At 48.6% G+C, this 144,179-nt stretch overlaps 1 protein-coding gene across 3 annotated transcripts; it reads left to right on the forward strand.

Annotated features, from left to right (window-relative positions):
* The first annotated feature begins 6,347 nt into the window (after positions 1-6,347).
* On the forward strand, positions 6,348-89,662 carry LOC144807710 (uncharacterized). 3 transcript variants are annotated; one of them, XM_078673357.1, is made up of 4 exons: positions 6,348-6,494; positions 27,695-27,753; positions 27,849-27,937; positions 86,251-89,662. In XM_078673357.1, the coding sequence occupies exon 4, from the start codon at positions 87,150-87,152 to the stop codon at positions 88,257-88,259; it is 1,110 nt and encodes a 369-aa protein (XP_078529483.1). In that variant the 5' UTR covers positions 6,348-6,494; positions 27,695-27,753; positions 27,849-27,937; positions 86,251-87,149; the 3' UTR covers positions 88,260-89,662. The 3 variants fall into 3 exon arrangements, with proteins under 3 accessions (XP_078529483.1, XP_078529484.1, XP_078529485.1); XM_078673358.1 differs by lacking the exon at positions 27,849-27,937; XM_078673359.1 differs by lacking the exons at positions 27,695-27,753; positions 27,849-27,937.
* The last annotated feature ends 54,517 nt before the right edge of the window (positions 89,663-144,179 follow it).

Raw genomic sequence — 144,179 nt, forward strand, 5'->3', positions numbered from 1 at the left:
CCAGGAGAAGCGTCGCCCTGGGAAGCAGCTTGAGAGGAGGAGCAGCCCCCGTCCCAGCAGCCGATGAGTGGGGCTGGGGATCCGTTCCCTGAGAGGAGGGCGTCGGGGCACAGTGCCGGTGCCCGCCCTTCCCCTCTAACGCGTGGGGCGCTGGTGGTGGTCATAGAGGTCTCGGGAGGGCCCGGGCAGAGTCCTTGAGCGGCCCGAGAGACAGCGGGCCGCTCCCACAGTGTCTCCGCTCCCCCAGTGAGGCCGCATTCTTGTTTGGCCCACGAGGGCCCCGGGGGCACTTTTGTTGGTTTCCGAGCCCTGCGGGGCTCAGTGGCATTTCTTTAAGCCCCGAGGCTCTGAAGGGCATTGTTGATTTTGAGCCCAGAGAGGCTCAAAGGGGCATATTTGTTTTACGAGCCCTGGGAGGCTCTGGAGTGCCATTTTGTGATTGAGAGCCCCGAGAGGCACCAGGCATTCCTTAAGTTGCGAGCCCAGAGAGGCTCGTGGGGGCATTTCTTTCTTTAGAGCCATGGAGGCTAAGGGGGCACCTTTTCACTTAGAGCGGCCCCAGAAGGCAGCGGGCCGCTCCCACCCTGCCCACATTGTGTTTTTGAGCCCAGCGAGGCTCCAAGGGGCCAGTCCTTTGTTTAGAGCCCAGAGGGGCTCAGGAGACAGTCATTGTTATTCTTGAGCCCACGAGGCTCCAGCGTTGACCCAATCATTGTCGTCACAGCTGCCCAGCACTTAGTGGGCAGCTGCTCCGTTTAGGCCCCTGACTTTGGGACACAGGGCGTCCTAGCCCCAACAAGGCCAGTTGGCCTAGGGACTGCTACAGGTGGTGGCTTATGTGAGTACTGCGCAACTGTTCTTACACCGCTGAATGTTTTTAGGCATCATGTGTTTTCCTTCCCTGCACCTCTGAATGTGTTTTGATGCCTCATGTGCCTTGTCCTTACACCGCTGAATGTATGTTTATGCATCATGTGTTTAATGTTCCTATGCCTATACCCCTAAATGTATGGTGATACTTAGGTGGTTGTTTTCTCCTAGTACAGGTGTTGCTAGGGAGATCCTGGTTCCCAGCGCAATATTTTCCTAAGGTGGTTAGGGTTGCGTAGGTGGTACTTACCTGTTACCAGTGATTACTGGTGGTGTACTCTATTTTCTAATTAGTGCCACAGTGGTTTTATATTCTATGTTCTAAGTGCTAGTTCTAAAAGTGCCTATTCCTGACAGTGGTCCAGGTGGCCCTGTCTTGTACATATCCCCTGTAAATTCTGCCCGTGCCTGTTGACACATTGTAAAGTGGGTGTTTTTATCTGATGTGTTTTGGTATAATACAAAGGCTATTTTTACATATAACCTTGTGTGGAGTTTCCTTTGTGGTGGGCCCTGGGTGTTGTTGCTGGGGGTGCGCGCGCAAACACTTAACTCACATTGCCTCCGAGTTTAGCCTTACTGCTGGTGCTACGTTACCAAGGGGGTGAGCAGGGGTTATCTTGGCGTGTAACTCCCTTGCCCTGACGTGGAAGTGGTGGTCTCTGACTGACTTTGGCGCAAGCCCTGGCCAGCCAGGGATCCTATTTCTAACAACCTGTAACTACACTGTCGGAAAAACTGCTGAGCTACTTGAAGGACTGTCACTCTGCTTGGTAGCTGCCCTGGAAGTACTGCTTTTCTCATGTGCTGCCCTGCTGTCTGCTATTCTCTGACCCTGCTGAGCACCAAAGTGATCTCCAAGGGCTTGTTGGATGGCCTTCTGTTATTGAGACTCAGGGAGATCAACGTCTCTACACCAGATTCTGTCCCTCATTTACTGGAAGCGTTTACTGGCAGCGGACGCAGATAATTGCTTCAGGGAAACCGGTGCGTCCACTGACTGCATGAGCAGAATTCGAATCATTGTCCCTGTGGCAGAAGCAGACCTAGTGCTTCGCATCGGAACCGAAGCATCGCCTGCAGAACTCATCCCTCGACTGTGTGGAGAAACCGGTGCATTACTTCGGAACAAACACATCTCGGTTTTGGAACTGACGCTTCACCACCACTGCGTGAAGAAAATCGACGCACCTCGCTGTTGTCCTAGGATAAGATACTTTGTTCACCGAGGCCTGCTTAGGTCCTGTAGCCGGCCTTTGACTTTGGCTCTGTCCAGCATGACCAGATAACCGGCACTGGCACTTATTGCTTCTAAGCACTAGAACTATTTTTATTCTTTAATAATTCACAACTTGACTTCTACTAATTGGTTGTTTGTCTTTTTGATCTTAATTTATTTATTAATTTATTGTCTATTTTTCTAAATGTGGGTGGTGTGTGTGTGTCTGTGTCTGCATCTGCGTGCATGCATGTGTGTGTGTGTGTCTGTGTGTTGCACAAATACTTTATACATTGCCTCTTTAGATAAGCCTGACTGCTCTGTGCCAAGCTACCAGAGGGTGAGCACAGGTCCTCTTTTAATGTGTATCTAGGTTACCCTGACTAGAACCACGCTAGTCAGTGGACATGGTGCTTACTTTTGCCATACAGAAACCCCTTCTCTCCTCGCCCTTTCCTGCTACATTTAATTCATGAGGAAGTTAAGTGTCTTTTTTCTTGTCACTTGAATACACATATTGCAGACTTCGTTTTAATTAGTATTTTTTTCAATCTGCTCAAATTGTGCATATAGCATATTTTTTATGTTATTTTACAACACCCAGTTGATAATTATTGTAGATTGAGATAATATCTCATAGCTGGAAGTTTTTTAAATATCTGTATATGACTGAGCATACCACTATCTGAGTGGAAATATTCTTGGACACTTAATTATATAGTAAATAACTATAACTCATTTAGAAATGGCAGCAGTTAAGCAGCAGTAATAATCTAGTGTAGTAAAGGGCTAAAAACATGGGAGCGTTGTTCTTTTGGTCTTTGCTAAACAAGGGTTTATTGAGTGACGCACTGCCTGCACGTAAAGTAAAGGACAAATGTATCCAGGTTGTTGTCAAATATGCACTTTCAGCCTGTTCTGTTTTTTTTTAGCAACACATAAGCTTTCTGAAAACTTGTCAATTTACTTTTTCACTGGATCAAAACCATCAAAAGTGAGAGACACCATCTTGCCTGCCTCTTTTTTTGCTGCTCAGCAGTCACAATGAGTTCCTCCAAGTTCTTTTGTGATATTTGCCTGTTATTGTAATTTATCCTGCATAATACTAGACAAAGCACGTTGAGAGCTGGAATTGTATCATGTTTTTAATTACACTTATAGTGGACTGCTTGTTGCAAAGAAAGAGGCAGTATGATGGTGCCTTGCTATTTTGTCAACACTGGACACTTCAAAAAGAAAACTAACAAAATAGTTTCAGAATAATTGTCCTCGTTTCTGTTCTGCTGTGAGACTTAGGGTGCATTGGCTGCCCAAACTGTTAGAGGTAAAGTCCATTTATGCATTACGGTATCCGCAGTCTCAAATTTCACAAGATATTTAAGACTGTCTTCAGTGAAGGGCATATTTCATGGAATGCTATGAGGTTTGCCCTTGTACCTGCCTAAAGCTGAAAAATACATAACATCGTTCCTGGCAATTACAACATTAATACTGTTTATTTTGTGTGTGCATTTCCTTGTTTTGTAATATTTGCAACATCAATACTGTTAATTGCTGTTGCGTGGCACACTGCTATATATTCTCGAGCGACACAGAAAGAAACTAGCAGACGTGTACACACAAGCATACCCTACATTTCCTTCAATATCTTTTCCAAGAGTGTCTCTATTCGCTCCCCTTTCTCTCATATTTCACTCACACAAAAAAAAAACACAGGCAAGCAGATACACATAAGCAGACACTTACACAAAAGAGTCAGGTGGAATTCAAGCCATTTGAGCCTTGTTACCCCATGGCTTTCTTGATAGCGCTGTCACCGGGCTGCCTCGATTTCTGTGTTTGCAACACAGCATGATGGTGAACACCCGGACGGTATGCAAATGAGCCCAAGCTGAATAGTTCAGCGGGGGCTCGGCTCAGGTCTACAGAAGTGCCTTAGCTGTCAGAGAGGCCGCCAGCACCAGCGTTTCATGAGTACCAGTACTCTTCTCAGCAGAAGAGAAGTGCTGGTACTCAGAGTGATAAAACTAAGAAGTGCCGGCACTCAGAGTGATAAAACTAAGAAGTGCCGGCACTCATAGTGATAAAAACTAAGAAGTGCCGCTACTCAGAGTGATAAAAACTAAGAAGTGCTGGTACTCAGAGTGATAAAACTAAGAAGTGCCGGTACTCAGAGTGATAAAATTAAGAAGTGCCGGTACTCAGAGTGATAAAACTAAGAAGTGCCAGCACTCAGAGTGATAAAAACTAAGAAGTGTCGCTACTCAGAGTGATAAAAACTAAGAAGTGCTGGTACTCAGAGTGATAAAACTAAGAAGTGCCGGTACTCAAAGAGATAAAACTAAGAAGTGCCGGTACTCAGTACCTGTGAGTACCGGACCATTTAAAGCTCTTATTTTAGCTTGAACGAAATGGGAGCGTCCCATGTAAATTGAAAGTGTTCGATTCTCTATAGGGTGTGTTCCTGCAGAAGCCGCAATAATACATGGGATACCTACACACCATGCACATACGTTGCACTCTTAAGCAGCTTCATCTTGGGACTTGCTGAGCGATTTATTTGATCAGCAGATGCAGAAAATGATGCTCTTGTCTAGTTCAAGAATAACAACATGAGTGCGGCCCCCTGGGGGTGCTCAGCTGTAGAATTTAAAAATATCCTGTCTGCAGTGAGACAAAGACCCTTGGTCCTCAGGAAACACGTGCCAAGTGTGGGTGAATCTGTTTTGATTTCAGATTCCACTGGGACGGACCCTAGCGGGCATGAATGAATGAATAAATGAATGGACACGTGAAAAGCGCATGGGTACCAAAGGCCTCCCACCGCTAGAGAGTGCATGGGAGTCTGTCTGCCAGTGCTGGTAGCTGCTCAGCCGTGGGGCTGCAGGATTACTTTCATGAAAACATCCTGCCTGCAAAAAGAAACTCTTTGCCACACTTCAGCGTGACCCATGACCTTCTCAATGCTGGTGGTCACCAGTGCAGCGCATGGACTTTACTGTATCACTCTGACGGGGGCGGGCACGGCAAGTTACCAGAAAGCTGCCGCCTGTTAGTGGTCAGTCTGATCCCGCATGGCAACAGCTGGGTGGACGCCATCTCGTAAATCAACAACAGGGAAGGCGCGGGCTCCCTGATCCAAGGGGGTGCTGGCTGCAGGACCTGGAATTGTTTGTGACAGATGCACTCAAGCTCAGCTAGAATCATTGATTCACCTGCAGGCACCAACATGCCTTTATGAGGCCCTGCAGTGTAAACAGTCACTGCCACGCGAGGCAGCAGGCTGTTGACCCAGCGCAGGCCAGGATGAGCAGGCAATACTGTGCAGCTGAGCGAATAGAGAGTGCCTCGAGCCGGGGTCAAGAGCACTATACAGGCAGGCTGATGCATGTTAGTGCAGTCAAGCAGTCACCAGCGTGAACATGCGTGAGTCTAACGCCGGATGCGTGACCTTGGCAGGGCTGCCCCTGCGCTCAGTCCAAACACTCCAGATTACCCGAGGTCCCACGCGGCCACTTCACAATATTGTGGGCCTGGAGGCTCGAGGAAAAAAGAGACGAGCAGACTCAGATCTATCTGGACCCGCTTCCAGCCTCTGTCATTCCCACCGCTGTGCTGACCACATCACAACAGCTGCATCTTCCACGGGGCGCGAGACGCACCGCTGGGGGACGGCCGCGCCGTGTACATATACAATACATACATACAAAGATGGCATACGCGGGCACAGTACAACTGTGCAATGTTGTCTCCGGCTCCACGCATGCGCACAGGTGGTTCAAGTGTCTCTGAGGTCTGAGCATGCGCAGAACAACGGGAAGCACGAGGTCTCTAAGAACGGGCGGAACGGCAGAGAGAAGCATGCGCAGGCCTGCGAGACAAGAGCATGCGCAGAAGTGCCAGGCCTTTGAGTTGAGGGCATGCGCAGTACAACGCTTGTAGGTCTGTGAGATAACGGCATGCGCAGAAGAAAGTGCCCTGCCTCAGAGATGTGAGCATGCGCACGAACCGTGATTGTATAGTATTCCGTGTAAGGCACATGCGCAGTGCAATCATGCATGATTAGTTTAACATTGTGGAGTTTGATAGTATACCTGCGCTGGACATGCGCAATACTGACGTTGGGAACCCTTCCGTGCAGTGCGCATGCGCATTACGTCCATCAGTGATTAGTATTCCAGCTGTGATCCTGTGCCAAGAAGTCGTGAGGCATTAGTGTACAAAGCTGAGCGCATGCGCAGTATATTAGTACCTGACCCCGCTCATGCCCGTCGGGAGGTTAATGTCGCCCGGAGCCCCCGCGGTCTCCTCCGCTCTCGGGATCAACTCGGACTCGGAGCTTTCCCCGCCGGAGATCAGGAGAGGAGGGATCCACCCGCCCCCCCCTGGAGTAGAGACCGAGGAGGTGAGTCTGAGGGAGATCAGGGCCTCTCACTGACCCCGACTGACGTCACTAATGACCCCCAAGACCTGCTGACGTCACTACTGACCCCCCACCAGTCCTGCTGACGTCACTACTGACCCCCACCAGCCCTGCTGACCCCATTACTGACCCCCCACCAGCCCTGCTGCTCCATTACTGACCCCCACCAGCCCTGCTGACCCCATTACTGACCCCCACCAGCCCTGCTGATGTCACTACTGACCCCCTCCCTGCTGACGTCACTACTGACCCCCACCAGCCCTGCTGACCCCATTACTGACCCCCACCAGCCCTGCTGACGTCACTACTGACCCCCACCAGCCCTGCTGACCCCATTACTGACCCCCACCAGCCATGCTGATGTCACTACTGACCCCCACCAGCCCTGCTGACGTCACTACTGACCCCCACCAGCCCTGCTGACCCCACTACTCACCCCCACCAGCCCTGCTGACGTCACTACTGACCCCCACCAGCCCTGCTGACCCCACTACTCACCCCCACCAGCCCTGCTGACGTCACTACTCACCCCCACCAGCCCTGCTGACGTCACTACTGACCCCCACCAGCCCTACTGACGTCACTACTGACCCCCACCAGCCATGCTGACGTCACTACTGACGCCCACCCGCCCTGCTGACGTCACTACTGACCCTCACCAGCCATGCTGACGTCACTACTGACCTCCACCAGCCCTGCAGCCCTGCTGACCCCATTACTGACCCCCACCAGCCCTGCTGACCCCATTACTGACCCCCCACCAGCCCTGCTGCTCCATTACTGACCCCCACCAGCCCTGCTGACCCCATTACTGACCCCCACCAGCCCTGCTGATGTCACTACTGACCCCCTCCCTGCTGACGTCACTACTGACCCCCACCAGCCCTGCTGACCCCATTACTGACCCCCACCAGCCCTGCTGACGTCACTACTGACCCCCACCAGCCCTGCTGACCCCATTACTGACCCCCACCAGCCATGCTGATGTCACTACTGACCCCCACCAGCCCTGCTGACGTCACTACTGACCCCCACCAGCCCTGCTGACCCCACTACTCACCCCCACCAGCCCTGCTGACGTCACTACTGACCCCCACCAGCCCTGCTGACCCCACTACTCACCCCCACCAGCCCTGCTGACGTCACTACTCACCCCCACCAGCCCTGCTGACGTCACTACTGACCCCCACCAGCCCTACTGACGTCACTACTGACCCCCACCAGCCATGCTGACGTCACTACTGACGCCCACCCGCCCTGCTGACGTCACTACTGACCCTCACCAGCCATGCTGACGTCACTACTGACCTCCACCAGCCCTGCAGCCCTGCTGACCCCATTACTGACCCCCACCAGCACTGCTGACCCCATTACTGACCCCCCACCAGCCCTGCTGCTCCATTACTGACCCCCCACCAGCCCTGCTGCCCCCATTACTGACCCCCCACCAGCCCTGCTGACGTCACTACTGACCCCCACCAGCCCTGCTGATGTCACTACTGACCCCCACCAGCCCTGCTGACGTCACTACTGACCCCCGACCAGCCCTGCTGACGTCACTACTGACCCCCCACCAGTCCTGCTGACCCCATTCCTGACCCCCACCAGCCCTGCTGACGTCACTACTGACCCCCCACCAGTCCTGCTGCCCCCATTACTGACCCCCCACCCTGCTGATATCACTACTGATCCTCATCAGCCCTGCTGACCCCATTACTGACCCCCACCAGCCCTGCTGCCCCATTACTGACCCCTAACCAGCCCTGCTGCCCCCATTACTGACCCAGACCAGCCCTCCTGCTTAAATGTACAATGATTTCTGTGAAGTCTATCAAAGAGGGTACCCCGGTGCTGTTGATAACATCATCAACCCTTATCGCTATGTTGGGCCTCAATGTGATTGGTTGTTGTAGATGGAATTCCAAAACTGATGGCTTCTCTGTCATTCTATGTGCCAATCTGTTGAAGTAGTGAAAAGCATAATATGTGTATGTGTAAAGTGCACAGTGTTAGACCTGGCATCTTTTGGTGTGTTTCCCCTGTTTTTTTGCATTGACCGCCTGTTTTTTTCTCTATTTTTGCTGGTTTGGTATCTCTTTGCACTTTCTCACTGCTGTCCAGTGTTAAAGTGCAAGTGCTCCTATTGTAAATTGTGTTATGGATTGGTGTTTCCATGATTGTCATATTTGATTTACTAGTAAATCCGTAGTACAGTACACTGTGTGTGCCCAGGGCCTGTAAATCAAATGATGAGGGTGGGCCTGCAGCACTGATTGTGCCACCCACACCAGCAGCCTTTTAAAGGTGTCGCTGACGTGCCACTGCTGTGTATGCGCTCAGTTGTGACTGCCAGATCGACTTGGCTAGGGCACCCACTTGCCAAGCCCTAACCTTCCCTTTTATTGCATGTAAGGCACCCCTAATGTACCCCTCTGGGCAGGATACAGTGTATTTGAAAAGTAGTACATGTCCTGGTGTGTGTGACATGTCCTGATGGTGAACTACAGGTTCATTCGTTTTGAGGTCTCGCTGGCGTCGCAGCGCGAAGCGCTGTCGCCAGCGATACTTATTGTCGCTGTGTAAGTAGCAAAGTGGGACAGGAGAGGTGCACAAGCTTAATAAACCCATTGCAGACAATGGCTGTGACCGCGCGCTTTAGGAGACACGTGCTGTGAACGCACGCCCTTTAGGAGACACACGCTGTAAACGCGCGCGTCTCTTCTCGCGCTCTCCCAAACTTTCACTTTCACAGCTCGTGTCTCCTGCAGCACGCGGTCACATCCTTTGTCTGCATTGGCTTTAGTAAGCTCGTCAGCAATGCATCCCCGGACTCAGATAACACCCCCTAACACTGCCCAAACTACTCAGCGGCAGAACTTGTTCTATATTGTGAGTATGAGGAAGTATACAGGTGTGATACACACGCTATACCAGCTCAGTTCACGTAAGCTAAGGAAAGCTTGCAATGCTGTTGCTTGTTTTTAAAATACATTTGAAACATTGCCATGGCTAAGACAATTCACAGCATCAAGGTAAGATTGCCGAATTAAATGGGACTCAAATTATTGGCATCAGAAGGATGAGAAGTCGAGATTGCCATCTCAGACATAATCTTGTGTCTTGCAAGTCGCGACAGATGGCAATAGGGAGTGCTTAACTCGCACGGCCTTAAGCAGATGTACTTCTCACAACAAAGACCAATCAAGCGTTGCGGGGAGCAAGAACACACTGTAAAATAATTAAACAAAACGGGCCCGCTGTTTTCAATACAGAACGTGACGCAAGCACATGAAACTTGGTAGATGCTAAGTTCGCTCTTATGCTTCACCACTTGTCTCTTCGGAAGTGACGATGTTTGGAAACAGACTCACTCTTTGTAATCTCGAGGATGCTTCCTTGTTCAATCAATCGTCGATGAAATAATTACTAGCTTTATGTTGGGAGCATTCAAGAACACACAAATTCAGCCCCTACAATACTGTTCATCCCCTGAGGTTTGTGTTGGCCAGTATCACACGTAGCGCTCGTAAACAAAAGGTTACCCCTTCCCGTTGAGTCTAGTTTGCACCAGACATGGAATATTGACTCAAAAGGGAACTGCGTCACAAGGTCACACCTGCTCCTGGTAAAGTGGTATAACAAAGCTAAATCTTCTACACGTACCCCGTCTGAATGGGTCTGTTATGTTTGACACGTAGTGTGAAATCTCAGCTTGAGACTGATTTTGGAGAAGTCAGCAGTAATGTTCATTAGACAGCGTCGTTGTTTAATTTGTACATAATTTTTTTTCAAGTGCTGAGGCAAAAAGTTTTTTTCTTTTTTTAAGAGGCCGCCCTCGGTGCTGCCAAATGCCCAGTACGCCGAATACTGGGCCTGCCTAGTCCTGATTCGACGTCATGCCTCTTTCTTCCACCGCCTACACTTCCTCTATGTTTGTCTCACCTTGCATGTTCTTTTTCTTCCCTTTCTTGTCCCTTTGTCTCTCATTTGCTGCCTTTTCTATCTTTCTCTGGGAAACAGTCTAATGGTAAAATAGATAATACACGCCCCGAAACTGAGAACCGGTGCCCAACACTTGCAACCACCGGCACCATTAAGCCCTGACGCAGCATTCTTTGAGTACTGCACCATAAACAGCCACCCAGGCAAAATCCTCGCCGTTTACATAAAGCTGCGTTAGTCGGTACTGTGCATTTCAGCGTTTTTTGCAATTAGACTGGATAGGACGGGCACAATTGCACTTGAAATAAAAATGAAAGCCCATCATCTCCAAGCACCGAGGCGACCCGCAGCAGACAAATGATTGTTCCAGCGCTATAATTAAGGCCCTGTGGAGATCAAGTTTGAGGCTCAAGACTAATACCTGGATAAAGAACAGCAATAATCTTGCAATCAGGCACAGTGTTACTCATGCCCAAAACTGGACAGTGATGTCCAACTGTGAGGAGGGAACAGAACTCAGCACACCTCGCACTCTTCCTGTCTATACTCTGTAGCCAAATCATGTTACCTAAATTACCTTCTTTGCCTCTTTTTCTACCTAGCGCATATTGCATAAATATTTTTTTTCATAGTGGTGTATGTTCTTAATATAGTTATTTGGCAATTGGATAGCGTATAATTTGTCATTAGTGTGGTATTACAGCATTGTTCACTTTCTGGGCCGAGGTTCGTATCGCAGACCGGAGTATAACAGTCTGAATACGTTCCTGGAGATGTGCTGTCACTGTCAGCAGGGTAAGCCGCTCAGTCTAAGTTCCTCATAATCAGTGGCCTGGTAATGCTGACTGGGTCGGTAACAAGTGTTACCAGCCCTGTCAGAATTTCAAGGTCCACTGCGCAGTGGAGCACTCTGGAGGGAAATGAAATTTACCTGGTATTTCCAAATTTGCTGCTTATTGAACATTTCCAAGGAGACCTTCCGGGTCCACCTCGTTTATGTTAGCAGCGTGGAAGTTCCGCCCACGACACGTCTATAGGAAGTTAGGTGTTTATATATACAATTATATGTCGCCTTTCTATTGTTTTTAAGCACTGTAAATGACTTTGTTGGCTTAACTCATAATGGTATAGGAGCCGGATTTCTTTGGGATACACAAACCATTTAAAAGTATCTTTAAGACGTAGAGACTGATACGGTCTGTGTCGTACCAGAAATGAAAAAGCATTTGCAATGCAACAGGTCTCGCATTACTAAATGATTCAGTCATTGGCGTTGTGATGTATTCTTATAGGTTCTGTATCGATCCCCCTATTCCTGACCCTGTTCTGGTTAACAAGTTAACTAGCAGCCATCCCATGATGCAGAAACCGTTATCTGATTAAGCCACACTACGGCACAGGAACGTGTTATCTGATTAGGTCATAACGCTTGCCATCTAATTAGACAAGCGATATTCCTCCAGCCCCCGATAAGGCATACGGAGTTCTCAAAACAAATCAAACCTATGACAACCTGGGAAAAACCCTGCGGCCATTGTTTTGATTTCATCGAGAACTTCAGCAAAAGAATGTGCTAACGACCAAGTCGTATGACATCCTTATTGACGTATCTATGTCCATCCTTACGTCAATCTCGGCACCTTACAGGTATAAATATTACCGGTATTGCATTAAGCAAACACACGCGGTGGTGACGAGATCGGAGCAGCCAGACTTGCCGAAGCCCAGAGCAGAGCAGACCCCGCTGGCGCAGCCCCGCCTTCCTGACGCGCTGAGAACGAGACGCTGCTTTCTCCTGCCGAGAAATCCAGCTCCGGCGCTTCCGGGTAGCCCTCGCAGGCAGCCTGGAATATCGAGACCAGAGACGAGAGATACCATCCCTCATTCATCCTAGATTCAAGGTACAGAACTGAATAACCCCTTGCAGAGAATTCTTGAGTCAGTCACTTGGCAAAACAAACTTAACTTAAACTGCTACTTTCTATTCCCGCCCACGTATTAGGCTTAGGTCAGGTACACCGGGGTAGGCGTAGTTAGAAACACCAGTTGAGTACGATTAGTCAAATGTATATGTGTATGTAGCTATTTTATCCATTTTAAACCACCTTATGGCTTAGAAACCATATAAATGTTTTTACAGTATTATTTTATACTTCTGCTTTTATTGTATGCACTTTACTTAACCATAAGTATTGCGATAATATCGATCCATTTCTCTTGTATGAGAAAAGAGACTGATCAATAAATAACATCTTTTATTGAACACGCCCGTCTCTTCCTTTTCTCTACAATCTGGTGAGACTAAGAATGCACGTACTGACTGAGTAAAATAAGTTGTCTTTTGTTTTCACACGACTCTAGAGATACACTCTTGATTAGGGGAGAGCAAAGTTGTCATGTTCTATGGTTGTCAGAAACTAAATCCCTTCTTGTCTATCCAGGGAGGTTCAACTCCTCCTTGCCTATTCGAGAAAGTTTCTAGTGAACTCTGAGCTAGCTGGCAAACCCAAAACTTTAAGTCTAATATCGACAATAGAAGACCTAGTTAACGTCTGGTCTAGGCCTATACTATTGAAGGTATTATTCCAATGCGCAGAGCCTATTGGGATAATAGGAACTACACTACAGCGTTGCATTATTATCAGCAATGCTAATAGCTCAAACTTTTACTAATGCAAGACCTATTGCATTGCAAATGCTTGTTCACTTTTGAAAGGTTATCTGTCCCATAGGATAGAATGGGGAATACTCTGTAAGATTTTACGAGTATATCTTCCCATTGGGACAAAATCGAGAAAGGGAGTTTAGTATGTCTGCACTCAGATGAGTAAAGATGAGTTTTATGATCCTGTGTGCCTCTGCTGAGTTTTTGGATTGACTATCTGGCTTTGGAGTGACAGGGGCTGGGGGTGTGCATTCTCTTCAGACAGCCACTGGGGGGGTCGAGGTGTGTCCTGCCTTCAATGGATGAGTGAGGGCTGGGCTGAATAGACCTGGGCTGCATTTAGTGTAGTGGGAGGAATTTCCTGGCACCTGAATGGGCCTGGTCTGCCTTGGACAATGCTGTCTCCACCTCCTGCCAGGAAGCCGGGCCAGGGAGAACAGAACTGGTATGGGCTGGGCACAGACACTCTCCGCACAAGGGAACAAAGAGGAACTGAGTGTAAATATTGGGGCCCACACCCCAGAACTTTAGAATTCGCTGGAATCAAGGAACCTGCAAATAAGAAGAGCTGGAAGAACTGCAGGTTGAGTACTGCCCCTTTGCTGTGTTGTTGCTTTGTTGGGTTGGCCTGCAGTTGCTGATTCTGCTTTGGGCAGTAAAAGGACTGGACTGAACTTTCTTAAACTTGTGCTGAGTATCTCCAAGAGCTTCAAACCGAACTTACCTCCTGTTCACGAAGTCTCCAGGACAGCAAAGACTTCACTTACCTCTGGGTACCACCTCTGGAATCGCAGTTTCAGTTGCCACAGAGGGGGAAAGCAGCAGACTTTGTCGCCGACTACGTGTCCGGAAGGCACCGCAGAGGGCACAGCCGCATCTCGCCCTGCAACTCTGGTCTTACCGACGACCATCGTCACCAAGCTGCTACCCGTACGAATCTTGAGGGCACCGCACGCTGCACAGCTACTCTTCACATCGCAACCACAACGGTTGCAATGACCGGCACGCATCAACGTGATCGGCTGCAACTAAAAGGTACTGTTTACGAATCTGCCGACCCCATGACCGATGCAGTCTGACGGAACTGTTGGATTCTGTTCTCAGCACCGCTGTAGCACCAAACGGAGCTACAGACTTCAAGGAACTCTATTTTAAGGTTATTCTGGAAAAGTTCATATTTTGAAGAACTGTATGTTGGATTTGTATTGTTTTGTTTTTGTTTTGAATATATAAAGTATTGGATATTTTTCTAAAGTGGTGTGGTGTCCTTTTGTGGTGTTTTCACTTTGTTACTGTTGGTTATGTGCTAATGCTTTACACACAGCCTCTGATATAAGCCTGACTGCTCGTGCCAAGCTACCAAGGAAGTGAGCTGGTGTTATTTCAGTAGTGTACCCCCTAATCCTGAAGGGTTCCTTTTTGGACAAAGGTGCAAATCATTGCCAACTAGAGACCCCCATTTCTAACACACGGTCACCCAGAAGGGCCTCATTGTGCTGAATAACAGATTATATTGTTATCCAAGTCACTGGTACACATTTTATCGACTTCAGAAGGATGAAAGAGTGAGTGGACCTGCCAGGATTTGAATCTGTGACCATAAGGTTAAATACAGGCCCCTACATTGGGCGCATTCATCCAATGAACCACCAGACCCAGCTGGAAAAGCATGAATGACAAACCGTGACCAGGGACCCTAAACTGAGTGAGATCCTCAAGGCCAGCAGCATCCTACCAACGTCCAGCACTAAGTGTAATCTGCTGACAGACAGCATTAAAAAAAGCAATTCTTGAAATCTTTTTATTGTAAGATCTGCTGTGAGGCCTGCACCAGATATACACAGCCTGATCGCACACCCCAAACTTCACACCCACCTCATCCCAGAGACTTGCCTTTTAGACTCCTGTGCCGTGTGCTGCAGCATCTCATGCTTCAGACATACTCCTTGAAACACACCAACAACACCATGGGGTTGTAGTAGCAGCAATACTCGGAGAAACCCTTTCCATGACCCACTTCACGCAAAAAAAAAAAAGAAATCGGGGAGATTGTGAAGATCAGAATCACACTGTGCCCCAATGTCAGCCTCAGAATCCTCTCCTGCTACTGCAGCTGGCAACTTCATGAACCATTAGCGGTACAAAAGGGGGTGGTAATGGACGGAGCATCTGAACCAATCAAACACTCACACCCAGTCAAAAGATTTGTGTTTCATCCATCACCGTTCTTTAGCCCACTCTGCCACCCCAGTTCAGACATGGCTATATGCAAATCAGTCTGACCCTGTGCCTCATGGGAACAGTCCAGCCCGAACTGCCAAGCCATGCCTTCCAACCTCATGAACCATTCCTCCACCCCGATGACAGACGAGTACCTCCACCCACTCCTGATTACAAAAGACTTCGCGTTCTGGCTGGAGAATAGCACCACCCCCTCCTTTAAAGTATTCAGATAGCTGTGGGATCTTGCAACTGCAAATTGGGTCAACACTACCATCAGACAACAGGCAACACTGCCCAGATACTGTGCACACTCCCCTCAGACCTCAGATAGCACCACCCAGACACTGTAAATAGTACCCTCAGGCAATAGGCAACACTGCCCAGACACTGTAAACACTACCCACAGACGTCAGATAGCACCATCCAGACACTGTAAACACTATCAATCAATCAATCAATACATTTATAAAGCCCGCAACTCACCCGTGAGGGTCTCAAGGCACTGAGTGGGGGTGGAGGGGTGCCGCTACTGCTCGAAGAGCCAGGTCTTGAGGTGTTTCCTGAAGGTGAGATGGTCCTGGGTCAGTCGTAGGTGTTTGGGGAGGGAGTTCCAAGTCTTCGCTGCCAGGTAGGAGAACGATCATCTTCCTCCGGTGGTGGTTCTACGAATCCGTGGGACGGTGGCGAGGGCGAGACTGGTGGAGCGGAGCTGGCGGGTAGGGGTGTAGAACGAGAGGCGGCTGCTGAGGTATTCGGGGCCCGTGTTGTGGAGCGCCTTGTGTGCGTGGGTGAGCAGCCTGAACGTGATCCTTTTGTTGAAGGAGAGCCAGTGGAGGTCTCTCAGGTGGGCGGATATGTGGCTGTTGCGAGGGATGTTGAGAATGAGTCGTGCGGAGGCGTTCTGTATGCGCTGGAGACGATTCTGAAGTTTGGCCGTGGTTCCTGCGTAAAGGGCGTTCCCGTAGTCCAGTCGGCTGGTGACGAGGGCCTGGGTGACTGTTCTTCTGGTTTCGGTGGGGATATTGAAGAGTGTTGGGCTGAGTGAGGATCCTTGGGGTACACCGCAGATGATCTCAGTGGCCTCGGAGTGGAAGGTGGGGAGGCAGACTCTCTGGGTTCTGCCGGAGAGGAATGAGGTGATCCATTCCAGGCCCTTTCCTTGGATTCCAGTGTTGTCGAGGCGGTCTATTAGGGTGCGGTGGCAGACGGTGTCAAAGGCTGCTGAGAGGTCTAGGAGGATGAGAGCGGCTGTTTCTCCGTTGTCCATCAGGGTTCAGATGTCGTCTGTGGCTGCGATGAGGGCGGTCTTGGTGCTGTGGTTGGCTTGGAATCCGGACTGGGAAAGGTCGAGCGAGTTGTTTGCCTCGAGGAATGCGGTTAGCTGTTTGTTGACGGTCTTCTCGATGACTTTAGCCGTGAAGGGGAGAAGAGAGATGGAGCGGAAGTTTTTGAGGTCTTTGGGGTCCGCTGTGGGTTTCTTCAGAAGGGCGTTGATTTCTGCGTGTTTCCAGCTCTCAGGGAAGGTGGCTGATGCGAAGGAGCTGTTTACGACGTTCCGAAGGTGGGGTGCAATGATGGTGTCGGCTTTGTTGAAGATGTGATGGGGGCATGGGTCGGAGGGAGAGCCGGAGTGGATAGAGTTCATGACGTGGATGGTGTCTTCACTGCTGATGGGGATCCATACGCTGAGGGTGGTGGTGGGGGTCGCTGGTTTGGTGTCCAGAGGTGGAGATTGGGGTCTGAAGCTGTCGTGTTTATCTGCGATCTTGCGGTGGAAGAAGGTGGCGAGGGCGTTGCAGAGATCTTGTGACGGGGTGATGTCGTTGTTGCTGGCGTTGGGGTTGGAGAGCTCTTTGACGATGCTGAAGAGCTCCTTGCTGTTGTTGGTGTTGTTGTCCAGTCGCTCTTTGAACGATGTCCTCTTGGTGGCCTGGATCTGCAGGTGGTATTCGAGGGTGGTGTTTTTGAGGGTTGTCATGTTTTCTGTTGTCCGTTCGTGGCGCCAGGTCTTTTCGAGTGTTTGGCAAGATTTCGTTGCGGCTTTGAGGGCATCTGTGAACCATGGGGGTTTTCTGTTGCCGGTCTTGCCTTGGGGGTTCTTCAGTGGAGCAAGGTCGTTGGCGCAGTTGGTGATCCACTGAGCGAGGTTGTGGGCTGCGTTGTTGGTGTCGGGTAGATTGGTGTCGGCTAGTGGGTTCTGGCTCAGCGATGTGGTTAGCTGGTCTGTGGTGATTTTGCTCCAGCATCTGCGGAGGATCCGATGCGCGAGGTGGTGAGATGTAGTCTTCTTGAAGATGAAGTGTACGCAGCTGTGGTCGGTCCAGTGGAGTCCGGTGGAGTGGTTGAAGGCGACGTGGTTACTGGCGGAGAAGATGGCGTTGAGCGTGTGGCCGGCGAGGTGGGTGGGGGGTGTCCACCAGTTGCTTGAGTCCGAGGTTGGTGAGGTTGTAGAGCAGGGGGGAGGTGGCGTTGTCGTTGTTTTTTTTCAGGTGAAAATTCAGGTCTCTTAGGAGGATGCATTCTGGTGAGGCTAGGGCGTGCGGGATGATGTAGCCTGCGATGGTTTCGCTGAATTGTGTGCGCGGGCCTGGGGGTCTGTAGATGAGCGTTCCTCTGAGGGTGGTCTGGGGGTTGGTGTGGATTTGGAAGTGTAGGTGTTCGGCGGTGGGGACGATGTCTTCGGCGTTGGTCGTGACGTTGATGGTGTTCCTGTAGGTGATGGCGACTCCTCCTCCTGTTTTGTTGGTTCGGTCCTTCCGGGTGATTTTGTAGCCGTCTGGGATGGCTATGGCGATGTCGTGGGCTGAGGAGGCGTTCATCCAGGTTTCCGTGAGGAAACCGACGTCTGGTGCTGATGTGTCGAGGAGGTCCCAGAGTTCGATGGCGTGCTTGTGAACGGAGCGGGTGTTGAGGAGGATGCACTTAAGGGGGTTGTTGTTGGTGTTTGGTTTGGCGGGCGGGGTGCGGGGTCGAAGGCAGGTGAATTTGCAGGCTTGACAGGTGAAGGGTCCGTGGGTGCGCTTTGGGGTGGCTTGGTAGCAGGCGGTTGGTCGTCCGGTGTTGAGTGCGATGAGGGCGGCGGTGTCGTATCTTAGTCGGATGTCCTGGTGTCGGCGGAGGCCAGGGGTTCTGGCGATGGGCGCGGTCCAGGCGCGGACGGGCGCAGACGGGCTTGCCTTTGGCGCGCCTTCGGCGCGCAATTGGCGCGTCCGCTGCGCTTCCGCGCGGCGTCCTTCATAAATGGCCAAGTGGGAGGGAGGAGCAGCTGGGAGGTGGGAGCGGGGTGGCCAATGGGCGACAGAGGGAGCGTGGCACAGAAGGAAAAGGGACGGGGCCGCAGGGGAGCAGCGGTGGGAAGCGGGGAGCGGGGGGCACAGAAGCGGGAAAAACAGTCACGGAGAAACACAAAATATACTGGCAACAGGCAATAAGCAGGGCACAATGCAAGTAAAACACTGGGTGCAGTCAACAACAATACTCAGAAATACGGGTGCAGCGGCGAACTTGCGGCAGCAGCGGTGAAGGGCAGGAGTCCTGGTCACACACGGGGAGCCGTGCGGTGTGTGGAGCGACCGGCCCTGCGAGCAGGGTCAAGGGTCACCACCACTACCCTCAGACAACATGACGCACTGCCCAGACACTACATACTCCACCCTCAGAATACAGGTAACAGTGCCCGGACACTGTGAACTCTACCCTCAGACAAGAGATACCACTGCCCAGGCAACATAAACACTAGATAGCACCCCTCAGACACTGTAAACACTCCCGCCAGACAACAGATAGCACTGCCCAGACACTGTAAACACTCCTGCCAGACAACAGATAGCACTGCCCAGACACTGTAAACACTCCCGCCAGACAACAGACAGTACTGCCCAGACACTGTAAACACTCCTGCCAGACAACAGATAGCACTGCCCAGACACTGTAAACACTCCCGCCAGACAACAGATAGCACTGCTCAGACACTGTAAACACTCCCGCCAGACAACAGATAGCACTGCTCAGACACTGTAAACACTCCCACCAGACAACAGATAGCACTGCCCAGACACTGTAAACACTCCCGCCAGACAACAGATAGCACTGCCCAGACACTGTAAACACTCCCGCCAGACAACAGATAGCACTGCTCAGACACTGTGAACACTCCCGCCAGACAACAGATAGCACTGCCCAGACACTGTAAACACTACCCTGGGACAAGAGACAGCACTGCCCAGACACTATACACACTACACTCATGGGTAACACTACACAGACAATGTAAACTCTACTCTTAGACAAGTAACACTGCCCAACACTGCAAACACTGTTTTGCCTCTATAAAAGTTAATTGGGGGCGTGGCCAAGATGGTGGACGGCTAGGACGCGCTTTTAGATCACTCCGTGCCGCCGCCTAAATAAGCATATAATTCAAGCCCTTCGTTCCCCAGTAGGGGCCCCTGAGAGTAAATACAAGCTCCTGAGAGAAGGGGGTACAAGCGGATCCTTGCGGAAGCAGCATAGAACCATGGGCGCGAAAGAACGAAAGGCTAAGAGGACCAGCGGTCTCTGGACCGGGACCTGCGGCCTATAGTATACGGATGTCCACCGAACGAGTGATGATCCTCCATGGGGTAGAGGTCCGTGGACCGCGTAGACAGGGGAGCTGATTGATCCCCTCTCCCCCAGGGGCTGTGTGGACAACCTGGACTGGTGAGGCGAACAGAGCTTGCGGAATGCGCCACGGCCCTGGACCACAGTGTGGGAGAACTCTGGAGCGTGCAGGTGTCCCGGTGAACAGTAGGGATCAAAAGCGTGCCTAATCCTGTGGCGTGCTCCTGTGGCGTGTGATGAGCAGCCTGCCCAAGTTTTGGCCCATCTTTCGCTTTGCAGGGTCACATCGAATAATTGGCACAAAGATAGCTAATCCCCTCAGCCTCAAAGCCATGGCAGGGAACATGTTCGGAAAGGCAAAATACAACAAGAGAAAAGATACCTGCCAAATAGATTTAATATAGAACTCACAAGGAGGTCCTTTGATACATTTAGAACCACCCAAATCAAAACATATTAATTCAGCACATAATGAAAAATAGATACAAGTTTTATTACATAGAAAAACATTTTATTCAATACATTAATGACAAACCACATGGGGATTTTTCTAAAAAACTGATGATTTGACAAATATAGTCCCACATATCGACATCAAACAAAAAAACTCTCATACCTTCATACATACCAGCATTTCAAACACTCTCATACCACAACCAGGCATCCATTACCAAGGTACATAATAGCCATGAGCTGATCTAATAATAATAGATGGAAAATAGTCATCAGGGGGATGGACAACAGATCAGCCAATTAGACCCCAGATGACACAAAACGCCGACGCATGCTTAGGTGTAAGGCCCCCAGACGGAGCTACACCTTTTTCAGGGCAATGATGTACAGTTCACAGTGGGACAAGCAATCAATCTAAAAAGTAGACACGTCAACTCTCACGGGGGATCCAGCAATGCAGAGGTCCTCAAATAAGGAACTTCAAGAAATGCTCATAGAGGTTGAAAGTCATTCTTGTGGGCGACTCCCAAGCTGGGTTCACTCCAATAATGCCAAGTCCAGGAGATGAAGAAGAGAGAAGGATGCCAATAGTTAAGCGGGTAATCTCCGCATATGAGTAGGGTTCAGGCTGACTCCTCCATTTTCTACGGAGACGATACAGAACCAGTCATGCACAGTCTTCAAATCGACACAGGGGGGTTCAACCGCTTCTCGTAATACAAGGCGTCATGTTCGGAAAGTCAGGCAGTTCCAGGATGGAAGATAAGGCTAGAAGCCAAGGGCATGAGGCTCGGCTAGACGCAGATGACGGAGAGGGTACGGTCACTAAGGCATTCCTTGAAACACTCTTCTCCTCACTACGTGCAGACCTGCAGATGATGAAAACCGAATTAGCATCGGAAATCCGATAGGTGACATGCGAGGTGGCCGAGGTGGGCGAGAAAGTCGCCAAGCTTGAATACAGGGAGCCAGGCCGGGAGGAGCAGTTCTTGTGGCTTCAAAAAGGGGGGCTACGGCTAAAAGAGCAGCAGCTGGACCTTCAGGCTCGCAACGAGGACCTGCAGAACAGATCCAGGAGGAACAATATAAGAATGAGAGGTGTGCCATCCAAAGCAGAGGGCTCCAACCTTCGCAAGTTTGTCACAGACCTCCTACGACATGTCTCCGGACTTCCTGAAACCTCTGCACTACAGCTAGACCGGGTTCGGTTCACAGAGTGGGAGCTGAATGCCTGGGGAAAGGTCCCCCGGCTGATATACTGGTTTGCGTTCGCGATTTTCAAATCAAAGAGGACATTCTTAGAAAAGCCAGAGACTCCCACCGGTCCACTTCAAAGGCTATTCCCTAACCTTTTACCAGGATCTCTCCAGGATCAACTTGCAGAAACGTAGGACGTTCCTCTCTGTAACAGAACACCTCAAAAAGGCTAATATACCCTTTGCATGGAGCCACCCCTTCCGCATCATCTTCAAGTATGAAGGATCTCTCTATCAGATCAGATCACTCAGGGAAGCCTGTGCCCTCCTGCACATCACCACGCAGGAGGATTCTGAGGAGTAGCCCGCCTCTCCTAAGTGTATACGAACTGCATGGCAGAAGGTAACAAGCAACCACTGCGGGCCCGGCCCGACTTGGCCACCATTAGGAAAAAGAGACAGGCGGTGCTACAGGTCCTATCAGCGGAATCCACCTTTTCAACTGCATCATGAGCTGAAGACGACCCTGCTCCCGGGGTGTGGAGGGACTTGCGAGGCACTGAAGGAGGCAGTAGAGGGGCTCTTGGTAGGATGCTCCCAGTACTGTACAATCTGCGGGTCGCTCAGAGGTCCCACACTGAATCTCTTGGAGGGTGGTCCTCCAGAACAGTCCTCCCTTGGCTGTCGTCGCCTCATACTGACTCTTGGGTCTTGACAGACTTGGCTCCTGTTGATTTCTTCAGTATATCCTTTTGTTGGTTATGGGTACATTCTATCTTCTTTCACTTCTTCTCCTCCGCACCAGCCAAGTCTCCAGAAGGGCTCCAAGAGTTCTACGAACTTCATGGTATGGCGCACCATCGCTACCTCGCAGGCGTGACGAGGACAAAGTGAACAAGCTGCATAGGGGCTTCCTGAACTCGTGCAATGCATAATATACGTTTGGTGAGCCTCAATTTTCGAGGCCTCAATAGTCCAGTAAAGTGCAAAGCGATTTTATCTTACTAGAACACTCCGGCGAGACATATGCTTATTGCAAGAAACCCACTTACTTGTCAGGGATACCCACCGCATGCGCTCACCCAGGTTTCCCAGACCATACTGGACCACTGACACAACTAAAAAAAAATGGGGTTGCCATACTGCTTGCCCAGAGCTTCCAGGGAAAGGTCACAGATGTGATAGCTGAACACAAGGGTAGAGAATTATGGATTAGGCTCCAGTGGGGTCATAAACGGTTAACAGTGGCATCTATTTATGCACCGAACGAACACCAGGAACGCTTCTTGATTACCTACCTTACACAAGTCTTAGCCTCGCAAGACCGGGAGGTGGTGATAGGGTGGGGGGGCTTAACCTGGTAATGAATACAGACTTAGATCGCTCGGGGCATCTCGCTACACAAGCTGGGACCGTCACACAGACTGGACATCAATGGCGTATGAATTGCGTCCTTAATGATATATGGAGTCAGACACACCCCTCCGCCAAAGACTACACATACTTTTCTGCGGCCCATAGATCCTATGCCCCTATTGATCATTTACTCCTCGCAGATGCACTATTGGGGATGCGTAGCTGAAGCAACAATTGAATCCCGTTCCCTCTCTGATCATGCCCTGATCACGCTATCGCTGAACCTAGGTGGCTCTCAACCATGCCCGTCACGATGGCTACTTCGTGACGCCATGCTTCACTCTGACCAGATAACTAAAGCTATTAGCAAGGCAATCAAAGACTATCTCACCACCAATGACCGAGACTAGGTTTGCCCGGCGTCCTTGTGGGAAGCGTTAAAACTAGTTATACGAGGGGAATTAATAGCCACATCAGCAAGCTAAAACAAGCTACGGAAGGAACAGAGGAAGCAAATAGCGGCATCAGTAGCAGAACTGGAATTCATACACAAACTCACCGGTACCCCCCCGCTTCTGGAGGGAATTGAAGAAGAAACGCTTAATTCTCCACCGATTGGACCTAGATAGAGCGGAATATGCCTTAGTGCATCTCCGGCACAAATTCTTCCTTAACAGAAATCCTTCTGGCTGCATGCTAGTCCATAAGCTACGCCAAAGAGAGGTTACCGTAACAATACCGGCAATCAAAGACCCGTCCGGGACTCTACACATAGAGACATAGCTAGTTACCTCCATGGTGCGCAGCTGGCTGCGCTGCCTACTGATACTGCATCTTACATTGATCGCTCTATCCAAGTTGACAAGTTAGTGACAGCAATAGCCAGTCTCAAAACCTCCAAGTCCCCGAGCCTGGATGGCTTTACCCCCCCGTTCTATAACAAATTCTGTCAGACACTAGCCCCTGTTCTGACACAGCTTTTTAACTCATTTCTTGATACGGGAGCACTCCCTGATTCCCTCTCGGAGGCCTCCATTTGAGTAATCATAAAACCATCTGAAGATCCCCTTGAATGTGCCTCCTATCGTCCAGTCTCATTGCTCAACGTCGATGCCAAATATGAACATACAGCATTGAGGCTATCCAAAGCACACCTTATAAGTTTCTTTTCAGTCCTAGCTAAGTAATCGCTTATTAAGGGATCTGTATACCCTCTATTGGACAATGAGACAGAGTAAAACCAACATCAATTCCAAGAAAGAAGATCCAGGCTGTTCAGAGTCAATTGAATGTCAATCTTCTTGTGATTTCATCAATTCTTTATTAGTATTCAAAAAACCGTATAAGATCTCCCAGCACGCAGTTTGCCAACACGTTTTTCGTCTTGCACTAAGACTTTCTCAAGGCTGGAAATATCAAACAATGCTAGTATAAATATGACATACAAAATTGCATACATTGACAAAAACAAATATATAAATACCATATAATTCACTAACATATATAGAGATTGACATATTTAAAAACACATAAAAAACAACATTTGTATATACATTTGAGAAACATAGATAAACCATATGTTATGTAAAACAAAACATGCTGTATACACTCCTTGACGTGTCTATACATCCAAAATTTAACAGAGTTTGTTGTAGACCTAAATACACATCTAAACAGTGTGACTCAAGAATCCAAGAGTATAAAAAAGGTGGAATTGACTGCAGTGTAAGTAAAACAAGCACCAGCCATCACCAAGTGAAAAAAAGATAAGTTTAACAGGAATTCTTTTTATATGTACTAAGAATAGAGTGACAAGAAAGTGAGGGAAGTGAGAAAACAGGAGGAGAGATAATGAAGATAAGAAAAGAACACCAATTGAAGATCGGACCCACCATAAGTACTGGTGGAGAATATCCAAATATCAGCTTGAAGAAAAAAGAATCACAAATCTATCCAAGCGGGATACACCAAATTCAGAGGTTAGAGACAACCCGTTGATCTCCGGGGTCCACCTGGGGGCTGACATAGATACTATAAGCCTCTACGCTGACGACGTGTTCCTGTCCTTGACAAATCCCGAGACCTCGCTCGTGACCCTAGTGGACAAATTCTCGTGGTTCAGTGAAGTGGCGGGCTTCAAGGTAAACCTTCCCAAGTTACAAATACTGAATCTGTCTACTACCCCTGACACAGTAGAGGCCCTGTCCAGGCATTTCCCATTCACTTGGACCAGCAATCACATACCATACCAGGGGATTTTCTTAGTATGAATCCCTAATAAGACACTAACGGCTAACTACGGGCCACTTCTAGAACAGACTACTGAAACCCCCTCCACATGGTCATGACCGGGTCTCTCTTGGGCGGGTCATGTTGCAGCAGTTAAAATGACGATAATGCCGCGCATATTGTACATCTTTCAAACTATCCCCCTTTCCCCACCTGCGGTTACATTGCGGAACCTACAGTGGGCCATCAACCACTTCATCTGGGGTGGGAAGCAACCGCGACTCAGCTTTGCGCAGATCACAAAACCCAAGTAAGGTGGGGGGGCCCCAGTGATGTCCAGGTATTTTCAAGCATCACAACTACCCTTCATTCTTGAGTGGAACCACCCACTTTCAGAGAAACATTGATCGTTTAGTAACCAAATAATTGCAGGAGCGAAAACTTGGGGAGAGATTTGGCTCCCGCGTAGGCATAACGCATGGGGGCTTTACATCTCCCCGGTGATGACAACTACCCTAAAAGTATGGGACGTAACTGCAATCCGCCATGGCTTTACTTCATTCCCCTCCCCGCTAACTCCATTGGTGGACAACCCTGACTTCCCGCCTGGGTGCAAATCAAAAACATTCCAGCAGTGGCGTGAGAAGGGGTGTAATCAAGACAGGGCCATTCCCTTTGATCAGCTTCAGAAAGATTACGAAATCCCCGTCACTGACTAGTACGCCTATACTCAAGCGTGTCACTGGGGGTAAACAGCGTTTACAACAAATTCTTTGCCCCGCAGGGAATCACAACGCGGTCATTACAACGACCGCGTTGTGATTCCGCATGCCATTACTCCGCAAGTCGGAACAGCGCTTTGCGGGGGGGTTGGGAGGTGTTGGATTTAAAATCCAACACCTTCCCTAGTGTCCGCACAGACTTGAGTTGGAATAGTAAATTATACTATTCCAACTTCCAGCGCCCCTCCTCTGCAAGTTGTTGTTCTGACTTGTGGAGTAATGGTATGCGGAATCAAAACGCGCTTGTTGTAACGACTGCATTGTGATTCCCTGCGGGGAAAAAGAATGCGAGATTTAAAGGTATATTCATCACTGGGTAACCTACCCGGAGATGAGACCAGGCGCTTCTCGTCCATTAACCCAGTATGAAAAGTGGCTTATTATTAAAAGCGACGGTAAGCGCCTTATATCAGAACTGTATTCTTTCCTCTCAGTAGACACCACACCAACGTACTCTAAGGGACAGTTAAGGTGGGAGGAGGAAATAGGCAGATCCCTCACAGACAAGGAGTGGCAGGACTTATTTTTTAGAACACATCACACTGCACACAACATCCCAGGTACCGAAGCAGCTTATAAAGTTGCCTCATACTGGTACTTAACTGCGGCCCAACAGAACCACTGGAACAAAGACCGACCCCGGCTTACTGCTGGCATGGCTGCGGGCAGACAGGCTCATTAGTACATCTACTTTGGCATTGCCTCAAATTGGTAAGATACTGGGACCTGATACTCCAGGACATAAATGAAGCCTTCGAGACAGAGATCCCGCGCTTCCCTGCCTATACTTTGCTGGGTCTCTCTAATCCACTAACATTTTCCTTGCGCTCTTTAAGAGGGAGGCAGATAGCCTTAGCCCTTAATGCGGCAAGTTTTATCACTGTTTTGGGTAATATGAGTGGTTATGTGGATTTCCTCTTTGTATTAACTATTCACCTGGTATTCTTTTTTGCAGTCTGTTTCTGGACAACTGTCCTCCTAACACGGGTGTTCTTTTGAGGTGTCACTAGGTTTCTTCTCTTTGGTATTGAAGACGCACTACTCAATCACTTTCCTTTGGATGCATTGTCTTGTTTGTGGTTTCACGGTTCTTAACTATAATTTTAATCTCAAGAAATAGCCTTTTGGAATGCGGTGTTACACAAAAGATCGTGCACCAGGGATACGGTGGTTGATTACTACATAAGCATGAGACTATGTAGTTTATGTATGGTTTTCTGTTTATTTGTAGCCTGATGAAGTCGATGGTGAATATACCCTATTGACGAAACATATGTTGGCTGCAAAGGTTATCAATACAGCTGGATGCATGTAGAGATAGGAAATAAAGCACTGCTGAATAAACTGGACTATTGTACATGGAATAACTCTTAATTTTGTTGTTCAGGGGATCTTATATTTTAGAGTCGGAAGTGTTGGCTCCCGATTGGAGTGTATGGTGGCCACATCTCCTTGGAGCACCTCTATGAATTATTTCTTTCAGATAAATTAGGTTCACACATGTTTGCGCAATCTTATGACCTTTCCACCTGTCTTTCTTGCATTGTGTGATGTAACTTTAGTTTGTTGCTGCAGACATGATGTTGTAACTTTAGTTCGCTCATAGCTCTTTTAATGGTAGAAAACTGTATTGATTACTTCTTATTACTTCTTGATGTTTTTAGGTCCATAAGTTAATTCACTGTCATCCATGTGTGAGTGCTGGCTAACATATCTGGTATTGTTCTTCTGCAGATTGGTACGCCTGATATTGGAAGTGTCAGCTAATATATACTTTCAGGATTCCAAGCAAGGTAAGTAGCATCTAATGGGGAAGTGGAAATGGCACAAAAAGAATCACTGAAATGATTTGGGTTTTCTTTTTTCACATATGTTCTACTATGTGAAGGATCGCTGACTCCCAAGCCTTCAGATGCTAAGGATTGCTGACAAGCGCAAAAGAAGAGCCCCCCTACTATTAAAAAAAGGTTCCTTAAGGTAGGGAAAAATCAATCAATGTACAGATTTAAGGCAACCATTCAATAAACAATAATTAAATGCTAATCAATAGACAAAGGTCAGAAAGAACCAAAGAGAACAAATTATTTATCAAAAATACAAAATGAGCTTTATTAAGCGTTAACCAATTAAAAATGTTTTAATAATCATTCATTCACTTTCATGTCCATCATACAAACTCACAGACATACTGAAGACAAATTAAAAACATTGTTGGTATGATGACATATTGCTCAACACTGATAGATTGACACAATATATAAAAAACAAGATCAATCGGAGACTGAGTGGCACAAATTCAAATGACTGGCGGAATTCTACGTCTGTGTCGGCGCAACAGGGGTGCCTTCGCCAGGAAGAGGGCCACAGTACAAACAATTGATGAATCTGTGAAGTAAACATTGTCTTTATGAATGAGGAAGGTTCTTTCACGAATACAATGAGTTATAAGTATACAAGGAAGACATTTGCATTGGATGAAATAAGGGAGAAGAATGAGAGTAAAAGTGAAAATGGAAAGATATGACTCAAGATAATTACTTTATAAGTGAATAGTAAGGCTAATGGAATAAAATTAGATGTGAAAAAGGCAATATATAAAGATAGTGAAGGGAACCCTATGTGAATGATTAAAAAAGGGGGGGGGGAAGGAAGAAAGGAAAAGGCACCTAGAACATTTGTGTATGTATACGATGGTGACCCCTATTTGTATCAAAGTCACATGCTTAACTCATGGTGTCAGAAATAGTATACCTACTATTGATGGGGTTTGGAGAACCGTCGTGTTGAACGGTAAATGAAGACAGTGCGATACTTCATGTATAATCTAAACGATGAAGGTAGAAGACGCATATTGATAGTTGCTCACATTTAATAACGTTTTTGATTGACAGCGATTCTAGGTATCTAACTAATATTTACCTCAGATGCCAAGGGCAAAAAGACGCCGTCAGTACATTGTAAGCGGATGAAATATGTAAGTCCTCGTGGTGTTTCAATAATGGTGTACAAAAAAATATTAAACATATGTAAATGGACAAATGTGATAGAGAATGTGTCCATAATTACAAATCCGAAAACTATTTTCTATTTATACCTGTATGCCTGATGGGCAATAGAGAGAGGAATCAGGCGTCGTCGGAAAAACAAGATAGCTCAGTGATGTCTGATAGTTACTGGATGTCACTTCTATATTTTCAAAGCTAAAGAATAAAGATACACAAGATTGTCCTGGTTAGTTGAAACTTAAAGCATGTTTGTATTTAGCGAAAATGTAATAGCAATGAGACCTACTGAAGATCGATAATAAATAGCTAGTCAATACTAGTATTAGGGATTAATGTAGAACGGCACAGCACTTACTTTGATGTAATGCGGTGCAGATGAAAGGACTCAGTACAATTCTGTTTTGTGAAAATAGCCACATATGTTAAGTTAAATGTGCTTTATAATGTCACGAGATAACGATGCGCTAGCAAGAGCTATGCAAACTTAATTAGGGTACTTGCGAAAGCTATGCGGACTTGTTTAAAGCTAGGCCGTGTCATGGCGCATACTTACTTTTCAGCCAATTTGGAGCCTCCGGATATGGAGTTCCTTATTTCTGCGAATATGCCCGGAAACTAAACCTGAAAAACAAGAAAGGGTTTGGCCCTTATTCAGTAAGGACGGACCAATATATCAATAGCAACCAAAAAAAATGCCAATACTGATACCATTCAAACTCAAGAAATTATCCCACACGCCAGATGACCTAAACACGCTGGATGAAAAAAATAGCCATATTCTCTTTTTTACTTATTAGTCATCTTTTTGTTAATGAATCATTGTTTATAAATTTAAACAATACAAATCAAGAGAAAATCTTGGACATACACTGAAGACACACCAACACTAGACACACAAAGACACACAAATGTGATACAAATAAAATACAAAAATATATATACAATCTACAAATTATCTGTACAGCTCTTGTTCTAAATAGATTTTTTCACGTTTCAAAACAAGCAGTGCCTCTGAAACCTTTTGATTATTTACATAGCCTTTTTGCTCAATAATTCAGAGGACAATTCCAAATGGTGGACCTACTGGTGTTGTATGGCATTTTAGGACCCAAGTACAATTTTCCCGATTCATGCCCTTATATAGGTACAATTCACATTGCCCTAATATAGGCATAAGAATCATACCCATATTTAGACATAGCCCATGCAGACCAATTAAGGGCATGGCTACTTCCACCAGTTCCAAAAAGCCACAACGATTTCTTGGAAAATCAGCTTGAGCAGTCAGGGACCTCCCCTTGCTTGAATATTGATTTGTCCAAGAACTCATGGAGTTTTCAAAGAACTGTAAATTTAAAAAAAAATAGGGAGGTCTCCTTTTGAATCCAATAGGGGACAAGGAGTAATGGAATAGAAATACACAGGAGTCCCTGACTTACCAAACAATTGGGAAAAACATATCCACAAGATATTGTAGAAGGAAGAACTCACAAACCCGTTGATGCCATAAACACATGTATAATAATTCACAACAATAGAGGAAAAGAAATCAAAAAACAATTAAAATGGTATATAGAAAATTGTACAATTTATTCAAAAGATTATACATTCATAAAAAATTATTTCTGTGCCAATTAAAACAATTAAAAATGTGTCAATCCACATGGAGAACAGTTAAAAAGATTATTAACAGAGTTGTCGACGCAGCGTTTTGGTGTTATGATACGCGCAACCCCAACGTTCACAGGCCCTCTGTGATTCCCTCAGCTCATTCTTTATTGATAAGATTATCACCATCAAAAATAATATTCCTTCCCCTTCCTTATCTATTGCTTGCCCCTTACCTCCCATGAACCCTGGTTGTCTGCACGAATTCCCCCCCATTTCCCAGTCTGAATTCACTTCCCTATTACATGCGGTCAGTTCAGGCTCCCCTAATGACTGGTGTCCCCCTCAAATCTTGAAAGCCACCTTCTTGGCCTGTCCGGCCCTCCCGCTAGCACTTCTTAATAACTCACTTGCTACAGGCTCCGTCCCCGATGCTTTCAAAAAAGCAGTTGTTGTACCTATACTTAAAAAGCCTGGTGCTGATCCATCTGTCCTGAGCAATTATCGGCCGATCTCCCTCCTCCCCTATTTGGGAAAAGTTTTGGAGACCTATGTCACCCATTGCCTCGGCGCTTTCATTGAAAAATCCTCCTTTCTTGACGACAAGCAGGCCGGGTTTAGACCGGCCCACTCAACGGAAGCTGTCATCGTGGCCGTAATAGACTCGCTGAGACAAGGTGCCGATAAGAACTTGGCCCAGGCCCTTGTTCTATTAGATCTGTTGGCTGCTTTCGACACGGTCGATCACGCCATCTTGATCGACCGTGTCAGAAACGCTGGCATTCAGGGCTTGGCCTTGACATGGATCAGTTTCTTCTTGCACCAGCGTTCCCAATCGGTTCATCTATCCACCTTTTCTGCTCCCTATTCCTCACTCTCCGGATGATTTACAGTTAATCTTCCCCATCGACTCCTCCCCTTCTTCCTGTACTAATTTCCAATCCACTATGCTTGCCATCTCTGAGTGGATGCACTTCAGCAAGCTGAAGCTCAATCCCAGCAAGACGGAGTTGGTATTGACAGGAGGGTCTTCCAACCCCTGGAGCCCTAGCTTTTGGCCCCAATCTCTTGGCCCCCCACCCTGTCCTGTCAATGCCGTGAGGAGCCTTGGCATTATTATCTCTAGTGATCTATCCATGAAACCTCAAATTAACGCCGTCACTTCTGCTTGCTTCTACCATCTGCGCAGAATCTGTAAAATTCGAAGGTTCCTCACTACCGAGGCGCTCACACTTGAAATCATGGCCCTTGTCACCTCACGCATTGACTATGCCAACTCCCTATATGTGGGGCTTTCTGCCTACCACCTTCATCGGCTTCAGCTGGTACAAAATCAGGCTGCTAGACTGATCTTTCAACAGCCTAAGCACCAACATGTCTCGCCCCTGCTGAGGAGACTGCACTGGCTCCCAGTAGCCTCTCGATGCATTTTCAAACTGGGCTGTACTGTTTTTAAGTCACTCCTTGCCCTTGCCTCAGCCTTCACTTCCCTCAGCCTCAAGCGTCACATTCCCCCGAGGAATCTTCGGTCCTCTACACACAACCTTTTAACCATCCCTAGGTTCAAACGCAAAAAACATGGTGGCCCCTGCTTTTCTTTTCTTGCCCCCTCAACCTGGAACTCTCTTCCCTCATCTATACAACTCTGCCCCGATTACACTTGCTTTCGTAAATTGCTTAAAACCCAACTCTTCCAGCTTGCCTACGATTAAACCTCACTGCCTATCCTCCCTGCTTTGTCTATGAGCGCCATGAAACCGACTAGTGACCGTGCGCGGTAAAAATCCTTTTAAGGTAACATTTAACATAACATAACTTGCGTCGCTATCTCTCCCTTGCACACCATTGAGCACCAAGTATTTTATGGTTGTCATTTGATTTGTCTAAATGCAGTGCTGCTCCAACTGTATGATCATGACCCTGTTGTACTATTCCCTTTGAATACAAAATTAATAACAACAAAAGACTAATTGAATATCTGTCTCCTTTATTTCCTTACATGTAATGTTTTCAACATACATATATAATTGTCTACCTAATATTACCTGTTGGGATATTGTTTTTTGTTCAACCTTCTTACCCTGATCCCGACCAGGTCTATGGGTCTTACTCCTGTAACACTTTACTATTGCATTGTTTGCGTCAGATTCTCCTTGTGCCTGACCAGTGTTATTGCATTGTTTGTATCAGTTTCTCCTAGTGCCTGGCCTGTGTTATTGCATTGTTTGCGTCAGATTCTCCTAGTGCCTGACCAGTGTTATTGCATTGTTTGTATCAGTTTCTCCTAGTGCCTGGCCTGTCTTATTGCATTGTTTGCGTCAGATTCTCCTAGTGCCTGACCAGTGTTATTGCATTGTTTGTATCAGTTTCTCCTAGTGCCTGGCCTGTGTTATTGCATTGTTTGCGTCAGATTCTTCTGGTGCCTGGACTGTGTTATTGCATTGTTTGCATCAGATTCTCCTAGTGCCTGGCCTGTGTTATTGCATTGTTTGCGTCAGATTCTTCTGGTGCCTGGACTGTGTTATTGCATTGTTTGCATCAGATTCTCCTAGTGCCTGGCCTGTGTTATTGCATTGTTTGCGTCAGATTCTCCTAGTGCCTGACCAGTGTTATTGCATTGTTTGCATCAGATTCACCTAGTGCCTGGCCTGTGTTATTGCATTGTTTGCGTCAGATTCTTCTGGTGCCTGGACTGTGTTATTGCATTGTTTGCATCAGATTCTCCTAGTGCCTGGCCTGTGTTATTGCATTGTTTGCGTCAGATTCTCCTAGTGCCTGACCAGTATTATTGCATTGTTTGTATCAGTTTCTCCTAGTGCCTGGCCTGTGTTATTGCATTGTTTGCGTCAGATTCTTCTGGTGCCTGGACTGTGTTATTGCCTTGTTTGCATCAGATTCTCCTAGTGCCTGTCCTGTGTTATTGCATTGTTTGCGTCAGATTCTTCTGGTGCCTGGACTGTGTTATTGCATTGTTTGCATCAGATTCTCCTAGTGCCTGGCCTGTGTTATTGCATTGTTAGCGTCAGATTCTCCTAGTGCCTGACCAGTGTTATTGCATTGTTTGCATCAGATTCACCTAGTGCCTGGCCTGTGTTATTGCATTGTTTGCGTCAGATTCTTCTGGTTCCTGGACTGTGTTATTGCATTGTTTGCATCAGATTCTCCTAGTGCTTGGCCTGTGTTATTGCATTGTTTGCGTCAGATTCTTCTGGTGCCTGGATTGTGTTATTGCATTGTTTGTGTCAGATTCTCCTAGTGCCTGACCAGTGTTATTGCATTGTTTGTATCAGTTTCTCCTAGTGCCTGGCCGGTGTTATTGCATTGTTTGCGTCAGATTCTTCTGGTGCCTGGACTGTGTTATTGCATTGTTTGCATCAGATTCTCCTAGTGCCTGGCCTGTGTTATTTCATTGTTTGCGTCAGATTCTTCTGGTGCCTGGACTGTGTTATTTCATTGTTTGCATCAGATTCTCCAAGTGCCTGGCCTGTGTTATTGCATTGTTTGCGTCAGATTCTCCTAGTGCCTTGCCTGTGTTATTGCATTGTTTGCGTCAGATTCTTCTGGTGCCTAGACTGTGTTATTGCATTGTTTGCATCTGATTCTCCTAGTGCCTGGCCTGTGTTATTGCATTGTTTGCGTCAGATTCTTCTGGTGCCTGGACTGTGTTATTGCATTGTTTGCATCAGATTCTCCAAGTGCCTGGCCTGTGTTATTGCATTGTTTGCGTCAGATTCTCCTAGTACCTGGTCTCTGTTTTTGCATTGTTCGCATGAAATTCTCCTAGTGTCTTGCCTGTGTTATTGCATTGTTTGCATCAGATTCTTCTATTACACGGCCTGTGTTATTGCATTTGTTAGACCTAGTATCATTGGCGTGGTTCTCCCTTCCTCTTTTTGACGGATTGCCTCTTCTGTTTTTGATGTTTGCTGGTTTAGACGCTTTGGGCACTGCGCTACTGCCATTCAGTGCCGCAGTGCAAGTGCTCGATGGAATCTTTGTGTTTAATTTGAGATTCCATGATTGGTGTATTTTATTTACTGTCAGACCTTAGTATCGTGCACAGGGGTGCCCGGGTTTGTAAATCAAATGCTGCTGGTGGGCTTGCAGCACCAATTGTGCCACCCGCCGGAGCAACTCGTAAAGTATGGCTCAGGCCTGCCACTGTGGAGTGAATGAATGAATGAATGAATACAACTTTATTTGTGGTTACTCAAAACCATTAAATAAGACACCACGTAACAATACAACATTAATTGTCAAGCCAAGGATAAGGGAGAAAGCTTAAAAGTAAGTGAAAACATAAATATAATTAAAAACTTGGTTCGTTAGTCCATTTCTACCAGTCTCGAAGGTTTAAGAATCATTGTTCCAGGATGGTGACCTATCTATGTAGGAACATCAGTTTCTGGCGTGCCTGTTGGATGAATTTACTGAACACAGCCATGTCCTTCACTGTTCCATTGTGAATAGATGGTAGACGGCCTCCTTTATAGATCTAATTCCGTGTCTAAGTAAAATTGACTTTAAGTAAAGGTTGCGCTCAATAGACAACCCCGGGCAGCAAAATAGGATATGTGCGAAACTCTCTTGTTTATATTTGCATAGGCGGCACTCCAACTGCCTTGTCGCAGGTAACCTTGTGGGATAAAGGTCTTTAAGGGGGAGAGGGTGTAATCTAAGCGCTAACAGCCTGATTCATGTAGGCAATAGCGTTCGCAAAAGGGCCAGATTCTGAGAATCTGGCCCTTTGCGAGTGCGATTTTTGCATTTGGTATTCATGATACCAAATGCAAAAATCGCTATTTAAGAAGTCGCAAATATGCGAGGAATAGCATTTAAGGAATCTCTATTAGAGATTCCTCAAATGCTATTCATGACACATCCTGAAATTGCGATTTAGCACTTTTGGGGCCGCTATTTACCGAGAGGTCAGACCTGTCGGTAAATAGCAGAAAGTCAGAAAAATGCTTTTAAAAGCATTTTTCTAAGTTGCATGTTGCACACACACATGTCCTTTGGACATGTGTGTGCGCAACACCTGTCCAAATGTGCATTTTAGGGGTGCTACAGGGCGTCCTTTGGACACCCCTGGCACCCTTTCAATCGCTATCTTATTTGCGAGTAGCAAATTGCTACTCGCATTCATTAATGAATGGGGAGTATTTGCGAGTAGCAAATTGCTACTCGCAAATAAAGAACATGTAGGAATCGCTATTTAAGTAGCAATTCCTACATGAATGCCGTTTTGCGTGTCCTCAATAGCGAGTCGCTATGATTCGCTATTAGGGACACGCAAAACGGATTGTACATGAATCAGGCTGTAAGATCCTATTTACTGCTTGTTTGCCCACTGCTTGCGTAAGATGGGGTTTCGAAGTCTGTACTGTCTGCGGGAGTGTTAGGGACTCATAGAAGCCTTTTGCTTCCAATGCTTCCAAGTCAGTTGAGCGCGAACAAAGCTGAACCTGTCTTTTTGTCGCGCTTTTAATGGCAGCGTATTTAATTAACTCAGGGTCCCAATTATCCACTGCTAAATTCAACTCTTCTTTGGTGGCGGCGAGGCTGTTTGACCACGGATTTCCTGCTTCCAATTTTTTTTTCTTTATAATAGATTTCAGGGAGTTCTCTGGTGTCGCTGTGGTGAGGTAAAAGTATTTGCTCATTAGGGCCAGTTCTTCTAATTTTTGTTGTCTCAGCCCGAATTCAAGCCGCACTAAGGTGTTTCTGGTGCAGGAGGGTAGATGGAATCGTTTTTTATAAGCCGAGCAATGTATTTTCTCCAAGGTGCTGGATAGTTGTCCCGGGAAAGCCTGCTGTGCATAGTTCAAAGACGGTATCAGCTTCGCCCTTACTACTCTTTGGATTGCTGTTGTTGTTGGGCTATGCAAATTTGCATGCAGCTTCCCAAGGGCGTATAAGATGCGTTGCCCTTTTGCCCGTATTTTGTCCAGGTGAACTCCCGGGCCCCCTGTCTCGCTTAGCCAAACTCCCAAATAGTTATATTATTGTATACAGACTACCGTCAGCCTTCCTATCCTCCATTTTGTCCGTTTTTTGGGGGGAAAAGGCCCAAATATTATTATTTTTGATTTGGCTGCGTTCACAATCAGTTTGTTTTTTGTGTTGTAATTATCCAAAGACGATTTTAGTATGATCTAATAATACCAGGTCGTCGGCATACTGTAATAAGTGAATCTTGGTATGGGCAAGCCGAGGTGTTGCTAGTGATGCTCCTATCAAAGCTTTTCCCATGTCTGCGGTATATAGGTTGAATAACATCGGAGCTATGACGCATCCTTGCTTCAGGTCGCGATTAGTGTCGATTTTCTCTGTGGCTGCTGTATTTGAGAGTTTGATTCTAACCCACTTCCCTGAGTATAGAGATATGATGGCTTTTAATAAAACGGGGTCGATGTTCCAGCTTTCCAATTTCTGCCACTGAATGGAGCGGTCAACGCCATCAAAGGCCGCTGTGTAATCGATAAAACAGGCAAAAATGAGAAGAGATTTTCGTGCCACCGCCTTGTTTGTTAGATATGAGAGCGCTATGATATTATCCACTGTTGAGGCTCCTGGTCTGAACCCAGTTTGGTAAAAGGGCAGAAGGCCCTCCTTGTTGACCCAGATTGAGAGGTCCGCTAGTAGGGTGCTTGCATAGGCCTTTCCCTCAATATGAATGAGAGCAATCATGCGGTAATTTTGTGGGTTAGATTTCGGCCCTTTCTTGTAAATGGGGTGCAGGAGCGACCCTCGCCAAGAGTCCGGGACATTCCCCGTCATTCGGCATTCGGTATATAGTACCGTCAGGTTTTCAGTCCAGAAGTCTGTATCTTGCCTGAATAAGGAGCCTGGCAGGCCGTTGAGCCCTGGCGCCCCATTTGGTCTAATTTTGTTTCGAATTGTGTAACTAGCTTTTTATCTGAAAGGGTCACCTGGCTCATGTTTTTTGTTAAGTTGATGAAGTTAGTCAATTGTGTTGCATTCGCCAGATCTATGCTTGGTACAATTAAACTGCCTTCCTCTTTGTACAAGTATTTCACATGGGCTGTCCAAGTGTCAGAGTCAATTGAGTGCTCCCTCTGTGAAATCCCTTCAAGTTGTTAAGGTATTGCCAGAACTATTGTGATCTGCTGGGGCTCAATAATCCAAAAATCTTTATACATTTTCCTTCAATTTGCTCCCGTTTTTCGGCCCAAACTTGCTTCGAGTGTAATTTTACTTTTTCTTGAAGGAGTTTTTTGTCCTGGGTTGTCCCCGTTTTCAGGTAAACCCTTCGTTTACTTCGTACTTGCTTTGCACTTTCTCTGATAGCGGGGATATGGCCAAGGTTATACTTAGGATATAGTTTGACTTTGTTTGTTTTGATTTTATTTATTTTTCCTCCTTGTAGATGTGATACTAGATTATGAGCAAGTTGATCCCATTCTTCGATTGTGCCCTAATATGTTTCCTTTAATGTACCATCTGCCCATGCTTTTTTCCATTCGTCAAACTTGTTCGAAGGAGCCGTGCTCCATTTGATCCTTCTCACCAAGATATACTGTTCGACACCGTTTGTTAAACCAAGTTGATTTAAGGTATTGTGGTTGTCAGCTGTGGAGTTTAAAGTCATTATTAAAGCTGCATGACCGCTTTCCTTGCTCTGTACAACTTTATATCCTATCCTTAGCTTCTGTAACCGACAGCTTAATAAGATGTAATCTATTGTGGTATGATTATTATACATTGGCAGGCAGAGAATTCCTGGAGAGTTCTTTAGTAGTAAAGAATGGGATGATGACAGTTGATAGGCAAGCAGAAGGGCGTTAAATGCTACCGTTGCGGGAGAGTCATTACATTTGGCCGATTTTACCCCAATGTTATGGGTATTGAGGTCCCCGAGAATTATCAGTTCCATGTGGGCAAATTTTAGGAGGAGGTTTTCAATATCGGCTAGTAACTGGGAAAGTTTATCCTTTGCTCCCTGTCCATGTGGGTTGTAGTAAACATTAATTAGCTATATGGTCAGAGGGCCTTTGCTTGATGATAGGCCTTTCAGAATGCCGGCCTTGTACGACTTTGATGTTGTTTTTATTTCCCGAAATTGTAGCTTCCGAGTGAGCCTGGTGTATACTGAAATACTTCTTAATCAAGAAGGGGAAAGGATCACTAGTCCCGCTTAAACCAAGGTTTTGCAGGTTGGTAGTTGGTATCTCCCAAAAAATTGACCCTCATACACGTGTATGTTGGAAGTGTCTCTCAGCGGTATATACTGTGTCCCCGCTTTTATTTACACGTGCGTGCGTAATCATTGGGTCGTTTCTTGTGTGTGCACCCTCCACCAGGAGGTTTTACCTTAGTTTTAAGGCAGTAGTGATCATATAACAGTGGTGAGGTGGGAGGTGATTCTAAAACAGTCCGGACAGCCAGAAGGGAAATTTTAATAATTCTGGATTTGGACAGAAGTTAAGATTATGTGTGCAGCCTTAGAATTAATTAGGAATTCGAGCGCACTTCATATGAGAATTAAAAGAGGTCAACATGTTTCAGCCTTGGGTAGCCAGAAGGTCAGTAGGCTTTCGCCAGGACCAATGGGGGTGAAAACGTGAAAAAATGTGTGAAGAACAAAAGTATATTAACCTGATTCTTCAGGAAGTAAAGGCATCATTGTACCTATAGGATAGAAATAGACAGACATACACACAACATACAAGGAGATAGAATATGGGAAAACACATAACTATGTTCAGAGGTACTCTTACGAAATCTAATGATTTCGATAAGGAACTAAAAAATGGCAATACTTTTCAAAGAACCACACTCATTTCTGGCGTCAACTCTCCCATTGTCATGCTTCGGCGGGCGGAGGTGATTCGGGTTATACTGTAGTGGTGTGCCCATAGATCTAAAATTCGCTGTGACTTACTTAGTCTGATGCGTGGTCTATGGTGAGATGACTAAGTGGTATACGGTAAAAACACCTCGTGGATTGCGTTTATAACGCTGCATACATACAGTGCTCAGATGATCATTCACTGTTCGTGCGTGTTGCTATCATAGTTTTCACTTATACAATTGTGCTCCTTATTGTGATCTGTCGTGTTACTATGTAGGGTCTATATTTGGTTAGGTATTACGAAAACGCGTAACTTGTTTCGCATTATACTCGCTTGGAAGTTAGGCTATGTGGTATTTCAGCGTACCTTTTTTGTATCAAGAAATTGCTTCAACGGGGGCTAAGGCAGGACGAGTGAGGCCTCACTGTAGGAATTGTAAGAGGAAAAGGGTTAGGGAAGAGGATTGTTACTTGCGGTTCTGTTGTATTGAGAAGACGCTGTCTCTTCGAATACCTGGGTTCCTTCTACTCTGTCCCGGCAGCTAGTGCTGACTCTGCCTTTCGTCACCCGGAAATCAGAGAACGGTCATTTCCGGGTGGATTTGTACTACGAGTCCATGATCATGGATGAAATGCTATCGCGCAACTTGGTGCATTGAAACAGGTGTTCTTATTGGTTATTTAAATTCTATACAGAAAGTTTCTTTGCTTACGAATTATAAGGATATTGTTACAATTACAAAAGCTTGAGGGAAATCTAACTGACAGTTTTCCTGATCAACTTGTTGACTAGAGGCGGGCGGGGATGTGCGTAGGGGGGGGGCCTTATTTAGGGGGTTGTGATTGTTTGCCACATTATTAGAGTACGTACAAACTGGGGGGGGCCCTTATTTTCGATGTTTACCACATTAGTAGAAAACGGGCAACCTGAAGGTTTTAGAAAAATAACCTATTATAGACTATGATCAGGGACTTGTATTGTATAGACAATTCTTATGTCTTTTTGGGACAAATCAAAGCCTCTCCAGAGGGACTCAATCTCATGTTTTTTAGACCATCTTAGTTCACTGGTGGTTAGGGCACATGCAGTTTCTCAGCGGTATTGTGTTAAGGAAGGGGACACGCTATACTGAGGTTATCTATTTAAGGACAACCAAGGAATAGAGTCGTTGAGGCCCAGGGTATCTGTTCTGAGTCTATGGACCCAGCTTTGTTCCTTCTCGAATAGGATTTTTTCTGCATTTCTGTCCACTGTTTCAAGCGTCTCTAGAATTACCCAGTGGAGGTCATCTACTGTGTGACCTAGTTCTTTGTAGTGGGTTGACATCTTGGTTGTAGTTTTCTTGCAATTTACGTTGCATCCTGTGCTCACAAAGCCGTTGTTTGACCTTGCGGCACGTCATCCCTATGTGCCGCATGGATAGTGTCCGGTTACTGGGGGGGTTTCCCATAATCCTCCCAGTAACCGGACACTATCCTGCACCGCCTGCGCAACCACAGAACCTACTAAAGAATTGCAGCTACTTCCCAATCTTTTGTGGAAGTTAAGAAGGCACACAAACTGCAATACAAGTCACGTCATCTACATGATCACCTGTCCCTGTGATATGAGATACATTGGGATGACGTGCCGCAAGGTAAAACAACAACTTTGTGAGCACCGGAGCAACGTAAATTGCAAGAAAACTACAACCAAGATGTCAACCCACTACAAAGAACTAGGTCACACAGTAAATGACCTCCACTGGGTAATTCTAGAGACGCTTGAAACAGTGGACAGAAATGCAGAAAAAATCCTATTCGAGAAGGAACAACGTTGGGTCCATAGACTCAGAACAGATACCCTGGGCCTCAACGACTCTATTCCTTGGTTGTCCTTAAATAGATAACCTCAGTATAGCGTGTCCCCTTCCTTAACACAATACCGCTGAGAAACTGCATGTGCCCTAACCACCAGTGAACTAAGATGGTCTAAAAAACATGAGATTGAGTCCCTCTGGAGAGGCTTTGATTTGTCCCAAAAAGACATAAGAATTGTCTATACAATACAAGTCCCTGATCATAGTCTATAATAGGTTATTTTTCTAAAACCTTCAGGTTGCCCGTTTTCTACTAATGTGGTAAACATCGAAAATAAGGGCGCCCCCCCCCCAGTTTGTACGTACACGCACGAACAGTGAATGATCATCTGAGCACTGTATGTATGCAGCGTTATAAACGCAATCCACGAGGCGTTTTTACCGTATACCACTTAGTCATCTCACCATAGACCACGCATATGACTAAGTAAGTCACAGCGAATTTTAGATCTATGGGCACACCACTACAGTATAACCCGAATCACCTCCGCCCGCCGAAGCATGACAATGGGAGAGTTGACGCCAGAAATGAGTGTGGTTCTTTGAAAAGTATTGCCATTTTTTAGTTCCTTATCGAAATCATTAGATTTCGTAAGAGTGCCTCTGAACATAATTATGTGTTTTCCCATATTCTATCTCTTTGTATGTTGTGTGTATGTCTGTCTATTTCTATCCTATAGGTACAATGATGCCTTTACTTCCTGAAGAATCAGGTTAATATACTTTTGTTCTTCACACCTTTTTTCACGTTTTCACCCCCATTGGTCCTGACGAAAGCCTACTGACCTTCTGGCTACCCAAGGCTGAAACATGTTGACCTCTTTTAATTCTCATATGAAGTGCACTCGAATTCCTAATTAATTCTAAGGCTGCACGCATAATCTTAACTTCTGTCGGAATCCAGAATTATTAAAATTTCCCTTCTGGCTGTCCGGACTGTTTTAGAATCACCTCCCACCTCACCACTGTTCTATGATCACTACTGCCTTAAACCTAAGGTAAAACCTCCTGGTGGAGGGTGCACACACAAGAAACGATCCAATGATTACGCACGCACGTGTAAATAAAAGCGGGGACACAGTATATACCGCTGAGAGACACTTCCAACATACACGTGTATGAGGGTCCATTTTTTGGGAGATACCAACTACCAACCTGCAAAACCTTGGTTTAAGCGGGACTAGTGATCCTTTCCCCTTCTTGATTAAGAGATATCACAATGGAGACTGAAAGGATCCATACTGTGCCTCCCCCCGCCTTATGATTATACATACATATACTGAAATACCTCCTGACGGTCTGCCAAAAATATTGTCCTTAACAGCTGGTTTATGGTATTCCGCAAATCCCTTTATTGAAACTGGTTTGATGGCCCATGTTTCTTGTATACAGATTATGTCTATTCCTTCATGGAACGGGGGGGTCGCCGGATATTGTAATAAACTTGCGACCCCAGCTACGTTTCAGGACATAATAGTCGTGTTCTGTCTGCCAGTTATCTCCATTTTCTTTGTGCCTAGAAAGTCTGCCTGCCGGTGCAGTGTACTATTCCTAATTTCGACGGTGCCGTGGTTAGGAGTTGTGTATTAAGGCCCTGGGCACCCAGGACCAGTCTTCAATAGGGTTGTTTTGTATTGAGCAACTCCGACTGCCTTTACCCGGATTTGTGGTGACTTTAATTTGCCCATCGCTTGTTAATTTACTATTTGTTCCACTGATTTGCCCATCGCTTGTTAATTTACTATTTGTTCCACTGTGGAGTGCCCTATGCAGCCTGGGGCTGCTGTGTGACTCGGCGAGTGCAACCACTCACCACTTTGAACCTTCCCTTCACTGCATGTTGGTCATACCTAATGAAGATCTGCGGGCACGGTGCGTTGTAAGTAGAAGGCTGGAAGGCTGGTCATGCCCTGGAGTGTGTGGCATGACCTAGTAGTGAATCACCCTGAGCGCATTTTTCACTATTGTAAGGCAACCTGTTCCCCGTAGGCCAGAATGAGCAGTTTGGTTATAGCATCCTACAATTCTAACTGACTCAGGGAACCAGGTGGAGAGTTGAGTTTAGTATTCCTGAACTCAGAATGATAAGATGCATCTTTTAGTAAAGTTGGTTTTACCATTCTGTGTTTGAAAATACCACTTTTAGAAAGATGGTATTTTCTTGCCAAACTATCCAGCCTGCTTCTGCTAACGTGCGTATTGTGTGTCTGGGTTTGTGAGTGACAGGACTGGGGGACTCCAGGAGGTAGGCCGCGACAGCACTTGACTGATTGTCCTGAGAGTGGTGGGAGGAGTAGGCACCTGGGTCTGAATAGAGCTGGGCCATCTTCCACAACGTTGGCTCCACTTCCTGTGGTGTGTCTGAAGACCCTGGCAGGTAGAATGCACCTGAAACTGGGTTTGACCAGGCAAAGGACCCTCTGCCTTCAGAGAACAACGGATTTATGGGTATAAATACTGGGGCCCAGACCCCAGATCTTTGGAATCAGTCTGGAACGAACAAGACGACCCTCTGCCGAGGAAGAGCACCTGGAGACCACAGGAGTTGTACTGCCCCTCTGCCAGAGCACTGTGGTGGGTTGGCCTGTGGTGGTGTCTCTCATGCCAAGGAGCGGTAGAAAGGACCAAGGAAGAAACTTTCATCATCTTGCCAATTATTCCCTGAGGGCTAGAGTTGAGCTAGCCTCCTGTTTGAAGACGCAGGGATACCAACGACTTCACCTCCTCTGTTTGAGCAAAGATGGAACTGTTGTTTCAGCCGCTACAGAAGAACTCTGCAACTCAAGCCAGCTAACTTCGCCGCCATCTGCCACGAGACTGTGAGTACTGCTCCGACTCGCATCGTAGACCGACGCCTGTCGCTGGGCTGCAACCGGCTCTGAGATCGTTATCTGGGCAGAGCCGAACATCGACAAGAGTGACCAAGCACTCACTGACTCAACGACATCAGCAACAACATGTTGTGCCGGCGCTGCCGTAACGCCGCCTCCTCTCCGGTAAGAACCGAAGCCGCACCCTGCCTGCATCCGCAGCTATGGTCCCGCCACATCGCTTTCCCCTGGAGCAAGGAACCGACTCTACCAATGTGCCACACGACATCACAGCTCCCTGACGACAAGACGAGCCTTTGTTTGTTTTCTGAAAGGTACTGTTCCGTGAGAGTCTAGTTGTGACTCCGGGCCCAACGCTGTGCTCCTCGCAGGCAGACTGTACCCTGAGAAGTCTTTTGTGCATTGAAGCGATAACTCCTGTTGGTACTATCTGTTGCCAGAGACACTTGAAACTAAGAACCTATTTTTGAGTAAACCGTAAAGCATATTCGTAATGTGGATTTTAGCCGTTAAGGTCTTGTGTTAATTATATAAAGCATACCTATTTTTGATACATCCCGGTGTGGTGTCCGTTTGTAGTGGTTCATCTATATTACTGTATGTGTTCACAAATGCTTAACACACTGCCTCTGAGATAAGCCTGTCTGCTCGTGCCAAGCTACCAAGGGGGTGAGCAGGAGGGGTTATCTACAGCGTGTAAACTCCGTTGCCCTGCGGTAGAGAAAGGGACCCTACTTGACAAAGGTGTATACTATTGCCAATTAGAGACTCCGGGTTCTAACAGCATTGGTTGCATCAGATTATTCTAGTGCCTGGCCTGTGTTATTGCATTGTTTGCATCAGATTCTTCTAGTGCTTGGTCTGTGTTATTGCATTGTTTGCATCAGATTCACATAGTGCCTGACCTGTGTTATTGCATTGTTTAAATCAGATTCTCCTAGTGCCTGGCCTGTGTTATTGCATTGTTTGGATCAGATTCTTCTAGTGCCTGACCTCTGTTATTGCATTGTTTAAATCAGATTCTCCTAGTGCCTGGTCTGTGTTATTGCATTGTTTGCATCAGATTCTCCTAGTGCCTGACCTCTGTTATTGCATTGTTTAAATCAGATTCTCCTAGTGCCTGACCTCTGTTATTGCATTGTTTAAATCAGATTCTCCTAGTGCCTGACCTGTGTTATTGCATTGTTTAAATCAGATTCTCCTAGTGCCTGACCTGTGTTATTGCATTGTTTAAATCAGATTCTCCTAGTGCCTGACCTGTGTTATTGCATTGTTTGAATCAGATTCTTCTAGTGCTTGGCCTGCGTTATTGCATTGTTTGCATCAGATTATCCTAGTACACGGCCCGTGTTATTCCATAGTTTCCGTCAGATTCTTCCAGTGCTTGGCCTATGTTATTCCATAGTTTGTGTCACATTCCCCTAGTGCCTGGCCTGTGTTATTCCATAGTTTGTGTCAGATTCTCCTAGTGCCTGGCCTGTGTTATTGCATTGTGTGCATTACATTTTCCTTGTGCATGGCCCGTGTTATTGCATTGTTTGCTTCACATTCTGCTAGTGCCTGGCCTGTGTTATTGCATTGTTTGTGTCACATTATCTTAGTGCCTGGCCTGTGTTATTCCATAGTTTGCTTCAGATTCTCCTAGTACACAGTCTGTGTTATTGCAAAGTTTGCATAAGATTCCCCTAGTGCCTGGCCTGTGTTATTGCCTTGTTTGCATCAGGTTCTCCTAGTGCCTGGTCTGTGTTATTGCATTGTGTCCATCAGATTCTCCTAGTTCCTGGCCTGTGTTATTGCATTGTTTGCATCACATTCTCCTAGTGCCTGGCCCTTGTTATTTTATTTTTGCATCAGATTCTCCTAGTGCATGACCTGTGTTATTGCATGGTATACATCAGATTCTTCTAGTACACAGCCTGTGTTATTGCATTGTTTGTGTCACATTCTCCTAGTGCCTGGTCCTTGTTGTTGCATTGTTTGTATCAGATTCCCCTAGTGCCTGGCCTGTGTCATTGCATGGTATACATCAGTTCTTCTAGTACACAGCCTGTATTATGGCATTGTTTATGTCACATTCTCCTAGTGCCTGGCCTGTGTTATTGCATTGTTTGAGTCACATTCCCCACTCAGCCTGCTTCTGCTAGCGTGTGTATTGTGTGTCTGGGTTTTATGAGTGACAGGGCTGGGGGGACTCCAGGATGTAGGGAGCGACAGCACTAGGCTGATTGTCCTGGGAGTGGTGGGAGGAATAGGTAGCTGGGTCTGAATGGAGCTGGGTCATCTCCCACAATGTTGACTCCACTTCCTATGGTGAGTCTGAAGACCCTGGCTCACCTCGACAAAGGAAGAAGACACGCACTGGTAGAATGCACCCAAAACTGGTTTTGACCAGGCAAAGCACCCTCTACCCTCAGAGAACAACAGATTTATGGGTATAAATACCGGGGCCCATGCCCCAGATTTTTGGAATCACTCTGGAACAAACAAGACGACCCTCTGCCGAGGGAGAGCACCCGGAGACCACAGGAGTTGTACTGCCCCTCTGCCAGAGTACTGTAGTGGGTTAGCCTATGGTGGTGTCTCTCGTGCCGAGTAGAGGTAGAAAGGACCAAGGAAGAAACTTTCAATATCTTGCCGATTATTCCCCGAGGGCTAGAGTTGAGCTAGCCTCCTGTTTGAAGTCGCAGGGATACCAACGACTTCACCTCTTCTTTTTGAGCAAAGCTGGAACTGCTGTTTCAGCCTCTACAGAGTTACTCTGCAACTCAAGCCAGCTAACTTCGCCACCATCTGCCCGAGACCGTGAGTGCTGCTCCGACTCGCACCGTAGACCGATGCCTGCCGCTGGGCTGCAACCGGCTCTGAGATCGCCATCTGGGCAGAGCCGATCATCGACAAGAGTGAACAAGCACTCACTGACTCAACAACATCAGCAATGACCTGCTGTGCCAGCGCTGCCGTAACACCACCTCCTCTCCAGTACGGACCGAAGCCGCCCCCTGCCTGCATCTGCAGCTAGGGTCCCGTCACATCACTTTCCCCCGAAGCAAGGAACCGACTCTACCAACGTGCCACACGACATCACAGCTCCCTGATGCCGAGAAGAGCCTTTGTTTGTTTTGTTAAAGGTACTGTCCCGTGAGAGTCTAGTTGTGACTCCGGGCCCGACGCTGTGCTCCTCGCAGGCAGACTGTACCCAGAGAACTCTTTTGTGCGTTGAAGCGATAATTCCTGTTGGGATTATCCGTTGCCAGAGATTCTTGAAACTAAGAACCTATTTTTGAGTAAACCGTAAAGCATATTCGTACTGTGGATTTTTGCCGTTAAGGTCTTGTGTTAATTATATAAAGCATACCTATTTTTGATACATCCCGGTGTGGTGTCTGTTTGTAGTGGTTCATCTATATTACTGTATGTGTTCACAAATGCTTAACACACTGTCTCTGAGATAAGCCTGTCTGCTCGTGCCAAGCTACCAAGGGGGTGAGCAGGGGTTATCTACAGCGTGTAAACTCCCTTGCCCTGAGGTAGACAAAGGGTCCCTACTTGACAAAGGTGCATACTGTTGCCAATTAGAGACTCCTGGTTCTAACAGCATTGTTTGCATCAGAATATTCTATTACACAGCCTGTGTTATTGCATTGTTTGCATCAGATTCTCCTAGTGCCTGACCTGTGTTATTACATTGTATGCATCAGAATCTCATAGTGCCTGGCCCGTGTTATTGGATTGTTTGCATCAGATTCTTCTAGTGCCTGACCTGTGTTATTGCATTGTTTGTGTAATATTTTCGTAGTGCCTGGTCTGTGTTATTGCATTGTTTGAATCAGATTCTTCTAGTGCCTGGCCTGTGTTATTGCATTGTTTGCATCAGATTCTTCTAGTGCCTGGCCTGTGTTATTGCATTGTTTGTGTCAGATTTTCATAGTGCCTGGCCTGTGTTATTGCAATGTTTGCGTCACATTCTCCTAGTGACTGGCAGTTGTTATTGCATTGTTTGCATGAGATTCTCCTAGTACACTGCTTCTGTTATTGCATTGTTTGCATGAGATCCTCCTAGTGCCTGGTCTGTGTTATTGCATTGTTTGCATCACATTCTCCTAGTGCCTGGCAGTTGTTATTGCATTGTTTGAATCTGATTCTCTTACTGCCTGGCTTGTGTTATTGCATTGTTTGCATCGGATTCTCCTACTGCCTTGCCTGTGTTATTGCTTTGTTTGGAACCCGAGCCAGGCGCAGGGACATAGATCGGAGCGCACGCGACGGAAAGTAGAAGGAGAAGCGCCTCTGAAGATAGAGGGGGCCAAAGCCATGGAGAGCACGGTGGGCCAAAACCAAAGATTTGAACCTGACCCTGTCAGCGACAGGAAGCCAGTGAAGAGATCGGAATTGGAGAGCCACACTGTTCCTCGCCAAAATGCTCAATAGTAGTCTGGCGGCCACATTCTGGACCACCTGGAGCTTTTTAAGCAGGTAGCTAGGGGTGCCAGCATGGAGGGCATTGGCGTAATCCAAGCGAGATAAAATCAGGGCACATGTAACAGTTTCTCTTGCCGCTTGAGGGAGAAGCGGAAAGAAAGTCCAGTTTCTTGATGTGAGTTGTAAAAGAAAGACTCTCGTCAAACCACACTCCCAGATTTTTGGCGGGCTGTCCCGACGAGAGGAGAAGCGGGGAGTCAGGTGGCCACAGCTGCTCGCGGAAGTCAGTGGGAAACTTGCCATAAAGCAAGATCTCATATTTTTGTTCGTTGCACTTAAGCTGTGCATCGGCCAGCCATTTAAAGATGGAAACTAGGCACTGTTGCGCCGCTGAAACGGAGTCCGATGTTTTGTCCCAGGTAAACAGCAGCTGCGTATCATCCGCATAGGCCATCACCTTAGCCCCAAGCTCCTCTGCTAGATATATCAGTGGCGTAACATACATTTTGAAGAGGAGCGGGCTAAGGGAGGAACCCTGCGGGACTCCAGTGGTGACCAGCTGAGGGGAGGAGGAAAAAGGGGGTAGCCAAATCTGCTCGACATGCTCCCAATAAAGTGTATATTACTGCAAGGATACTGCACAGTTCCTGCAGCAGTAGTCCATTAACTATTTATGTAGAGACAGGGAGCACAACATGTCTACCAGAGATTTCTTTAGGTCAGAAATTGTATGTTAGAAACGGGGTTACCAATTCTACGGGGGTTAGCATGGAGCAGAGCGGGCAGGCCAAACTCCCTGAGGACATGTGTGAAGCATCCACGCAGTACGCACAGACGATACACCAGGCACACCACAAAAGAGACACAACACCGCTTCTGGTTGGAAAAAGAATAACTTTTGTATTAGGTCCAACCTGCAAAGGTAAAACTCAGTAATGCACAGTAATCACAATAGGGCACCAACGGGTGCCAGGGCAATGGATACCAGGGGGATTATTTACAGGGAAATTGGACAAAGCAAGAAAAGGGTGAGTCCATTAGTTTCCAGGCTGAAATAAAAAGAACGTTATCAATTGGCATGAAACATAGGGTCAGTATTGCAGGGCAAACACAGGCATTAATCCTTGGCATCACCTTAGCAGTAGGCTGTAAGCGTAAAATAAAACATTAGGAATAAACCCAGCTTGACTTGTATTAGCACCTCCTGCAAAAGGGAACAACAGGCACGCAATACTACCATCTGGCCTAGGCAGGCAGAATCACTGTTAACATGGGGCATCAACTTAACATCTGGCATCACCCTTAAGAAAAGCACTTTAGGTACATCAGTGGTAACAGGGAAACCCTAGGCATCAAAACCTTAGGCAGGATCTTCTGCAAATAAACTTCATAGCCTGACCTCCACTTTCGGCATGGGATCAGGCACACTCTTTACTGCAGGCACAACCCTATCCCGGGGCGTAAAGCATTGAGGCATTTCCAACATAGCCCCCTTCCTTACAGGTCAGGCGTCCTACATGGGGTGGTCCTTAAATTATTGATGCCCCCAATCGCTGCCACTACCCTCTGTCCAGCGGAGCAGTGGTGCAAAGGCAGTCCTGTGTGGGTGGCCCCTCTTCTGGGGCTCCCTGAATACCGATGGTCCCCGGTGGCGGGCACCGACCCTGTGCCCCCGACACCCCCCCACCACAGTCTAATGGAGCCCCCACTCACCGGGCTCCTGATGTCCTTGCGGGGTTCTGCGGGGCTCTCCTCAGAGCATGAGAGCTCTGGGGCTCTGGACTCGCGGCAGCACTCAGGGCTCTCCATCCACCGCGGGGGCCCCGACAGCCCTTCGGCTCGTTCCGGCGGTTTCCTCTTGTGGGGCACACTTCTGGCTTCACCCGGGTTCCCCCTCCCTCACGGGGACCCGGGGCTTAGGGTCAGCTTCTTTACCGGCTTCTTTCTTGCCTCTCAGCCAATCGGCGCGCGATTTCCAGGGAGCGCGCCGTCAATAGCCAATCTGTGTGCGGTGGCTGGGGGGCGCGGTCGGTGGCGTCACCGGCGCCCCCAGCCACGTGATGCCGACCGTCCCGGCTTCTGCAAGGCCCAGCGTGGCTTCTTCAATGCCGCCGCGGCCCTCTCCTGGCTCCAGGGGCAGCCGCGAGGGTCCAGTCACTAGCGGCACTCCCTTGATCGCGACCCGAGGTCACGGCGGTGATCCCAGGCACGGCCCTTCTTCAGACGGCCCAAGGGGCCGCGCTGGTGAGTTCGGCTTCGGCACCAGTAGGCACCCGCTGAATAATTAGTTATGAAGCGGGTGTAGTTGATCGCGCCACACGCGGGGGTAGGCACCGCGGTGCTTTTGAGCCCACAGTTCTTCTTGGCCCCGGGCTGCGGCGGTGAGTAGGGCCTGCAGCGCTACTTGGGCACAGCGCTATGAAGGGGGCAACAGCGCTTAGAAGGGCAGCAAGGCAGTCCCGGTCACGGTGCTCTGGGAAATAATAGCACTTCCACACACTTCCACACACACATCGCTTAGGATTGTGGCGCTTAGGGGGCCGGCAGCTACTCCAGCGCTTGGAGGCTCAATGCTTCTTGCAGTCCCAGGCAGTATAGCGCTTGACAGGTGCACCACAGGCAGCAACTCTCCCGGCCCACAACGCTTCTTCTAGGCACGGCTCTTTAGCATTGTAGCGCAAGGGGGGGCGGACAGTCCCAGCAGCAAGCCCCAGGGTAACACTCCTCACCTCCTGGGGGGGGTCCAAGATGCTCCTTCCCTTCTAGGCGCTTCTGGGCGCAGCGCTTGCGTGGCGTCGGGTCCCGGCACAACAGGGACCTAGGAGGGCCCTCCTTCTTCAGGGGGCCGGGGGACAGAGCAGTAGGCACTACTGAGCCAGGTCAACAGCCAGTGGGGGCTTAATCAACACAGGGCTGTAGGCTGACACCATCCTCCACTGCAGCGTGGCCCTCCTCCTGAACCGCAGCCTGAACTCCGGAAGTGGGGCTTCCACTAGCCCTGGGGACAGTAGAGGGGTAATAGATGGGTGCAGGGTCCAGCACACAGGCCCAAGTGTCTCCCCTGGCAGCAGGTCCCCTCACGTTCCTGTCCCAGGTCTGTCGCTGCACATGGTGGCACATCCCCCTTATTTATAACCCCCTCACCCCACCTACCAGACAGTGCCAGAACCTTCTAGAATTCTTAGGCAAATTGGTTTAAACTGGCTCGGGGGAGGAGTAGAGCACCCTGGGTGCCAGGCTTTCCCTCCAAAAGCAGGGATGGCTGGCTGCCTAATGACTAGACTGCTAACCTACTGCAGTCAGTTGGCACGACGCACAGCCATGGCATCCATCTTAAATGCGACATTTCATCAGGGTACATTTTACACAATGGGGGGAAAATACGAGCACACCATTGCATCACATTATCACATTAACATGTCGTCTCACACCACACATGGCCTATACAGTAACCTTTACCATGGGGGAGACATCCTTAAATTAGGGGGGCGAAAAGCGACACATTTTTGGGGAAAAGGGCCAAGTCCAACACAACTCCCTCCCAGCCAAAAGCCAGGGTTGACCAATCATTGCCTTGATGGGCTTCCCTGCTTGGGACGGAAAAGGTGGACGCAGGCCCGCAACTACAGGAGCACCTGCAGTTTCTTCTCCACTCTGCAACCCGATGGTTGCCTCGCTCAACCCTCCCTTCACCAACCAAACCATCTCACTGAAGCTCTCTAGCGGGATGTGGCCAGGACCGGCCAGTAGGCCATCCAGATGTCTCTAGCCTTTGCTCTCTCACAGAGTGGGAGGCTTTAGCCTCATGCCTGTAGTACCCTTTGACCACTCTCCTCCTACCAAACTGCCACTGGTCCTCCCACCTGGGATCCGATCCCTCAGGCTGACCAGCACTCAGGGGTGAGGCTCTCCTCCCCCTACCTCTCCTTCTGGGGTTCCGCCCTCTCTTCCTACGCGGTGCACCCTCAGAACACCACTATCTCCCCAACCTAGAGTCGAAACCCTCAGGTTGAACTGGTTACAGGGGCGAGTCCTCCCTCCCCCTGCATCCCCTCCCAGAGTTCCGCACCCTCCTAACTGGAGTAGTACCCCTGAGAGTCAAACCCGGGGGGAAACTGTTTACAGACGTCCCACCCGCCAGGTCAAGCAACCCCTGTCCCTGGCCTCCCAACCCAGGATCTATGCCCTGTGGCTGGACCGGTGACAGAGGAGAGACCTTCCTCCCTCTGTATCCCCTCCCAGAGTTCCGCACCCTCCTACCTGGAGAAGTACCCCTGGGAGTCAAACCGGTAGGGACCTTGATTACCAGTGCCCCACCCTCCAGGTCAGGCAACCCCTGAACCTGGAACCCCAGTCCAGGATCTAAACCCTGTGACTGGACGGACCCCCAAACCTCTGGAGCTCCGATTACAGATGCTCCGGGTTATCCTGACACGAGGGGATCCCTTCCACTGGAAGGCACATCAGGACAGCATAGGCTCCCAACCTGGGGCCCCCTTATGGAACTCTCCAGGCCCTGTGACTGCGGTTGGGGCACCTCGGGACACCTCTCCGTCTCACTCCTTTCTGTAGATAGGATGTGAGACCCTACAACCCTCTCACTATCCTGGGACCTAGCTGGGCTACTCCTCACCTCTCCCGCCTCGCTGGGTCGGAAGATCCCTGCATCACCCCTTCAGGATCACTCCCCAATGCCCTCTCAGACTCTCTGACACTTACCCAAAGGTCTGCCTCCCGTGCAAGTTCCCTGGGGTCTGAGAACCCACACTGCAACAGGTGATGACGCAGTGTTGGAAAACAATTCTTTAGCATGTGCTCCCTGATAACTGCATGGCACAGCCCTTCCCAATCCTCCACTGCTCTACTCACCACCCAATCCTCCAATGCAGTCCAACACTCCTCCGCAAACTCCTCTCAGGACTGGTGGGACAGTTTTTCCCTGCCCCGGAACACTAACCCGTCCCCTTCTTCCTGGGAATCAGGCACTGTCTCCTGGGCTCTAGGAGTGGGACTCCCTGCACTGGAACCACTCTCACTGCCACCACTGGATCCCACCATCACTGGTGAATCCAGACTCCTGAAACCACTCTCAGGGGACAACCTACCCACCTGAGCAAGTCTCTCTCTAGCGAAGGCCCTCTCCGCCTCCGCCATCCTCTCCTGTGCTAGGACCTTCTCCGTTTCTAGCCTTTTCTCTTCCACCCTCAGCGGCGCTAACTCCTTGACATTCCTGAGCTTCTCCAGCACCAGCTGATACTCCCTTTCTTCCCTCCTATCTACCCACTCTTCTGAAGACAGGGAAAGGGATGGGGCAATACCCCCGGGACTGGACCCAGTGTGGGACTCCCTATCTATGGTGTCCTCATCAGCTACCGGCGTCTCTGCCCTATCCATTTCTTCCTCCTCATCATCAGAGTAACCACCTTCCAGGGTTATGGAATGGGAGCCCTCCCTCTGGTCTCTACCAAATCAACCCTTCAAATATGCGGAGGGGTAGTCAGACAGGTCCCCACCTGGCTCTAAGGGGTCCCCCCTCTTGAGAGCTTCGTAAAGGAACAACTTCCTTCTAATGTTGCCTACTGGGGGTATCCCTGTCTCCTTGCAGAAATACAAAACTTCCTGCTCGGTGTAATCCATGAGGTCCTCCTCATTATAAACCAACCCCATCGTGACAAGGTACCCCCGGGATACACCACCCACAGGGCAACAAGGGGACACAATTCAAAACACCTTCAGGAGGAAATACAATAATTAGGAAAACAATAATCAGCAAAAATGCAATAATCCCCACAAAAAGACTGATTACTCTTAAAAGCTCTATTTGCAGTGTAACCTGTGGCCGCTCTGGTACTGCGCAAACACAAGTCCTATCCCACCGCACGCCAACAATGTTAGAAATAGGGTTACCTATTCTACGGGGGGTAGCATGGAGCAGAGCGGGCTGGCCAAACTCCTGAGGACATGTGTGAAGCATCCACGCAGTACGCACAGACGACACACCTGGCACACCACAAAAGAGACACAACACCACCTCTGGTTGGAAAAAGAATAACTTTTGTATTAGGTCCAACCTGGAAAGGTAAAACTCAGTAATGCACAGTAATCACAATAGGGCGCCAACAGGCGCCAGGGCAATGGATAGCAGGGGGATTATTTACAGGGAAAATCGGCAAAGCAAGAAAAGGGTGAGTCCATTAGTTTCCAGGCTGAAATAAAAAGAACGTTATCAATTGGCATGAAACATAGGGTCAGTATTGCAGGGCAAACACAGGCATTAATCCTTGGCATCACCTTAGCAGTAGGCTGTAAGCGTAAAATAAAACATTAGGCATAAACCCAGCTTGACTTGTATTAGCACCTCCTGCAAAAGGGAACAACAGGCACGCAATACTACCATCTGGCCTAGGCAGGCAGAATCACTGTTAACATGGGGCATCAACTTAACATCTGGCATCACCCTTAAGAAAAGCACATTAGGTACATCAGTGGTAACAGGGAAACCCTAGGCATCAAAACCTTAGGCAGGACCTGCTGCAAATAAACTTCATAGCCTGACCTCCACTTTCGGCATGGGATCAGGCACACTCTTTACTGCAGGCACAACCCTATCCCGGGGCGTAAAGCATTGAGGCATTTCCAACATAGCCCCCTTCCTAACAGGTCAGGCGTCCTACATGGGGTGGCCCTTAAATTATTGATGCCCCCAATCGCTGCCACTACCCTCTGTCCAGCGGGGCAGTGGTGCAAAGGCGGTCCTGGGTTGGTGGCGCGAGGGAGTCCCTCTTCTGGGGCTCCCTGAATACACGATGGTCCCCGGGGGCGGACACCGACCCTGTGCCCCGACACCCTCCACCACAGTCTAATGGAGCCCCCACTCACCGGGCTCCTGATGTCCTTGCAGGGTTCTGCCGGGCTCTCCTCAGAGCATAAGAGCACCGGGCAGCTCCTGGGATATATGCGGGCCACACGGGGCCCGCGAGGCCTCACTCAGGTCCCTGCAGCACAGAGCTGGACTCGCGGCAGCACTCAAGGCTCTCCATCCACCGCGGGGGCCCCGACAGCACTTCGGCTCGTTCCAGCGGTTTCCTCTTGTGGGGCACAGACCGGCGGGGTGGGCTCCCGCTCCGGTCGCTCTCCGCGGGGCTCTCTCGAGACTTCGGGAGCCCCGCAACGGTGGCGCTCACTTCCGGCTTCACCCGGGTTCCCCCTCCCTCACGGGGACCCGCCAATCTGTGTGCGGCGGCTGGGGGGCACGGCCGGTTACATCACCGGTGCCCCCAGCCACGTGATGCCACCTGTCCCGGCTTCTGTGAGGCCCAGTGCGGCTTCCTCAATGCTGCGGCGGCCCTCTCCTGGCTTCGGGGGCCGCCGCGAGGGTCCAGTCACTAGCGGCACACCCTTGATCAGCGACCCCGAGGTCGCGGCGGTGATCCCAGGCACGGCGCTTCTGCCGATGGCCCAAGGGCCCGCGGTGGTGAGTTCGGCTTTGGCGCCAGTGCGGGGTAGGCACCCGCTGATTATTTATTTATGAAGCGGGGGTAGGTGATCGCGCCACACGCGGGGTAGGCACCCGCGGTGCTTTTGAGCCCACAGTTCTTCCTGGCCCCTGGCTGTGGCGGTGAGTAGGGCCTGCAGCGCAACTTGGGCGTCATTTGAGATGTCATCAGTGATGTCATCAGTGATGTCATTTGAGATGTCATCAGTGATGTCATCAGTGATGTCACTGACCATGTCATGAATGATGTAGTATGTGACATGATCAGCAGTGGATTGCGGGTGCGCGATATATAGTTAGTGCAACTAACTATATATGGAATTTCAATGGTTTTGTGTGAGTAAAATAAGGTTTTTTAAATGCTAATTCCTAACGATATATGGTCTATAACCTATGGTTTTTTCAGTGAATTTTCAAGGTTTTGTAAATGCTAATTCCTAACTATATATGGTCTATAACCTATGGTTTTTTCAGTGAATTTTCAAGGTTTTGTAAATGCTAATTCCTAACTATATATGGTCTATAACCTATGGTTTTTTCAGTGAATTTCAATGGTTTTTTAATAGCAAATATCATAAGCTGTCGAATGTCAAGTACGTGGTAAGTAAAAACATTTTCGTGTTTATGCACACTGATCTGCTTTGAATGCTGCCCCCCCCCTCATTTCTATTAGGAGTACTCTCTCTTTGCAGATAGTGAAAGGTAGTTAACGCAGGCCTTTGCCCCCGTTGTAATACGTCGTGCCTGCTTCTCTCTCCATTTGATTGATTGTTATCCAAGCATTTACTGTTTTAGAATTGCTTCTCTTTGGTTCATTCTCTATTTACAAACAAACACAGAGTCGCAATACTCTGTTTAGTCTTTGCAGATAACGAAAAATCGTGTAAAAAAACAAAAGGAATCGAGCAAAATCAGTAGGCCACTAATGGGATCTCTTTTTGACCTCGCTAAAATAGAAACATTAGGAACAACCCCTCATGACAAATACGAAACTAGTGAGATGAACTGAACTCCACACCATGATGGCTGCAATACAGCTCGGCTCCGCCACCCACCCCGCCCAAAATAACGATAAAGAGCGGCTGCCATGATTGCTCGCGGAATGGCCACGACGGAGCTACGAAATGGTGGTGCTCTCATGCTAACCCCAGCTTCAGTCTGAAACATCCAGAAACACTGTAGACTACCAATTCGATCAGTTCCGGTAGCGCCCCAACGTAACCCGGTAGAGAAGAACTAGCCCTCCCCTCTTTGACTGATGATTCTTGTTGCCTGTCCCTTCTGTTGTCATTTAACAGAACTATTTAGCCTGCTGAAAGGGGTTGTGTTCCGACCGCTGGTTGGTGGAGACATTTTGACTATATTCTGGACCTGCGTTGTCGCGTAATGCGTCATATGACGCGCCGCGTTAGCGCATCCGGAAGTCATCCGGGGCGCGACGCGCAGCGCGTAACGTAAGCATAACAGGTCATGTGACTTGTTAATAAAACTTTTCATTGGTTCATTTTACTTTTCTTATTCTAATGATGAAAGGCTTGGTCATATGACCTAAAAATTACGCTTTTTATTACTTCCGAACATTATTTTTTCTTAAATATATGTTATAATGTTCCAGGCTAATGTACTTTCCCGGAAAATTTACAACTGTCCTGCAAGTAAAATATATTCTTTTTTCGAGAAAAAGGGCGTTTCTTCGTCCCATGACGGAGCCGTTGAGCAAAAGAGGGTCGACCTGCTGTCTTAGTCGCCGATACGCCTGAATATGAGATTCTTATCGATCACTTTATGTTGCAGGAGTAGAAAACACAACAGCCCTTGACCATTTATCTTTACTGCGTTCCTGCGTATTATACCTTTTACCCTTCATGTAATTGGTCTGCTTTATTTCACTTGCCTTTTACTGATTCTAAAACAGTGACTATTATTAAAAACTTTACCAATGTATATACTACTACCATGTTTTCTTTTAAAAACCTTTATTGTGAAAATTTCATTATACAAATACGAGCCTATAACCACGTGGGCCGGCCACGGAGCAAACTGTAATCGTATATGATGAGTAGACATTTACACTGTAGAGGAACGTAACGGGCGGGCCATTAGGTTGCAAGAACTAAGGTGTCTAACAGTTGCGGAATCGGTGGACGTACATTTTATAATTAAAATACGACAGGGCCAGTTACAATAAAATTATCTAGATATACATTTGCGGGCAAGTACCATGGGTGACGTTAATTCGAACTTTCAATAGTAAAATGTAATCAATAACACATCAGAACTTAATATCAACAGAGATGTCGAAATATTCAATCTATTCTCGTCCCCGCCCGCCATGTGCTTCAAAACTGCATACGTATCTCGTGATATCAAGGTTGTGCAACCAGTACACAACAAGGAGTTACGAGTCCCATTTATTCCGGCGCCATTTTGGGCGAGGACGGGCAGGTCCAGGATATAGTCAAAATGTCTCTACCAACCATCGACTATGATGATGTTCATATGCTGTATTTATTAGAGTAACACTCATCTGTCCACATGAAATTAATTTGCCACAATCTAAACATGTCATTTTAATCTTTCCAAAGTTCTTCTAAATATTTGGGACCGTTTCCCTTGCCTCTGATGCTGTCAGTGCCACTTCTTTGATGAATGTACTGGCAGGTCGGGGGTTCTCCTCCAAATCTCTCTTTTATGCAGCACTATAATTAATTGGTGCCACCTCTCCATATGACGATGCATGGTATAGTTACCATAACTATATTTTTTTTCGGTTCCTCTGGAGAGTACATCGTGGCAGATGAAGCGTGTAACGTACCGGGCATTTACCTTTTTTTGCATGTAGAGGAAAGGAAAAAAAATTCGAGCGTCCGAGTTCTAAGGTGTCCCAGGGCCATTTTAGTGGACCAGGCCCAAATTCAAAGAACAGGCCGCCATTTTGAGAGTGCTGTTGCAGCCGCCTGTCGCTGTAGCATCAAGAGCGGCCGAAACTCAGCTGAATGGCAACTGAAACGGTAAAGGGGCGCCCCACTACAGCAGACGAGCCTCCACCTAGGAAGGCCCGTTCACGCCGCCTCCCCCCCCCCTTCGGGCACCCCACGCCGTTATTCGGAGCAGTATTGTAGGATGGCCACACCAGTGCGGCAACTTGCTAGACATCACCTCGGTGGTAACCGAATCTCAGCGCCTTGTGGTGTCTTCTATTCAGAAAATATTGTTGCGCTGCCTTTGGCCCCATTCGCACATCGGTCCGCTACTGACGCCATCTCACACGCTAATGGGGCGCCCCACGCCGACTTTCAGCATTGTAGGATGGCCACACCAGTACAGCAACTTGCTAGACACCACCTCGGTGCCATCCGGATCTTGGCATCTCAGCGCATAGTGGTGTCTTCTATTCAGAAAATATTGTTGCGCTGCCTTTGGCCCCATTCGCACATCGGTCCGCTACTGACACCATCTCACAGCCCAACAGGGCGCCCCACGCCGACTTTTACCATTGTAGGATGGCCACACCAGTGCGGCAACTTGCTAGACACCACCTCGGTGCCATCCGGATCTTGGCATCTCAGCGCCTTGTGGTGTCTTCTATTCAGAAAATATTGTTGCGCTGCCTTTGGCCCCATTCGCACATCTGTCCGCTACTGACGCCATCTCACAGGCCAACGGGGCGCCCCACGCCGACTATCAACATTGTAGCATGGCCACACCAGTGCGACAACTTGCTAGACACCACCTCGGTGCCATCCGGATCTTGGCATCTCAGCGCCCAGTGGTGTCTTCTATTCGGAAAATATTGTTGCGCTGCCTTTGGCCCCATTCGCACATCGGTCCGCTACTGACGCCATCTCACAGGCCAACGGGGCGCCCCACGCCGACTTTCAACATTGTAGGATGGCCACACCAGTGCGGCAACTTACTAGACACCACCTCGGTGCCATCCGGATCTTGGCGCGTTATGCTGCCTTCGGCCTATTCGCACATCGGTCCGCTACTGACGCGAACTCACAGGCCAACGGGGCGCCCCACGCCGACTTTCAGCATTGTAGGATGGCCACACCAGTGCTGCAACTTGCTGGACACCACCTCGGTGCCATCCGGATCTTGGCATCTCAGCGCCTTGTGGTGTCTTCTATTCAGAAAATATTGTTGCGCTGCCTTTGGCCCCATTCGCACATCGGTCCGCTACTGACGCCATCTCACAGGCCAACGGGGCGCCCCACGCCGACTTTCAACATTGTAGGATGGCCACACCAGTGCGACAACTTGCTAGACACCACCTCGGTGCCATCCGGATCTTGGCATCTCAGCGCCCAGTGGTGTCTTCTATTCGGAAAATATTGTTGCGCTGCCTTTGGCCCCATTCGCACATCGGTCCGCTACTGATGCCATCTCACAGGCCAACGGTGCGCCCCATGCCGACTTTCAACATTGTAGGATGGCCACACCAGTGCGGCAACTTACTAGACACCACCTCGGTGCCATCCGGATCTTGGCGCGTTGTGCTGCCTTCGGCCTATTCTCACATCGGTCCGCTACTGACGCGAACTCACAGGCCAACGGGGCGCCCCACGCCAACTTTCAGCATTGTAGGATGGCCACACCAGTGCTGCAACTTACTGGACACCACCTCAGTGCCATCCGGATCTTGGCGCGTTGTGTTGCCTTCGGCCTATTCGCACATCGGTCCGCTACTGACGCCGCCTCACGTGCCAACGTATTTTCTCCGCATTTTATACCCTATGCCGCATAACAGGTCATGTGACTTGTTTATAAAACTTTTCATTGGTTCATTTTACTTTTGGTTTCCTAATGATGGAAGGCTTGATCATATGACCTAAAAATAACACTTTTCATTGGATGAAAACTTTTTTTTTTTCCCAAACGATGAAAGCCCCACCTTGTTTCTGGATGTTTCAGACTGAAGCTGGCGTCAGCATAAAAGCACCACCATCTCGTGGCTCAGTCGTGGTCATTCCGCGAGCAATCATGGCAGCCGCTCCCCACCAGAAGCCTGCAGGAGTCGGGGGGCCCCCAAAACTTTTGTTGAATCCTTAAGGCGGAGGGGACGCTTTCGAGAATGGGGTCCAAGACCTAGCAGACAAGCGTCCGATTTCCAAGGTGTCCCAGGGCCATTTCAGTGGACCAGGCCCAAAAAGGAAAGAGCCTGCCGCCATTTTGAGAGTCCTGTGACAGCCGCCTATCGCTGCACCGCAAGAGTGGGCGCAACTCAGCTGAATTGCGGCTTTTGACACAGTGGACCAAAAGCGGACGGAATGGCAACTGAAACGGTAAAGGGGCGCCCATTTACAACAGACGAGACTCCACCTGGAGAGGCCCGTTCACGCCGCCTCCCCCCCCCCCCCCCCGGGGCGCCCCACGCCGTTATTCGGAGGGCGGCAACTTACTGGACATCACCTTGGTGCCATCGTTCTGCTGCCTTGGAACTATTCGCACAACAGACCGCTACTGATGACCCACCCCCCGCGACGCCCCACGCCGGATACCGAAATCAGTGCGGCACCCAGGCAACATCACCTGGGTGCCGTCCAGAAATCTGGACGTTGTGCTGCGTTGGGACTATTCGCACAAACGACCGCTACTTCCTTCTTTTTCCTTAAAAATGGTTAAATGTTTTTACTGTTTTTGTTTTGTTGTATATATTTATAAGTTATTAAAGTTTTATAATCCTACTACTTTGTTGGAGTGCTATATATTTTTAATGTGACACATAATTGTAAAAACTTTGATGTACAAAGAGTCATCCCTGGAATCTTCCGCTTCATGCTCGGTCCCCTCCCCAATCACAATACAGGATGGTTTTCAGATAGTAGGAACGCGTGTGCTGTGACGGATCTCATCGAGTGTGGGCCTTGATCTACTATAACTCCTTTGAAGAGGGGTGATTCTTTACAGCTGGGGCCATAAACTACATCTGCAGGGCTAGCTGATAGCCTAGGACCGGCCAGGACAATCGGACACAGAGGAAAAGGAGTGTCAGAGGGTGCGGTAGTGAATAGGGCGAAAGGGAGGTGTCGGGCGGGCACAGGGTGTGATTCTCAGGGAAGAGCAGCGCAGATGGGGGGAGGTTTATTACCCATGCATAAGACAGAGAGCGGGGGTGACCAGTGCCTGGGGGAGATGCTTGCGAGGGTGGGGAGCCATGCTAAGGATCGACAGCGTGCAGAGAGTGGGTCTGGTCAAGGCATCTAAAATGACTGCCGTGCACGACAAAAGTGTGGCATTTGAAAAAAGGCAAGATGGCGCAGACAATGTTTTTCAACACTTCCTGATTTCCTTCGAATCGAACGTTAACAGACGTTGGGGCATATTACCAAAGTTAAGCGATATTTATCCCTAACGATGCTTAGCAACGAATTTTTTACCGCTAAGCATCGTCAGAAATTATCGCAGATAAACCTTGCTATTATCAAGGTTTATCGCAAATGCGATAAAAAATGCCCGCAATGCATTAATGTCGCTGAAAAGTCAGCGATATTCATGCATTACCGAGCTAATGCTCTTAGCCATGTTATCCACCTCCCATTGGATAACATGGCTAAGAACTGCTCAGGGCAGGTGGTAGCTTTTGGAGATATTCGCGCTTAGCGCGAATATCTCCAAAAGTTGGTAATAGGAGATAGCGATGTTAGCGACTGTTTCCAGTCGCTAACATCTTGGCATGCCCACTTTGCATGTCATTAGTGATAAATATCACTGACATGCAAAGTGGGGCCCAAGATGGTCGCTATCTCCTACTAGCGGTCGCTAACTGGTGTTAGCAACAGCTAGGTAATACAGAGATAATTTTATCTCCGCGAAGCGGAGCGCTGTTACAGATATATATCTTTTTTTGAACGTTAATTTCTCAAAATCCTCTGAAGCACATATATTGAGACCTAGCAAAGGCACATCGGGCTACCAGTCCCTACAATTTTGCCAAGTTTCGTGCAAATCCATTCAGCCGTTCGATTATTATTATTTTTTTTTTTTTTGCCCCGCGGGGCCCTTTTAAAACCTCCACATCAAACCTAAGAGGTCAAGGAGGATCTACTATGCCCCTTTATGGTCATTTGCCCCTTCGCTTTGGCCTCCTCTTGTCTCTCGATCCTACCGAGAGACAAGATGGCGGCCGCTACGGACTGTTTGGAATGTTTACAGACGCCGGAGAACCAATCAGCTTCGCAAAGCTCCGTAACGCGAGAAGTACGCGAAGCGGAGCGCTGTTACAGATATATATCTTTTTTTGAACGTTAATTTCTCAAAATCCACTGGAGCACATATATTGAGACCTAGCAAAGGCACATCGGGCTACCAGTCCCTAATATTTTGCCAAGTTTCGTGCAAATCCATTCAGCCGTTCGATTATTATAATTTTTTTTTTTTTGCCCCGCGGGGCCCTTTTAAAACCTCCACATCAAACCTAGGGGGTCAGGGAGGATCTACTATGCCCCCTTACGGTCATTTGCCCCTTCGCTTTGCCCTCCTCTTGTCTCTCGATCCTACCGAGAGACAAGATGGCGGCCGCTACGGACTGTTTGGAATGTTTACAGACGCCGGAGAACCAATCAGCTTCGCTTCACAAAGCTCCGTAACGCGAAAAGTACGCGAACTGGAGCGCTGCCTGGTCCGCTGTTACAGATATATATCTTTTTTTGAACGTTAATTTCTCAAAATCCACTGGAGCACATATATTGAGACCTAGCAAAGGCACATCGGGCTACCAGTCCCTACAATTTTGCCAAGTTTCGTGCAAATCCATTCAGCCGTTCGGGCTAAAAGTGAGGCCAACCGCCCTATGGAAAACTCAATGTTAAAAACACGTTTTGGGACCCCCCTTTTTTCTCGGCCCCCCCTTGACAAACCCCCCCCCAAATTTTCAGGGGCTGCTCAGAAACAAAATGTTCTATTTTCCTGAAAATTTCAGCCAATTCCGTCCACAAACGCCAAAGTTATTAGACATAGAATTTTCAAAAATCCCATAGAGAAAAAATCCTAACTATATATACCTACTGGCGACCGCCAGTAGGTAATATATATATATATATATATATATATATCGAGTGACTTTACATTGATGCTGAATGACTCTGCCGTAAATGGAATTGTATCCTGTGAAGGCACGTTATTGGCATGTTGGTTTATATAACCAAAAAAGAATGAGTAACTAATTGAAAGGCATTAAAGGATTTTGGACATTTTACACAGACAATCGCAAAGCATTATGGTTGTTGTGGTCTCTGAAAAACCAGCTTAACATGCAAAGTGAATAAAGTGAAAAAAACTGTTGAGAGTGAAGAAATATTTTGTCAATGGATTAACAACTACATAAAATATTGAAACGTTGACACTTCACGCTGAAATTCATATGTAATATTTTAACAATTGATCCACTACCTCTAACAGTGACGTGGAATGCTGGAACATCGAAGTCCTACTTCAATGTTTGGTTAAGTTATGTTTAAAAATAGCAAACAGATGTTAATACTTACTAGCTGTATGTGGTTATGACTCGCAAGAGTCAAAATGTGTTATGCCAGGAGATTTGCCTAAATAAAGGATTATCACCTATGCATGTTTGGATATGCCTGTTTGCACGGACAGAGGGGTGCATGTTTTAGTTTTGGAATATATGGGTGTTACGCGCCCTACATGACTCAACCTGAGAGGCTGGGTGTCCCTAACATTGCTGCCTTTTGGATATAAATGTATATATTTTACCAAGTGGTGATCACCAGTAAGTAGTACCTAGTTTCCATAACAAATGCATTTTTTGTTTTGCTAATAACTTTGGTTCCATTTGACTAATCTTTATGAAATGTTCAAAACAATTTTTCCACTCACATCAGCTGCTCTCTGGTAAGTTTTGGGGGGTGTCTAGCATGGGCCAAGAAACAGGGAGTTCCTACAACGCTCTTTTCCACTATGCAATTTACCATAGGGATTTTTAGACACGACTACAGCCCGAACCTCTGAACGGATTCCCGCCAAATTTAGCAAAAAACTAGACCTAAGTCCAGAAGGATCTTTTGCTAATTTGATATATCTGTTCAGTAGTTATGGAGTTATTAAAGAAAAAAGATGTATCTAAATCTAGGGAGACATGGGATCCGCAGATCGGGAAGATCTTGTGCTGCGATTTGATTGGTTGCCACCACTTCAACCAGGAAGTGGTAGCACCCATCTTGGGACTCGACCCGAGCTAAAAAAAAATCCATGTAGCAGGGTAGCAATACCCCGCCACCCTAGGCCTGGGGGTGGGGTCGCATAGGGACCCACCTAATGCCAAAAATGATTTTCTTTTTGATTTTGCTGCAAATTCACGGAGGACCCGGGATTTGTTTTTTAAAAAGCTTGGGCTCCCGTGCTTGTTTTTTTTTAATATGCTCCCAGGTGGGCCACGTCCCGGGGAGATTAATTGAGTAGTCTATATATTTTGGGGGAGAGGGTTTGTGTGGCCCCCCTTCCCCATCCCCCAGGTCCTTGCCTTTAAAATAAACTGGGAGAGGGGCACGCAGGAATTTTGGTCCCGGGGCCCTCAGGCCCCAGCCGTAGTTGAAAAGGGAGAGGTGAGCATGCAGCCCTCCTCCCACAACATTTATGGAGGAGGGGGGCATGCAGCCCCCTCCCTGGGCTGAGTTTGGCCCCGGGGACCCCATCACCTGTAGCTTGATCATATTAGTAAAGGGGAGGGGTGACGGAGGGGGGCTGCAAGCCCTTTCTTAATTTAAAAAGGTGCTGGGCCAGTGATGGGATATCGGGCCGAAAACAGACCAGAGAGGTGGGTTGTGTGCCTCTCCCCCCCTTTAGAGTACGGAGGGGGCCCAGGAGATGGGGTACCAGAGACCAAAATCAGGCAAAGGTGGGGGGCTGCGTGCACCCCTCCTCGATAAATATTGTGGTGGGCCACCAGGGATGGGGTCTCTAGGGGCAAAACCAGCCCAGGCAGGGGTCCAGGTAACCTTCTACACCGCTAAGATGGGATGGGGTCCCTAGGGCAAAAATCAGCCCAAGGAGAGGGACATGTGCTACCCCTACCTCAAAAAATGTGTCGGGGGGGGCGTGGCCAAGATGGCGACGGAGTGAGACGTCTTCCAGAGTCCCTCCGGCGCCGAACTCAGCTTAGCGTTGTATAGCACCTGGAGCTGCGAGCTATCGGCGCCCCCACTGCCTGCTGTGACCCCCAAGGCGGGGGGGGCTAGGTCCGGTGCCGCGTACTCGTCTGACGGGGGCTCACAGGAGGACTGCGACGCAACAGCGGTCTGCGGCCCTGCGATCCCCGGCCTCGAGTGGAGAGAGGGGCCGGGCTTCCTGCGCCACGGAGGAAGAGAGCGGACGCTAGCGGTGAGCCGCACACAGGAGTGACTTCGACGCCCTCGACTCGCCCCTGCCGGGGGTGTAGCATCGGGCTCCTAGGAGGGGCAGCCTCACCTAGAGACTCCAGTGCGGCCGGTAGGAGGTTGCCGAGTGCGGAGGCCGGCGGGGGTCTGCGGGAACCGATGCTGCTCTGCCTCCCCCCCCCGGTCCCTGATCTGACTTAACGGAAGGGGATGCCTTGCCGTGGGATTCCCCCCGCGATACTGTCCGCGTGGGGAGTGCGCCCGGCGGTGCTTCTACGGCATTTGGTTTGTGCCTCGCCGAGGTGCTACGTCACTGCAAAGCGCCGCCATTTGCAAATCTGGACTACGTGCGCCTGTAGCCCTGGAGGTACGGAGAGGGGCTCTGTCTGGAGTTGCTCGGCAGCGGGTACCAGACGGACCATCCGGGACCCGGCTTGAGAAAGGACCTGATGGCTACGGGACGGCGCCCACACAAGTGAAGCTACTGCCTGCAACGGCGCGTATCCTGGCAGAGATCGATTGAGGTGAGGAGTGAGCCCTAATCTCTGGAGGGTCTGGCTGGCGGGGAGCCCTGCGGAAACCGTCGCATTGGCTGTGCCAGTATTTGTGGAAGGGAACTGCACAAGCACACGGCCTGAAGAAGTGGTGACTCGTGGCCTAAGCCACGTGGAGCTCGCCGATCCTCGAGACGCTTGTGGCTGGCGGCGACGCCTGAGGCGGACTTGGGAAGGAGCAGGGCGCGCCTATTGGACACGGACCTGGGAGCCCCGCAGCCGCGGTAGTGTTCCGTCTGGTCCCTGGATCGGGCCGGCGGTTCTGGCAAGGAGCTGACACTATCTACGGGGGGCTTGCGACGTGTCCCCGCAGCGAGTCGGGGCCCTCCGCCGCCGCTGCTGGGTGAGAGATTCCCAGACGCCACGATGTCCGCGGCGCAGCGTAAAGGGAAACCTGGCAAGGAAGCACCACAGAAAGGGACCCAACTGCCAGCGTCTCCTGGTCCCAGAGCGTTTCCCGGACCGACCGACGATGAGGCTCCCGCCACCAAGGCCTTTATGAAGGAACTCTTTGCCGCCATGAAGGAAGACATCTCAGAGCTCCGCTCTCAACTAGCCTCGGACCTCCGCGAGGTGCGAAGGGATGTGGACGGCATTGGAGAACGAGTGGCTACCCTGGAGGATCACGACCTCAGTATGGCGAACGACGTGCATCAACTACAACAAGACGTAATTAGGCTCACAGAGCAGAACCTGGATCTTCAGGCGCACGCGGAGGACTTGGAGAATCGTTCCCGCCGGAACAACATCCGCATCCGAGCAGTGCCATGGGACGGAGAAGCTGGTGACCTGCGGGGGTATGTGGAGGCGCTCTTCCTACAGGTTCTTGACGATGAGGGAGTGAGTGCCATCAGGATGGACAGGGTCCACAGGGTTGGCTTACCCAGACGTGGAGGGGGGCCTCCCCCCGATATTTTGGTGTGCGTCCACGACTTTCAACTGAAGGAGCGCATTCTCCGGAAGGCTCGGGAGCTCTCTTCTTTACAATTCCGTGACCATCGACCCCAACTGTTCCAGGACTTGGCGGCTTCAACTCTCCAGAAGCGACGAGAGTTCCGTCCTATAACCTCCTATCTCAAGGAACATTCTATATCTTATTCCTGGGGCCACCTCTTTCGCCTCATCTTCAGATGGCAGAACAGACTGGTGCAGGTCCGGTCTCTTCAGGCGGCCAGGGACATCTTAGGCCTTGACGATGCTTCCCCTGCCTCTGAGGACGGGGGCTCCCCTTTGAGGCAGAGGCGCCGGTCGCCATCTTGGCAGAGAGTGGGCCGAGACAGGAACTCGAGACGGCCTGATCGCACGACCAGCTTGCAGGAACGGGGTGCGGCGGTTGCCTCCGTCGCATCTGTGACGGTGCCATCGACGCAGGGTAGCTCTGGGGCGGCTTGAGCCTCACAGTGCAGCCTTATGGCGCCGGAGGGGCCCTTCGCCTTCAGGTACTGTGGGTAACTTGTACTTTTGGGAAGACACCACAGTCCGGCCCTCGGAGGGCACACACACTGGTGCCCCTTCCCCTACCGTGGGGGGCGTCTACATTGCCCTCGCGTGGGAGCTATTGTTACTTGTTTGTATCCTTACCTAGCTATGCAGGTTTTGGGTGGGGGGATCCGGGATGGTATGTTGAGGGAGTGGGGAGGGGGGGCTGTGGGGGTGTTGTGGGGGGTGGCGTTGGGGGGTGGTGGTGACCGGAATGCGTGGTTTGGTATGACTGTTGCTTTTGGTTTGATGCTCCTTTTGGGGATTGTCGGCGCGCGACTTGGTTGTGGTGCCATCTCTGCTCCTTGTTCAGGTGCTGTAGGGCAGTTGCAGCTGTGGGTGGGACCTCTGGTACAGCCTGAGGATGGGCTCTGGATGTTGCTCAGGGAGGTGGGATGGCAGCCTAACGAGAGGAGTGGTGGGGATGGAATGCGGGGGGAGGGTCAAGCGTGGGAGAGGGGAGACGTGTTGGGTTTCGTCAACAAGGAGATAGCTGTTCGACTGGATTCACTGCTTTACGATGCCGGTTAGTATTGGAACTTGGAATGTGAAAGGTCTGAACTCCCCGCAGAAGCGCCAGAAAATTTGGAAATACTTGATTGATCATCAACTAGATGTGGTGGGCCTCCAAGAGACTCACTTGGCGCGCAGAGATGAGCTACGCCTTAAGCACAGGCATTTCCCCCTTATTTACAGATCTTCCGCCTCCTCTAAACACAGGGGGGTGCTCTTCTTTTTCGTGCATCCCTCCACTTCCAGCCCATGGGGGTGAGCTGCGATAGGGAAGGCCGCTGGCTGATGGTCAAGGGGTTACTGCATGGTAGGCTCTGCACTTTTGTGGTAGTGTATGTCCCCAATGCGGGTCAAAATAGCTTTCTCCGAGATTTGCTGTGTAGGGTGGGGGACTTTGTGGAGGGGCACTTGTTTTTGCTTGGTGACTTTAATATGGTGTGGGACAGGGGCCTGGATAGCTCTGGCGCTCAGAGATCAGACGCCGGCCTGTTTTCTGCTGAGACAAAGCGACTGGTGGATGAACTGGGCTTGATTGATGGCTGGCGCTCTCTGCATCCCCAATCTCAGGATTACACCTTCTTCTCTCATGTCCACCATTCCTATTCCCGCCTCGACCATGTCTTTTTGAGCCAGGCGCTAAGGGGAGATGTCCGCGACTCCATCATTTTTCCATTGTCTGTGTCTGATCATAGCTTGCTGGTCCTTGGGATACACTGGACGGCCAAAGGTGACAACCTTCGCAAGTGGTACTTTCCAGCTGCGCTGATTCGGGACGACACCTCCTGCAGAGAACTACGGAAGGCCATTCGAGACTTCTTGTCACTTAACCCCGTCTCGGACACGTCTATCTTCAACACTTGGGATGCTTGCAAGGCCTCGCTACGGGGCACTTGCCTGGCCCTCAATGCTCGCCTTAATAAGCTTAGGAGGGAAGAGCGGGAAGGGCTGGAGGCAGAACTCGCCACTTTGGAACGGGTGCACAAACTTCGCCCGTCTCGACTGACCCTTCGCCCCTTGACAGCGGTTAGGGGGAAACTAAGGGCTCACTACAATAATCGGATGGAATTCACCCTCCTGAGGCTCCGGCACCTCTCGTATGCTCAGGGAAACAAGGTGGGCCGACATTTGGCACGTCAACTTTGGGATAAGAGGGAGAGGGAATACATTGGAGGCATCCGGGGCCCGGCTGGTGACCTGCACCACCGAGATGAGGACAAGGCGGCCCTCTTTGGCCGCTTTTATGCCGATCTCTACGCGGGGGATGCCCTCGATTCTGAGGATCAGGCAGGTTATCTGGCAGAGCTCCCCATCCCCCAGGTCTCTGCAGAACAGAACGATTTCTTGGCCGCCCCAATCTCGAGAACGGAGGTGCTGGACGCCATCAAAGCTCTGAAACCCCAGAAAGCGCCAGGTCCCGATGGCTACACCGCCCTTTTCTACCAGACCTTCGCATCGGAGGTGTGCGACTACCTGGTCTCCCTCTTTAATGAAATGGCATCGACCGGGAGGACTTCGGGAACTATGGCGGAGGCGGATAACTTTGTTATCCCTAAGATTGGGAAAGACCCGTCCAACTGCTCGTCATATCGACCGATAGCCGACCGATAGCCCTTCTTAATATTGATGCTAAGCTATATTCCTCTATCCTTGCACGTAGGCTGCAGGACTTAATGCCGGTCCTTATCCATCCAGACCAATCCGGCTTTATCAAGGGCCGACAGATCCTTGATAATATGAGACGTGTGGTCCACCTTATAGAAAAAGCCAATAGGTTCCATATTCCAGCAGTGTTGGTCGGTCTTGACGCCGAGAAGGCCTTCGACCGCGTGGACTGGTGGTTTCTATTTCGCACCCTGACCGCCTTTGGCTTTTCAGATAAATTTATAACTATGATATGGGCAAATTACAACGACCCCCACTCTAGAGTGATGGTCAATGGACGCCTATCCACCTTCTTTTTGCACACTCGGGGTACACAACAGGGCTGTCCCCTTTCCCCCTTACTCTTCGCGCTGAGCATTGAGCCGTTGGCGCTAGCAGTGAGGGAACATGAGGGGATCCAAGGTCTCTCCTTTACCGGTGAGCAACACATAATCTCCCTGTTTGCGGATGACGTTTTGTTGTCTGTGGGGGACCCGGAGCACTCACTCCCGCATGTCCAAGCGGTCCTCTGTCGCTTCGAGGGGGTGGCCGGTTTCAAAGTCAACTTTGATAAATCGTATATCCTCAATCTCACACTCCCTGCGGCAGAGGTGGAGCGGGTACGACCGCTGACCCCTCTGTCTTGGGCGACCACCTCTCTCCTTTACTTGTGAGTTCGGCTGACGCCTTCCATAGGGAGGTTGTTCTCTGCGAATTACCCTCCACTGCTGGCTTCGGTGCTAGCAGACTTGGAAGCTGAAGTACATCTCATGGCTGGGTAGAATCCACGCTCTGAAGATGGTCCTCCTCCCCAAATTTCTGTACCTCTTCCAGGCCCTTCCCATCCCGATAGATCTGGACTACTTCCGGCGCCTTAAGACCTTGATGCTGCGCCTCACCTGGCAGGGGGGTCGGGCGAGTTTCTCCTTCGCTACTCTGCGGCGTCCGCGGAAGGACGGGGGGTGGGTTTCCCCGATATGCACCTCTATTACAATGCTGCACAATTACGAGTGTTGGTGGAATGGTCCCAACAACTCTCAGAAAAAACACTGGCTGCACATGGACAGGAGTGTCACAGGGAGGTCCATCTGGGACCTGGCTTGGAAGCCTAAGGTGGACAGACCCAGGAACGCTTACATCAGTACGCCCACGAGCACGGTACTGAAAGTATGGGACACAGTCTCTGGCGATGATCGCTGGACAACGTTTCCCTCCCCATTTACACCAATACACTTTAATCCGGCTTTCCCGCCGGCGCTGCAGGAGGGCCCCTTTCAACTGTGGAGGGAAGGGGGCTGTAGGGCCCTCACGCACCTGTTTCACGGTTCTGCCCCACTCACCTTCGCTAATTGCATGAATGAATGATGTAAGTCTTATCATGCGCATACTTAGCCCAATGGGCGTCAAGGCGCCTAAAACAAATGACACAGCTAGCAGATCAACGAACAGTCCATCATTGATAAGCTTTGGTAAAGTACCAGGTCTTCAGGGCTTTTTTAAAAAGATCAATTGAGGGAAGTACTTTAACCTCAGTTGGAAGAGAGTTCCAAAGCTTAGGGGCCACTACAGAAAAGGCTCTTGCTCCCCATGTGGCTAGCCGTATACGCGGCACTACCAGTTGGGACAGCCCGGCAGATCGTAAGGATCTAGTTGGGGTATAATGTGAAAGCAGAGACCCAAGAGAATCCTCCGGACCTGCTCTGAGCGCTCTGTATGTGAGACATAGAATCTTAAAAAAGACTCTATACTGGACAGGAAGCCAGTGAAGGTCTCTCCTGGCAGTCGTAGCAGAGGATGCTAAGGGAAGGGCCAGCACAAAACGTGCTGCCGCGTTCTGCACTATTTGCAGTTGATGAATAAGACCTTTGTTAGTCTCCGCATACAAAGAGTTGCAGTAATCAAGCCTTGATCCTACAAGAGCCACTACAATCTGCTTGCGGGCCTGAAGAGAGAGATAGTGACGGATCCTATTCAGGATCCTGATCACACCCCAACATGTGGCCACCGTCCTATTTACTTGGAGCTTCATGGAGAGTGAGGTGTCAAAAACCACACCGAGATTTCTGGCTGATTGGGAGGGAGTGGGGCAAATGCCAAGAGACAGAGGCCACCACTCATTAGACCAAGCATCTTGGTCCTTCCCAAAAACCAAAACCTCTGTCTTATCGCCATTTAGCCTTAGGGAGTTGATGACCATCCAATCTGCTACATGCTGCATGCATGACCTAAAGCTAATGGCAGACAAGCGATCAGAGGAGTGGGCCAGAGACACCATGATCTGGGTATCATCGGCGTAGGATACCACCTCCATCCCCTGCGATCTTACTAGTCTAGCAAGGGGGGCCACATAGATGTTAAACAGGGTCGGACTAAGGGCCGACCCCTGTGGCACCCCACATTGCAACGACTTAGCAGGGGAAAGAAAGTCTCCAAGCTTTACTCTCTGTTCTCTACTCGTGAGAAAGGAGTTAAGGAGATTCAGAGCCGACCCAGAGACCCCTGCCTCCCTAAGCCGAGATGTTAAAATGGCGGGAGACAGGGTGTCGAATGCGGCTGTGAGGTCTAATAGGACGAGTATGGTGGTTTGGCCTCTATCCACTTTTCGACGGATGTTATCTGCAACCACAGTGAGGGCGGACTCAGTACTATGACATTTTCTGAATCCGTGCTGGGTGCAGTCCAAGTACTCATTGGTTTCTAGAAAAGTGGAGAGATGTAGGTTAAGGTGTGACTCCAGTATTTTCGCAGGCGCCGGAAGCAGAGAAATGGGCCTAAAGTTTTTAAGAGTGCCCGGGTCCAGGGAAGGTTTCTTTAGCAGGGGCCTCACTATCGCCTTCTTCCACACAGAAGGAAAGGAACCCTGAGTGATGGCAGCATTCATAACCTCCAACAGAGATGGAAGAATGCTGTTTCTGCATTCTTTCAAAGTTTTTAGTGGCAAGGGGTCCATAGGGGAGGAAGATTTTGTCCTATCAAGTAGGAGATTTAATCCTTCCAAAGACAGAAGAGGAAATTGTTCAAGTTGTTTGGAAGGGCCTTCACCCCTGGAATCTAAATTAGAGATGGCAGGAGGAATGTCCTTGTCCAAGGAGCACCTCTGTAACTCCAGGGCAGTATGGATGTCAAGAATTTTATTGTGAAAGAAATCGCATGAGGGACTATGGCATCCCGGCCACGGAGCGATATCACCACCTCCAGCTTCTCCACTGGGCTACCTCCTTGGGGATAGGCGATGCGGCCACTAGACCCCTGTCCCCGTTTGAGGCCTTTATCCTCCGCACCAACACTATGAAAGGCGCTATCTCCTTCCTTTATAACTTGCTCCTTACCACTGCTGTGGCGCCTTGTCCCCGCTATATGGGGCACTGGGAGGAAATTCTTGGGAGAGATGTTACGGATGAGGAATGGTCGGGTCTTTGGCGCGACATTACGACGCACAACCACTCCATAGAACTCCGAGAAGCTCATCTCAAGACCCTCATGGATTGGTACTTATACCCATCCAAGTTACATCGCATATTTCCGGCCTCTTCGGACCGCTGCTGGAGGGGCTGTGGCCTCTTAGGTGACTTCCGCCACATCTGGTGGGACTGCCCGGTTATCCGCCCATATTGGGATGAGATTTTGTCCCATATCAAAGATATTCTTGGGTATCCGGTGGCAGACTCCATAGCTCATGTCCTGCTGGGGCTACGGGACCCCGCTCTCGAACGGTAGACCAGAGCCGACAAACAAATCTTGTGGCTCTGCCTTGGAGCTGCCAAACTCACCCTGGCAGCAGCCTGGAAGAAACCAGAGGCCCCAGCAATATCCTTGTGGCACGCGAGACTGTGGAGACTATTGAGTATGGAACGAGTGGCGGACATCTTCCTAGGAGCCTTCAAGAACTTTATGTTTCGTTGGGGTCCCCTGGTCCGATTTCTCTCAAAAGGTCTGCCATCTGCTGTATGTCCATCCACACTTCGCACGCTTCATCTCTTCCAGATATAACCATGGCTGTATGATTGTTAGAATGCATGTGTACACTCGTCACCACCACGGGGGGCGGAGGGTAGGGAGGGGGGCGGGGTATAGTAATTATGTTAATTGTTGCGACGCCCTCACGGCATTTGGAGGCTGCAGCCTCTTCTGCACTGTATCCATCGCCTTCCTCCCGATGCCCTTCTTGATGGAGCACCCAATCCTCCGGATTCGGAGGAGGGAATGACTTTGATGGACATTAGAGACTGATCTTTCAAGTGCACTGTGGTACCTGTTATGCCGATTATACTGTGCTGTTTGCCTCTTCTATATTCCTCATGTGGGATGAGCTACAGGGCTGTCGCTTGTATTATTTTCTCTGTTCTTCAAAACAAATACAAATAAAACTTTTACAAAAAAAAAATGTGTCGGGCTCCAGTTGATGGGCACTTTTGGCCCTGGCACGGGGGGCTGCGTGCCTCCTCCCCATTAAATATAGTGCTGGCCCCCGTGGATGGGGACCCACTTCGCTGAAATCGTCCTGGGGAAGCACACACTTTTCCCATTCTATTTTGAAAGTCTTCAACAATGTTGGTTGTACTACAAAGTAATGTGTTTTCAACCACTCTGTATTTGTCTCCCTTTCCATTGCCCTGTTAGCCCCTCTCATGTGCCTTGCTTGTCATATAATGTGTTTTAACATTATATGTCAGCGCCATTCTTGGAAAATCTGAAGCTCACCCCCTGCAATCTTACGGACCAAGCTACGATCCTGCATGCCAGTGTCTCATTATTACCTATTTACTTCAGTGTCAATGAGGTGTGTGCTGGTTTATGTATGTGAGTGTCTTTTAGCCTGTGTGTTTGCTTATGTATGCATGTTTGTGTGCGTCTATTTGAATATCTGTTTGTGGGTGTTAGTTTTTAGGTCTCGACTCAAAGCATTGCTTTAGCAATGCTTGTTTTGTCGAGATTTCTAGTAAGTGATCTTTAAAGTCAGCCAAGGGCGGATTAGTCACAGTTCATGTGAGAAAGGCGTGCACAAACCAGCCACGTCACACACCACCATTTGTCTGTGCCTCCCGTCACACTTCAAAGCTGCCGCTCCCCGCCCGCATCAGACTTCAAAGGAAAGCGTTCCGCTCCCCCGCCTCCCCCACAGCAACGCAGAGAGCTTGTTATTTATAGTCTCCATTTACCACATGTTTATTGTGGCTTTAGTATAGGGATTACCATAGTAACACGTATACCCCACCAGGACTTTCAGGCTCTGTTGGCCACTCGCTCATTATGGCTCCGTCTAAGATGGATTCCCAGTCATGGTGTGCTAGACTATGGCTTGAGGGCACCGTGAGCCTTGTGTTTAATTTTGCTTCATCTTAGATTTCCGTAGATATATGTATGCTGCGCTTTGGGTTTGCCTAGCTCTAGCTTTAGCCCTTGCGGACTCTGTAGTGTGTTCATGAGGTTCTGCAGTAGAGCATGTAGTGTGTGTCTATGTCTTACAGACTGCTTGGTAGACCAGCAGAAGGAACATTTGCTCTCCATGCAATGTGCTTATTGTCTATCTATGACAAATTGTGTGCAGATCTGATCGGGCCGATGTTCACAGCTCTGCCGCTGCAGTTCCAGCCTTGGTCGGAGTAGAGAGTATACAAATGTTTTCGAGCCACATTTACTGTGTAATTTATCAACTTACCATGTTTATTACAAAGAGGGAAGATAACGTGCAGGAAATGGTCAACACATTTTCAATATCGACTTGCTAGCTGCAATGATGTCTGCTCTGCCACCATTTACTCCGGACCCTCACCCTCACACCTCCTCACCCTCACACACCCTCACACCATCTCACCCTCACACACCCTCACACACCCTCACTCACCCTCACTCACCCTAACACACCCTCACCCACCCTCACACACCCTCACTCACCATCACTCACCCTCACCCTCACCCACTCTCACTCACCCTCACACCTTCACCCCCTCACCCTTACAACCCTCTCACCCTCACTCCCCCTCACACCCTCTCACCCTCACTCACCCTCACACCCTCACAACACTCTCACCCTCACTCACCCTCACCCCCTCACTCACCCTCACCCCCTCATACCCCCTCACTATCACACACCCCCTCATCCTCACTCACCCTCTCACCCACCCTCACCCACCCTCTCACCCACCCTCACCCACCCTCTCACCTCCACACACCCTTTCACCTTCACACACCCTCTCACCCTCATCCTCACACACACTCTCACCCGCTCCCACCCCCTCACTCTCACACCCCCTCACACCCCCTCACCCTCACACCACCTCACCCTCACACACCCTCACCCTCACACACCCTCACCCTTACTCACCCTCTCACTCTCACACCCCCTCACCCTCACACACCCTCACTTACCCTCACACACCCTCTCACCCTCACACACCCTTTCAACCTCACACACCCTCTCACCCTCACACACCCTCACACACCCTCACTCTCACACCACCTCACACAACCTCACCCTCACACCACCTCACCCTCACACACCCTCACCCTCACACACCCTCACCCTCTCACCCTCACACACCCTCACCCCCACACACCCTCACCTCACTCCCCCTCTCCCCCTCAAACACCCTCTCACCCTCACACACCCTCCCACCCTCACACACCCTCTCACCCTCACACATCCTCACACCCCCACACCCCCTTACCCTCACACACCATCACTTACCCTCACACACCCTCTCACCCTCACACCCTCTCACCTCACTCCTCACACTGCTGCATGCACATACTGCTGCACGCCTCACACTGCTGCACGCGGCACACTGCTGCATTACTCATACTACTGCACACTGCTGCATGCTACACACTGCTGCCCGCTGTACACTTCTGCTCGCCTCACACTGCTGCACGCCTCACACTGCTGCACTACTCACACTGCTGCAAGCTGCACACTGCTGCATGCCACACACTGCTGCACACCGCACACTGCTGCACACCTCACACTGCTGCACGCCTCACACTGGTGCACGCCTCACACTGGTGCACGCCTCACACTGGTGCAAGCCTCACACTGCTACACGCTGCACACTGCTTCATTACTCACACTGCTTCATGCTGCACACTGCTGCATGACACACTGCTGCACGCCACACACTGCAGCATGCCACACACTGCTGCACGCCTCACACTGCTGCATGCCTCACACTGCTGCACGCCACACACTGCTGCACGCCAAACACTGCTGCACGTCACACTGCTGCACGCTGCACACTGGTGCATTACTCACACTGCTGCATGTTGCACACTGCTGCATGACACACACTGCTGCACGCCACACACTGCTGCATGCCTCACACTGCTGCACGCCACACACTGCTGCACGCCAAACACTGCTGCACGCCGCACACTGCTGCACGCTGCACACTGCTGAATTACTCATACTACTGCATGCTGCACACTGCCGCATGCCTCACACTGCTGCCTGCCTCACACTGCTGTACGCCTCACACTGCCTCACACTGCTGCACGCCACACTGCTGCATGCTGCACACTGCTGCATGACACACTGCGGCACGCCACACACTGCTGCACGCCACTCACTGCTGCACACCACACACTGCTGCATGCCACACACTGCTGCACGCCACACACTGCTGCATGCCTCACTGCTGCACACCACACTGCTACATACCACACACTGCTGTACACCACACACTGCTGCACGCCTCACACTGCTGCACGCCTCACACTGCTGCACACCTCACACTGCTGCATGCCTCACACTGCTGCATGCTGCACACTGCTGCATGCTGCACACTGCTGCATGCTGCACACTGCTGCATGCTGCACACTACCGCATGACTCACACTGCTGCACGCCTCACACTTCTGCATGCCTCACACTGCTGCCACTGCTGCCCGCCTCACACTGCTGCCCGCCTCACACTGCTGCACGCCTCACACTGCTGCACGCTTCACACTGCTGCATGACACACTGCTGCACGCCTCATACTGCTGCACGCTGCACACTGCTGCATGCCTCACACTGCTGCACTCCACACACTGCTGCACGCCACACACTGCTGTACACTGCTGAACGCCTCACACTGCTGCACACCACACTGCAGCACACTTCACACTGCTGCACGCCTCACACTGCTGCACGTTTCACACTGCTGCACGACACACTGCTGCATGCCACACACTGCTGCACGCCACACACTGCTGCATGCCACACTGCTGCACACCACACACTGCTGCAGCCACACACTACTGCATGCCACACACTGCTGCATGCCTCACCCTGCTGCACGCCTCACCCTGCTACACACCACACACTGCTGCACGCCACACACTGCTGCATGCCACACACTGCTGCAGGCCTCACACTGCTGCACATCTAAAACTGCTGCACGCCCCACACTGATGCACGCCTCACACTGCTGCATTACTCACACTGCTGCATGCTGCACACTGCTGCACACCACACACTGCTGCACGCCACACACTGCTGCGCTCCTACACTACTGCACGCCTCACACTGCTGCACGCCTCACACTGCTGTACGCCACACACTGCTGCATGCCACACACTGCTGCACGCCACACACTACTGCACACCACACACTGCTGCACACCACACACTGGTGCACGCCACACACTGCTGCACACCACACACTGCTGCACACCACACACTGCTGCATGCCACACACTGCTGCAGGCCTCACACTGCTGCACATCTAAAACTGCTGCACGCCCCACACTGATGCACGCCTCACACTGCTGCATTACTCACACTGCTGCATGCTGCACACTGCTGCACACCACACACTGCTGCACGCCACACACTGCTGCATGCTCACACTGCTGCACGCCACACACTGCTGCATGCTCACACTGCTGCACGCCTCACACTGCTGCGCGCCTCACACTGCTGCACGCCTACACTACTGCACGCCTCACACTGCTGCACGCCTCACACTGCTGCACACCTCATAACACCACCACATCACTCAAGGACACCACCATATCACTCTAGGACACCACCATCACCACCATATCACTCTAGGACACCACCACATCACTCTAGGACACCACCACATCACTCTGGGACACCACCACATCACTCTGGGACACCACCACATCACTCTGGGACACCACCAAATCACTCAGGGACAGCACCACATCACTCTGGGACAGCACCACATCACTCAGGGGCACCACCACATCACTCAGGGGCATCACTCAGGTGCACCACCACATCACTCAGGGACACCACCACATCACTCAGGGACACCACCACATCACTCACAGACACCACCACATCACTCACAGACACCACCACATCACTCAGGAACACCACCACATCACTTGGGACACCACCACATCACTTGGGACACCACCACATCACTCTGGGACACCACATCACTATGGGACACCACCACATCACTCTGGGACACCACCACATCTCTCTGGGACACCACCACATCTCTCTGGGACACCACCACATCACTCTGTGACACCACCACATCACTCTGGGACACCACCACACCACTCTGGGACACCACCACATCACTCTAATACACCACCACATCACCCAGCCCAACCACATCATCACTCAGCACCACAACAGCATCACTCAGCACCACAACAGCACTGTCCTTGCTTGCTACCAACAAGCATTGCCATAGCCAATAGGACTAGCATTAGGAAAGTGTAAGCTATTGTCTTTGTAAATAACAATGCTATTAATTTATATATTTTCAAAGCCAACACATATTACAAAAAATTGTCGTTTACAATACCAATAGCTCATACTTGCCTAATGCGAGACCTATTGCATTGCAAATGCTTGTTTCTATTTGTAGTTATGTGTTGTTATATGCACCAATGTGGGTGGTTATTTGTCTCTGTGTAACGCTGGGCAATAAACTTCGCTCCGCTAGCGGAAGTTGCGGCGATTGGGTTACTACGCATTTTATTGAAAACACGGAATTCATGCAAGAATTCCCACTCTGCTACGCAATGGAGTTACCTACTGTACCCACAACCCTTTGGTAAATTAACTTTACCTTTACATGCTAAAAAAAGCAAATAACCAATTCACAACAGTGAACTTTGAAAAACATCAGGCAATGAGAGAGGTGATGATTTTGGGTTCACCCCTTACCTAGGGGGAGGGCAAGCAGATGCCTTAAATACAAAGAGCATGTCATGCTGAATGATTCGGTGGTGGTCCCATCCTCCTAGGACCACCCCAAGCAAAGTTATGGGCAAAAATACAATGCCAACCAAAGGCCCAGCAAAGCATTACGGGGAAAGATTCTAGAGTTTAGTGAATATTATTGTATTAGCTCTCAGCTGAGCCTGAGAGCCTGCCCCCTGGGGAGGGTTTGATATTGGATACTATAATATTCACTGCACTGTAGAATATCGTCCCATAATGCTTTGCAGGGCCTTTGGTTGGGATCGTATTTTTTCCCATACCTGTGCTTGGGGTGGTCCTAGGAGATTGGGACCACCACCAAATCATTTCAGCATGATCTGCTTGGTCCTTTCCCTGCGTTAGGGAGGACCCCAAAATCATCACTTCTCTCACTGCTTGCTGTATTTTCATTTTCACTTTTATGAGATGATTATATGCATTTTAGCATGTAATAATGTTACTTGTCGTTTTCCCAAGGGTATGTGAGGATTCTATTTTCTTAATTGTGGTGAGATGGAATGGAGTTGCGGAGCAGAATTCACTGAGTTTTTGATCAATTCCACAGAATTCGGTATAGTGGTACTCCGCCAACTACGCCGACTCTTATCTGTCTGTTCATATTTTGTGTGTGTGTTTGTGGACCTGAGCAAACCTTTGTATGTGTATCTCTTTGTGGGTACACCCTTTTCTGCCGTAGAAGATAGAAAGCATCTTTTAATGAGGTATTCCCCAAGCCTGCCTTACAATTTAAAAAACTTATTAAATGACATGAGCACAACCGCATTTTTCTATGTAATCACATTTATCCCAAACACGGATTGTTTTTCCTCCATTCCTACTTTCAACCTAGAGGCGTAGCTTCCATTTGCGCAGCAGGTGCAGTGCCACCAGGGCCCACTGAACTCCTAATTATTGCTGTATTTCACAGTTTAACCTGGGTCAAAGAGGGAATTTCTTTCTTGGACTAGAGCACCTGACACACTGGCTACTGCTGTAACCTAGCCTTGCTGGAGAACAAATGTTATTTGCGAGAGGGATGCTGTTTGAAAGAGTGACGTCTTGTTGGATATTGTTCTATTCGTGAAATACATCTGCTTTAGAGTTGAAAATGATTATCAGCCCGTCAGTGGCGGGAAGTTCCATCAGGGAGCATGGCAGTGCTTTACAGGACTGAATATGAAAACAGCTAAGTACGGGAAGCTGCCCAGCCCACTACCTTTGCTTGTGTTCTAGGCCTTGTCATAAAGTTTGGCCAACTTAATTAGATATGGTGATCTCCTGTATGTGCTGCAAGCAAGTACACCATCCCACCGAGATATTAAGGTGTTAAGAGCCCTGTTCGTTGGGGAACGTTACTTGCGAACCACAGAGAATTGAAGGTGGAGCAGCCATAAAGACAAGCCCCAGGACAGTCTGGAGGTCAGCCAGCGTGTAAGCCTCATTACGTATAATCTCTTTAGTTCAAAGGGGGCTGGTAAAAGCAGATATCTGCCCCACCATAAATATGAAATCTGGAAATATAGAGAATCTTTTTACTTTAACACTGAAAACTGCCAACATTTCTGTGTGACAATGTGGGCGAAATGAGGAATTAGAAGGGGAATTGGAGCAGTATATCCCTAAACGTGTAATAGGTGATTAGGTGGAGACCGTAAATGTGTAGTGTTCATGTGATGTTTGTTTTAATAACACTGTGGTTGTGGTATACTGGGTTGCTCGGTTGAAGGCGTGAGCCGAAACGCGTAGGCATCATGTGTTGGGTTTTGCTGCATTATAGAATGAATAAAACAGTAGTGAGCACTTGGACAATGATTTGTCGTCTTCGTGGCACACGGAGGGAGAGTACGGCTGATCGTCCTTTGGATAAAGTCATTTTGAGGTGGTTTATGGCAGGGCCATTGTTGTAAATCATTATGCGTGGTCAAGGCATATGCATGGTAAAGACTTGCGTGGTAAAGGTGTTACGTGGTTAAGGCATATGCATGGTAAAGACTTGCGTGGTAAAGGTGTTACGTGGTAAAGGCATACGTGGTAAAGGCATTTGTTGGAATGTATGACATTATAATTAGTCTAATCCTGCACTATCTCTTGACTTGAAACTAGACCCTGAGCCTTGATAAACTGGACACAGACAGCCCAAAAAAAGTGTAAAAGCACGTGTAGTGGGAAGGTCATGCCACATTGTCATCACATGCCATTTTCCCAGTGCCTTGTACCATTTCCCCAGTTTTTCTCGCATAAATGGTGCAATGTACCGTATAGCACTACTCGCCACCACTTTTAGAGGGTGATCCATTTCTCTTCCTACCCTGGATGGAGAGTTACTGCAGCATTTTGTTGAAGTGAAACTCTAAGTGTCAGAAAGAGTCAGATTGGCGTCTGTGAATTTTCACTTACTCACAAGTTAGGGTTCATTCACAAAATGACGAGGTGAAGCATGAGTGCGCTGCATTTACTAGTGTGTGATTCTACACATGCAAAACATGTACACCTGGTGGCGATCATCTGACTAGTTTTGTTTTCAAACATTGTTGAAAGAGCTGCTTAGTCCTAAAAGCTCCAACTCTTTGAGCATAAATAAGATAAGCTGCAAAACAACTCATCTGGGGACATAGACAAGCCCACTGACACCAAGAGAGAAACAGTAATGATGGTTATTCACAGGCCCTGGAAAACCCCCATGTCCTGCTCATCATACAGACCCATCTCCCTCCTAAACGCTCATGCTTAACTATTCACAGGCATTCTGGCACACATCTTAGACCATTCATAATGGCCTTATGACTGCGAGTCACAGCAGTGGTGAGATAATACTGTGCCGTTAATGCAATGGATGCTTTCCAGCACTGAAAAGACACTGGACACAATGTCCGCCAGGGGCCCGATTTATATTTAGGCGGATGGTTTATTCTGTCATAAATGTGGCAGATGTCCCGTCCACCCTATTAAAAGTACATTATATTCTGTGGCAATTGTAATAAAGCGGACGGGATCTGTCATGTTTGAAGCAATAACCTGTTAGATAAACTCTAAATCAGGCCCCATGTCTGCAGCAAGTATTGTAGAAGGAGCGAGAACCAGCATTATAGGAAGAGGGCCTAGGAGCAGATATAGTCCCAGAGGCACTGAAGCACCTACCAGTTCACTTCCTCTGTTTATACCTCATAAGCACCCACCTGTGCACCTGCTCTGTTTGTACCTCATAGGTACCTATATGTGCACCTCATCTGTTTATACCTCACAAGCACCCACCTGTGCACTATCTCTGTTTATACTTCACAAGCACCCACCTGTGCACTTCCTCTGTTTATACCTCATAAGCACCTACCTGTGCACCTGCTCTGTTTGTACCTCATAGGTACCTATATGTGCACCTCCTCCGTTTATACTTCACAAGCACCCACCTGTGCACTACCTCTGTTTATAGCTAATAGGCACCTTCCTGTGCGCCTCCTCAGTTAGTACCTCCCAGACGAGCTTCTGAAATGAAGCTTGTGAGCTCCGTACTGCCAACCACGGCCTCCTGACTATCAGGCCTTTATCTGCATCTGCTGTGTGCTTGCTTCAAGTGTGTGTCCTGCCTCACCCAACAATGAACCCTGTAGAGTGAGTACACAGACCGAGGGGAGTCAGGAGCTGAAGGACATGGAATGAGGTAAACCTGGATAAAAGAAATATGGGAATGGAGGAATGTGACTTCACCTGTGAACAATCGACATCCCCTTTCGCTCTACCAAAGCCCTGTTGAGTTTCAAAGTATCATCCTGGCCTTCAGACAGACAACAATAAGTCAAATATCTTGTAAATGTTGAAAAACAAAAACAATTATTTATATGCACACATCTGTTGGATGCTTGATATTACAGAAAACCCTGGAAGGAGCTGCTGATTGAAATACAACAGGATCTTAACTTTACCTACTTTAGGAAGAACTAAAGACTCACTTTTTAAGTTGTCTTTCAGGGCAGAATCCGTCAATAGTTCAAGGGAGATGGGTATATTTCACGCTGATAGAAAATCCACCTCAACTCAGGTTAATGCTCCAGTCTTTCAGGTTAGAAGGATCCAGAAATGCTTGAACCAGGAGGGCTGTAAAATGTGTTGAAGGTGACTTAGGACCTTACTACGAGTGTGGCGGTCTTCCAATGGGACTACCACAGCGGAGGTACCAGGCAAACTGCCAAGCCCATTTAGAGCCCGCCGCCGGATTATGACCTAAATACAGGGTGGTTGGGCGGTGCAGCTGCGGTCTCTCGGCGGCTGTATTAGGCTCATTAGAGAGCCTAAACAGCATACCACCACCTTAAGAGTGCCTGCAGCACGTTCCTGCACCATGTCATGCATGCCACACTGTGCAGGAACAAGGGTGCAATTCCATAGGGTGGCACAACATGTGCCCCCTGCATGCAACCCCAGGAGCAGAATCGGCCGGGGCCCTGTGAGGGCCTCCTTACCTGCATGTCCTTTATCCTTTTCATGGTGGGGTCCCCGCCAGGAAAAGGGCAGCGGATATGCAGACCGTAATATGCTCGGCGATGTCGGCATTGGCACTGCCAACATATTCAGGGTGTTTGCAGACTGCCTCCACAGCGGGATCCTTGATCCTGGCGGGAGGGGGCTGTCCCACCATCACAATTATAATACGCCAATCAGTCTGCCAGGATGGTGGCATTTGGACCGCAACCCTGAGTACGGCCATTATTAGGGCCGTCGCACTCATAGAAAGACTCTTAATGAGCTGCAAGGTAAAGACAGGAGTTGGCATTTGAGCTGATCCAGTGTGAACAGGAAAGAATTGTGGGAAAAGGTGTCTGGAGTTACCTCTGTCATATATACTTCCTGAAGAGCTACCTTTGTTATACACTTTCTGAAGAGCTACCTTTGTTATACACTTCCAAAAGAGTTACCTTGGTTAAATACTTCCTGAAGAGTTACCTTTGTTATACACTTTCTGAAGAGCTACCTTTGGTAGCTACTTCCTAAAGAGTTACCTTTGTCATGTATACTTCCTGAAGAGTTACCTTTGTTATAAACTTCCTGAAGAGTTACCTTTGTTATACACTTCCTGAAGAGTTACCTTTGTTATACACTTCCTGAAGAGTTACCTTTGTTATACACTTCCTAAAGAGTTACCTTTGTTATACACTTCCTGAAGAGTTACCTTTGTTATCCACCCCTAAAGAGCTACCTTTGGTAGATACTTCCTGAAACTGAATTAACGGCAGCGCTTCCTGATTCCTCTCTTTTTCCACAATCTGTTCAGGTTAATTGAAATCTTTTCCATATATATCTACCTAAAACTGTACCTGTAGCACATGAGTGCTCTGTAGCTGCCCTCGCCTTAGTAATTTACTCTGGAACATTGGTAAATCACTGCCTTTTCAGAAGTAAATAAGATGTGACATGTTCAACCACAGTTTTAATGAAATATCCATGTATGGTAAAATGTTCCTTACTAAATTTCAAATATGGTAGAGAAGAGTTGTCTTCTACAGCTGGTTAAATATTGTGTATTCACATTCTATTACATTTGCATTTAGTAATATTGCATTTCTTTACATCCAACAGAGAATAAGCCTTAAGTGCACGGATTGATTATGAATAATGAAGATAACACATCAAACCTGCAAAAAGTATCAAAAATAACGAGCTCCAAAAACATCAGTGCAATCAGAGGCAGAGGACAGATCCAGGAAGAAGCAGTCAAAGGCAATTCAGTGAGTGTCCGAGTCTGAGATCTGCACCTCGACACCCCAAGACGAAGAAATGACCTCAACAAAACCAAGACAACAACACTGACAAACCACCTGCTGCATAAACAAGCGTCCAACACCAGCTTTGATCATGAGGCCGGTATGAGAGTTGGAGGAAGGTCTCGTGTCTATTTGGGATCCATAGCTTGGAACAAACTCCCTCCTCAGCTTTGAGCTGTTAGCAACATGAAAATGTTTAAAAAAGGTTGAAAACCTTTTGTCCATGTTTGAAACAAACTGATTTACTTTCTTTTCTGACCTGTGCTTTGCCCCGGGACACTCTTTGGAGTAGCTGTACACATTACGAGTCGCTTCACCATCATGATATTGCTAGAGCAGTGCTTCGCTATCTAAACTGGCGTCAGACCAGCATTCAGTGCTCTAGGTGTATTGCAAACACTTTCTAGCCAAACCACAGGCACCAGGGAAAAGCACAATGAAGTGGAGCCAAACAACTGAAGGCTAAAGGAAAGCGGAGTTCTGCTCTCTGAAGTACAGCGTATTGTCCCAATTTGCACCTACCGGAAGGAATATTAAGCTTTACCCGCAAGCATGCAAAGCCCTTATCCAATCTAAAGATTCAATCACCCACAGGGAAGTCTTACTGATATTATGAATGTGGCAGGTATTTAGTGAGTCTTGTATTTTATTGTTAAATCGGAAATATCACACACATACAGGGAATGTGAAAATAACGCAAGTGGTTTATTAACTATGCTGACCCTTCAGGAAACACGGTCAGGAGAAAAATCGTGCAATTGCACTGAATATGTCAAGAACTTTAGCCAATTAGAAACCATAAAAGAGCATCAGCGAATACAAACATGGGAAAAACCATACCATTGCACTGAATGTGTGAAGAGCTTCAGTCAGTTAACAGACCTCCGAAGACATCTGCGAACACACACAGGGGAAAAACCATACCATTGCAATGAATGTGTAAAGAGCTTCAGTCAGTTATCACATCTCCAAAGACATCAGCGAATACACACAGGGGAAAAACCATACCATTGCAATGAATGTTTAAAGAGCTTTAGTCAGATATCAAACCTCCACACACATCAGAGAATCCACACAGGGGAAAAATCCTACCATTGCAAGGAATGTGTGCAGAGCTTCAGTCTGTTAGCACATCTCCAAACACATCAGCGAATACACACAGGGGAAAAACCATACCATTGCAGTGAATGTGTGAAGAGCTTCAATCAGATTTCACAGCTACACACACATCAGAGAATACACACAGGGGAAAAACCATACCAGTGCAGTGAATGTGTGAAGAGCTTCCGTCAGTTAGCAGACCTCCAAACACATCAGAGAACACACACAGGGGAAAAACCATACCAGTGTAGTGAATGTGTGAAGAGCTTCAGTCACATTACATATCTCCGCATACATCAGAGAATACACACAGGGGAAAAACCATACCAGTGCAGTGAATGTGTGAAGAGCTTCAGTCACATTACATATCTCCGCACACATCAGAGAATACACACAGGGGAAAAACCATACCAGTGCAGTGAATGTGTGAAGAGCTTCAGTCAAATGACACACCTCCACACACATCAGAGAATACACACAGGGGAAAAACAATACCAGTGCAGTGAATGTGTAAAGAGCTTCAGTCGGTTAACCAGCCTCCGGAGACATCAGCGAATACACACTAAGGAAAAACCTTACCATTGCAGTGAATGTGGAAGTAGTTTTACTTACTCTTCAACATTAAGAAATCATCAGCGAGCTCACAAAGGGGAAAAGAATCTTTTAAATCCTAAGCAAGCATCAGCGAACACACGCAGAAGAAAAGCCATTCAAGCGCAGTGAATGTGTGAAGAAATGTAGTCAATTATCAAGCCTATGTAGACATCAGCTTGCACACACTCTGTAAATACCGTACAACTGTAGTGAGTGTAGAAGTACCTTTAGTGCATCTTCTGCATTAAGGATTCATCAGTTAATGCACACAGAGAAAAATCCTTTCAGGTGCAGCGAATGTGTGAATATCTTCTGTTAGTTATTAAACCTACGGATACATCAACTAACACACACAGAGTAAAAAAGAGCATTGCAATAAATGTCAGAAGTGATTTTGTCAATTGCGAACACACCTGGGGTAAACCTTACAATTGCACTAAAAGTGTGACGAGCTTTTGTCAATTTCTGATCCTACATAGCCTCAGTGTACAAACACCTTCATTTAACTCACTTAGAAATAATCCTAGAGATGCAATGAATTCAGAAAGAAATTAAGAACATTAACAATAATATTGACTCATCTGAGGACATAGACAGGAGCAGAACAGTCCAGTTATTGTGAGATGAAGGAATTACAGGAACAAATATATAATTATGTGGTATATTCAGATACCAGATGAATGAAGACTCGACTAGAAGAAAAGAAGAAAACCAAAGATTTGTAGAATAATAAAAGTGTCTGTTCCCAGTGATTGTTCACTTCGGTACACATAGAAAAAAAAGTGATATAACAGGAAATCCACTGGGAGACTAGCACAATGTGGAATAAAAGAAAAGAAACACTGGTGGTTTTTATTTAGCGATGAAGAGTTACAAAGGAAAACATCCAAGTGTTCCTGTTCATGCTACCTGTAAAAGTGTAGGGATGAATACGTAGTATAAGTGAGTTAGTTGCTCAAGCGCCATTTTGCTGCTTTTGCACATGACACTACATGTCTCTGTTTTTATAAAGACAAACTGCTTGCTTTTCCTTCACATGAGAATGATCTGTTTTTCACATCTCTGGACTCACACTGCGACCTCAAGTCTGCACAAAGTGTTCAAGATTAAAATAACAATGTATGCTGTTGATGCAGGTTGATCGGCCCACGCTCTAGACACAACACAAACACAGCTGCTCATTTCTGAAACTCAGGTGCTTTTAATATTGCACTGCATGCATGAGACTAGCACTTGGGAAAAACCTTTCAATCGACAAAGAGCTGTGCTGATCTGGGATGTGATTCACTTCATCTGACTTTGGAGGTATGCGGTCCCCGTTTTAACCTTGAGATCCTCTATTATTATAATACCTAGCAAGGGGAGGGTGGTACACAAGGCGCTATAGACCTGGTTCCACTATCATTATAATATGATTTCTCCCTTTGTATTTTATGGAACTGTAACAATGCTGATTGTATTGATTTTTTGCATATTTTTACTTATGTTAGCAAATATACTGCATCTTAGAGCATGTAGTTTAAATAAACATTTTAAACTATACCTTGTCTCTGATTACTCACATTGCGGACATTTATGAGAATAAAAATGAAAGAGTGTTCTTGATTCCCACTATTCCTGAGAGGTCCCAAAGTCACTTGTTCTGGGTTGTCTAATCATTGGTAGCTTTGCTGTAGTACGGAGAACGAATGAGACACTGATGCTAGTTGGATAGGGGTTCTGGACACTGAGGTGGGTTTTTGGTACACCACAATACACTGAGGTCCTGGTTTCCTGTGCATGAGCAGAATCCCCGCATCATGGCGCCCAACGTCTTGATTAGTGCTTATATCTGTATCACAATACCCTCACCACTGTTTCCGGTTAACAGGCGTGACGGATTAACCTACCTATACAAATGTGTTATAGGTTAATTCAAGCTTGAGATTTATAAAAAGGTTCACGTTTTGAATAACTACCCTTTTTGTGCTGCAATTTATACAAATTGTTTTTCTTCTCCATATCCTTATGTGTGATATTGATATAGGCCAGCATAGTCGGGCAGCGCTCCGGCGTCATCTGACGGAGTTTGGGGTACCAGACGATGGTATGTCTGTTATCTTTGTGGTGAGTGCTGATTCAGCGTTCCCCTTTGAGCTTTTCTACTCTTGGGTTACGTTTCCTGCAATAAATGCGGATGAGGATATGTTCCAAACATACACTCACACAGCGATTCCTATGAACTATACTCCATATAGTACACAAGAGATTCCAATTTCGGCATGGCAGCATCGTGTTTGGTTTAATGGCACCCTCCCCCACACCGTAACTCCGTTTCGGTTAGGTCCCTTGTCAATTCCTGGGGCCACTTTGCCAGTCTTAGCCGGGTTCACACCATATCCACGTTATCTCAATGCCCCGATTGACGACTTGTGTCAACTTTTTTACCTCTTTTGTTGGGGTACATAGGGCTTTAGTTCATTATGTTTCTTGCAGCGCAACAAGTTGGACTGGCCGGGATGCCGATTAGTCCCGTCATGGTTAATTCGGTTAATTCGGTAATGGGAAAGCACCCCCAAACTAAGTACGAAATGCCTTATTGGCTTGCTTAGAAATTTGACCAACTGGAAGCAGTGTTTCCTAATACCACTCCTGTGGAAAAACATAGGATTCTCTCAATTAGTTTGCAGAAAGACTTATTGCCAGAGGTAACAGATTGTGAGAATTGGGGTAAAGTATTTGCAGCAGTATATGCGAAGTGTTTTGGCACGCCGTCTATGACTGCCTTGCCCTCTTTGATCAAGCGTGTTCAGGATGAGCACAGTCGGGAGGCGGCTGTCGAGTTGGGAATGAGGCTCTTTGGAGTTTTTGACGTAGTTGCTGATCTCATCTTTTTTAATGTAAAGGGAGATTCGGTTAACTTTCAGGTGTCGAATGCTTTGCGCCTTGTCCCAGACGTCGACAAACCCCGAGTGTTACCGAGAATTATTGCGGAGGCTTATAAGATCATTGGCCGCAATAGTTTGGGTGTTAAGCCTTTTGCTAAAACGGCAACTCAACCGCAGACTCAGATGGCAAAGTCTACTAAAGACGACCGTCCAAATTTTCCAAAACAGAATTTGAAGAATAAAAAACAGAGGAAGCAGCAATAGAAACAGGGACTCTCCAAACCCCCGCCACGGACCTCCTCTTAGTCCGGTGATCGCCTGTCACTGCTTTGCTCGACTTACTTGGCTTGCTCAGCTGTTTTGAATCGTTTGCCTCGGCTCCGGTCGGCTCTGTTCGTCCACACCCGGCTTAGGCCTCCTTGCCTTACGTTGCTGGGTCGGTAACTCGGTCTCGCTGGATGAAGCTGTACGATGTCAGGAGTCGGTGCCCTTTACTTGGCACCCCTCCCTCTGCGTGGCTCACCAATGTCACTAGAGTCCCTTTTGTCTTGGGGCTTTGAATTTGATCGACTCTCGGTACAATGCTGCACAATACTGTGCAATGCTGACTTCGCCGACTCCGCTGCTGCAGCTGACCCCGCTAGCACCGATGACTACTCCGACCCTCGATGACTCCAGTGACACCAGCGACTCCGGTGGGCAAACGCTAGTCACAGTGCTGCTTGGCAGGTTAACAGCTGCTCCGGCGAGTACATTCTGTTAGCTCTATATGCTCTGGTTACTGTGCTACTAGTGGATTGAGCCTTTCGTAATTCATAATGTTCCACAAACAGGGGCCAGGAGCTAGGTAGAGCACAGCCTACTCCTCACGGTCTCACGGACGCCATCTTGCCTCCGAGCAGGCGAGTAAGGGGGGCATAAAAACAACAACACAATAATACACAACAATACACCCTATATCAGCGAGAAACCAGCCATAATCTCAAAAACCTAAGCCAAGCCGAGCCATGCCATGTTGTGTATCGTGCCAAATTGATTAAATTTCCATCTGGGGGTCAGTTGTGTCAGAAGCAGCAGCTGCAGCTGTAGCGTCGGAAGTGGTAGTGGTATCTGAATAAATGTAAATGTAAATGTAAATGTAAATGTAGTATACTTGTAAAGCGCACAACTGCCCCAGCAACGGGGCGTCCCGGCGCTGTATAACTCTGGGGAACCCGTCCTGGCTTTCCCTGTGGGATGGTCCCTTGCTGGGAGTCCCCAAGGTGGAGCCAGGCATCCCCGGAATTGGTGGGGCCGTTGTGGAGATTAGGCAAGCTAATGCCCAGAGTTGCCGAGTGGAACCCCTGATTAGAGTAAGCAGCGAAGCGAGAATTATCGAGTCCGCTGACCAAGGTCCACGACCCTGCCGCGTCGGGAATTGAACCCTGGTCCCAGGCTGACTTCTGCTCTCAGGCCTGCCACCTCTAACCAGTGAGCCACACTACTCCACTGAATAAGACTGGAGCTGTTACTTGGAAAGTCTCCCTCGACGAACAAGATGCCGCGCTAAGTTTCTCTTGAAAGAATGCGATCTGAGCATTTTTCAGGGCTTTTTTATATGTAAGAATAGACAGTCTGTAGTCCTTCTTGCGGTTACGGTCGAAGTCTTTCCGCCACACTCTTTCGGCTTTCTTACAGAGTTTCTTTAGCTGGCGAGTCTCCTGGGTAAACCATGGGGCAGGGTTTTTTTTGCGAGAGCTAAAGTGCGATTATTTTGGAAGAATCCGTTAAGGGAGTTTTCAATCCAAAAGGAGAACTCCATATCTGCTGTGATAGGGTCTGTTTCATGGGTTGGTTTAAGGAGTTCCAAGGCCTGTTTCCATTTATCAGTATCTAGTTTGGCCCATGGACGCATAGGTTTGTCAGGGGGTTTGTTGGGAAGAGAGATGTTAGGTACTTCCCATCTAAAAGGGATAAGTAAGTGATCCGACCATGGCAGAGGAATCGGGGCATTAGTTTTAAGATCATCAAAGTTGCTTATGATGGGATCGAGTAAATGTCCGAGCATATGCGTGGGTTGATCGCTCTGGAGGTGGAGCTGAAGGGTCGCTAAATCCGCGAGTAGTTCTGATGCAGTATTGTCATTGCTGTTGTCAAAATGTATATTAAGGTCCCCTAGGATTATCATGTTAGACGAGGTGCTAGACAATGCGGTTGAGAATTCCATAAGGGAACTACAGAATTGGCCCAAAGGCCCTGGTGGGCGGTAAATAAGGACTCCCGAGAGGGAGTTACATGGAGATAATTGGATATTAAAATGTACATTTTTACAGTTCGATAGGGGACTGTCGTGAAATCGACATGTAAATTGGTCCTTATAAATAATCGCAATCCCTCCTCCCTTTCCCTTTGCTCGATCTAGATGTTGCAGGAGAAAGCCCTGAGGTAGCGCCTGAACAATGTCAGAGTCCGAGTCTGGGCTAAGCCACGTTTCTGTGAGACACAGGATTTCGAGTTTCTCGTCTTTTAGTAGCATATGTATTTCCTGGGCAAGTTTAGGTAGAGATCTACAGTTTAACAGGGCCATGTTAATGATTGTCAGGGGTGATTGGTTCTTCAAAGTTGGAGAAAGTTTGAATGGGCAATGTGAACAATGGGTACACTGGCTCTCGCCTTTAAGGGAATTGGTGCAGGAAGCCTGTAGGGGCTGATTCCATTGGAGCAGAAAGTCCCTGGAGTATAACAGCCTTGCTTGAGTGGGTAGGTCCAGAGTGCCTGGCCCTAGGCTCGTCCTGGCGCGGACGGGCGCAGACGGGCTTGCCTTCGGCACGCCTTCGGCGCGCAACCGGCGCTCCCGCTGCGCTTCCGCCAGTGGCACATTTTAAGTAGGAGGAGGAGGCGGGGGGCGTGGCCTTGGTGCACGCCGGCAATGGCGTCAGCCAGTGATCGTAGGTCAGCGTTTAGGAACTGCTACGCAGTTGATCAGGGTTATGTTCCTGTCCCAAGGGTTTTATTAAGGTAAGGAAGTTTAAAAACACAGTTTTCCCAAATAGTGACACTCAAATATAAAAACAAGGTACAGCTCCCGGCTTCCGCCTCAGGAGTATTGCTTCTGAAATCGTGCTCGTATTGAGCGCCTTTTCAAGCTGGGCGGGGGGGGGTGGCCTAAAAGGGGGCGTGGCCGTTGTGCACGCCGGCAATGGCGTCAGCCAGTGATCGTAGGTCAGCGTTTAGGAACCGCTGCGCAGTTGATCAGGGTTATGTTCCTGTCCCAAGGGTTTTATTAAGGTAAGGAAGTTTAAAAACACAGTTTTCCCAAATAGTGACACTCAAATATAAAAACAAGGTACAGCTCCCGGCTTCCGCCTCAGGAGTATTGCTTCTGAAATCGCGCTCGTATTCAGCGCCTTTTCAAGCTGTGCGGGGGGGGGGGGCGTGGCCTAAAAGGGGGTGTGGCCTTGGTGCACGCCGGCAATGGCGTCAGCCAGTGATCGTGCCAGTGATCGTAGGTCAGCGTTTAGGAACCGCTACGCAGTTGATCAGGGTTATGTTCCTGTCCCAAGGGTTTTATTAAGGTAAGGAAGTTTAAAAACACAGTTTTCCCAAATAGTGACACTCAAATATAAAAACAAGGTACAGCTCCCGGCTTCCGCCTCAGGAGTATTGCTTCTGAAATCGCACTCGTATTCAGCGCCTTTTCAAGCTGGGCGGGGGCGGGGCGTGGCCTAAAAGGGGTCGTGGCCTTGGTGCACGCCGGCAATGGCGTCAGCCAGTGATCGTAGGTCAGCGTTTAGGAACCGCTGCGCAGTTGATCAGGGTTATGTTCCTGTCCCAAGGGTTTTATTAAGGTAAGGAAGTTTAAAAACACAGTTTTCCCAAATAGTGACACTCAAATATAAAAACAAGGTACAGCTCCCGGCTTCCGCCTCAGGAGTATTGCTTCTGAAATTGCGCTCGTATTCAGCGCCTTTTCAAGCTGGGCGGGGGCCTAAAAGGGGGCGTGGCCTTGGTGCACGCCGGCAATGGCGTCAGCCAGTGATCGTAGGTCAGCGTTTAGGAACCGCTGCGCAGTTGATCAGGGTTATGTTCCTGTCCCAGGGGTTTTATTAAGGTAAGGAAGTTTAAAAACACAGTTTTCCCAAATAGTGACACTCAAATATAAAAACAAGGTACAGCTCCCGGCTTCCGCCTCAGGAGTATTGCTTCTGAAATCGCGCTCGTATTCAGCGCCTTTTCAAGCTGGGCGGGCGGGGCCTAAAAGGGGGCGTGGCCTTGGTGCACGCCGGCAATGGCGTCAGCCAGTGATCGTAGGTCAGCCTTTAGGAACCGCTGCGCAGTTGATCAGGGTTATGTTCCTGTCCCAAGGGTTTTATTAAGGTAAGGAAGTTTAAAAACACAGTTTTCCCAAATAGTGACACTCAAATATAAAAACAAGGTACAGCTCCCGGCTTCCACCTCAGGAGTATTGCTTCTGAAATCGTGCTCGTATTCAGCGCCTTTTCAAGCTGGTCGGGGGCCTAAAAGGGGGCTTGGCCTTGGTGCACGCCGGCAATGGCGTCAGCCAGTGATCGTAGGTCAGCGTTTAGGAACCGCTGCGCAGTTGATCAGGGTTATGTTCCTGTCCCAAGGGTTTTATTAAGGTAAGGAAGTTTAAAAACACAGTTTTCCCAAATAGTGACACTCAAATATAAAAACAAGGTACAGCTCCCGGCTTCCGCCTCAGGAGTATTGCTTCTGAAATCGCGCTCGTATTCAGCGCCTTTTCAAGCTGGGAGGGCGTGGCCTAAAAGGGGGCGTGGCCTTGGTGCACACCGGCAATGGCGTCAGCCAGTGATTGTAGGTCAGCGTTTAGGAACCGCTGCGCAGTTGATCAGGGTTATGTTCCTGTCCCAAGGGTTTTATTAAGGTAAGGAAGTTTAAAAACACAGTTTTCCCAAATAGTGACACTCAAATATAAAAACAAGGTACAGCTCCCGGCTTCCGCCTCAGGAGTATTGCTTCTGAAATCGCGCTCGTATTCAGCGCCTTTTCAAGCTGGGCGGGGGGGGGGCGTGGCCTAAAAGGGGGCGTGGCCTTGGTGCACGCCGGCAATGGCGTCAGCCAGTGATCGTAGGTCAGCGTTTAGGAACCGCTACGCACTTGATCAGGGTTATGTTCCTGTCCCAAGCGTTTTATTAAGGTAAGGAAGTTTAAAAACACATTTTTCCCAAATAGTGACACTCAAATATAAAAACAAGGTACAGCTCCCGGCTTCCGCCTCAGGAGTATTGCTTCTGAATTTGCGCTCGTATTCAGCGCCTTTTCAAGCTGGGCGGGGGGGAGGTGGCCTAAAAGGTGGCGTGGCCTTGGTGGACGCCGGCAATGGCGTCAGCCAGTGATCGTAGGTCAGCGTTTAGGAACCGCTACGCAGTTGATCAGGGTTATGTTCCTGTCCCAAGGGTTTTATTAAGGTAAGGAAGTTTAAAAACACAGTTTTCCCAAATAGTGACACTTAAATATAAAAACAAGGTACAGCTCCCGGCTTTCGCCTCAGGAGTATTGCTTCTGAAATCGCACTCGTATTCAGCGCCTTTTCAAGCTGGGCGGGGGCGGGGCGTGGCCTAAAAGGGGGCGTGGCCTTGATGCACGCCGGCAATGGCGTCAGCCAGTGATCTTAGGTCAGCGTTTAGGAACCGCTGCGCAGTTGATCAGGGTTATGTTCCTGTCCCAAGGGTTTTATTAAGGTAAGGAAGTTTAAAAACACAGTTTTCCCAAATAGTGACACTCAAATATAAAAACAAGGTACAGCTCCCGGCTTCCGCCTCAGGAGTATTGCTTCTGAAATCGCGCTCGTATTCAGCGCCTTTTCAAGCTGGGCGGGGGCCTAAAAGGGGGCATGGCCTTGGTGCACGCCGGCAATGGCGTCAGCCAGTGATCGTAGGTCAGCGTTTAGGAACCGCTGCGCAGTTGATCAGGGTTATGTTCCTGTCCCAAGGGTTTTATTAAGGTAAGGAAGTTTAAAAACACAGTTTTCCCAAATAGTGACACTCAAATATAAAAACAAGGTACAGCTCCCGGCTTCCGCCTCAGGAGTATTGCTTCTGAAATCGCGCTCGTATTCAGCGCCTTTTCAAGCTGGGCGGGCGGGGCCTAAAAGGGGGCATGGCCTTGGTGCACGCCGGCAATGGCGTCAGCCAGTGATCGTAGGTCAGCCTTTAGGAACCGCTGCGCAGTTGATCAGGGTTATGTTCCTGTCCCAAGGGTTTTATTAAGGTAAGGAAGTTTAAAAACACAGTTTTCCCAAATAGTGACACTCAAATATAAAAACAAGGTACAGCTCCCGGCTTCCACCTCAGGAGTATTGCTTCTGAAATCGCGCTCGTATTCAGCGCCTTTTCAAGCTGGTCGGGGGCCTAAAAGGGGGCGTGGCCTTGGTGCACGCCGGTAATGGCGTCAGCCAGTGATCGTAGGTCAGCGTTTAGGAACCGCTACGCAGTTGATCAGGGTTATGTTCCTGTCCTAAGGGTTTAATTAAGGTAAGGAAGTTTAAAAACACAGTTTTCCCAAATAGTGACACTCAAATATAAAAACAAGGTACAGCTCCCGGCTTCCGCCTCAGGAGTATTGCTTCTGAAATCGCGCTCGTATTCAGCGCCTTTTCAAGCTGGTCGGGGCCTAAAAGGGGGCGTGGCCTTGGTGCACGCCGGCAATGGCGTCAGCCAGTGATCGTAGGTCAGCGTTTAGGAACCGCTAAGCAGTTGATCAGGGTTATGTTCCTGTCCTAAGGGTTTTATTAAGGTAAGGAAGTTTAAAAACACACTTTTCCCAAATAGTGACACTCAAATATAAAAACAAGATACAGCTCCCGGCTTCCGCCTCAGGAGTATTGCTTCTGAAATCGCGCTCGTATTCAGTGCCTTTTCAAGCTGGGCGGGGCCTAAAAGGGGGCGTGGCCTTGGTGCACGCCGGCAATGGCGTCAGCCAGTGATCGTAGGTCAGCGTTTAGGAACCGCTGCGCAGTTGATCAGGGTTATGTTCCTGTCCCAAGGGTTTTATTAAGGTAAGGAAGTTTAAAAACACAGTTTTCCCAAATAGTGACACTCAAATATAAAAACAAGGTACAGCTCCCGGCTTCCGCCTCAGGAGTATTGCTTCTGAAATCGTGCTCGTATTGAGCGCCTTTTCAAGCTGGGCGGGGGGGGGTGGCCTAAAAGGGGGCGTGGCCGTTGTGCACGCCGGCAATGGCGTCAGCCAGTGATCGTAGGTCAGCGTTTAGGAACCGCTGCGCAGTTGATCAGGGTTATGTTCCTGTCCCAAGGGTTTTATTAAGGTAAGGAAGTTTAAAAACACAGTTTTCCCAAATAGTGACACTCAAATATAAAAACAAGGTACAGCTCCCGGCTTCCGCCTCAGGAGTATTGCTTCTGAAATCGCGCTCGTATTCAGCGCCTTTTCAAGCTGTGCGGGGGGGGGGGCGTGGCCTAAAAGGGGGTGTGGCCTTGGTGCACGCCGGCAATGGTGTCAGCCAGTGATCGTGCCAGTGATCGTAGGTCAGCGTTTAGGAACCGCTACGCAGTTGATCAGGGTTATGTTCCTGTCCCAAGGGTTTTATTAAGGTAAGGAAGTTTAAAAACACAGTTTTCCCAAATAGTGACACTCAAATATAAAAACAAGGTACAGCTCCCGGCTTCCGCCTCAGGAGTATTGCTTCTGAAATCGCACTCGTATTCAGCGCCTTTTCAGGCTGGGCGGGGGCGGGGTGTGGCCTAAAAGAGGTCGTGGCCTTGGTGCACGCCGGCAATGGCGTCAGCCAGTGATCGTAGGTCAGCGTTTAGGAACCGCTGCGCAGTTGATCAGGGTTATGTTCCTGTCCCAAGGGTTTTATTAAGGTAAGGAAGTTTAAAAACACAGTTTTCCCAAATAGTGACACTCAAATATAAAAACAAGGTACAGCTCCCGGCTTCCGCCTCAGGAGTATTGCTTCTGAAATCGCGCTCGTATTCAGCGCCTTTTCAAGCTGGGCGGGGGCCTAAAAGGGGGCGTGGCCTTGGTGCACGCCGGCAATGGCGTCAGCCAGTGATCGTAGGTCAGCGTTTAGGAACCGCTGCACAGTTGATCAGGGTTATGTTCCTGTCCCAGGGGTTTTATTAAGGTAAGGAAGTTTAAAAACACAGTTTTCCCAAATAGTGACACTCAAATATAAAAACAAGGTACAGCTCCCGGCTTCCGCCTCAGGAGTATTGCTTCTGAAATCGCGCTCGTATTCAGCGCCTTTTCAAGCTGGGCGGGCGGGGCCTAAAAGGGGGCGTGGCCTTGGTGCACGCCGGCAATGGCGTCAGCCAGTGATCGTAGGTCAGCCTTTAGGAACCGCTGCGCAGTTGATCAGGGTTATGTTCCTGTCCCAAGGGTTTTATTAAGGTAAGGAAGTTTAAAAACACAGTTTTCCCAAATAGTGACACTCAAATATAAAAACAAGGTACAGCTCCCGGCTTCCACCTCAGGAGTATTGCTTCTGAAATCGCGCTCGTATTCAGCGCCTTTTCAAGCTGGTCGGGGGCCTAAAAGGGGGCGTGGCCTTGGTGCACGCCGGCAATGGCGTCAGCCAGTGATCGTAGGTCAGCGTTTAGGAACCGCTGCGCAGTTGATCAGGGTTATGTTCCTGTCCCAAGGGTTTTATTAAGGTAAGGAAGTTTAAAAACACAGTTTTCCCAAATAGTGACACTCAAATATAAAAACAAGGTACAGCTCCCGGCTTCCGCCTCAGGAGTATTGCTTCTGAAATCGCGCTCGTATTCAGCGCCTTTTCAAGCTGGGAGGGCGTGGCCTAAAAGGGGGCGTGGCCTTGGTGCACACCGGCAATGGCGTCAGCCAGTGATTGTAGGTCAGCGTTTAGGAACCGCTGCGCAGTTGATCAGGGTTATGTTCCTGTCCCAAGGGTTTTATTAAGGTAAGGAAGTTTAAAAACACAGTTTTCCCAAATAGTGACACTCAAATATAAAAACAAGGTACAGCTCCCGGCTTCCGCCTCAGGAGTATTGCTTCTGAAATCGCGCTCGTATTCAGCGCCTTTTCAAGCTGGGCGGGGGGGGGCGTGGCCTAAAAGGGGGCGTGGCCTTGGTGCACGCCGGCAATGGCGTCAGCCAGTGATCGTAGGTCAGCGTTTAGGAACCGCTACGCACTTGATCAGGGTTATGTTCCTGTCCCAAGCGTTTTATTAAGGTAAGGAAGTTTAAAAACACATTTTTCCCAAATAGTGACACTCAAATATAAAAACAAGGTACAGCTCCCGGCTTCCGCCTCAGGAGTATGGCTTCTGAATTTGCGCTCGTATTCAGCGCCTTTTCAAGCTGGGCGGGGGGGGAGGTGGCCTAAAAGGTGGCGTGGCCTTGGTGGACGCCGGCAATGGCGTCAGCCAGTGATCGTAGGTCAGCGTTTAGGAACCGCTACGCAGTTGATCAGGGTTATGTTCCTGTCCCAAGGGTTTTATTAAGGTAAGGAAGTTTAAAAACACAGTTTTCCCAAATAGTGACACTTAAATATAAAAACAAGGTACAGCTCCCGGCTTTCGCCTCAGGAGTATTGCTTCTGAAATCGCACTCGTATTCAGCGCCTTTTCAAGCTGGGCGGGGGCGGGGCGTGGCCTAAAAGGGGGCGTGGCCTTGATGCACGCCGGCAATGGCGTCAGCCAGTGATCGTAGGTCAGCGTTTAGGAACCGCTACGCAGTTGATCAGGGTTATGTTCCTGTCCCAAGGGTTTTATTAAGGTAAGGAAGTTTAAAAACACAGTTTTCCCAAATAGTGACACTCAAATATAAAAACAAGGTACAGCTCCCGGCTTCCGCCTCAGGAGTATTGCTTCTGAAATCGCGCTCGTATTCAGCGCCTTTTCAAGCTGGGCGGGGGCCTAAAAGGGGGCATGGCCTTGGTGCACGCCGGCAATGGCGTCAGCCAGTGATCGTAGGTCAGCGTTTAGGAACCGCTGCGCAGTTGATCAGGGTTATGTTCCTGTCCCAAGGGTTTTATTAAGGTAAGGAAGTTTAAAAACACAGTTTTCCCAAATAGTGACACTCAAATATAAAAACAAGGTACAGCTCCCGGCTTCCGCCTCAGGAGTATTGCTTCTGAAATCGCGCTCGTATTCAGCGCTTTTTCAAGCTGGGCGGGCGGGGCCTAAAAGGGGGCGTGGCCTTGGTGCACGCCGGCAATGGCGTCAGCCAGTGATCGTAGGTCAGCCTTTAGGAACCGCTGCGCAGTTGATCAGGGTTATGTTCCTGTCCCAAGGGTTTTATTAAGGTAAGGAAGTTTAAAAACACAGTTTTCCCAAATAGTGACACTCAAATATAAAAACAAGGTACAGCTCCCGGCTTCCGCCTCAGGAGTATTGCTTCTGAAATCGCGCTCGTATTCAGCGCCTTTTCAAGCTGGGCGGGGGGGGGGGCGTGGCCTAAAAGGGGGCGTGGCCTTGGTGCACGCCGGCAATGGCGTCAGCCAGTGATCGTAGGTCAGCGTTTAGGAACCGCTACGCACTTGATCAGGGTTATGTTCCTGTCCCAAGCGTTTTATTAAGGTAAGGAAGTTTAAAAACACATTTTTCCCAAATAGTGACACTCAAATATAAAAACAAGGTACAGCTCCCGGCTTCCGCCTCAGGAGTATTGCTTCTGAATTTGCGCTCGTATTCAGCGCCTTTTCAAGCTGGGCGGGGGGGGAGGTGGCCTAAAAGGTGGCGTGGCCTTGGTGGACGCCGGCAATGGCGTCAGCCAGTGATCGTAGGTCAGCGTTTAGGAACCGCTACGCAGTTGATCAGGGTTATGTTCCTGTCCCAAGGGTTTTATTAAGGTAAGGAAGTTTAAAAACACAGTTTTCCCAAATAGTGACACTTAAATATAAAAACAAGGTACAGCTCCCGGCTTTCGCCTCAGGAGTATTGCTTCTGAAATCGCACTCGTATTCAGCGCCTTTTCAAGCTGGGCGGGGGCGGGGCGTGGCCTAAAAGGGGGCGTGGCCTTGATGCACGCCGGCAATGGCGTCAGCCAGTGATCTTAGGTCAGCGTTTAGGAACCGCTGCGCAGTTGATCAGGGTTATGTTCCTGTCCCAAGGGTTTTATTAAGGTAAGGAAGTTTAAAAACACAGTTTTCCCAAATAGTGACACTCAAATATAAAAACAAGGTACAGCTCCCGGCTTCCGCCTCAGGAGTATTGCTTCTGAAATCGCGCTCGTATTCAGCGCCTTTTCAAGCTGGGCGGGGGCCTAAAAGGGGGCATGGCCTTGGTGCACGCCGGCAATGGCGTCAGCCAGTGATCGTAGGTCAGCGTTTAGGAACCGCTGCGCAGTTGATCAGGGTTATGTTCCTGTCCCAAGGGTTTTATTAAGGTAAGGAAGTTTAAAAACACAGTTTTCCCAAATAGTGACACTCAAATATAAAAACAAGGTACAGCTCCCGGCTTCCGCCTCAGGAGTATTGCTTCTGAAATCGCGCTCGTATTCAGCGCCTTTTCAAGCTGGGCGGGCGGGGCCTAAAAGGGGGCATGGCCTTGGTGCACGCCGGCAATGGCGTCAGCCAGTGATCGTAGGTCAGCCTTTAGGAACCGCTGCGCAGTTGATCAGGGTTATGTTCCTGTCCCAAGGGTTTTATTAAGGTAAGGAAGTTTAAAAACACAGTTTTCCCAAATAGTGACACTCAAATATAAAAACAAGGTACAGCTCCCGGCTTCCACCTCAGGAGTATTGCTTCTGAAATCGCGCTCGTATTCAGCGCCTTTTCAAGCTGGTCGGGGGCCTAAAAGGGGGCGTGGCCTTGGTGCACGCCGGTAATGGCGTCAGCCAGTGATCGTAGGTCAGCGTTTAGGAACCGCTACGCAGTTGATCAGGGTTATGTTCCTGTCCTAAGGGTTTAATTAAGGTAAGGAAGTTTAAAAACACAGTTTTCCCAAATAGTGACACTCAAATATAAAAACAAGGTACAGCTCCCGGCTTCCGCCTCAGGAGTATTGCTTCTGAAATCGCGCTCGTATTCAGCGCCTTTTCAAGCTGGTCGGGGCCTAAAAGGGGGCGTGGCCTTGGTGCACGCCGGCAATGGCGTCAGCCAGTGATCGTAGGTCAGCGTTTAGGAACCGCTAAGCAGTTGATCAGGGTTATGTTCCTGTCCTAAGGGTTTTATTAAGGTAAGGAAGTTTAAAAACACACTTTTCCCAAATAGTGACACTCAAATATAAAAACAAGATACAGCTCCCGGCTTCCGCCTCAGGAGTATTGCTTCTGAAATCGCGCTCGTATTCAGTGCCTTTTCAAGCTGGGCGGGGCCTAAAAGGGGGCGTGGCCTTGGTGCACGCCGGCAATGGCGTCAGCCAGTGATCGTAGGTCAGCGTTTAGGAACCGCTGCGCAGTTGATCAGGGTTATGTTCCTGTCCCAAGGGTTTTATTAAGGTAAGGAAGTTTAAAAACACAGTTTTCCCAAATAGTGACACTCAAATATAAAAACAAGGTACAGCTCCCGGCTTCCGCCTCAGGAGTATTGCTTCTGAAATCGTGCTCGTATTGAGCGCCTTTTCAAGCTGGGCGGGGGGGGGGTGGCCTAAAAGGGGGCGTGGCCGTTGTGCACGCCGGCAATGGCGTCAGCCAGTGATCGTAGGTCAGCGTTTAGGAACCGCTGCGCAGTTGATCAGGGTTATGTTCCTGTCCCAAGGGTTTTATTAAGGTAAGGAAGTTTAAAAACACAGTTTTCCCAAATAGTGACACTCAAATATAAAAACAAGGTACAGCTCCCGGCTTCCGCCTCAGGAGTATTGCTTCTGAAATCGCGCTCGTATTCAGCGCCTTTTCAAGCTGTGCGGGGGGGGGGGCGTGGCCTAAAAGGGGGTGTGGCCTTGGTGCACGCCGGCAATGGTGTCAGCCAGTGATCGTGCCAGTGATCGTAGGTCAGCGTTTAGGAACCGCTACGCAGTTGATCAGGGTTATGTTCCTGTCCCAAGGGTTTTATTAAGGTAAGGAAGTTTAAAAACACAGTTTTCCCAAATAGTGACACTCAAATATAAAAACAAGGTACAGCTCCCGGCTTCCGCCTCAGGAGTATTGCTTCTGAAATCGCACTCGTATTCAGCGCCTTTTCAAGCTGGGCGGGGGCGGGGTGTGGCCTAAAAGAGGTCGTGGCCTTGGTGCACGCCGGCAATGGCGTCAGCCAGTGATCGTAGGTCAGCGTTTAGGAACCGCTGCGCAGTTGATCAGGGTTATGTTCCTGTCCCAAGGGTTTTATTAAGGTAAGGAAGTTTAAAAACACAGTTTTCCCAAATAGTGACACTCAAATATAAAAACAAGGTACAGCTCCCGGCTTCCGCCTCAGGAGTATTGCTTCTGAAATCGCGCTCGTATTCAGCGCCTTTTCAAGCTGGGCGGGGGCCTAAAAGGGGGCGTGGCCTTGGTGCACGCCGGCAATGGCGTCAGCCAGTGATCGTAGGTCAGCGTTTAGGAACCGCTGCGCAGTTGATCAGGGTTATGTTCCTGTCCCAGGGGTTTTATTAAGGTAAGGAAGTTTAAAAACACAGTTTTCCCAAATAGTGACACTCAAATATAAAAACAAGGTACAGCTCCCGGCTTCCGCCTCAGGAGTATTGCTTCTGAAATCGCGCTCGTATTCAGCGCCTTTTCAAGCTGGGCGGGCGGGGCCTAAAAGGGGGCGTGGCCTTGGTGCACGCCGGCAATGGCGTCAGCCAGTGATCGTAGTTCAGCCTTTAGGAACCGCTGCGCAGTTGATCAGGGTTATGTTCCTGTCCCAAGGGTTTTATTAAGGTAAGGAAGTTTAAAAACACAGTTTTCCCAAATAGTGACACTCAAATATAAAAACAAGGTACAGCTCCCGGCTTCCACCTCAGGAGTATTGCTTCTGAAATCGCGCTCGTATTCAGCGCCTTTTCAAGCTGGTCGGGGGCCTAAAAGGGGGCGTGGCCTTGGTGCACGCCGGCAATGGCGTCAGCCAGTGATCGTAGGTCAGCGTTTAGGAACCGCTGCGCAGTTGATCAGGGTTATGTTCCTGTCCCAAGGGTTTTATTAAGGTAAGGAAGTTTAAAAACACAGTTTTCCCAAATAGTGACACTCAAATATAAAAACAAGGTACAGCTCCCGGCTTCCGCCTCAGGAGTATTGCTTCTGAAATCGCGCTCGTATTCAGCGCCTTTTCAAGCTGGGAGGGCGTGGCCTAAAAGGGGGCGTGGCCTTGGTGCACACCGGCAATGGCGTCAGCCAGTGATTGTAGGTCAGCGTTTAGGAACCGCTGCGCAGTTGATCAGGGTTATGTTCCTGTCCCAAGGGTTTTATTAAGGTAAGGAAGTTTAAAAACACAGTTTTCCCAAATAGTGACACTCAAATATAAAAACAAGGTACAGCTCCCGGCTTCCGCCTCAGGAGTATTGCTTCTGAAATCGCGCTCGTATTCAGCGCCTTTTCAAGCTGGGCGGGGGGGGGCGTGGCCTAAAAGGGGGCGTGGCCTTGGTGCACGCCGGCAATGGCGTCAGCCAGTGATCGTAGGTCAGCGTTTAGGAACCGCTACGCACTTGATCAGGGTTATGTTCCTGTCCCAAGCGTTTTATTAAGGTAAGGAAGTTTAAAAACACATTTTTCCCAAATAGTGACACTCAAATATAAAAACAAGGTACAGCTCCCGGCTTCCGCCTCAGGAGTATGGCTTCTGAATTTGCGCTCGTATTCAGCGCCTTTTCAAGCTGGGCGGGGGGGGAGGTGGCCTAAAAGGTGGCGTGGCCTTGGTGGACGCCGGCAATGGCGTCAGCCAGTGATCGTAGGTCAGCGTTTAGGAACCGCTACGCAGTTGATCAGGGTTATGTTCCTGTCCCAAGGGTTTTATTAAGGTAAGGAAGTTTAAAAACACAGTTTTCCCAAATAGTGACACTTAAATATAAAAACAAGGTACAGCTCCCGGCTTTCGCCTCAGGAGTATTGCTTCTGAAATCGCACTCGTATTCAGCGCCTTTTCAAGCTGGGCGGGGGCGGGGCGTGGCCTAAAAGGGGGCGTGGCCTTGATGCACGCCGGCAATGGCGTCAGCCAGTGATCGTAGGTCAGCGTTTAGGAACCGCTACGCAGTTGATCAGGGTTATGTTCCTGTCCCAAGGGTTTTATTAAGGTAAGGAAGTTTAAAAACACAGTTTTCCCAAATAGTGACACTCAAATATAAAAACAAGGTACAGCTCCCGGCTTCCGCCTCAGGAGTATTGCTTCTGAAATCGCGCTCGTATTCAGCGCCTTTTCAAGCTGGGCGGGGGCCTAAAAGGGGGCATGGCCTTGGTGCACGCCGGCAATGGCGTCAGCCAGTGATCGTAGGTCAGCGTTTAGGAACCGCTGCGCAGTTGATCAGGGTTATGTTCCTGTCCCAAGGGTTTTATTAAGGTAAGGAAGTTTAAAAACACAGTTTTCCCAAATAGTGACACTCAAATATAAAAACAAGGTACAGCTCCCGGCTTCCGCCTCAGGAGTATTGCTTCTGAAATCGCGCTCGTATTCAGCGCCTTTTCAAGCTGGGCGGGCGGGGCCTAAAAGGGGGCGTGGCCTTGGTGCACGCCGGCAATGGCGTCAGCCAGTGATCGTAGGTCAGCCTTTAGGAACCGCTGCGCAGTTGATCAGGGTTATGTTCCTGTCCCAAGGGTTTTATTAAGGTAAGGAAGTTTAAAAACACAGTTTTCCCAAATAGTGACACTCAAATATAAAAACAAGGTACAGCTCCCGGCTTCCACCTCAGGAGTATTGCTTCTGAAATCGCGCTCGTATTCAGCGCCTTTTCAAGCTGGTCGGGGGCCTAAAAGGGGGCGTGGCCTTGGTGCACGCCGGTAATGGCGTCAGCCAGTGATCGTAGGTCAGCGTTTAGGAACCGCTACGCAGTTGATCAGGGTTATGTTCCTGTCCTAAGGGTTTAATTAAGGTAAGGAAGTTTAAAAACACAGTTTTCCCAAATAGTGACACTCAAATATAAAAACAAGGTACAGCTCCCGGCTTCCGCCTCAGGAGTATTGCTTCTGAAATCGCGCTCGTATTCAGCGCCTTTTCAAGCTGGTCGGGGCCTAAAAGGGGGCGTGGCCTTGGTGCACGCCGGCAATGGCGTCAGCCAGTGATCGTAGGTCAGCGTTTAGGAACCGCTAAGCAGTTGATCAGGGTTATGTTCCTGTCCTAAGGGTTTTATTAAGGTAAGGAAGTTTAAAAACACACTTTTCCCAAATAGTGACACTCAAATATAAAAACAAGATACAGCTCCCGGCTTCCGCCTCAGGAGTATTGCTTCTGAAATCGCGCTCGTATTCAGTGCCTTTTCAAGCTGGGCGGGGCCTAAAAGGGGGCGTGGCCTTGGTGCACGCCGGCAATGGCGTCAGCCAGTGATCGTAGGTCAGCGTTTAGGAACCGCTGCGCAGTTGATCAGGGTTATGTTCCTGTCCCAAGGGTTTTATTATGGTAAGGAAGTTTAAAAACACAGTTTTCCCAAATAGTGACACTCAAATATAAAAACAAGGTACAGATCCCGGCTTCCGCCTCAGGAGTATTGCTTCTGAAATCGCGCTCGTATTCAGCGCCTTTTCAAGCTCGGTGGGGGGTGGCCTAAAAGGGGGCGTGGCCTTGGTGTACGCCGGCAATGGCGTCAGCCAGTGATCGTAGGTCAGCGTTTAGGAACCGCTGCGCAGTTGATCAGGGTTATGTAATCCCGCTGAAGCTGCCCTTGCGCATCGACCGCTCCGCTTCTTGGTCTAGAGCGTTTAGCGTCAGAGGCTGGGTCCCGCCCCACCTTCACAGCTGACTTTTCCACAGCTGACGAGACCGCTCCGCTCATTGATTGTGAGCACCAAGCGTCAAAAGGCTGGTTCCCGCCCTCAGCTGACTAACGAGACCACTCCGCTCATTGATTGTGAGCGCAGAGCGTCAAGAGTCTGATTCCCGCCCTCAGCTGACTCTTGTAACTGTCACAGCAATAATTTGATCCTTTTCCTACAACAAGGAGTGTGCCATTTTCATCAGCTTGCCAGCGCTTTCTCCATCATTGACAGGCACAGTTTAATTATTCAAATTTTTGCGTGTTCACCTCAATGAAACACACGATTTTCAACACAGCCTGACAGAAGTTATTTTGTTGATATCACATCATCTTATTGCTGACAGGCACAGCTTTGAAACAGTTTTATTGTTTTGCTCATTCACTCATTTATTCTAATTTTACAAATAACCCTCATTAATCTAATTTAGGAACATTTTCACAACCTGCTTCTGGTTAAATGGCTGACAAGCACAGCTTCGAACTTTCATTTTAGTCTTATTGTTATTTGGTTCACTTTACAATTCTTATGAAACACATAATATCTGTCAGTACTATGTATTAGGGGGACGGTTTTCATTCTCCATGTGTATTGAAATGTGTATAATGCCATATGTTACTTAATTTTCTACAAGATACAGCACTACTTTACATTTATTACAAATTACATAATTTATATTGATATCGTTAGCACTATTTTTGCAGTGTTTCTCCATACTTCTCCGTTCCTACATTTTCACTTACCACTATTTCTAGTTCACTCTTTCTGTCTGTCTTTTTCCTCTTTCTTTTCTTTTACTTTTCCCCATCTCTACCCACGCTCTATTTTGGCTGCTTTTGCAATGTCTCAACCCCCTCTACCCCATTTCTTAATGAAGCAGGAAAACCGCTAATACCATGGAAGAAATGGGTTAACCAATTTGAATCATATTTGATTGCTATAGGAGTTTACAGCTTTTTCTGCAGTATGCAGGCAACATATACTCTTGCACAATTTAGGAAAACATGGCAGGGAAATATTTGATGATCTTCATGATTCTATAAGTGAAAATGTAAATCCTAACGAGGAAGGTGAAGGGGATGCACAGCATGATGTTTATCAAATCAGCCTTAAGAAACTAGAAGCGCAATTTGGAGAAAAAATCAACATTGTCTTAGAACATCACAAATTCTGTTCTAGGACAAAAGGCAAAAATGAGAGGGTGAATAATTACATTGCCGTCCTGAGGGGATTAGCCTCCACTTGTGATTTCGGCGTATTATCAGAATCTCTTATTAGGGATCTACTAGTTAGATGTACATCAGACAAAACGATTCAGGAAAGAATTTTAGCAGAAGCACTGAATTTAAAACATGCCTTTGATATAGCAAAGAGCATAGAACATACTGCCTTCTGCATGAATGAGATGAAAAATGCAATTGAGATCAAAGAAGTTGTGGACAATGAAATAAATAAAATCTCCACAAGGACTCTAAGACCTCCTCTACAAAAGACTCTAAACTCAAATCTTCATCTACGGAGTCAGAGAATCAACATTCCAATGAAAACAAAGTTAGGTGTTATAGATGTGGGAATCCTAATCACTTGGCAAACAATGTGAATTATCCAGCCAGAAGTATTACGTGCAGTAAATGCAATAAAAGAGGGGATTTCTCAAAAGTTTGCAAAGCATTTAAGAAAAAAGTTACTCATATGATGACAAGTGATCCAATTCACAATAAAGACATTGTTTTCCAAGTATCCAAACAAGCTGGGTGTACTTATAATGTTCCGTAATTGGTATTCCCCGATTCTTGTTCTCCATATACCCTCATCAATGAAGCCACGTTTAATTTCAATTCAAGAAGCAAGGAATACACTTTACTGTCTCCTAATATCATTCCAGGCGGATACAATTAGGACCCCATTCCGCTAGTTGGCATGCTGCTTATGCACATTGACTTCAAGGACACACCCACGTTAGGAAAAGTTTACATCACTAAAAATGTTTCAAATCTACAGGGATGGAAACACCATTAGGACTTAGGGATCAAGCTGGATCCTAATGCAGCTGAACCAGTTTACCTAGTAGAAATATCAAACACTGGCAAATACATTGGTGAGAGGTTTCCTGAAGTGTTCACAGATAAATTAGGACTGTTACAAGGTTTTCTACATAAAATGAAACTCAAATTCAAATACAAACCAGTAGTCCATAAAGCCAGATCTCTTCCCTTACTCATAAGAGACCCACTAAAAAAGGAACTTGATAGATTGGAAAACAACAAAGTAATAGAGCCCATTGAAAGCGCCGAATGGTTGGCCCCCATAGTAGTAGCATCGAAGGAAGGGGGGAAGAGAATCTGCTTATGTGTGGACCTCAGAGACTTGAACTCCAACATATGGGTCGACATGCACCCACTCCCAAACATCAACGAAATGCTCACAGTCATGCAAGGTGCAAAATTCTTTAGTGTACTCGACCTCTCATCAGCCTACCATCAGGTTGCCCTACACCCTGACTCCAAAGCCCTCACTTGTTTCATAACTCCTTTTGGAGCTTACCAATTCTCAAGGATGCCGTTTGGTCTAGCATCCGCTGCGGCAGTATTTCAGCGAATAATGCACCATATATTACAAGCAATCAACAAAGTAATGTGTTTCCAGGACGACATCCTGATTTACGGAGAATCTGAAGTAGAACACAATAAAGTCCTAGAAGAAGTCTTAACAAGACTTAGCAAAGCAGGATTTACTACTCAAAAAGAAAAATGCAGAATAGGTGTTGAATCAGTAACCTACCTCAGCCACACCATATCGAGTGAAGGAATTAAACCTAAGGCAAGCCTAATAGACTCAGTTAAACTGGCTCCCGCTCCTACAAATAAAGATTAACTTAAATCCTTCCTTGGGCTTGTTGAATACATGTCCAAATTTGTCAAGAACTTTGCTGAACAAATTTGTTCACTAAGAGAACTTTTCAAGACAGGATTACGGTTCAAATGGAACCATCAATGCCATACTGAGTTCACTCAAACCAAACAGGCTATAATAGAAGCACCTGTTATAAACACATTCGAACCCAATGCCAACACTACACTAACTACTGATGCCAGTATGAATGGATTAAGAGCATCTCTCACACAGCATGTGAATGGACAAGAAAAAAGAATAGATTTTGCATCCTGAACTTTGCAGGAAGCAGAACGGAACTACTCCACTATTGAAAAGGAAGCCCATGCCTGCTATTGGGCTATAAACCACTTCAAATTCTTCTTCTGGGGAATCCCATTTATCTTGAAAACAGACCGCAAACCCTTACTTCCCTTATTTTCTACCAAATGCTTGGAAAACACTACACCATGAATTTCAAAATAGATACTAGGACTACAAGGCTTCAACTACTCCATGATCTACGTACCAGTAAATGAAAATTGTGTAGCGGATTGCCTTTCTAGACTTCCAGTTACTAATGAGAATCCACAAGTCATTCCCCCTGATGAAACAATTCTTTCAATTGACATTCCTGCCATCAACAAGGAAGAATGGGAAAGAAGCGTGAAGGAAGACTCAGTTCTCTCAGTACTGAAAAACAGCATTTACAAAGGTTAGCCGAAAAGTCTTCAAGAATTACCAGAGACCCTAAAATCCTTCTGGGTGGTGAAGAATGAGCTATCTGTCATAAATGACCGCATCTACAGAGGTAATAGGATCATACCTGCAGAAAAAATGTATGAGCGCATTACCCAAATCGCACACAAAGGTCATACAGGCAGAAACTTGACAAAGAGCAAAATCAGACAAAGCTATTGGTTTCCAAAAATGGATTCCATGGTGGAGGAAAGAGTTAGAGACTGTCTTGAATGTGAAACCAGCGATAAAGCCAAAGTTATCCGCAAATCCCCACTAGTTCCTGTATCCATTCCCACCAAACCTTGGGACAAATTAGGCCTGGAAATTATTGGTCCACTGAATTTACTCAACTACTCCCAAAGATACATGTTTGTACTTATTATCATTCCCACTGGATAACTACAAAAATGGTCACTAATATCACCACATCTTCATTGATTGAATTCCTCAGAGACACCTTCTCCAAAGAGGGCATACCGAGTACACTCGTTACAGACAATGGAGTTCAATTCACTTCCGAAGAAATGAAACAGTTTATGACTTTCTTATCCATGACCCACCTCAAATCTCCGCTCTACTATCCAAAAGCCAATGGATTGGTAGAAAGAGCTAATAGGATGATGAAGGACACCATACAATTAGCCTTAGCATCCCATGAACCAGTGGAAGAAGCCATAAGAAAGATGTTCTGATCATATCACATAACACCAAATGTTGTCACTGGAATAACTCCTTTTGCCTCTTTTAAATGGCGTAATCCAGGTTCCAAACGCACACCCAACTGGCTCAATGGAGGATGTCCGGTCTGGGTAGACAGGAAATCTGTTATAGGAAAAGTAGAGATGCATCAATTAGAATACAAATCTAGATATTACCAGAAATGGGGTACAGTCAACAAGAGTTGGCAAGAAGGTCAGTGGGTAATCATTAAGCAACTTAACATTTCTCGAGCCAGAATTTCCTCATTTTCAAAACCTTTAAGAATAAAAAAAGAGTCAACGAAAATTCAGTCGAGTTGGAAGACGGGAGCACCTGGTGTAGTGTAGTTCCTATATTCCCAATAGGCTCTGCGCATTGGAATAATATATCCTATATATTAGACGTAGGACTGAGGTCGACTAGGTGTCTATCGAATATACTAAACTTAATAGTGAGTGCCAGCTAGCTCAGAGGTCACTAGAAACTTTCTCGAATTCACAAGAAGGGATTTGTTTCTGACAACCGCATAAACATGACAACTTTGTTTCCCAAGAATAAGAAATATATCTCTAGAGTCGCTGAAACAATAAATAAGTATTTCACTCAGTCAATTGTGCATGCTTCGTTTCAACAGAGTTTTTAGATAAATAGAGAGATCGGGCATTTTCAATAAAAAGGTTTATTGAACAGTCTTCTTTCTCATACAAGACAAGTGAACTGCTACAATCGTTAAGCACACTGCAAAGTATAATGGGTACAGCGAGAATAGTATTATAAAATAATACTGTAAAAGCATTGTATGGTTTCTAAGCCATATAAAAGTACTTACATAAATAACATTGACTAAAAATACTCAACTGGTGCTTCTAAATACGCCTACCCCAATGTACCTAACCTAAGTCTAGTACGAGGGAAGAAGTAAGTGTTGCATAGGTTTAGTTGTTTTTGCCAAGAATCTACCAAAGGTTTCTGGTATCTCAGTCTCGGGACTCAATGTACCAGCGCCCCGCAAGGGGAGCTTGGAAACACCGGAGCTGGATTCTCGGCGAGAGAAAGGCAGCCTCTTGATCAGTGCGTCAGCAGGAGTGTCGGCTTCCTTCTGCACTTGCTGAAGCGAGCTGCGTTGGGCAAGTAGATAGTCGAACTGCTCCGTACCACCGTAGTTTGCCATAGCACGTGAAGGTATATTTATACCTTGAAGGTGTTTAGGAATGCCATAGATTGACGTAAAGTCAGGCATAATAACGTCAGGAAAGAACCCCTAGGGAATAGTTGTTCTTTGCAAAGTTCATGAGTTCTTGGACAAATCAATATTCAAGCAAGGGGAAGTTCCCTAACTGCTTAAGCTGATTTTCCAAGAAATTATTATGACGTTTGGTACGGGTGGAAGTAGCCATGCCTGTATTTGGTCTTCAAGGGCTATGTCTAAATGAGGGATTGATTTCTATGCCTATATAAGGGCATGTATCGGGACACTTCACTCGGAGCTCTAAACGCCACACAACACAGGCGCATGGGTAATGTAGCAAGCTTCCCCAAAGTACAATCGTTAGTGTCTTCCAGTGAAGTACACCAAGGCGGATCAACATCCAATGCATCTGTCTCCATTAAACCCAGGTCTCGTGAGCCACTGTCTTGGCCAGCAGATTATAAATTGTATTTTTAGCATGGACATTTATCTTTGTGCAATTATTAACTTGTTTCCTGATGTTAGTGCAGTATATCCCTTATTCAAAGGGAGATGTGTTGTAACTTAATGTATTCTCCTTAGATTCTCCCTCCTTCTTCCCACCCCTGTTCCTTTCACCCATTGGTACATTCCACCTTAGAATGTTAGGTGAGAGCTCACCTTAGAAGGTTGATGAGAGACTAGGAGCTAGTGCTGAAGGACCTAACGGAATAAACTCCTGCTCTTACCTTCTCTTGTGGCCTCATTCTCAACAAATGGTTATTTAATGCGCAGGACAAATAGACACACAACTAGCTTTGTGAATTTGTCCTTTAAAATTCAACATTCACATATTCAGGCCTTAGATATACCGCAAAACTAGTGCATCGTTAGCAGTAATTGAATGTACAAAGATAATAACATCCTTCAATATAAAACCAATGGAAAGTGTAGCATCATAATTATGCAATATACTTAACCCTGCATTTAGCTACACAACTAGTAAGCAATCCACATCTCCCCGGAAGTGAGGATGGCATGAACAAACAAATCCGCATCACAAGTCATGTGAGTGAGTAGCATTTGCCCTATTGAGTATTAATGGATTTACCCAAGAAGTAAGCTTGTAAATGGTACAAACCAAACCATTTATCCACGGTCTGCATACTACTAGTAATTGACCTTTAAAACACCTCTCTTGTTTAGGGAATCGGTTGAACAGTCATGGACATGAAGAACAAGAGCTTGGTGACAGAATTCATACTTGTGGGTTTCACCGGAAGTCCTGAACTGCGCATTCTAATGTTCATCATTCTTCTGTTCACATACATGGTCACAGCATTGGGAAATGTTCTCATGATTACCTTAATAGGCATAGACCGACGACTACACACACCCATGTATTTCTTTCTTTGGAATCTATCCCTGCTGGAGACGGGGAACAACCTTTACAACGCATCTTTTACAACGCACTATCATTACAACGAAACATTTACAACGCAACATCCTTTACAACGCATGCATTTACAACGCAGTCATTACAACGCATGACACTACAACGCACCCCACTACAACGCATGTCATTGCAACTCAGTCATTACAACGCATACCATTACAACGCATAAAATTACCATCCAACACTTACCCTACTGTTGCACCCCCTGGAGTTAGAATAGTAATTGTTACCCCTACACTATCCAAAACCTACCCTACTGTTGCGCCCCCTGGAGTTAGAATAGTAATTTTTACCCCTACACTATCCAATACTTACCTTACATGCAATGTAATGTAATGTGTTGTAATGGTATGCGTTGTAAATGTACTATGCGTTGTAATGGAATGCGTTGTAAAGGTAGTTTCAAAGAATTCGTTGTAATGGCATGCGTTGTAATGGTGTGCGTTGTAGTGGATGTTGCGGTGTAAAAATTGCGTTGTAAAGATAGGCGTTGTAAAAGTATGCGTTGTAACATCATACAACCGCTGGAGACCACTAATATCTCAAACATTATGCCTTTAATGCTAGCGCAGATGCTCTCGCTGCATAAATCAATCGCAGTGGCCAACTACTTCATACAGTCTTTTATCTCTGCTTATCTCGGATCCATTATTCTTTTAATTCTGCCAATCATGTCCTTAGATCGCTTTGTGGCGATATGCATCCCACTGCGTTATACCACCGTCATGAGTGGCCGGCTCTGCGTTCAACTCATCATTGGAGCATGGTTGGGTTCACTCATGTGTGTCCTCTACCCAACTATTATCATAACAGGGCTTCCCTACTGTGGTCCCAACGTCATAAACCATTTCTACTGTGATGGCTTGTCTATCGTGAAGCTGGCTTGTATGGACACAAGGATCCTCCACACCATCGATATCATCTCAGCGCTCGCCTTCCTGCTGAGCTCTCTGGGGCTAACTGTCGTGTCCTACGGCTTCATCGTTTCCACGATTGTGCGAATCCCATCAACGAAAGGAAGACAGAAGGCTTTCTCCACATGCAGCTCCCACTTGACCATGGTTATACTTGTCTATGGAGGCACCATCTTTCTTCAAGTCAGCCCAGCAATGCATCCTTCAGAGGAGGCCTAAAAAACAGTGCATTTGTTCGTTAACATTATTTCCGCTTTAATGAATCCTTTTGTGTACACCTTGAGAAAAGTCAGGAATTTGTTAAAAACACGAATACAAAGAGAAAAATGCTGCAGGTAATATACACATCCATTTATAAATTAGCTTATAATACACAACACAAACCAGCTTGCTATACTGAAAGCACTGAGTTCATCAGTCAAAGTTAACATTACAGCTGGGGACAGAGGTGGTAAAGTATCCAGACTTCCCTTCCTCATTAAGGACTTCCTTGACGCTAATCTTGATAATCCATCCGACGGAGCCTTGTTAGAGTTACCTAAAACGTCTGCAACCAAATTAGTTCTATCCAACTGGAAAAGCATGCACAAAGCCTTCTTCAACTGGATTTCCTACATCAGGGGCTTAGACCATATCTCACGTCAAAACTCAGCATGGAAGACACCCTCTAAACCCATCTGGGATACGTTGGACAACTACATGGCCATCAGAAAGCCTCCTCAGAAATGCCCCATATACAGTTCTCTCTCCATACTATTGTTATGTCTCACCTCATTCTCTTTACACAATTATCACTGGATAGTGCTTGACTAATCACATCACTTATGAGTCTCTGTATGTCAGAGCTCACACCCACCTCATTCGGCGGACCAAAATCCTGAATAAAGCACATATACTCTAAAGTTAATCGCAGATCAGAGGTTGCCACACTCCTGCACCTTGCTCTACATACCAGGCTAACATACATGTATTACTGTGTTTACAACATTATGTTTTACCACTTATTTGCCAGCAACCTGGTGTCACCTATCACGAAACTCTTCAGAATGGTCAATGTCTCTACCACTGTCATTAACCGCATGCGCGCTAGCGGGTTTTCCCGCTGCACGCTGAAATTTGAAAAAACCGTGGTTTGTGACAAAGCCAGCTCGTCATGCGCGTAGCGCAGGTAACGCCCATGATGAGCTGGCTTTGTCATCCGCATCGAAGGGGTTAATGTCTCTGCTCAAAAGTGAGTTATGTAGCATTTACCAGTCCCCTCGGTAACCCCCACACCGTGACAGATTCTACCACTAATCTGACCCTGCCTCCTTATCCCCCTCTCCGTACCTTCTCTTAGCCTTTAGGTTTATTTTGTATTTACCTATGTTCTCTCTATATGATTTGTTGTATAATTTTAAGCATTTGTAGCCTTTAAAAACTCAATAAAAAGCTTTAAAAGCTAAATACATCCTGAATTTCACTGTTCCTAGAAACCCAACTTCCTCCAAAGAAATTTTGGAAATAAGGGATGAAAGGGTGCATAGAGCTCAATTGTAACATAAATTGGCTAGGAAAGCAATATGTTCTGAAGGTGCACTGGAGAGATATTCTAAGACGGGTGTTTTTACCCTAATGACTACAGTGGACCTCCACTTAATCATTAGTGGAACTCGGGAAAACACACCGAGTCATTATGGGAAACCAGGCCCACTCTAATTCATTACAGGAAGCCAGCGACAATCGCCTATGCATTAACCATGATTTGATCTGAAAATAAATACACAATAAAGACTGAAATAAGCATTCTTCAAATAACACATAAATAATTATCTATTTTCTAACCCTGGGCGTAGCGGGGCTACGCGGAAGACAAACTCCGTGAAACTCATGCGTAGCTCCGCTCCGCTACCCGCCTCCCACCCCCCTTATTAACAACTGATTACAAATGAAATTAAAAGAGTTTAAAGTAAATTAAATCCACTTACCTTGGCTGCTGCGTCCCCGGGGTGCCCTCCTCCTCTTCATCACTGTCTCTCGGAAAACTGCGCGTGGTTTTAATTTACTTTAAATTCTTTTTATTTAATTTGTAATCAATAGTTAATAGGGGGGTGGGAGCTGGCCGGTAGTGTACGGAGATTTGTCTACTCTGCGTTCTCCGTGGCACGTGGAGTACGCAAATCTCCACACACTCCGCGAGCAGATTGTATTACTATTTTCTTTGAATCCCAAATAAATATACAATGCAGTCAAAATGTTATCTTAAATTCAATTGAGTTCAGCCACTGTCCATGCTAGGTTCCGTTTGATGCACTTGCTCTGCTCTCATGAATCAATCCGAGGATTTTATCTTAATTTTTAGCATCCAATTTAAAATGTCTTTCCATTTACAGAATGTTTTAAATTTTTCCATTTTGCTTCTATATATGCACTTTATTGAATCTGTTAATATTACGTAATGTTCTATGCAGTGGCAGATGCCATGAGTGGGCTCTGTGGACCCCTTAAACGAAAAAGAATTAGATCTGGGTAAAGTGCATTGATTTTATGCATGCCACACATTCCAGTTGAAACCCAGCCATATGCAAATCAGTCTTGACCCTGTTCCCCATGGGAACAGTCCAGCCCGACCTGCCAGGCCAGGTCCTCTCGGGACCGGAAACAAGCATCCAAGGACCAGTTTCGGGGTTTCACCCCTCATCAGCCAGGCTAGCTTGAATTCAGTGGCACAGTGAGCCTGGAACCCACAAAAAATGGATATACCTGGCCTACTTAGGGCGAGAAAGCATAAGACACACAAATGATGGACGGAATGCAGAACAAATCAAAACATTTATCCCCAGTCAAGAGATCTGGGTTAAATACATTGTTCTTTTGCTCGCCATGCCGTGCTTGCTACACCACCTGATTCAAGCTAGCCTGGCTGTTGAGGGGTGTTACCCCGAAACCTGTCCAAGGATGCTTGTTTCTGGTCCAGGGAAGACCTGGCCTGGCAGTTCGGGCTGGTTTGTTCCCATGGGGAACAGGGTCAAGAGTGATTTGTGGCTGGTTCTAAACTGGAATGGCGTGGCATGCAAAAAAATTATGGATTTAACCCAGATCTGTGACTGGGGTGAATGCTTGATTAATTCAGCATTCCATCCACCATCTGCTCTTTTTGCATCTGTACCAAATGTGACAATTGCATGGCAGAGTCTGCTATGGTCTGTATTGTCAATTTTCATGCGGATTCTTGTAGGGGTCAAAGTTAGGAGGAGGCGAAAAAAATATGTTTTTTCCCATTGAACTTCCATTGCATGCTTGGCTTGCTGCTTTAGCCAAAACTGAAAAACAAAGTTACACTGAACTTGGAGTGAAAGCACAACTTTACTCTGAAAGCATGCATGTGTTGGTTTGGTGTAATTTCATTAAGCAGTTTTTGAGATATAAGTTATTTAAACAGTTGCCTAGCAGGCTTTAAAGGGTTAACTCTTTTGTGTACCTTGGACATTTAGGAACAGTGGATCGTCTGAAAAGTCAGATATAAAAAATTAAAGGAATCCCATTGGATGAGGGAGAATTTTCTCTCATTGCCTCTTCCAGACACATAGTTCAGCGATTCAACCATGGATTAGTTCTATGATTGGCTGATGCAAGAAAAAATGTTCTTCTGCTGCAGCCATTTCAGGATGCAAGGTTTGGTTCCCTTGCCCAAACATAAAACATAAAAGGCCATAAATGGAGCAACCCTAGCCCAGGCCGCAGTGAGGGGTGGGGCGCCTCAAAGGGCCTCCCGTGGGGTACATATGCTACCTACTATGGCACACTGATCTTGGTTGGCCACCACAGATGGTGCTCTCGGTTGGTGAATTCCCCAAAGAACTGTGGAGAAGATTTACACGCCCCTTGTGCCACTTTTGCATCATTTTTAACATGGGAAAAGGGAGGTAAAAGTGGCGCAAGGGGCTTGTAAATCTGCCCCTGTGAATCTAGGGCAAGACACATGCCTGTGTACTGCCAACCCAGAGCAACCTCGGCCAGTCCCTTTGACCACTTCCTGCTGCATGTAGCCATAGGGAAAACTGTTAAAATTAAAGCAAATAAATGAAGAGAGAGCTTTTGGAGACTGGTTCAACTCATGATCCTTCAGTGGTAAATTGAACATCCACTCAGCATTTGCAATAAAACACAACGAGGAGTCAAACAAGGCAAAATAAGCTGCAGTCAGTTTTGAAAAATAAATACCTGCGGTGGAACACTCGGTCCTTTCTTCCAAGGCAGATCCAGGAGGAACCACAGCATGAATTGTTGTAGTAAAAATGGCTGGGTGTATAAAGGGACAATGAGAACAACTGTAGACTGCAGGGAGGGTATTGGGGGGATCTGGGAGCCCGGGAGGGGGGGGGGTTAGGTGGCTCTTGTTGTACAGTTTGACACAGGATTTGTGAATCATCAGAAACTACGAGCTCTGTGACATATTATTATGCATGAGATCGAATATTGGCAGTTTCAAGATCGCTGGTTTATTAGCGAACCACACAGTAGAGTTTGTTCTCCAAATAAGCTACAAACATTGTGCAGCTGGGATGAATTTAGATCTCATCCGGGCGGGGGGAGGTGGTGGTGGGAGGGCAGCACGGTCGAGATTAAGTGAATTGCAGCAGGCACAAAAGCTTAACATGCACCCTCAGTGTAACACGAGCATGTAAAGGATTAGGAACACAAAACGAATGTAAAGCACAGCAGACTTGAAGTGTGCATTGTCCTGAGCATGAGGCACACAAAAAAATAAGCGAGGCAGACGTGAAGTGAGTGCCGCGATGAGCCAGGAGAACAAAAGGCAAAACAGAACACTTATAAGAAGTGCTTCTGGCAGTCAGAGTAGAGAACATGCACCCACAGTTAAACATGAGCAGGCAAGAAATAAAAAAGGAGTCCCCAAAGGAACACATAAACACCTAAAGCATAAGGATACAGTACTTGGCTGGTGCTCCATGGAAGGAAACAAAAAAGAACAAGATATACAGGATGTTCTATTATGAGAACAAGGAGACGTGATACATTTGCAGCAACAATAATAATAAATATACAACGTGAAATGATCATGTGGAAAAGCTGACCTATGCATCCAGAAACAAAGACAAAAACAGAAAATCGAAAAAACAATTAACTGTACAGCATACCCCATTATCCTTATCATTATGTGAGACAGAATGAGACTATCCTACTCCTGAGGGGGTTATGCCGGCCTGTGCTGGAGACTCACTTGTTAGCTGGCGTCGGGATATGTAATCTCTGTATGGGCCCCAAATGTCGCTGGGTCGGGAGGAAGTAGGAAGTAAAGTGCTATATTCCTCGCTATTCACGCTACAAAACGCCATACTATTTAACCAGGCGCAGAGAGTAGGGGCGTGTTTACTACCCCATAGCAGTGCAATCTCACGTTTAGCCAAACGGAAGCCCAAGGCCGCCAGTCGGCGTACCTTCTTAGTGAAATTTAGTACAAACCCCAAAAGAGCGATTTCAGGCAAAGGAGAAAGGGGTAAGGATAATATGTCTCCTAAGGTGGAATGAATATCAAGCCAATAGTCATGTATTTTAGGGAAGGTCCAGGTTAAGTGTGCAAAGTCCGCGAATGGGGCAAAACATTTGTGGCAATGGTGAGGCCTAGAATTGTCAATCCGGTACGCATGGGCGGGGGTGAAATACACCCGCCGAAGGAATTTGAAATGTAGCAGCTTGTGACGGCTGTTCAAAGAAATGTCAGATGTGGCCCTGCAGCAGAAAGCCCACTGATTGTCAGAGATGGGCCCACCCAGGTCACCCTCCCAAGCAGCGCGGAGCCTGGAGTTGAGCATCCGCTTGAGCGCGCCGCACTGTTTATACAGTTTAGAAATCAAATGTGCGTTATTCGGGCTTTGAATCAATAAGGAGAGGGGAGGGAGCTCCGAAGGGGCCAATGGGAAAGAGGAATACTCAGCCCGCAATGCTGAGCGCAACCGGGTAAGAATGAAAGTGTCCATGAAGGACCGATCATTAAATCTGGCCTCCTTCGACAAAGAGAAGACGTGTCCATCTGGGAACAAATCGCCAGTGGTGCTAATATTGAATTTCGCCAGTGTACGCATCACCAAAGTTTCGCCAGTAATAGGAAAGCACAGGCCACCTTAGTATTAATGTCGGGATACTATTGTATCGCTGTTGCTAATAGTTATAGTCATTTTAGAAATCTAGTCATATTGGTTGCTTGTTTTTAGCATTTTAATCTTAATTTTTATTATGTGAGCTCATTGCACTTTAACTGGAAATTATAAGCTGCTATCATATGTACTTATGCACTTTACCTCCAAAACTGGAAAATGGTTAATCCGATGTCGGGCACGTTATATCTTGGCATTGTATTTATATTAGTGCAATCAGACTTTGTCCTTGTTATGTATTTTTGTTTTTGTAATGATTTTAATTAATCAACAAATAAAGTACTTCATTCACAATAGGCTCTATGCATTGGAATAATATACACTATAGATTTGACATAGGACTGAGGTCAGTATGCCTCTATCGAGTATACTTAACTTAATTGTGAGTGCCCGCTAGCTCAGAGGTCACTAGAAACTTTCTCGAATACACAAGAAGGGATTAGTTTATGACAACCGCATAAATATGGCAACTTTGTTTCTCCAAGAATAAAACGTATCTCCAGAGTCATGGAAAAAATAGATAACTATTTTACTCAGTCAATCGTGCATGCTTCGTTTCTCCAGAGTTGCAGAGAAAATAGAGAGACAGGTGCTTCAATAAAAGGGGTTTATTGAATAGTCTTCTTTGTCATGATAGGGAGGTGAACTGCTACAATCGTTAGACAGAATGCAAAGTATAATGCGTACAGAGTAAACAGGAATATAAAATAATACTGTAATAGCATTGTCTGGTGCCATGACATATAAAAATACATACATAAATAACACAGGCTAAAATACTCAACGGGTGCTTCTAAAATACGCCTACCCCAATGTACCTAACCTAAGTCTAGTACGAGGGAAGAAGTAAGTCTGATCTTTAGCATATTAAGCAATCAATCAGAGTACTTGTAAAGCGCGCTACTTACCCTTGAGCATCTCAAGGCGCTGAGAGGACGGGGTGCTGCTACTGCTCGAAGAGCCAGGTCTTGAGGAGTTTTCTGAAGGCGAGTAGGTCTTGGGTCTGCCGTAGGTGGGTAGGGAGGGTGTTCCAGGTCTTGGCGGAAAGGTAGGAGAAGGATCTGCCACCAGAGGTCGTTTGTTGGATGCATGGGACAGCGGAGAGTGCTTGGCTGGCGGAGCGGAGCTGGCGAGTGGGGGTGTAGAAGCTGAGGCTGCTGTTCAGGTAGGCTGGTCCGGCATTCTGGAGTGCTTTCTGTTCGTGGGTGAGGAGCTTGAAGGTGATCCTCTTGTTGACGGGGAGCCAGTGTAGGTCTCTCAGGTAGGAGGTGATGTGGCTGTGGTGGGGGACGTTGACGATCAGTCGGGCGGAGGTGTTTTGGATGCTTTGTAGTCGTCATAGGTGTTTGACTGGTATTCCTGCATAGAGTGCGTTGCCATAGTGCAGTCTGCTGCTGACGAGGGCCTGTGTCACCGTTCCTCTTGTTTTGGTCGGGATCCACTTGTAGATCCTGCGGAGCATGCAGAGGGTGTTGTAGCAGGAGGAGGAGACGGCGTTGACCTGTTTAGACATGGAGAGGGAGGAGTCGAGGATGAATCCTAGGTTGCGTGCATGGTCGGAGTGTGTCGGTGCTGTTCCCAGTTTGGTCGGCCACCAGGAATCGTCCCAGGCCGAGGTGTTGGGTCAGAGGATGAGGACCTCTGTCTTGTCTGAGTTCAGTTTCAGATGGCTGTTCCTCATCCATTTGGCGACGGCCTTCATTCCCTCGTGGAGGTTGGTTTTGGCGGAGTGTGGGTCCTTGGTATGGGAAAGGATGAGCTGGCTGTCATCGGCATAGGAGACGATGTTGAGGTCGTGATGGCGGGCCACTTGTGTGAGGGGGGCCATGTAGACGTTGAACAGCGTCGGGCTGAGGGATGAGCCCTGGGGGACGCTGCAGATGATGTCGGTGGCTTCGGATCAGAAGGGCGGGAGGAGGACGCTATGGGTTCTGCTGGAAGGAAGGACGTGGTAAAGTCAAGAGCCTTCTCTTGGATTCCGGCTTCTGGGAGGCATGTCTTTAGAGTGCAATGGCAGACCACGTTGAAGGCGGCTGACAGGACCAGGAGGATGAGGGCTGATGTTTCGCCGTTGTCTAGTTGCACCTGATATCGTCTGTGGCGGCGATGAGGGCTGTCTCGGTGCTGTGGTTTTGTCTGAATACGGACTGGGACGGGTCCAAGACGTTGTTGTCTTCCAGGTGGCGGGCCAGTTGCATGTTGACTATTTTCTCGATGACCTTCGCCGGGAACGGGAGCAGGGAGATGGGCCGGAAGTTCTTGAGGTCCTTGGGGTCCGCCTTGGGCTTCTTGAGGAGGGCATTGATTTTGGCGTGCTTCCAGCTTTCCGGAAATGTCGCTGTTTCGAAGGAGATGTTGATGATCTTCCGTAGTTGGGGTGCGATGGCTGTGTCTGCTTTGTTGAATACATGGTGTAGGCACGGTTCTGACGGATACCCTGAGTGGATGGAGTTCATGACATAGCGTGTCTTGTCGTCGTTGACATTGGACCAGGAGGTCAGGCGGTTGGCGCTGGTGGTGTTCACAGGGGAGGCGGAGTCTGGCATAGTCAGGGCAGTCGTGGTGTTGAAGCTGTCATGGATGTCAGTGATCTTGTGGTGGAAGAAGATGGCTAGTGAGTCGCACAGTTCTTATGAGGGCGGGATGTCAATGGCGTTGGCGCTGGTGTTGGAGAGTTCCTTTACGATGCTGAAGAGCTCTTTGCTGTTGTGTGCGTTGTTATCCAGGCGGTCTTTGAAGGAGGCTCTCTTGGCTAATCTGATGAGGTGGTGATGTCTGCGGGTGGTGTCCTTGAGGGTTGCGTGGTTGTCTTGTGTGGTTTTGTGGAGCCATATCTATTCCAGTTTCCGGCATGCACGTTTGGAGATCTGGAGCTCGTCGGTGAACCAGGTGGCTCTCTTGCTGCCGTGGCTGTTGGAGGGTTTCTTGAGCAGGGCGAGGGTGTTGGCGCAGTCATCGATCCACTGTCTGAGGTTGCGGGCTGCGGCGTCTGGGTTGGTGTGGTCAGTGGGTGGGTTCTGGTTGTTGGACTTGGCCCATTTTCCTCCAAAATTGTTCACTTTTCACCCCACTATGTTAGGATGTCTCCCCCATGGTAATAAAGTTGTATAGGCCATGTGTGGTATGAGATGCTCGGTTTACTATGATGGATGGCAAGGCTATGTGGTGTGCCATATGACTGCAGTGGGTTAGCAGTCTAGTTGTTTGGTACTCAGCCACCCCAGCATTTGGAGGAAAAGCCTGGCACCCAGGGTGCTCTGCTCCCCCCCCTGAACCAGTTTGAGCCAGTTCCCCAGAGGATTCCAGAAGCTTCTGGCACTGTCTGGTAGGTGGGGTGAGGGGCATATAAATAAGGGGGCTGTGCCACCATGTGCTGAGGCAGAGTAGGGACAGGAACGTGAGGGGACCTGCTGCCAGGAGATAGCGCCACTTGGGCCTGTGTGCTGGACCCTGCACCTTCCTAGAACCCCTCTGCTGTCCCCAGGGCTAGTGGAAGCCCCACTGCAGGAGTTCAGGCTGCTGTGTAGGAGGAGGGCCACGCTACAGTGGAGGATGGTGAAAGCCTACCTCCCTGTTTTGATGAGTTTCCACTAACTGCTGACCTGGCCCAGTAGTGCCTGCTGCTCTGTTCCCTGGCCCCTGAGGAAGGAGTGCCAGCCTAGGTTCCTGAGGCTGCGGGGACCAGGCGCTACACAAGCGCTATATCTAAAAGCACCTGGAAAGGAAGGAGCACCTTGGACTGGACCCCCCCGGAGGTGAGGAGCGCTACCCTGGGGCTTGCTGTTGGGGCTGTCTAACCTCAAAGCGCTGTCATTCCCAAGCACTGCGCAGCTGGAAGAGGCTGCTTCTGTGCCCACCACGTCCCCCTGTGAAGCGCTATATATATCGGACTCACCGCCGCAGCCCAGGTCTTACCTGCGTGCCCCTTGTAGTCCTGCTGTCTAGCGCTGTGTTGCCTGGAATCACTGTGCCCACAAAGCACTGTGCTGCAGAAGTGCTGTGTGGCCCAAAAAGGAACTGACTGCCTGGAAAGTGCTGCGGGTGCCTACCCCGCGTGTTTGTGCCCTTCTGCCCCCCCCTAAATACAAGCGGGTGCCTACCCCGCGTGTGGCGCGATTAATTAACCCAGCAGGTGCCCAGCCCACATCATTGCCGTCTAAACTCACCGTAGGCCCGGGGACCTTTGGAGAAGCACCGCGAGTGAACCGCTGGGCTCCCTGGTGGAGGGGAGAGCCCCGCGTGAAAGCCACGAAGTCCCGGGCGGGAAGGTGAAGAGGAACACGCCGTCCCGTCAGAGGAGGTCGGGAGCCTACCTCGCCTCCACTAGAGCACCGTGGACAGGAATCACCGCCACAGCCCAGCGCTAACTCAAGAAGGGGGCCACTACTGCCTGCGGCCTCTGCCGCGGCCCCCGAAGCCGGGGGAGGGCCACCGCGGTAATCCACCGGCTTCACGGGCCTGGTGAAGCCGGTGAAGCCTGGTGAAGCTGGGAGACACCATCACCACGTGACGGGGTGTCGGGGTGTCGGCCGCGTCACAGACCACGCCCCCGAATAACGCGCTGCCATTGGCGGATGCGGGCGCGCCCACCAGCATCGAGCCTTAGGATTGGTTACCGGGCCCAGGAAGGAACGGTAGGCCCGGGACCACTTGCAGCACCAGAAGAGGGGGCTCCCAGGAGTGGGAGAGCCCCCTGAACACCCGAGGCAGAGGCAGCGCGATGCCTGCAGGGCTCTTAGTGGAGAGAGAGCCCCGCAGTCCCCTGAACGCCCCGAGGCAGAGCCAGCGGCTGTCTGGAGGAAACGGAGGGGGGCCTTGAGGCACATTGTCAGTGCCTGCCCCCCCCTACTGCATCGGAGCCAGAGGAAGATCTTGAGGAACCCGGTGAGTGGGGCTCAGCTGTGTGGGAGTTGGGGGGTGTGTCGGGGCATAGGTACGGTTCCCGCCCCTGGGACTAGTGTTTTCCTGCGAGGGAGGCCGCCCTGCCCCTGCTGGAAACTGTTGTTGGGAACCGTTGGCCCCCATTAAGCTGATGAGGACCTGACCCAAGGGGAGTAGTGGCTGAGGGTCCCCTGGACTGGGCCAGTGCCCGAATTTAGTGCTGGCTGGCTGTCTTTGGTGATAAGGTTATCCCCTGGCTAGGAGAGTGTCCCAACCCGCCTGCCCTTGAGCAGGAAACCTGATTTATGTGGATGTGCCACACCAGTGAGGGTCCATGAGTTTCAGTGATCCACTCCTGTGCCTTGGGTTATAATGTAAGGGACATTTCTACCGCGCAACTTCCACTCCAAGGAGTATCATGGCGCTCACACAACTCGGATGGAGGAGTTGGAAGGGAAAAAGAGTTGTCCTAATTTCTGAACACACATTACACTAGTGTCCTGCAAATGGCGTCAGGCAATGAGAAAATCCAAGTTTTTAATGCCTTCCTAAAGGGGGCTTCCTGAGAAAAAGACCGTAGAAAAAAAGGAAGTTTGTTCCAGCTTTGTGACTAGTTTAAAATGAGGGGGAGTGAGTAAATTCTGACTTGCAGATCTCAGACAGCGAGCTGGATAATATCTTTTAAACCCATTATATAAATAGGTTGGGCCTCGTCGGTGGAATGCCCTGAATCATCATCATGAATGCATGATGTGTTTTCACGCTTTACACGCCTAATGTTTTATCCTATGCTGACATGCCCAAAGGCTGATGCCCAGTGTTTCTTCCCCTCATGCTTAGATTGCTGATTGTCTATGCCATTTATTTTTATGCACACTGTGGTTCCTGCCCCAGGATTTAGGTCTATGCCTGACGTTAATGCTAGACGTCCTGTTAAGAGGTTTTATGGCAGATGTTTGCACCTGATGTTCCATGTCAATTGATAACGCTCTTTTTATTTCAGCCCTGGATCTAATGGACTCACCTTGATTTTCCCATTTTCCCTGTAAATAATCCCCCTGATATACATTGCCCTGGCGCCAGTTGGTGCCACATTGTGATTACTGTGTTTTGCTTTTGCATCTTGAGTACATTACTAAAGTTATTCTTTTTCATCCAAATTGGTGTTGTGTCTCTTTTGTGGTGTGCAAGGTGTGTCGTCTGTGCGTACTGCGTGGATGCTTCACACATGTCCTCAGGAGTTTGGCCTGCCCGCTCTGCACCATGCTACTCCCCGTAGAATTGGCTACCCCATTTTGATCAGCTGGGCTTGGGTGACTTTGCTCCAGCAGCGGTGAGGCAGCTGTTGGGTCCGGTGGTGCGTGGTTGGTTTCTTGAAGGTGAAATGGATGCAGCATGGTCGGTCCAGTGGAGTTCGGTGGTGTGGTCGAAGGCGACGTGGGTGCCTGTGGAGAAGACGGGGTCCAGCATGTGGCCGGCGGCATGGGTGGGTGTGGTGACGAGTTGTCTGAGGCCAAGGTTGTCGAGGTTGTCGATCAGGGGGGCGGAGTTGGCATTGTTGTTGTTCTCGAGGTGGAAGTTCAGGTCCCCGAGGAGGATGTAGTCCATGGAGGCGAGTGCGTTGGCGAGGTCGGCGATGGAGTCGCTGAACTGAGCACGGAGTCCGGGGGGGCTGTAGATGAGTGTTTCTCTGAGGGTGGTGTTGGGGTCGGTGTGGATCCAGAAGTGCAGGTGTTCGGTGGTGTTGAGGGTTTCATTTGCGTGGGTGGCGACCTTGTGGGTAGACTTGTGGATGATGGCTATTCCTCCTCCGAATCCGTTGGCGCTATCCCTGCGGGTGATCATGTAGCTGTCCGGGATGGGTATGGCGGTGTCGGGCGCCGAAGAATCGTTCCACCAGGTCTCGGTCAGGAAGACCACGTCTGGGGTGAAGGTGTCGAGCAGATCCCAGAGCTCGACGGCGTGTTTGCATGCGGAGCGGGTGTTGAGGAGTATGCAGCGGAGGTGGTTGGGTCCAGTCCTTGGAGGTTTGGGGGCTCTGTCGCAGGTGAAGCTGCAGGTGTGGCAGGAGAAAGGTCTGTGGGTCCATTTCGGGGCGGCCTGGAAGCAGGTGTGTTTTCGGTTGGCGTTGAGTGCGTAGAGGGTGCTGGTGTCGTAGCCGAGTCTGGTGTTGTGGCATTCGCGGGGTCCAGGGGTTCTGGCGCTGGGCGCGGTCCAGGCGCGGATGGGCGCAGATGGGCTTGCCTTAGGCGTGCCTTCGGTATGCCAGAGGTGTGCCCGCTGCGCGCGTCCACTGCGCGACCACGCAGCATCCGGCATATATGGGGAGGTGGTAGGGAGGAGCAGCTGGGAGGCCGGAGCAGCGAGTGGGCAGGGGGCGTGGCCGCAGGGGGCACAGCGCCGGGGAGACAGCGGTGCAGAAGGCGAAATGGGGTACAAAAAGGGGGGAAAACGAGTGGCACAGAGCAAAAAACGGGGCACAAGGAGGGGGAGTCAGTGGCACAGAAAGCAAAATGGGGCACAAAATAGGGGGAAAAACGAGTGGCACAGAGCATAAAACGGGGCACAAGGAGGGGGAGTCAGTGGCACAGAAAGCAGAATGGGGCACAAAAAGGGGGGAAACGAGTAGCACAGAGCAAAAAACGTGGCACAAGGAAAGGGAGACAGTGGCACAGAAAGCAAGGACAGAGGACACATACCAGCGGCAGCGGTAGTAGGGGCACACAGTCGGAGCTGTGTGGAGGGGGAGCGACCTACCAGGAGGGTCAGGGGTCGCTTAGGTTTAGTTTTGCCAAGAATTGCCAAAGGTTTCTCTAGGTTCTAATCCACTCCATACCTTTTCATGGACTCGATTTCCCAACACCCCGCAAGGGGAGTCAGAAACACTGGAGCTGGATTTCTCGGCAGAGGAGGACAGCTTCTAATCAGTGCGTTAGCTGGAGCGTTGGCTTCCTTCGGCACTTGCTGTAGCGAGCTGCGTTGTGCAAGTAGGTAGTCGAACTGCACCGAACTACACCGTGCTTTGCCATAGCAAGTGAAGGTATAGTTATACCTTGAAGGTTTTATAACTGAGTTCTTGGAGAAATCAATATTCAAGCAAGGGGAAGTCCCTAACAGCTTAAGAGTCTAGTTTTCCAAGACATCGTTGTGACGTAGATGAACGGATGGAAGTAGCCATGCCTCTATTTGGGAAGCATGGGCTATGCCTAAATAAGGACTGGATTACTATGCCTATATAAGGGCAACGCAAATTGTACCTATATAAGGGCATGAATCGAGAAATTCTATTGGAATCTAAAATTGCACACAACAAAGCAGGATAGAAAAGCAGGCAACAGTGAAGAGGGGAGAAGCAAATGGCTAACTAAAATGGCTGCAACAAACAAAATAGGTTCCGCTTATGCTAACAGTAATTTCTGCTAGTTTCCACACCTACACAGTGATTTTAAGAGGTATCCCTCAGCTCCTCCCTGGGCAACAAGAAAGCTGCTTGAGCCTTCTTAATAAGTCAGCACACCGGTGCTCGAGGAAAATTCCATCACACATAAATTGGCTTGAACACATTATTATGGCAAGGAGGGTGAGCTGCTTAGGTCCTACTTCCAAATGTCTAGAAGGTGATTGTGTTGTACTACAATTTAACGACACAAGCTGCACGCTCTTTGCCTTTAAGCCTATCAGACTCACCAAAAGATCTGATAAAGGCCCATCCTCTGGGCATTTTCTATCCCCCCCCCCCATCGGGGGATTAGTAAGAGTCAACATCTCCCAGGGCACAGCCCAAAAAGATATCCGGCCCCCCTCCATTTACCCACCCTAACTGCTTTGACACCCTTTCTGGCCTGACAGATAATGACTGACTGACTGCCTGATCAGACAGACAGCCTAGTCGACCTGAATAGATTATGCCCACAGCGACCCTCCTTAATGAAGAGCTGTAGATATAGATGAAATTGGGAATTGGCAATCAACAGTTTTATCTGGTTCCATCTTGCTAAACATCAGTAGCTCTAGTAATGACACAGTGAACACTAAAACCCCATCTGGGATTTATTTGCATTTTCAACTGCAAATTCAGGGGGGTCTGGTACAGCAACCCTGCTCGCCATGCCCGCCATGCAATCTGCAAAGGAGGGCATTGAGAGTGATGCAGCGCCTCTCCGGAAATAATTTCTAAAACCCTCATCACCTTTCCCTGGAGTCACAATCTACACATTTATTCATCAGTGGGGCCCATAACACTGAAATCACGTACGCACTTTCTCCCTACTTCATTGATGGATGAGGTTCATTAGAGAGCGGCTGGATCATAGCGGAGTGTCTAAATTTTAAACTATTTATATTAGATACACCTGCAGTTGATTTTGCTTACCATGGTTTATTCATTAAAACAATTTATTTAGACACACCACCATCCTAACGCGATAGATCTTTGCTAGTAAAAATTAGGCTAAGGATGAACAAGACCAGCTTAATTCTTCATTTATCTAATTTTAATTTAGCAGGAAAATCTTTGTCATGACTTTATTTTACTCACACTTTTAATAAAACTACATTCAAGATTTATTTCTATTTAAGATTTCAAAACATTTATTTCTTTACTTCAAAGTTCAGGAAATTATGACATTTATTAAGTTCAAAGGACAGAGATATTAGCAAAAGACATGATCGTTCCCAAACACATCCTTCTAATTCCCTCACTAATCTCCTAACCTAAAGACTTCACTCTCGATCAGGCTAAGTCCTGACCGAAAGAAAAATCAATTCAAAGTCTCTTACGTATCAGGATTCAATCAGCAGTCCGACAGCATTTCAGGATACCAAGATGAAATCGGAAAAGAGAGTTTGTTCTATAATTTCAACCTGCTCTTTTATACCCTTTTTCACTAACTAAACTTTTTAATTTTATCTCAATTTGGAGAGTATACGCGTCCTGATAGGCTCTCTCAAGAGGTGGAAGAGCAAAAATATGTAATTCGGAACTTTGCTTCCGTGACATCATTGAATTTATAATTGTTCATTGTTTCTTAAACGTTTAGCTCATCCATGTCCTTTAACTTGATATATTAACGTTCTTTCCCACATTTTCAACACGGACTCTCATTTATTTGGCAGTCATTCAGCATCTCGTGATGCTCTTGTCCTTGAACTGGGACGTACAGGCACAGGCCACTCATTTCAGCTGCTGCCTCTCGCAGGATTTTGCGCATGCGTCTTTTACTTCAGACTACGGCCATCTTTTAACAGGCCTCAGAGGCACACTCGGGAACTATCATAGAAACAAACACAAATAACTGTTAAATATTGAATTTAAGCCTGTTCTGTTTACCTCCCCCTTCATTAAAGTATTCCCATTAGTAATTACCTAGCAATTTAAGCACGTTTATGCGTTTTATACTTACTTAGATTCACAAACTTGCCACAAAGACATAGACAAAAGCACATTTAAGCTGCATTCAGTTAGATTAATAGCTGCTCATTAATTTAGAGACGTTACAATAATACAGAATTCATTAATTATGATTGCAACATAAGCATAGTTAGTTTTCCCACGTGAATTTATATAGGTGCAAATTTATTCTAGGTTGATTAATTCCACACTCCAAACAATTAGTTTACATTATCGTTATAGGGTTATGATTTCCAGAGGGGCTTACAAAACTTTGTTTCTACCCTCGCTCCATCAACTCCCTCCTTTGGTGATTTTATCACCAAACCACTCCCAAATTTTCAAAAAATTTCATAGAAACATGTTTCAAATTCATTTTGTTAGTAAATATCTATAATTTCGTTTCTGCCCTCTTTTTGCTGTCTTCATATTCTATTGATCTACATTCTTCCATTTCAATTTCAACTGCTTCTCTTTATCTTTTCTTTCTTTAATCATCTTTTCCTTTGTTCTTTTGATATCTCTCTTTTTCTTTACCATACAACATACTCTTAGTATTAGTATCTCTATTGATATTATCATTATTGGAAAAACTATTTTACCTATAATCGAACTACCTACTTCATGTATCCAATGTTTAACTGCTTTGAAACTTTTACCTCTCCGTTGGAGAACACCATCACCCTCTAGTGGTTCAATATCCTTGTGCAACTCTGTAATATTTCTAATATACTTTTCAATGTTTTGACTTTTATCTGGTATGTAGGTGCAACAGTGTTGTACATGTAAAGTTTCACAAACTCCTCCTTCTTTTGCCAAAATAATATCAAGAGCAAGACGATTCTGCATCACCATAGCTCTCATAGCAACTAATTCAGTATTTACCATTAAGAATCTACCTGCAGTGTCAGTTGACAATCAATTTACTATTGTTGACAATCTTCGAATTATGTTTGCATTAAAAGATATCCCCAGGGGGCGTGGCCAAGATGGCGACCTGATCGGACACAGGTCTGCGTGGCTCCCTGCCCTAATTCCCCCATTGCCCGCATAAACACAGCGTTTTGCCCCCACATCGCTGGATTTCAAGGGGCCCTACTGCCAGGAGTACCCCCGGCGCAGCTGTGAGTCCGGTGGTGCCGCCCACGGCCCCGGGAACCGCAAGTTGACCCTGCCTGGGAAGGCCCCGGCCGACGGACGTGGGAGGAGCGGCTGGCGCCAAAATTGAGACCCCGGTTTGGGCCTGGGCGGACCGACTGTGGAAGCACCCGACAGCGGACGGCAGGTGCGGAGGACTTCGGGCTTCCCCCCGTGGCCCCCGGACAGAGTGAGGGTCCAGGCACGGACCTGGAGCGCTGGGCTCCCGGCGACAGATTGCAGAAGGAGCCAGGGACGCGGTGATCGAAGGCCCGGTTTGGGCCTCTGAGCCGGGCAGCTGCGGAGACGTGGGAGCAGTGAGGCGGCGCTCGGCCCCAGCGACACCAGGCGGAGAGCGGAGTCTCCCGAGGGGCCCCGGACATCACTGGCGGTGAGTGAGAGCGGCTTGGGTGCTCCCGCGACGGGGCCCGGTGGGGGCCAGGCGAGCCAGTGTAGACGGGGCTGAGCTGGGGTGTGCTTGGAGCCACCGGAGACGCGGGAGGCGGCCATGAAGTGGGGGCCCTGGAGAGACGCTAGTGCCGCATTCACCCCTGACGCGGCGGGGCCGCCTGCGGCCCCCGGACACTGCCTGAGGGTGCCCTGACCAACTGCCGGGTGAGGAGCAGCCGGCGCCAAAATCGAGGCCCCGGTCTGGGCCTGGGCGGACCATCCGTGGAGGTGCCAGACACTTGCAGACAGCTTCGGAGGCCGCCGAGATCCCTCTCTCAGCTCCTGGCCAACGTAAGGAAGCAGGGCGCTGGCCTGGAGGGCTAGGCTCCAGGCGGCTAGCAGCGGAGAGCGCCGGGAGCGCGAAAATCGAGGGCCCGGTCTGGACTCCTTGCCTAACCAGGGCCTGAGGGCCGAGATCCGGGACACGGAGCTGGTCTCGCCTGCAGAGTACCCCACTGCTGGTGACTTCGGCCTGCTGTTGGTTGGTCCTGGCCCCCCCCCCCCCCGGAAGGCGAGACCGATGGGGGTTCTAGAGGTCAACAAAGACGGTGAAGCTGCAGTGAGGGGACGCCGGGATCGCCCGGAGGACGGGGGTCCGGAGTGGTGGGTTTGGACGCGGCGGAGTGGGAGGCTCTGGACCTTGGCCCGGCAGCGGATACACGGCTGGGGGCTGCATCGGGTGATCCTCTGTGCGGGCAACTGCCGTCCCGACTACGACCACGCTGTTGGCTGGACCCCGCTTGGCCCGACACACGACCAGGAGACCCGACTGAGCACTGCATCATAGACGTGCCTGCGGAGACAGGGCACTACAGGCAGCGTCACGATGGCAAACACTAACCGCAGAGGGGGCCGCTTCATCACTGACCTGCTGGTGAAGCAACCGCAGAAGGGAGACAAACCCCAAGCAACGTCGCCGGCGTCCACACCCGCCACCAACAAGAGCGGAACCCAGGAGGAAGCACCAGTCACGAGGTCCTTCCTTGAATCCCTGTTTGGCGCACTGCGGGAAGATTTCCAGACCCTCAAACAAGAGTTGGTGAGCGAACAAAGGGAGCTGCGCAGGGACTTGGATGGGCTAGGGGAAAGAGTGGCTACAATAGAAGAATCCAACCAGGTTCGGTGTGAGGAATTGGTACATCTCCAACAGGAGGTCCTACGACTCCGCGATCAGCAGTTGGACCTCCAGGCGCATAACGAAGATTTGGAAAACCGCTCCCGGCGGAACAACATCAGGGTCCGGGGAGTACCATCGAAAACGGAAGGGAACAGTGTCACCATGTACCTCCAAGACCTATTCCGGGAAATTCTGGGGGAGCCCGCGGACTTCCCCATCCGCATTGATCAGGCGCATCGAGTGGGCCTACCGCGCAGAGCCCCGGCCCCACCCCCCGACATACTGGCTTTCCTCCCGGACTTTCCACTCAAAGAAAGGATTCTTAGAGAGGCACGCCAGTCTCAGCCTCTCCGCTTCAGAGATGCATCTGTGGAACTCTTCCAGGACCTCTCTATCATAACACTCCAAAAAAGAAGGGAATTCAAGATTGTCACCACCTTCCTGAGAGACAAGGAGGTGCCCTACTCTTGGGGTCACCCGTTTCGGCTCATCTTTCGGTGGGATGGCACCCTTCACCAGATGCGTTCCCTCCAGGACACCTGCGCTTTACTGGGGATCGAGCTGCCGGAACAAGACCACAGCGACGACACTCATACGGAGTCGTTACAAGAGCATCAGTCGCAGCCCCGACGTGACAGCTGGCAGACAGTCCGCAGACGGCGACAACACAAGCCACGCGCACGTCCGGACCAGAAAACGATCGCCGAAGAACACGCCGCCGCAATCAAGGAAGTGGCGAAAGACACCTCTGGGCCTCCATAGGTCACTCACAGCGGGAGCATACACAGACAGTAGCAACACAGAGGGGGGTGGGGCGGGAGCCACAAAGGTCGCTGATACCACGTCCCCTGTCCATATTTTGACCCCAACAGGTTTGGGTCTCTCTTGACTTTGGTCACTCTACAGGTCTACTCTCCATTTGACTGACCTGGGACTATGATGTTCACTTGGGTTTCATTGGTTTGGTTGGGGGCGGGGGGGGCAGGGGGAGGGTCTTGGCAGGGGGAGGATCGGCGCAGTTTGGGGTGCCGGGGAGGGCTCATTTTTGGGGTTGGGGATTGGGACGGGGTGGGGGGTGGGACCTCCTTGTCCACTAGTGCTGAGAGGATCCGTTTTCTCCCTTTACTTTTCTTTCTTATCGCACTGTTTGGCTCCACACATAGCGCACCTGTCCTCACAACATACCCGGGATGACACGGCCCTTGACAGTTCTTTCATTGAATGTGAGGGGGCTTAATAATCCGAACAAACGCAGGGCAGTCCTCTCTTTTCTGCGGAACTCGCAAGCTGACATTTGCCTCCTACAGGAGACACATCTGCTGCCCACAGATCACCATAGGCTTAAATCCCGCTTCTTCCCAGAGCAGTTTTTCTCATCGGCATCTAAGAAGGTAGCCGGGGTGGCGATCCTGGTTGCGCACTCCTTTAGGGGCAAAGTGTTGCAAAAGGAGGCGGAGATTAAGGGTAGGCTGTTATTACACCGCTTCCTGGTAGCGGGACAGACGTTGTTGATAGGCTCAGCGTACGCGCCTAATGACGGTCAGGAGCGATACCTACATTCAGCGCTAGAAGCTGCCACTGCCAATACCCATCCACACTTACTATTGGGGGGGGACCTCAACCTGGTATTTCATAACACTGCGGACCGCTCCAATCAGCGCTTTGGTCAGGTAGGGGCGCTCTCCGCAGCGGGACGTGCCCACCTTGAGGACCTGGGCTTAGTCGACCTGTGGAGACTCTCCCATCCCCGAGCTACGGCCTACACACACTACTCGGCAGCCCATAAATCCTATGCGAGACTTGACTACTTCTTATGCTCTTCCCAGCTAGCAACACGCGCGCAGGATGTCGAGATCCTTCCGGCCTCATTGTCGGATCACTCTCCAGTGGTGGCGACCTTTCTGGTGCCAGATGCTCCCGGCCGCAACGGCACTGGCGCCTGCGTGTCGGCCTATTGCAAAACCCGGCCACGGTAGCGAACATAACGACTGCCATCGGCCTCTTTCTTGTTAACAATGCCAATGATGACACCTCCAAAGCCACTCAATGGGCGGCGCTTAAGGCGGTCCTGCGGGGCGAATTTATCTCGGTGGCCGCGGCTGACAACAAGGAGCGCGCTCAGAAGAGGGCTGAGCTCACGCAGAGGGTGGCAGAGTTGGAGCAGATGCACCAACGCACGGGAGCATCCAGGGCCTGGCGCCAACTATGCGCGGAGAGGAAGATGCTCGCTGCCCTGGACCAGGATGTGGCGGAATTTGCAGCCCTGCGCCTAAAGCATGCCTATTACACTGGGGGGACCGCTGTGGGAAGCTGTTAGCGAGTAAGCTGAGGGAGCAGCGCCAGCGGCAACACGTTCGAACAATTCAGCCTAATATCGGAGACCCGATTACTGAAGACGCGGCTATAGCAGCAGAGTTCGGTAGCTTCTATGCTGACCTGTACGAAGCAGATAGGCTGGACCTGCAAACGGGCAGCGATTACCTAGATGGGGCGACGCTCCCATCCTTGAACGAGACCCAAGCGAAGTTTCTAGATAGGCCCATCGGTCTGGAGGAGGTCATCTCGGCGATATCTCGCCTGAGGCTAGGTAAAGCCCCGGGACCGGACGGCTACCCTGCGGCTTTCTATAAGAAATTCTGTCACCAGGTGGCCCCCCTATTGCGTGATCTGTTTAACACCTTTGATCAACCCGGAGCCATTTCGCCAGAACTATTGGAGGCCGCTATCTCGGTGATACCCAAGCCTGGTAAAGACCCGTCCAGGTGCGGTTCCTACCGACCAATATCTCTACTGAACATCGACCTCAAATTATATACGGGTATCATAGCCAGCCGATTGGGCCCATATATGCAACAACTGGTGGACCCTGATCAGGCTGGGTTCATCCCCCAAAGGCAGACCAGCGACAACACTAAACGTGTCCTCCACCTGATCGAAGCCGGCTCCCGGACGAAGCCGGGCTGCATGCTCCTCATGGTCGACGCTGAGAAAGCGTTCGACCGAGTGCATTGGCCCTATCTCGACCAAGCGTTAATGCGTTTCGGCTTCGGGACTGCTCTCAGAAACCGTATCTTCAACTGCTACAGGCAGCCTAATGCAACGGTCCGAGTGAACGGCCACACATCGCCACGCTTCCCGATTGGCAGGGGAACCAGGCAGGGCTGCCCGCTCTCTCCCCTCTTGTTTGCGCTCTACATGGAGCCTTTGGCGCAGCGGATTCGACAAAGCCAGCTTATCAGAGGCATCCCCTTTGGTGGAGACACGCACAAAGTCAGCCTGTACGCAGACGATATTCTGCTGTCACTCATGGACCCAATGCAATCCCTGAGGGCGCTCTTTATTGAGCTGCATAAGTTTGCCCTAGCCTCGGGTTTTAAAATTAACTTGGATAAATCAGAGGCATTGAATGTGTCCCTGCCCCGGGAGGTGCTAGCAGAAGCCAAAGCCGAATTTGACTTACAATGGTCTACGTCCACTGTTCCATACCTGGGAGTCTTGCTAGCGCCCACGATACAGGCCACGGCGGAAGCCAATTATGCCAGACTTGGCGCGCGCCTAACCGAGACCCTCCGGAAGTGGAAGCATCTCACGCTGTCCTGGCTGGGCCGCATTGCTGCTATTAAAATGACGCTGCTCCCACAGGCCCTATACCTCTTCCAGACGCTGCCGCTGCGTCCTCCGACAGGTTGGCTCCAGAAAACGCAAGCTGATCTGTCGCGTTTTGTGTGGAACGGTCGCCGCCCCAGATTTAAGCACTTAATTGCCACGCTCCCCCCGGCATACGGAGGAGTGGGAATACCTGATCTGGCCCTGTACTTTCAAGCGGCGCAGCTACGCTCGCTTGTAGAGTGGTATCAGCTGGAATCCAGCAAACATTGGCTTTTTCAGGACCAAGCAGTGGCAGGCCGGACGCTCCAGGGGGTACCCTTCCTGCCCAGACGCGATAGGCCGCCCAATCTGTATGCGTCGTACGTCACCGGCACGGTCATGGAAGTATGGGATAAGGTGGCGGTCCGGAGAGATCTCACTTCCTTTCCCTCCCCGCTCACACCGATATTTGACAACCCCGAGTTCACCCCGGGCCTGGATGCGCAGGCATTCGTGAATTGGAGGTCTACGCCTTGCCGGCAGATTGGCCACATGTTTGATCTTCAGGGCATCCTCCCGTTCCAGAAGGTGAAGGAGGCCTATGGCATACCGGAGACGGACCGCATACCCTACCTGCAGGTCCGACATTGGGTGCTACAGCCGTTGATCAAACCAGGAGCGCAGCGTTTTCTTACTCCCTATGAAAAATGGTTGCTCACGCGCACGTCGGAAAAGAAACTACTCTCGGATATATACCAGCACCTGCTTCTCACAAACAAATACACTTACAGCGCGAGCCAGGCTAGATGGGAAAAGGACCTGGGAAGGCAGCTCACACGCAAGGAGTGGGAGGGGATCTACCACAGAGCCAGGCACTCGGCCCATCACTCAGGCCTCACAGAGACACTCACAAAAGTAGCCTCCTACTGGTATCACACCCCCGAACGCATACACCGCTGGGACCCCCATGTCAGTGACCGTTGTTGGAGGGGTTGTGGGCAGCTAGGCACATTGGAGCACCTGCTATGGAGCTGCGAGCATCTGCAGACGTACTGGACTACTATCCTAGACCTGATAGACCTCCACTTAGACACCCAACTCCCCCGATTTCCTGCCTATGTGCTGCTGGGACTACCCAACGCGTTGATGTACCCACTGAAGTCTATGAGAGGGAGACTGATAGCGCTTGCGTTGGGGGCTGCGGTGCAAAACATTATGGCTCGCTGGAGAGATCCACAGCCACCGATGCAGGTGGGTTGGCTGCATAGGCTATGGACCATTCTGGGAATGGAAAAGCTTTCCCTGACCACGGCGGGCAGAGGGGATGAATTTGCTGATCTTTGGTGGCCTTTCCTGATGCTTCTTACAGGGGAATACAGGGAATTGAGCTGTCCTAGATACCTGCGACTGCTACATCTCGCAGACACACCTCTCACCGAGCCTAAGACAAAACCCCGCAAAAAGACACTCCAGACGTAGGGCTCCTTACGTGAGGCCCTGGCCACTGCTATTGGGTCCTTTCGTGTTTCCTTTCTTTTACCTCAGCGGACAAGGGGGAGGGAGGGGGGAAGGGGTGGGGGAGGGACGGTGAGGGGGGAGGGGGGTCTCTGTTCTCTTTTCAATAATGACTGCATTGTAGTTGCACCCGACTGCCTCTCAGTCTTTCAATCGCGGCCGGCCCAGTTGGGTTGTAGGCGACTTGCTGTGTTTAATTTGCATCATGGCACACCAGCACTGGCACTGATGCAGCAATTGTTTTGTCTTTGTTCGGCCCTTGCTTCCAAAAGCACTGGTCGGTGTATTGGCTTCAATAAAAAAGATTTAATACTAAAAGATATCCCCACCATTGGTATCAGTGCTCCAAAAATATCTCCAATTATTTCAGCTACACTCTCTCTCTTTTACGACTTAAATGTTTACCTATCCCACGTATTCCATTTGTACCTCTATCTACATGGAACATTTTAGGAAAGACCAAACCAAAATAACATGTCCCGTACCAGTGGTCAGGCAACTTATAATAAGCTTTGTTCCCACAGATAAAATAAATTCCAGGAAAAATTGGATCGCTACCACCTTTAAATACCCAACCCCCTATTATAATATAGGTATCTTGACATTGGCTTGCTCCCACAAAATAGTCGTCATACAAAGTATTATCTCTTCTAATACAGAATTTTCCTAAAGCTGGAGTGTCTATATTAATGGCTACATTCATATTTTGACCATTCAATTTCTCATCCTCATGTTGCCAAAACGTTGATTTTGTATGCTTCACCTTTTCATTCCTCTTATACATAGCCCTCCTTTCTTCAACCATATTCAAAAATACTTTTTCTTCATTTCTCATTTTACAAGTCAAATTATGTCTAAAGGCATACTCGTGAGTTAACTCTTGTGTTACTAAGAAAAATTCACCCATTACCTTTGCTGGCTTCACTTTATTTAATGCATTGTTTACTTTCAAATTTGCAAAAATGTCATCATAATTGGAATAATAATATTCCAATCTTCCTGTATTGTAAAACAGACTCGCTTTCACACTACATGTCACTCCATATGTAAGTGAAAGGTGGTGATAAGTCACACCTTCTGACATAGATGCTGGCAATTTTACACAAACATAACAGTCACTAGCATCCATTGTTCTGGTGTATTCAGTCAACAATCTTGAAAATGTGTTTTGGGAAAAGTCACTAATGGATCTATCTTGATGAACTTCTGGCCTATATACATGTGGTTTATCAGTTTTCAACTCATTCTTAGTCATATTAGATTTAATTTTCACAAAATCATGCCTAAAAGGAATAATATCAGCTAAAATTAACCATACTAGGATTATTAATACTGTGCATATCATTGACATTTTACAACATCTTCTAAAACTCGAACAACTGGTAATTCTTTGATTAGTAGCCATTTTTTTTATACAGCAAGTTTTTCTAACAGAGTTTTCTTCTATCCTTGTTTTATATCTCTAGTAATTCAATATTCATTTATAATACTCATTTCAGTGTCAGTCTTTACAAGTTTCAGTTTCTCCTTTTCAGGACTACAGTAAAATTTTTCTTTACTCTTTGATTCTCAGTATCTTTATTTCACTTTCCTTTTTCTCCAAATATGGTATCCAAATTCTCTTGGCTACTTCCCACTTCTTTTATAGGAGGTAAAATAATGTAACTCCATTCAGGTGATCTGTACTTTTGATTAGGTCTCCTCACTCTTTTTGGCCTTTGGATCACTTCAATCTTCTTTCCTTCTGACTCTTTCTGACTTGTTATCTCGTGCACTTGTTCTGCTGGCTTTACAGTTTTACTAACCAGTTTGATATTCAGTCCATCACTTTCTTCAGGCCAATTGTCTCCCTCACGAGCTTTCTTTGTCTTTGGCTCTATGGGATTATGCTCCACTCTCTAAGCTCTTTTCCTGGAGCTTTTTCTTAATCCTGTTTCGTCTCCACTGTCATCAGTTTCACTTTCTGTAGCTTCAGCAGTTTTATTTACAATGAATTTCATGATGTCTGTGTTTTTTCCAAGATCAGGTTCTTCTTTAGTCAGCAACTTCACTCTGTTAGGAATATCTCCACAACTGGTACTTGGAATCTCCTACTCGTTGTGAGTTTCTTCCGCTTTTCCAGAGTCAGGATCTTGGTCCCTGCTTTCAGAGTTTTCAGGCTGCTTTTCAATACTTTCTTGATCTTCAGTCTTCTCTGTACTTTGTTCAGTACTTTCGCTGGTTTCTGCTCTTACCAAATCTCGACATTCAGGTTGATCTTCAAAATGTGGTATTTCAATATCTTCACCTTCTCCTTCTGATGCAGAACTAGCTTCTGACACTTCCAGAAGCCGACGTTCTTCAGTATTTGGATTTTCTTCTGGTTCTTCTTCTGAGTCAGAGTCAGTTGTACTTTCACCTTCTTCGTTAGGATTTTCAGGTTCAGGTATACGAATAGTGTGGCTGGCATGCACCCACCTCTTTACTCTAGCACACTTGACTGCAGTTGTGCTAACCAGAATTACTTGTATTGGTCTCTGCCACCGAGGTACCAAGCAGTTTCTTCTCTAGTGCACTTTAATTCTCACCCAGTCTCCGGGGACTAGAGCAAGAGCTGGATATTTTTCTTTCGTGTTTGCTTCAGTTCCCACCTGATGGAACACAGAAGTTACCACATCAGACAGATTCTTCCAGTAATCCAGTATGATGTCATCATTAATGGTTAACAGTTTATCCACTGGTACATAAGCCTGTCTCATGACCCTGCCCATCAAAATCCCATGTGGACTCAATCCAGTCTTTTTGTCTGGTATGCTTCACAGTGTCATCAAAACAAGGGGCAATGCGTCAGGCCACTTAAGTCCTGTTGCCAAACACATTTTTGCAATTCTGTTTTTCATTGTTTCATTCACCTGCTCAACTACCCCTGAAGCTACTGGTCAGTAAGCACAGTGTAGTTTTTGACGAATGTCCAATGCTTCACAGATCATTTGCAGTAGCTCATTATGAAAATGAGTTCCACGATCTATTTCAATTATCACTGGAACCCGTACTGTGGTATGATTTCTCGTAAAAGCAATTTTGCAACAGTAATTCCATCATTCCTCCGGGTAGGAAAAGCTTCAACCCCTCCAGGTCGCTCCACCTACCGCACGGCCCCCGTGTGCCAGGTCACCATTGCTGCCACAGCCGCTGCTTCCTGATCGTGTGCTGACGCTGCCTCTTAGGACTTCCCTCAGGCTCCCTGCTCGCGTGCTGCCATTGCCCCTAGGGACTTCCCTCAGGCTCCCTGCTCGTGTGCCGCCGCTGCCTCCAGGGACTCCGCCCTCAGGCCTTCCCCCTCGCCGCCACCTCCGCTCTTCTTCCTGTCGTTTTTCCTTTCCTTCCCGACCTCCGGCGCTGCTCCCCTGTGGCCCCGCCCCCTTCCTCGTCCCCGATCCCCATTCGCCGCCCCGCTCCCGCCTCCCAGCTGCTCCTCCCTCCCTCCTCCCTCCCACTCTCCATTTATGGCAGAGTCCGCAAGTACGCGCAGCGGCCACGCGCAGCGGGCGCGCCGATGGTGCGCCGAAGGAGTGCCAAAGGCAAGCCCGTCTGCGCCCGTCCGTGCCAGGACCGCGCCCAGCGCCAGACCCCCTGGCCCCCGTCGACGCAAGACCACACAACGAACCTACGACGCCACCACCCTCAATGCACTCAACGCCGGCCGTAGCCCCACGTGCCACAAAGCCACCCCGAAGCGCACCAACGGACCCTTCACCTGCCAAGCCTGCAAATTCACCTGCCTCCGGACCTGCACCGCACCCGCCAAGCCGAGCACCAGCAGCAACCACCTCAAGTGCATCCTGCTCAACACCCGCTCCGTCCACAGACACGCCATTGAACTCTGGAACCTGCTCGACACTACATCACCAGACGTCGCCTTCCTGGCGGAAACCTGGATGAACGCCTCCTCAGCGCCCGACATCGCCATCGCAATCCCGGACGGATACAAGATCACCGGGAGGGACCGCGTCAACCAGACTGGAGGAGGCATCGCCATCGTACACAAGAACACCATCCGCATCACGACCAACTCCGACGACACCTTCACCGCCGCCGAACACCTCCACTTCCAGATACACACCGACCCCAAGACCACACTCAGAGGCACCCTCATCTACAGACCCGCGGGACCAAGCACACAATTCAGCGAAGACATCACAGACTTCATCAGCCAGCACGCCCTCCCCTCCACCGACTACATCCTCCTAGGGGACCTCAACTTCCACCTGGAGAACAACAAGGACAGCAACACCACCACCCTGCTGGACAACCTCGCCAACCTCGGTCTCAAGCAACTAGTGAACACCCCCACCCACT

This window comes from Lissotriton helveticus, chromosome 1_2 (genome assembly GCF_964261635.1).
Source record: "Lissotriton helveticus chromosome 1_2, aLisHel1.1, whole genome shotgun sequence".
Classification (NCBI taxonomy): domain Eukaryota; kingdom Metazoa; phylum Chordata; class Amphibia; order Caudata; family Salamandridae; genus Lissotriton; species Lissotriton helveticus.

Bases quoted from the DNA above. Each gene is read 5' to 3' on its own strand.
- LOC144807710 (XM_078673357.1), top strand. From the start codon at position 87,150: ATGCTGACCCTTCAGGAAACACGGTCAGGAGAAAAATCGTGCAATTGC.